This window comes from Phyllobates terribilis, unplaced genomic scaffold (genome assembly GCF_046119375.1).
Source record: "Phyllobates terribilis strain yellow unplaced genomic scaffold, ASM4611937v1 Scaffold_7__3_contigs__length_470593459, whole genome shotgun sequence".
In the NCBI taxonomy this organism is placed as follows: domain Eukaryota; kingdom Metazoa; phylum Chordata; class Amphibia; order Anura; family Dendrobatidae; genus Phyllobates; species Phyllobates terribilis.
In genome coordinates, this window is record NW_027362767.1 from 394,377,380 (window position 1) to 394,513,341 (window position 135,962).

Genomic DNA, 135,962 nt, shown 5'->3' on the forward strand with positions numbered 1-135,962 from the left:
CTGTGTGTCGTCAGCATAGAGGTGATAATGAAAGCCATGAGACTCTATGAGCTGTCCCAGGTCTAAGGTGTAGATGGAGAAGAGCAGGGGTCCTAGAACTTAACCTTGGGGGACACCGACAGATAGGGGGTGAGATGAGGAGGTGGTCTGTGAGTGAGAGACACTGAATGTCCTGTCTGTTAGATATGAGGAGATCCAGGATAGGGCAGAGTCTATGATGCCGAGAGAAGAGAGAGCTTTTAGAAAGAGGGAATGGTCTACTGTGTCGAAGGCAGATGACATGTCTAGGAGGAGGAGGACAGAATAGTGTCGCTTAGATTTGGCGGTTAGTAGGTCGTTGGTAGCTTTGGTCAGTGCAGTTTCAGTAGAATGGTGCGGTCGGAAACCAGATTGTAGGCGGTCGCAGAGGGAGCAGGAGGAGAGGTGGGAGGACAGCTCAGAATGGACGTGTTGTTCCAGTAGTTTTGAGGCATAGGGGAGAAATGATATGGGGCGATAGCTAGACAGAGAGGATGGGTCAAGGGAGGGCTTTTTGAGGATGGGTGTGATTGAGGCATGTTTGAAGCATGAGGGGAAGACACCAGTTGTTAGTGACAAGTTGAAGAGGTGGGCTAGGGCTGGGATGAAGATAGTGGTAAGGTTTGGGATGAGGTGGGACGGGATTGGGTCAAGTTTACAGGTGGTGAGGTGTGATTTGGAGAGTAAAGAGGAAAGTTGATCTTCCGTAATGGTGGAGAATGTGTGTAACATACCTGGCGGCGTCCTTGCATAGTGGTCCATCTCCCACTGTGCAAGAGCGCGCACTTGATCTCCAGTCCAGGGTGTCTCTCTGGCTTCCCTCCATGCTGTCTGTTTGCTTCTGCGTCTGCTGCTTAAGGGCGGCGCCCGATCACTTCCTGCTTTTTATACCTGCTGCAGGCACACCCTTTGTGCGTCCTCAGCCTATTGCTGTCTGTCACCTGGTATTTAAACCAGCTGCCCCATTAACCCATGCCTGAGCATCTTGCCCTGTCAGTTGGCTTTTGTCTCTGACATGCCAGGTCCTGTCTATGTTACCTGTCTTGCAGTATCTGTTCCCATGTCTGTACTGTGTCCTATCTGTGTACCTTAACCTGCAGTCTGTACTTGTTCCTTGCCTGTTCGTCCCGCCTCTCTGGGGGCCGTATTCCCAGACCCGCTCCTGTATCCCGCTGCAGTGTCGGTCTCCTCCGTACACTCAGTTCCAGTCTGAACTCTCTCCTATCTTTTAGCTGTTTTTTTCTCTATGTCCGTTCCTTTCCTTTTTCTGCAGAGTCTGAACTCGTACCTACTCCTGCTCGTTGTCACTGTACTTCCGTTTGTGAGTTTGTGGTCCACTCGCTACTTCTCTGCAAGTACCCTGTGGGTATCTGGTTCTGCCTTTCCCTTCTAGTCTGTTCCGTGTGAACAGAGCCCTGTTCCTTCCGCGTCTGCAGTTTTCGCTTTGCTCTGCTCTGTCCACCGCGCCTGCGGTTTTCGCTTTGCTCAGCTCTGTCCGCCGCGTCTGCGGTTTTCGCTTTGCTCAGCTCTGTCCACCGCGTTTGCAGTTTTCGCTTTGCTCAGCTCTGTCCACCGCGTCTGCGGTTTTCGCTTTGCTCAGCTCTGTCCACCGCGTCTGCGGTTTTCGCTTTGCTCAGCTCTGTCCACCGCGTCTGCGGTTTTCGCTTTGCTCAGCTCTGTCCACCGCGTCTGCGGTTTTCGCTTTGCTCAGCTCTGTCCACCGCGTCTGCGGTTTTCGCTTTGTTCAGCTCTGTCCACCGCGTCTGCGGTTTTCGCTTTGCTCAGCTCTGTCCACCGCGTCTGCGGCTTTCGCTTTGCTCAGCTCTGTCCACCGCGTCTGCGGCTTTCGCTTTGCTCAGCTCTGTCCACCGCGTCTGCGGTTTTCGCTTTGCTCAGCTCTGTCCACCGCGTCTGCGGTTTTCGCTTTGCTCAGCTCTGTCCACCGCGTCTGCGGTTTTCGCTGTGCTCAGCTCTGTCCACCGCGTCTGCGGTTTTCGCTTTGCTCAGCTCTGTCCACCGCGTCTGCGGTTTTCGCTTTGCTCAGCTCTGTCCACCGCGTCTGCGGTTTTCGCTTTGCTCAGCTCTGTCCACCGCGTCTGCGGTTTTCGCTTTGCTCAGCTCTGTCCACCGCGTCTGTGGTTTTCGCTTTGCTCAGCTCTGTCCACCGCGTCTGCGGTTTTCGCTTTGCTCAGCTCTGTCCACCGCGTCTGCGGTTTTCGCTTTGCTCAGCTCTGTCCACCGCGTCTGCGGTTTTCGCTTTGCTCAGCTCTGTCTACCGCGTCTGCGGTTTTGAATTTGTCTCCCAGTCTGTACTGGACCCTACCCAGCCTGTGCTCTAGTCTGCCTGTTCCTGTATTCCCCGGTGTGGGTCAACAGCCGTGTCCGGAGTCTGACCTGGAGTAGACCCTGGTTCCTCTGCTCGGTTCCTCCCTGGTGCACTGGCATCGTATGCCGTCGTGCGACCTTGGTCGGATCGGGCAGATACTTAGTTACGCCCCTCCAGGCACTCTCCAGTTCAAGGCACAGTGGAATCACTACATAAACACGCATACGCCAGTCAGTCCGGGCGTGTGCATTACAGCATGCTCAGGCCATGGTTCCCGTTGAGCCCCACGGCCTTCGCTCTCTGAGAAGTTTTCCAGCGAATACATGCATTAAAATAAATAAATAATTTTTTTTTTTTCCCTTTAGCTGAGTTCCAGGCGAATTACGCACCCGTCCAGATGGATCTATCTGCTCTCGTTCCTGCGGATCCGCTACGTTATTATGGGGATCCAAGACAAAGTCGTGCATTTGTGGAGCAATGCATGCTACACTTCAAGTTCTACCCTCTATGTTTTCCCACCGATCGGGTTAAGGTGGCATTCATTATGTCTTACCTGACGGGTGATGACTTGGAATGGATCAACCCCCTATATGAAACACAGGATCCGATCCTCCTGGACCTAATGGCCTTCCTGGTGGCCTTTCTAATGGTCTTCGATGATCCTAACCCGGAGGCTCCTGCTGAAGCTTCACTTCCCAATATCCCGGAGCAGCCCCAATGGGTAATATGTGTGGGTAGCGCAATAGTCCTCCAGCCCAATGAGACTACTGCCCACCCAGAATCCTCACAGGGTGACTACGCTTTCCGGAATACTTCTCCCAACCTCAAGAGGCAGTCCAGACGTGCTAGGCGTAGAGGCAAGCCGTCACGCCAGGGTCTGTCCTCCCTGAGACCTCCTGACCCCAACCTTGAAGTCCCTACTGAAGCTTCATCTCCTTGTATCCCGGAGAAGCCCCAACGGGTAATGTGCGTGGGTAGTGCACCAGTTCTCCTGCCCGAAGAGACTTCTGCCCATCCAGACTCCACACAGGAGAACTTCCTGCACCCGGCATCAGATGCTTCACCCACTTTAACCGGTGTGCATGTCCAAGGATGCTCCAAAGCTGTGGTTACCTCAGAGTCTGTGCACCTCTACTACCAGGCGGAGGACCTCCAGTTGTCTCCAGAACCCTTCGGGGTGCCACCTGGTGGTGAATGGATAGGGACTTTCCTATATCCTGGATCTGATACCTCGCTTGCTTCGTCCAGTGAGTCCGACCTAGTGTACTCTGAAGCAGAGGTTACCCCTGAGTCTCTACACCCCTCCGATCAGGCGGAGGATCTCCAGTTGTCTCCTGAACCCTTCCGGGTGCTACCTGGTAGCGAATGGACAGAGACTTTCCTATACTCAGTACCTGATATCTCGGCTGCTTCATCCAGTAAGTCCAACCTAGTGTACTCTGAAGCAGAGGTTACCCATGAGTCTCTTCACCCCTCTGACCTGGCGGAGGACCTCCAGTTGTCTCCTGAGCCCTTCGGGGTGCTACCTGGTAGCGAAAGGACAGAGACTTTCCTATATCCTGGATCTGATACCTCGCTTGCTTCGTCCAGTGAGTCCGACCTAGTGTACTCTGAAGCAGAGGTTACCCATGAGTCTCTACACCCCTCTGACCAGGCGGAGGACCTCCAGTTGTCTCCAGAACCCTTTGGGGTGCCACCTGGTGGTGAATGGACAGAGACTTTACAATACTCGGTACCCGATACCTCACCTGCTTCGTCCAGTGAGTCCGACCTAGTGTACTCTGAAGCAGATGTTTTCCCAGAGCCTCTGCACTCTTCTGACCCGGCAGAGGACCTCCAGTTGTTTCCTGACTCCTCCGGGGTACCACCAGATAACAAAGAGATAGTGACTTTTTTTCACCCTGTACCTGATAACCTGTCTATTTCTTCCTGTGAATTTGACAAGATGTACCTCGAAGCAGAGGTTATCCCCGAATCTCTACACCCCTCCGACCAGGCGGAGGACCTCCAGTTGTCTCCTGAACCCTTTGGGGTGCTACCTGATAACGAATGGACAGGTACTCTTCTATATTCGGTACCTGATACCTCGCCCGCTTCATCCAGCGAGTCTGACCTAGTGTACTCCGAAGCAGAGGTTACCCCCGAGTCTCTGCACTATTCCGACCCGGCGGAGGACTCCCAGTTGTTTTCTGAATCCTCCTGGGTACCACCAGATAACAAGGTAACAGGGACTTTTCTACACCTTGTACCTGATACCTCGCCCATTTCATCCTGTGAGTTTGACAAGATGTACCCCGAAGCAGAGGTTACCCCCGAGTCTCTGCACTCCTTCAACCCGGCGGAGGACTTCCAGTTGTCTCCTGAACCCTCTGGGGTGCTACCTGATAATAAGTGGAGAGAGACTTCCCTGTGTGCTGTTCCTGGTACTCCACCTGTTTCGTCTGTTGCTGAGGATGGCTGGATAGGAGGTAGCATCCTAGCTACCCAGATGAGACCAGTTTCTCCAGTGGACAGTGGAAGTGATCTCCTTGAAGTAAAGGATTGGCCCTCGAATTCCCTGCGGAACATTCTGGCAGGCCTGAAGAAGAGGGGGCGTAAGGGGGGGGGTACTGTAACATACCTGGCGGTGTCCTTGCATAGTGGTCCATCTCCCACTGTGCAAGAGCGCGCACTTGATCTCCAGTCCAGGGTGTCTCTCTGGCTTCCCTCCATGCTGTCTGTTTGCTTCTGTGTCTGCTGCTTAAGGGCGGCGCCCGATCACTTCCTGCTTTTTGTACCTGCTGCAGGCACACCCTTTGTGCGTCCTCAGCCTATTGCTGTCTGTCACCTGGTATTTAAACCAGCTGCCCCATTAACCCATGCCTGAGCATCTTGCCCTGTCAGATGGCTTTTGTCTCTGACATGCCAGGTCCTGTCTATGTTACCTGTCTTGCAGTATCTGTTCCCATGTCTGTACTGTGTCCTATCTGTGTACCTTAACCTGCAGTCTGTACTCGTTCCTTGCCTGTTCGTTCCGCCTTCCTGGAGGCTGTATTTCCAGGCCAGTCTGAACACGCTCCTTGCCTGTTTGTCCCGCCTCTCTGGGGGCCTTATTCCCAGACCCGCTCCTGTATCCCGCTGCAGTGTCGGTCTCCTCCGTACACTCAGTTCCAGTCTGAACTCTCTCCTATCTTTTACCTGTTTTTTCTCTATGTCTGTTCCTTTCCTTTTTCTGCAGAGTCTGAACTCGTACCTACTCCTGCTAGTTGTCACTGTACTTCCGTTTGTGAGTTTGTGGTCCACTCGCTACTTCTCTGCAAGTACCCTGTGGGTATCTGGTTCTGCCTTTCCCTTCTAGTCTGTTCCGTGTGAACAGAGCCCTGTTCCTTCCGCGTCTGCGGTTTTCGCTTTACTCTGCTCTGTCCACCGCGCCTGCGGTTTTCGCTTTGCTCAGCTCTGTCCGCCGCGTCTGCGGTTTTCGCTTTGCTCAGCTCTGTCCACCGCGTTGCGGTTTTCGCTTTGCTCAGCTCTGTCCACCGCGTCTGCGGTTTTCGCTTTGCTCAGCTCTGTCCACCGCGTCTGCGGTTTTCGCTTTGCTCAGCTCTGTCCACCGCGTCTGCGGTTTTCGCTTTGCTCAGCTCTGTCCACCGCGTCTGCGGTTTTCGCTTTGCTCAGCTCTGTCCACCGCGTCTGCGGTTTTCGCTTTGCTCAGCTCTGTCCACCGCGTCTGCGGTTTTCGCTTTGCTCAGCTCTGTCCACCGCGTCTGCAGTTTTCGCTTTGCTCAGCTCTGTCCACCGCGTCTGCGGCTTTCGCTTTGCTCAGCTCTGTCCACCACGTCTGCGGCTTTCGCTTTGCTCAGCTCTGTCCACCGCGTCTGCGGTTTTCGCTTTGCTCAGCTCTGTCCACCGCGTCTGCGGTTTTCGCTTTGCTCAGCTCTGTCCACCGCGTCTGCGGTTTTCGCTTTGCTCAGCTCTGTCCACCGCGTCTGCGGTTTTCGCTTTGCTCAGCTCTGTCCACCGCGTCTGCGGTTTTCGCTTTGCTCAGCTCTGTCCACCGCGTCTGCGGTTTCAAATTTGTCTCCCAGTCTGTACTGGACCCTACCCAGCCTGTGCTCTAGTCTGCCTGTTCCTGTATTCCCCGGTGTGGGTCAACAGCCGTGTCCGGAGTCTGACCTGGAGTAGACCCTGGTTCCTCTGCTCGGTTCCTCCCTGGTGCACTGGCGTCGTATGCCGTCGTGCGACCTTGGTCGGATCGGGCAGATACTTAGTTACGCCCCTCCAGGCACTCTCCGGTTCATGGCACAGTGGAATCACTACATAAACACGCACACGCCAGTCAGTCCGGGCGTGTGCATTACAATGTGGTTTTCGAGGAGGAGTGTTGAGTAGGTGCGGGGAGGGGCTGTGGGGGCTTTAGGCAAAAGCGTTGTCTGATCGTGTCAATCTTCTGTTTGAATAATGAGGCAAAGTCTTCGGCTGAAATAAGAGGAGAGGAAGGAGGCACTAGGGGACGGAGGACAGAATTGAAGGTGTTGAATAGTTGTTTGGGGTTGTGAGACAAGGAGGATATGAGAGATGAGAAGTATGTTTGTTTTGCTGCAGTGAGTGTGGACTGTTTGAATGCGATGAAGTGCTCATTGGAGTGGGACCTTTTCCATTTACGCTCAGCAACCCTGGAGGCCCGTCGCAGTTCTTTAGTTAGGCTGGTGTGCCAGGGTTGTCTGTTGTCTGTTGATTGTGCGAGCTTTGGTATGTGTGAGGGGCGAATCGGGAGCTGCAGCTGTTGTTATGTTGTATAAAGTGGCAGCAACATCTGCATCATGTAAGGAACTAATGTCTGAAAGAGGGAGAAGGGATTCAGAGAGTGAGTGTAGGTCAAGGTGTTTGAGATTTCTGTGAGGGTATGCAAGTTTGTGAAGTGGGGATTGTTGCCCTGGAGAGGAGAGGGTAGAGAATGTAAGTAGGTTGTGGTCAGAGAGAGGGAGAGGTGAGTTAGAGAGGTTAGATAGGGAACAGAAGGGGGTGAAGATGAGGTCCAGCGTGTGGCCGTCTTTGTGGGTGGGTGTGGAAGACCACTGGGTACGACCAAAGGAGGAAGTGAGGGATAGAAGCTTAGAGGCGGCTGAGAGGGAAGTGTCAATGGGGATGTTGAAGTCACCCATGAGGATAGTGGGGATGTCAACGGAGAGGAAATTAAGTAGCCAAGTGGTGAAGTGGTCAAAGAAAGTGGTGGCTGATCTTGGGGGGCGGTAGATGACAGCCAGTTGGAGGTTGGAGGGGGAGTAGATGCGCCCACAGTGCACTTCAAAAGAGGGGAGAGTAATTGAGGGTGGCAGTGGGATATGGGTGAAGGAGCAGTTATCTGAGAGAAGGAAACCTATTCCTCCACCGTGCTTGCCGGTGGGGCGGGGGGTATGGGAGAGGTGGAATCCGCCGTAAGAAAGTGCAGCAGGAGAGGCCGTGTCAGAGGGGGTGAGCCAGGTTTCAGTGATGCCGAGGAAGGAAAGCTTGTTGGTGATGAAGAGGTCGTGAATGTAGGAAAGTTTGTTGCAGACGGAGCGAGCGTTCCATAGAGCTCCTGTTAGGGGGATTGTGGAAGCGGGGGCTGGGCGGATGGGTCTAAGGTTAGAAGGGTTACAAGAGTTTGGGATAGATCGTGGGTAGGAGGTGGAAGTGACTGTGGGGATGTGGTGAGGAGGGCCAGGATTTGGAGAGATGTTGCCGGCAGTAAGGAGGAGCAGAGAAAGCGTTAGTAGGTGGGAGCAGGAGAGGGCATGAGGTGGCTGTCTGTGTTTGGAGGCAAAGGATTGTATGTTGAGGAATAGCTCTGAGGAGGAGGTGAGATGGGTTGGGAGAATGGAGGGAGAGATGAAGAGTTCCTTACTAGGTGCAGCGATTAGGGGTGGTTGTAAGAAGTGAAGGATTAAGGGGGTGAGAGTGAAAACAAACACAAACATTGTTTACTGTGACTTAGTATATAATGGGAATAATGTTTGTAATATGCTGTACTGCATGGCTCTTGTAAGGGGAATTGCAAGTTCCTCCGTCCTAATTTTTGGCAGCTTTTGCTTGGAAGGCATAAGCAAAGACTATGGGAGACCCACTCCCCAATAATGGGAATAATTTTTTAAGATTCTGTACTGTATGGCTCTTGTAAGGGTCATTAAAACCGTCTTGTTAAGCTACTGCGACCTCCTTCACTTTTCCAAGGGGCATTCAAACTGTCTTGTTAAGCTACTGCGACCTCCACGACTCTTCCAACGTGCATTGCATTTCCTCCTAATTTTAGTCAGCTTTTGCATTTCAATGCAAAGGAGAAAACTAAGGGAGACCCACTCCCCAATAATGGGTAGAAGGTTTTTAGTACACTGTAATCCACTTCTGTTTCAAGGGGCATTGCAGTTCCTCATAATTTTTGTAAAGCCTTCCATTCACTGCTTAGGCCAACAGTGCACAGGAGACCCAGTTGCTATAAATGGAAAAAATGGTTTAGTTAAGGCCCTCTGACCTCCATGTCACTTCCAAGGGGCATTGGAGTGCCTCTAAATTTTTGGTAGGCATTGCACTCACTGTATGCCCTATAATTGTGTAGCCGAACCGCTCCTTTTGGTACAGAAACATATCCTACAAGACATGTGTGGTAGACTGGCCTGATATTGATGTGAATGGTCCCTGTTCCTCCTGCTCTTTCTCCTTTGCCACCACCTCATCCATCATTTATCACCTGAAGCTTTGTTTTAACGGGAGTCATAGAACTTGAATAGTAGCAGGAAAACATCCAGCAATTCTCGGACGAGGTAGGATATGCGGCAAAACGCTAACCACCTCATGCCTAGCCGCTACTACATACATGCACTTGCATTCCAAGAAAACAAAGCAGATACTAACTTCTATCATCATCATGCTCCATACCTTGGAACTCTCAACTCCCCTGATGGGAAGCCAGGGCCAACCGGAGGAGTCTGGTTCTCTGGTGGGCTCGTCCAATGCTGCCCTAAAGCAGGCCAGGCTAAGAAAAGTGCGCGGGAAGGTAACAGACGAAATAGGTGCGGCTGGGGACCGTTTATGGATACCCGGCCACCCCCAGGTGGCTGGGGACCATGTGTGGACACCCGGCCGCGGGGCAACTGGGGACCGAGCGTGGACACCCGGCCGCTGGGCGGCTGGGGACTGAGTATGGATACCAGGCCGCCGACGTAGCCATGACATGGTGGCCGGAGTCTGCCTCCACATGCCTAAAAGGCCCAATTTCAAGTGCAAGCAAGCAGTATGGTATTGCAGCCTGGGGGTGGGTGGGTGGGTGGCAGGTTGCACACTTACGCTTGCATTCCAAGAAAACAAAGCAGATGCTAACTTCTATCATCATCATGCTCCGCACCTTGGCACTCTCAACTCCCCTGATGGAGAAGCCAGGGCCCACCGGAGGAGTCTGGTTCTCTGGTGGGCTCTTCCAATGCTGCACTAAAGCAAGCCAGGCTAAGAAAAGAGTGTGGGAAGGTAACTGGAGAAATAGGGGCGGCTGGGGACCGTGTGTGGACACCCGGCCGCGGGGCGGCTGGGGACCGAGTATGGACACCCGGCCGCCCCCTGGCTGCTGGGGACCGAGCGTGGACACCCGACCGCCGGGCGGCTGGGGGCTGAATATGGATACCTCGCTGCCGAAGCAGCCATGAGGTAGTCGCCAGCTTCGGCCTCCTCCAAACTAAAAGGCCCCATTTCAAATGAAAGCTAGCAGTATGGTATTGCAGCCTGTGGGTGGGTAGGTGGTTGGTTGGCTGCATGTTTGTGCTTGCATTGCAAGGAATAGGGGTGGTACAATTGAACACTGCCCTGGGACAAGGACTTGCACGGGGATAGTTGCAAGTCTGCATCTTCTGATGCGGAAAGGATCACTTCTGATGGGCACACTTTTAGGCAGTGACCTGGGTGTCAGAGATGCTTCCATGGGTCTTCCCCATGCTGTTCCCGTGTCTTTTCAGCACTGTATGCATGTATCACACAGCACATGGCCAGATAATATTGTAAAATGTTAAAATGACATTTCCCGGTGAATGCATTTGTCACGGTTGAAAGCAATACAAAAGTGCGAAAACGCATAAAAAATGTTACTTGTGAACATAGCCCAAGGTGTGGAGGAGTATTTTTTTGGGGGTTATTTATTTTACCTTATACACAAGTCTTTACCCTGGAAAGGAACTTCCTTAACATATTTCACAGAAAAAATGTGTCAGTTTTGTTTTTGAACGTTTTATTGTGAGCCCGTAAAAGTGGCTTAATACCTCTGACCACGTTGTTGACAGCAGTGACCTGGGGGTCAGAAATTCTCCCTGGGGTGATCCCCGTGCTGTCCCCATGTCATTTGAGCACTGTCACTATCATTTTGGGCACTTGTTAGGCTTTTAAAAGACTGCCGGGGGTGCCGCCGCAAAAATGCTCGGGTCTCCCATAGACTAACATTGTGCTCGTTGCTCGGGTCGAGCACCCGAATATCACGGTGAGCTCGGCCCGAGCTTCGAGCACCCGAGCATTTTAGTGCTCGCTCAACACTAGAGACAACTGATCCCACACTTGGACACTCCAAAGAGCTGTTCACTTTTCCATTTATAGATTCGGGCCTCTCGTCAGGCCAGTTTCAAGCAGTGCAAGAGGAGATTGCATGTAGCGATGCCCAAATATTTGAGCAGCCAGTCACATGAAGACAATGGTGGGAAACTGTCGCAAGAGGTGGATGATGATGATGAGACACAGTTGCTACCAATTTAGGAGGAGGCCCAGGATGTGTACGTGGAAGACAAGGTGGTGAACGATGAAGTCACTGACCCAACCTGGCAAGGTGACTAGCAAAGCGAGGACAGCAACACAGTGTGGTGGCTGCAGATACAAGGTGGGCAATTGTTCCCCGGAATACCAACACGATGGACGTTGCCAGTCCAACTGTTAGGTCTTCCAAAATCTGGCTCTTTTTTAAAGACTCTGCAAATAACCCCAAAAAGGCCATTTACAACATCTGCCAGGCTAGCATCAGCAGGGGCAGCAAAACTACCAGGCTGACCACAACCAGGCACATGACAGCAAAGCACCCAACCAGGTGGGCCGAACGCCAGTGTCCAGAAATAGTGTCTGCAGTAGTGTTGAGCCACCCCCGTAGTGTTCGAGTTCGGTTCGGTTCGTCGAACACCCGTGTGTTCGCCGAACTGTTCGGCGAACTGTTCGTCGAACACCTTCGAACACCGTTAAAACCAATGGCAGGCAAACAAAAACACATAGAAACACATAGAAAACACCTTCAAAGGTGTCCAAAAGCTGACAAACTGCTCAGAAGACACAACTAACACATGGAAAAGTGACAAGTACATATAGTCATGCGAAAAGAAAAGAGGTGGAGGAGTAAAAGGAGGGGGAGACACAGATATAGGCATGTCATGCCCTTCTAAAATCCAAAAAGTGAGAAGCCGAGACGGCCAGTCCGCTCCTGCCCGTGCCACCTCCGTGTCGCCGGGTTTGTGCCAGAGCCGCGGTGAACCCTGACGGCCAGCCCCCCTCTCCCAATACTGGTGCCTGTCCGCTGGTGGGTCGAGAGAGCCCCCCTGTGGTGGAGGCAGCTCTAAGCTTTTTAATTTAAATTGTCCCTCTAATTTGAATGAATACACTTTAAATCCATTTACAAGGATCTATTGGAGGGCAAGTCTCATGCCAGCAGCCGCGTAATTCCAGCTCCAGTAGCGTCCACTAAAGCTGCTGCAGTTAAAAAGCTTTTATAAGGATCGAGCTCGGCTGTCCACCGCAAGGCATCCTAGTGCCAGTCCCAGCCCCTATGCCTTGGGGTGCCTCCTGATGCTCTTCACTGAGTATCCCGTGGTCCCGAAGCATTTCCTTTGAAAAAATTAAGTGTCCAAACTACAGGTGGTGTAGCTTGCTTAACAGCCGGGATAAACCGCTGACTAGCAGACACTGCTACTAGGCACAAAGTATTTCCTGGGCTAGATGCAGTTAAAAATTTGTAAGTAGATAAACTCGTTGGATGCTGAGAAAGCATTCCATAGAGTCTCCTGGCACGCCAAATATGATTCTCTTAAAAAGCTTGGGGTAGGGGTCTAGGGGACCCTTTTATAGCCAAAATCACGGCCCTGTATCACAATACGTCACCTAGGCTGAAGATAAATGGAACTGTAGCACAGAGGGCTCGGTTGCTACAGACGTATTGCACCTCACCCAGAGGTGTGATATCTCACTCTCAGATAAGGATGGAGTGTGGATCAGGACCCGACACCTGCATGCATTACACCACATTGCCGTGGGGCAGGGCGACCAATATGCCCCTGAGATGGGCACGACAGTCCCTGTCCCTGGCTGGAGTGGGGGGAGGGAACACTGAGGAAGGGGAACCCTGCAGTGCAGGAGCAGGGAGGAAGCAGTTCCTGGGTGCATTGAGAAGGGAGTATAAAAGGTGGGCACCATCTTAGTTCAGTGCAGAGAAGTCTGAGAAGAAGTGGCAGGGAGCAGGGGCTCTGCATGAGCTCTGCTCCGGAGGCGGGCCTAGTAACAGAGGCCCAGGCCTGCAAGAGGGAGAAGGAAGGAAGAGGAGCGGAGAAGGCTCCAGGAACGAGGAATGAAGGGATACCAGGGGTGCGGACGGGCGAGTCGCCACCGCACGCCCGAATCCACCTGCGTGGAGGGGTCAGGCCAAAGGGGGAGACCGGTCCCCGAACTAGTGGAGGCAGGAAACGACCCTCAGCTAGAAACCGGAGGCTCTGACATTTTATGTGGCGCAGCCCCTTGCTCCACCCGCTAGGAAGGCACCACATAGGGTCAGGGAAACTGGCGCCAAGTTTACCAAGAGGAGGCCCGAGGCAGCCGGACAGAAGTGTTGGTAAGAAAGGCCAGACAAAGGACACACAAAGGGGGTCCTGTGAAGCGCTCCAAAGTTATCTGGGAGTTGTCTGAGCCCCTCACCTGGTGAGCACAGTACGACGTGGGCAGCCGTTACCTGCAGACGTGGTCTGGATAATAAGAACTGTGAGTAAAGGCCCTGAACTGCATCACTGACTCCGTGTCGTTACTGCTGCTGCCCTGCACCATCACCCCCATCCTCCGCATACACTGCCCTGAGGCTATACTCCTCCCGTGGGGAGTTATGCTACGCTCTGCTGCACCCACAACACCAGCCTTAGCGGTCTGCCCTGTAGCGGCGGTTCACTCTGACCGCAATCCACGGGTGGCGTAGTCGGACATTTAAACATCAAAACCACATAAATAGTTCCGCCACTGGTTTGACCGCCCTGAGCCACGGAACCGGATCGCCGCCACGAAGACTACAACCACCAGCATCCACCAAAAAGGGTCCGGCTCCGGGTGTCCCAAGGCCCAGGGGGTGCGTCAGAACATTTTCATCACCTTTCACAATCACCAATGGGACAAGGCAGGGATGTCCTCTGTCCCCTCTCTTATACATCCTAGTGACGGAGCACCTGCTCTCATCAATTCGCCATAACCTCAATATTAGGTGGATTGAGGTGGGAGGCACCGAGTGCAAGTGCTCTCTATTTGCTGATGATGTCCTAGTATATATCACTCAATCACATATATCCATCCCTGCTGTTATGGCTGAAATAGATCACTTTGTTACATGGTAAAATTTTAAAATCAATGCAGCGAAGTCTGAGGCCCTCGATGTCTCCCTCCCTAAATCCATATAGGATTCCATCCAGTCCAACTTTCCCTTTGCCTGGCCCTCACAGGGTATCAAATACTTAGGAATTCCTATTCATAGAGACCTCTCCCATCTATGTTATCTTAATTTTGGGCCCTTTATTGAACAATTCCATACAGACCACGGTTGGCAAGTTAGAACTGTAAGATTCACTACGTGAACCACTGGTGTTTTGTGGAAAAGCACATGTACACCGCGTTCCAAATTATTATGCAAAAAGTGTTTAGGAGTGATAAGGGAAGAATTTGTTTGTTTGTCAGTTAAACTCATTGATGGTGATGTGTGTCAGGGCTCTTTATATCACTGTAAGCAATTGCAGACACCTGTGCTAATTAGTTTGGCAGGTGTGTCCAATGAAAGGCAAGACTACTTAAGAAGGCTCTCTCACATTATTAAGCAGCCTACATTTTCTGCCAAAATGGGAAAGAAAAAGGATGTGTCGGCTGCTGAGAAGCAACAAATTGTGGAGTGTTTAGGTCAAGGCATGATTACAATCAACATTGTGCGATGATCAGGATGAAGTGTCTTGGCAATCAAGAAGTATGTAGCTGATTCACAGTACACACGTGTGCGTGCTGATAAGGGCAAATTGAGGACTCTTTCCTACAGGCAATTACGTCAGGTTGAAAGAGCAGCGGCAAAAAAGCCTTGTCATAGCAGCAGACAAGTTTTTGAAGCTGCTTGTGCCTCCAACGTCCCCCGAACAACAAGATGCAGGGTCCTTCAGAGGTTTGCAGCTGTGCATACGCCATCCTGTCGACCTCCTCTATCCACTTCACACAAGCAGAAACAGCTCCAGTGGGCCAAACATTACATGAAGACTGATTTCAAAACTGTTTTGTTCACGGATGAGTGCCGTGCAGCGCTCGATGGTCCAGATGATTGGAGTGGAGGATGGCTGGTTGATGGACACCCCACGCAAACACGGCTACAGCGCCAACAAGGAGGAGGTGGAGTAATGTTTTGGGCTGGAATCATGGGGAGAGAGATTGTCGGCCCCTTTAGGATCCCTGAAGGCGCTAAAGATGAACTCCATAATGTATGTGGATTTTCTCAAACAGCACTTCCTGCCATGGTTCAAGAAGAAGAACCGTGTATTTCACAGCAAGATCATTTTTCTGCATGATAATGCACCATCTCATGCTGCACATAAAACATCTGCATCTCTGGCTGATATGGGCATAAAAGGGGACAAACTTATGGTGTGACCCCCATGCTCCCCTGACCTCTACCCCATTCAGAACCTTTGGAGCATCATTAAAAGGAGTGTCTATGATGGTGGGAGGCAGTTCACATCTAAGCAACAGCTCTGGGAGGGTATTCTGTCCTCATGCAAAACAATTGAAGCAGAAACCATCCAAAACCTGACAAATTCAATGGACGAGAGAGTTCAGAAGCTCCTTTCGAACAAGGGGTCCTATGTGAAAATGTAACATCACCTAGAATAATGTTTTGAGTTGAAAACTGTTTGATTTCAGTTTCTAACAACCTGCTAATGCTTATAATTTCAAAAATGACCATTTTTTTGGTCTTTATTAAAATGAAAAGGTTGATCGAAAAGTTTGGGGGATCTAAGAGTGTGGCAACCCAGTAGTCATGATTACTTCGAATTCTGACAATATGAGGGTCATGCTGCAGGTAGTGCAGCAAGAAGGCACTTATGTGTCTTGCGCATCTCGGAGCGCCAAAATTATTTTCCGGGCTAGATGCAGCTAAAAATTATTTTTAATTTTAAATCTGGTGAAGCTTATTATAGATGGCCTAATAGGATCAGTGCTGCACACTGCTACAAAGCCCAAATTATTTTCCAGTCAAGATACAGATAAACATGATTAGTAATTTGAAAGCTTAAAACGGTTGGTAGGGTGATTTTAACCAATCATCAAGCTTTTACTCTCCCCAGGATGACACAGGGGTAGAAAAGTCGTTTCGGATCCATGATTTGTTCATCTTTATGAACGTGAGTCTGTCTACATTATCAGTGGAGAGCCGCGTGCGCTTATCTGTCAGCACACCACCAGCAGTGCTGAACACACGTTCAGACAGAACGCTGGCTGCGGGGCATGACAAGATCTCCAAGGCGTAAGTGGCTAGCTCCGGCCATTTATCCAGATTGGAAGCCCAAAAAGAGCAAGGGTCCAGTGACACAGTCGTGGCTTCAATGTTTACTTGGAGATACTCCTGTACCATCGTCTCTAGGCGTTGACTATGCGTCAGACTTCTTGTCTCCTGTGGCCTTGCAAAGGATGGGCTAAAATAGTGGTGAAATGATTCCGCAAAATTGATGTTACCAGCAGATACTGTGGTTCTGTTACGGTTTGAGTGCTGAACACTTGACGGTCCCACGGTTGGCAAGTTGGAACTGTGAGATTCACTACGTGCACCACTGGTATTTTGTGGAAAAGTACATGTAAGATTCTGCAACAGTCTCTGCTGATACTCCTGCATGCGTGCATCCCTTTCTATGGCAGGAATAATTTCTGCAAATTTACTTTTGTACCGGGGATCTAACAGTGTGGCAACCCAGTAGTCAGGATTATTTCTAATTCTCACAATTCGAGGGTCATGTTGCAGGTAGTGCAGCAAGAAGGCACTCATGTGTGTTGCGCATCCAGGAGCACCAAGTCCCTGTTGTGTTGGTGGCGAGGTAACAATCATGCTTCCTTCCTCTGTCCTCTCCCCCCAACCTCGCACAACAGAAATGTGATCAAGGTCTCCCTCATCTGATGAGTCTTCCATCAGTTCGTCCTCCACTTCTTCCTGGGCTCCTGCACCTTCCTCACTAGTTTGGCTGCTACCATGCGCCCTGGTAAAACCATCTCCCCCACCCTCACATGCCTGCCGCCTTGGTGCTGCCGACCGTCTGGACCTTGCAGATGTTAGCCCTTCCGCATACAACTCCTCCTCCTCTACTTCCTCCACCTCCTCTTGTGCCACCACCTGACTCCGAATTCTGTTTAACATGTGCTCCAGCATGTAAATCACCGGAATAGTCATGCTGATAATGGCATCGTCAGCACTAAACATCTTCGTCGCCATTTCAAAACTGTGCAGAAGGGTGCATAGGTCCCTGATCTGAGACCACTCCTCCAGCGTGATTTGCCCCACCTCTGAATCTCGTTGGCCCAGGCTATACGTCAGAACGTATTGCACCAGGGCTTGTCGGTGCTGCCACAGTCGCTGCAACATGTGCAGAGTTGAATTCCACCGGGTAGGCACATCGCATTTTAGCCGGTGAAGTGGCAGGCCCAACGACTTCTGTAGAGATGTAAGTCGCTGAGCTGCGGGATGCGAACGGCGGAAGTGAGCACACAGCGACCGTGCCCTCTGCAGAAGGCCATCTAGTCTGGGATAGTGGGCTAAAAATTGCTGGACAACCAGGTTCAACACGTGAGCCATACAAGGCACGCGTGTGACATTGCCCCGGCGAAGGGCCGCACCCAGGTTTGCAGCATTGTCGCACACGGCCTTCCCTGGTTTCAGGTCCAGTGGAGACAACCATTCATGAAATTGGTTCTCCAGAGCTGACCACAACTCCTCAGCTGTGTGACTCACATTTCCCAGACATTTCAATGTAAAAACCGCGTGATGACGTTGAGCCCTACTGCCAGCATAGTAAGGAGGTGTGCAGGATCCCTTCTGCGCAGTTAGAAAGCTTGTGGCATGACCAGACAGGCTTTGGGTGCAGGTGGAAGACCGAGAGGAGGTTGAGGAGGCAGAAGCAGTGGAGGAACTTTGACATAAAGAGGATTGACGCACAACTCGTGGGGACGGCAAGACTTGGACAGCAGCCCCTTGTCCTGCTGTCACCATAGTTACCCAGTGCCCAGTCAGCGACATGTAACGCCCCTGTCCATGCCTACTCGTCCAAGTGTCTGTGGTGAAATGCACCCTGTCACACACAGAGTTTCTCAAAGAAGCGGTGATGTTGTGTGCGACATGCTGGTGGAGCGCAGGCACACCTTTCTTTGAGAAGTAGTGCCGACTGGGCATCTGGTACTGGGGCACTGCGACGGACATAAGGTCTCGAAAATCCTCTGTGTCCACCAGGCGGAAAGGCAGCATTTCTGTAGCCAAGAGCTTGCAGATGGTGAAATTCAACCTCTTAGCTTTCTCATGGCTAGGAGGAAATGGTCTTTTACTTGTCCACATCTGAGGGACCGAGGGCTGGCTATTGTGCTTAGACGGGGTTGATAAGGGTGTCCCCGGCAAACTGCCGGTCTGTGAGGAAGATGCAGGCAGACATGTTAGGTTGCCTTGATCCAAAGGTGGTGCTATCGATGTCGGACAGCGCTCAAGACCAGCTGGTGTTACCACCTCCAAAGAAAATGATGACCTGCCAATCACGCTGGCTGTTGCGGGTAAAGAGGTGGCAGGTCTGCGCCCCAAAACAGGTGTGACTGCTGTCCCCCCAGTCACAGAGGATGAAGAGGCCGCGGATGCACAAGATATGGCAGACGGTGGTTGGCCCGGCCGGCTAGGACGCATTGTAGCACACTGAGCTTCCCACTGCAACTTATGCTTCATGTCCATGTGCCGGTTCATGCATGAAGTACTCAAACTATGTATTTTTTGGCCTCTACTTAGCTTTTGCTGACAAATGTTACAGATAACACGAGTTGGGTCATCTTTATCGATCTGAAAAAATGCCCAGGCTATGCAAGGCTTAGCACCCATGCGACCTGAAGAGCCACCACGACTTGTGGTGAGAGGCAGAGTTGTGTTTGAGGATGCAGTTGTTGACGTGCTTCCAGTACTACGTCTCTGTCCAGGAAGGCGCAACCTGACCTCGTCGTCACTAGCATCTTCCTCCACCTCCTCTGCTGACCTCATCTCTTGGCTGACTGTGGGTTGACAGTAAGTGGGATCTCCGACCTCATCATCATCACCCTGTGCGTTATCACACCCGTCGTCCTCAGAGCCAACCTGTTCCTGCCCTGACAAAAAACTAAAGTTGTCGCTCCAATCAGGTATTTGAGTCTTATCATCGTCTTCCTCATTGTCTCCACCAACAGGAGTTACAGTTTGGGAATGAGGGTCTACATTATGGTCAGAACCTTCTGCGTCTGGTCCTGGATCCGACTCATAAAGATTCTGGGCATCAGTGCAGATCATTTCCTCGTCTGGATTCACAGAAGCGCTGGAGTCGACCTCTGATTCCCAGGCTATAGTATGAGTAAACAGCTCTGCAGACTCAACCATCTGTTCTACCTCATACTCAGACGGGCAGCTGGAGATTTGGGAGCTGTGAGGAAGCAAGTGCGATTTGGGTGACACCTTTGAGGACTGGAGTATTTGTGATGTTGAAGTTGATGTGGAGGAGAGCCCACTTAAAGGAGCACTTGATATCCGTTGAAGCACCTGCTGTTTTTGTGCCTCATCTGGAATTTGTAGCGATTGGCGTGGCCGTAAGAAAGGGATCTTATCACATTGTCCGCTAAAAGAAGTAGACATTTTAGTTTGGCTGGAAGATGGTCTTTCTTCTGCACCTACCCCACGGACACAACCTTTTTTCCCCTTCCCAACACGCCTATTCCCCTTTCCACCAGCAGCAGGCCTTTTTCCACTCATTTTGGTGGTTAACTAATTCACAACTCTGGAGTTGTTTGCACAAAAAAACAATGGATGGTAACCGAGCAGAGCTGAGTGGCCAAACTGTGGTATTAGGCCAAAACTATTGGCTGGGTTAGATGCAGAAAAAAATTATTTTTAATTTGCAACCTGATGGAGGTCAGTATAGATGGACTAATAGACCAAGTCCCACACACCGCTAGAAGCCCAAATATTTTTTCAGAGCTAGATGCAGAAAATTTTTTTATTCAATTTGCAACCTGATGGAGGTCAGTATAGATGGACTAATAGACCAAGTCCCACACACTGCTAGAAGCCCAAATATTTTTTCAGAGCTAGATGCAGAAAAAAATTATTTTTAATTTGCAACCTGATGGAGGTCAGTATAGATGGACTAATAGACCAAGTCCCACACACCGCTAGAAGCCCAAATATTTTTTCAGAGCTAGATGCAGAAAAAAATTATATTCAATTTGCAACCTGCTGGAGGTCAGTATAGAAGGACTAATAGAACAAGTCCCACACACTGCTAGAAGCCCAAATATTTTTTCAGAGCTAAATGAAGAAAAAAATTATTTTTAATTTGCAACCTGATGGAGGTCAGTATAGATGGACTAATAGACCAAGTCCCACACACTGCTAGAAGCCCAAATATTTTTTCAGAGCTAGATGCAGAAAAAAATTATTTTTAATTTGCAACCTGATGGAGGTCAGTATAGATGGACTAATAGAACAAGTCCCACACGCTGCTAGAAGCCCAAATATTTTTTCAGAGATAAATGAAGAAAAAAATTATTTTTAATTTGCAACCTGATGGAGGTCAGTATAGATGGACTAATAGACCAAGTCCCACACACTGCTAGAAGCCCAAATATTTTTTCAGAGCTAGATGCAGAAAAAAAATATTTTTAATTTGCAACCTGATGGAGGTCAGTATAGATGGACTAATAGAACAAGTCCCACACACCGCTAGAAGCCCAAATATTTTTTCAGAGCTAGATGCAGAAAAAAATTATATTCAATTTGCAACCTGCTGGAGGTCAGTATAGAAGGACTAATAGAACAAGTCCCACACACTGCTAGAAGCCCAAATATTTTTTCAGAGCTAAATGAAGAAAAAAATTATTTTTAATTTGCAACCTGATGGAGGTCAGTATAGATGGACTAATAGACCAAGTCCCACACACTGCTAGAAGCCCAAATATTTTTTCAGAGCTAGATGCAGAAAAAAATTATTTTTAATTTGCAACCTGATGGAGGTCAGTATAGATGGACTAATAGACCAAGTCCCACACACCGCTAGAAGCCCAAATATTTTTTCAGAGGTAGATGCAGAAAATTTTTTTATTCAATTTGCAACCTGATGGAGGTCAGTATAGATGGACTAATAGACCAAGTCCCACACACTGCTAGAAGCCCAAATATTTTTTCAGAGCTAGATGCAGAAAAAAATTATTTTTAATTTGCAACCTGATGGAGGTCAGTATAGATGGACTAATAGACCAAGTCCCACACACTGCTAGAAGCCCAAATATTTTTTCAGAGCTAGATGCAGAAAAAAATTATTTTTAATTTGCAACCTGATGGAGGTCAGTATAGATGGACTAATAGAACAAGTCCCACACGCTGCTAGAAGCCCAAATATTTTTTCAGAGATAAATGAAGAAAAAAATTATTTTTAATTTGCAACCTGATGGATGTCAGTATAGATGGACTAATAGACCAAGTCCCACACACTGCTAGAAGCCCAAATATTTTTTCAGAGCTAGATGCAGAAAAAAATTATTTTTAATTTGCAACCTGATGGAGGTCAGTATAGATGGACTAATAGAATGATGCTATGCCCAAAAGATTTTACTTCACTAGGTGCAGTAAAAAAATTGGTATTCTATACACAGGTGGTATATCTTGCAACACAGATAGGCTACTCCACTGACTAACACACTCTGCAATAGGCCAAAAAGGATTAGCTTTGCTAGATTCAGCCAAATGCTGTGAAAAAAACTTGCACAGCACTGGCACAGACCTGCCTGGCAAAAACTGATAGGAACTGATGTAACCTAGTCCTGAAAAGGACTCCAATTACAATTAGTCTTTACTCCCACAATCTATCTATTTAAGAGCACAGACCTGCTTGATAAAAGTCGTAGGAAATGCTGTAACCTAGTCCTTAAAAGGACTGCAATCACAACTATTCCCTACTCCCAAGCTATCTGTATATTTGTGCGAAAATTGGCTTGAAATTAACAAGGTATAGCGCACACAGCAACAGCGGTGCCGTCTAACACGCAGCTGCAGCAGTGAGAAAATGGTGGCGACGGGGAAAATGGCTTGGTCTTATAGGGCAAGGACATGTGACATACACTGCCAATCACACATGCCCTTGCTTGTGTGAAAAAAAGCACTTCGCTCCGTGTGTGCGCTGCTGATAGGCTGACAGATTGCACCTCCCCACTGCAAATGCGGGAAAGAGAAAAAAAAATGGAGATCTTCATTGTTCCTGCAGAGATCCATCCCCTGCCCCTCCCCCCGCCCCGCTGTACACTCAAACTGCGTATTAACATTAATTTTCATCATTACTGAGAAAAAATCCAGTTATGATTTTGGTGCACGAACAGTTATCGAACATAACCTCGAACAGCCGAATTTTTCTCAAATTGTTCGTGTTCGCCGACCGGCTCGAACACCGCCCAAAACAGCTCGAATTTGAGATTGGCGAACAGTTCGAGTAGAACAACGCTCATCTCTAGTCTGCAGGTGTCACTACTGCCAATCCCCTGTCCATGGCGCAGGCGAAGATGCCTCCCGACCTGCACCTGTCGTTGCACAGTTGCAACAATCACAGTCCACGTCTTTGTCTCAGCGCAGCGTTCAGTTCTCCCTATGCCAGTCCTTGCAAATACGCAGCCAACGCCCCATAGGCCACACTACTAAACTCACACATTTCTGGAATGCTTGCACCTGAAATCTTGCGTTTTAGACTCGTGTAGACGGAATCTTTCTGCAACCTGATGGCGGCGGCCCTCGGTATTCGGTTCCAGCCACGTTATTATGATGCATTAATTTAAAGTGGAAATCACATAGTCATCTAATCCTTATTATTGATCATCATAACATTCAGGAAGTTAGGAAGATCCTCGTCTCTCATATTGCAATAAATTTTCCTGTCTGTTATATTATATGGACAATTATATCTTGGCTAATATTGAGAATTGAGAATATTGAGATATGTAGTAAATTAGTGCCTCCCAATTTACTTTGGTTATGTAATTTACCATGCAAATAGACAGCGTGTCTGAAACTCTTAACACATCAGTATGACAATCAGAGTGTCAGATATTAAAAGTAAAACACCCCTGTAGTTTGTGTGCTAAACAGTCATAATTTAAAAAAAAAAAAAAAAAAAAAAAACATTCATCTTCCTATCAGGGTTTGAACTCTGATACTGTAGTTTGAGAGACTGATACCTTACCATTGTGCTATCTAGTCAAGTGACAGCAACTAGTAGCTTTTCTTTTCTTATGACATCAACCATGAAAATACTCAGGGTGAGTAAAAGTCATTGTGATTCTGATGTTTGAAGAAAGTCACACATCAGACTCACACATCAGAATCAAACATCATTTGAATTTGGCTTGCTCATCAAGAGAATGCCAAGAGTGTGCAAAGCAGTCATCAAAGCAAAAGGTGGCTACTTTGAAGAACCTAGAATATAACACATATTTTCAGTTGTTTCACACTTTTTTGTTAACTATATAATTCCACATGGGTTAATTCATAGTTTTGATGCCTTCAGTGTGAATGTACAATTTTAAAAGTCATGAAAATACAGTAAAATCTTTAAATGAGATGGTGTGTCCAAACTTTTGGTCTGTACTGTATATATTTATCTAACCAGGTACGGTCACCGCCAGCTTCATAATAACAAAAAAGGAACTGCTACTAGCTGCCACCACCAATAGATTACACAGGCCGATTGGACACCCATTACAGGTAGCGCAGGGCTTCAGGGGTGCAGTTTACAGAGCAAGAGGAACAGAGCTATTACATTTTATATATTTAATCCAGAAAGATAGGCAGTGTTTATAAAAATATACAAGATGATACAAAATGGGAACATACAATATATACAATTACAGGAAATAAAAAGGAATAACAAAAGAAAACTAGTACTAAACTTGATGCAAAGGAAATGGCTCAAAGCTTAGCGGATAGAGGCATTCCAACTGGAAAATGAACAGAACATACAGCAAGCTGTGCCGTCCAGGACTGACAAATGACCCAAACCCAAATACAGATTTTTATTAGCTCATGGTTATGCCTACATACCTCCCCTTGATGAGCTCATGTGGGGGCTGATTGTGGGAGGTGCTCATGCCCTTCAGAATTTTATGAGATCCACAGGTCACAGGATATCTTCGCCCCTGGAAGTTCCAGCGCGTAGATATTGCCGTCATATTTCTTATCGTGATTTTACCTTTTCATTGAGATCAAATAAGACCTAGGCAACATCATATATTGGACTGTTATTAAGTTGGAGGAGTTCTAATGACCTTACAGTGATGTGAGTGAATGTGTTCTGACTGTCCAATCGCTATGATGCCGAAAATGTATCTCTCATAAATATTGGATCAATAAAAACCCCAACATTTATATTTGACTACTGGCACTGGCCTGGCTGTTAGAGATCCTTAGATCTAAGGAAGCTTATGCTTCTGTAAACAAATCCCCAGTTTGGTATCTGGTTGCCAAAGTAGACCTTTCTGTTTGTTTTAATTACCTGGTCACTGCAGGGGGTCGCTGCTTCAAAAGTAGGTTGGAGTGTCAGATCTTCTCCAGTTATAATTAGTTTTCTCTCTTCTCCATATTTTCAATGTGAGGAGGACGTCTCCTCCCTGGAGATGTCTTATGGATTTTAATTTTTCTATATGACAGTCATGTTCAGACCTGTATTTTTTTCTTTTATTTATAGCTCTTGTTTTCTCTTGGGCAAAAGGTCTTTTAATGAGGGGATTCAAAGGTGCCTTGAAAACTGAGATGCAAGAGGATCATTCACCATTCTCCACTGGATCATGTATTCTAACTTTGTAAAACTTGACATAGAGAATTGATAAAGTAGTTATATTGCAGACTTTTTTACCCTTTTTATAAAGAACATCAATGTATGGGGAATACTCCCTGATTTCAAGGTTTTGTGTCGAATTTGAAGGTCATCCACTGGGTAGTCCACAACGAGCACATTAGTTACACAGAAGCAGTTAGAAAGCTGTTCTGTGAGGTTTGCATTTACATGGCATACAAGACCTAATCATCTCAGTCTGATAATTTCAGCTTGTTATTAGTGATGAGCGAGCACTAAAATGCTCGGGTACTCATTGTTCGAGTCAAGCAAATTGGATTACTCGTGTGCTCAGACCGAATGACGAGCCCAATGTAAGTCTATGGGAAACTCCTGTGTTTTTCCGGCAGCACCCCCCGACGGTTTGCAGTGGGACTAAAAATTACCCAAATCAATGGGAACAGTACTCAAATGACATGCGAACAGCATGGGGAAGACCCCTGGAAGCATTTCTGACACCCAAGTCACTGCTGTCAGCAATGTTGTCAGAGGTATTATGCCATTTTTAAGGACGAACAATAAAACATACAAAAACTAAACCAAAATTGATTTTCCTTGGAAATATGTTAAGGAACATCCTTTCCAGGGTAATGACTTGTATATTAGGCAAAATAAATAAACAAGAACAAAAATGCTCCTCAACACCTTGGGCTATGTTCACACGTAGTGTTTTTGATGCGTTTTTTCACTTTTATATTGCTTTCAACCAAGACAAATGTATTCGCTGGGAAATGTAATTTTAACATTTTACAACCTTATCTGGCCATGTGGTGTGTGACACATCATCAGACACATGCATACAGTGCTGAAAAGACATGGGAACAGAATGGGGAAGACCCCTGGAAGCATCTCTGACTCCCATGTCACTGCCTAAAAGTATGCCTATAACAAGTACTCCTTGGCGCATGCGAAGATGCACTTGTCATTTCAGACTTGCAACAATCATCGTCCACGTCCTTGTCCCAGCGCAGCATTCAGTTGTCCCTACCCCATTCCTTGGAATGCAAGCACAAGTATGCAGCCAGCCAGCCACCCACCCACAGGCTGCAATACTATACTGCCAAATTTTTGACTGTTGTTTGCACTTGAAATGTGGCCTTTTAGGCTCGTGGAGGTGGAAGCTGTCCACAACCTTATGGTGGCGGCGGCCGGGTGTCCATACTCGGTCCCGAGCCTCCACTATATGTCCTTGTGTTGTCTCCACCTTCCACAAGCAACATTACCCATGACATTCCCAGTGAACTTACTGGGAAGCGCTGCCTAACCACAAACACGTGGACAAGTGAATGAGGCCAGGGACAGTACGGAGCCAGTCCACAGCTTGTCGGTGAGTTGCATTTCACCACAGCTACTGCATATTCTTTAGCTTGGTGAAAGGACTTGGGAAACCGTATCTACTCCAGCTGTAATTTCTCCCAGGAAGTCCTCTAAAGCTGCTTGCACTTGAAATGTGGCCTTTTACACTCGTGGAGGCAGAAGCTGTCCACAACTTCATGACGGTAGCAGACGGGTGTCCATACTCGGTCCCCAGCCGCCACTATTTCTCCTGGTATCGTCTCCCCTTTTCACAAGCAAGGGTCCCTGGACATTACTGCTGTTATTTTTCTGTGTGAATCTGCTTGCCTCCTTCGAGCCTGTAATATTTCCAGTGAACTATGGTACGACGCCATGGTATTAGCACTGCCCCCAGTACCAGTAACGAAGCCATCCCCAATTATCTTTTCAGGAAATTCTATTTGGTAGACTGAGTGGCTGCCCAAATACATTAGTTTATTACAAAGGAGCTGAAGATATAGTGGTAGTAGGTGCAAGTTTCTCCAGCCTGTTAGATATCAGAGGGTCAACAGCAGCACATTGGCTCAGTGGTTAGCACTGAAGCCTTGCAGCGCTGGGATCCTGGGTTCAAATGCCAGCAAGGACAACATCTGCAAGGATTTTGTATGTTCTTCCCATGTTTGCGTGGGTTTCCACCTCAGTGAAAAAGGAGCCATAAGTTGTCTGGGAGTCTTCCCACATGCTTTTCATAGCCAGGACTGCTTCTTGGCAGGGTTGGACAGTCCCATCAGAGAATCCTTGGGTGGGCCCTGGCTTCTACCTCAGGAGAGTTCATGATAGTTCAAACTTAGCAGCAGCTATGAGGCTCTTGAGCGGGGGAGAAAGGTGAGCCCTTAGAATCAAATCCTCTGGTGGGCCCAATGTTTTTCAGTTTGAAACTGCTTCTCAGATGGAGTTGTATTTCACCACAGCCATATTCTTTAGCTCGGTGAAAGGACTAGCATAGAGAGAAACTGTATCTACTCCGGCTTTCATTTCTCCATTACCAGGTTCCGCCCACTGTCACACACAACCATGCCTGGTTGTATGTTCAGTGGTGAGAGCCACAGTTCAGGCTGCTGTGTTACAGCTTTCAACAACTTTGCAGAAGTGGGCAGTTTGTCATCTAAGCATTAAGCATGTTATCTTCAGCACAGCCTGTTGCCGCTTGGCCAAAGCAGTGCTGCAGTGCTTTCAGCTTGTGACTGATGTGGTCATTTCGGAGATGGAGGCCGAAATGGAGGAGGAGGTGCAGGAGCTGAACAATGTGATTACATTGAGGTTACCTTGGCGACTTTGGTTTTTATACTAAAGATCCTACTGTTTTTTTATTTTGTTTTTTTCTTACATTATTTTTTAAGACAAATGCATTCCCCGGGAAATGTCATTTTAACATTTTACAACTTTATCTGGCCATGTGGGGTGTGACACATCATCAGACACATTCTGTTTCATTTATGATGGAGGGACTCTGAATGTCTCAAAGCCTATTTTTATAGGGCCATCAGGTGGCCCTTACTATTCTTAAAAGGCCAGCAGTCGGCCCTTGTTATTCTTAGAGAGCCATCAGCCCGCAATACTTTTTTGTTCCCATTATTATCGAGTGGGTCTCCTATACTGTTATTGTGTATGCAGTGACTTCAAGGGCTGCCAAAAATTCAGATGCAACCCAATACCCCTTTGAAGAGACATATTGGAGGGTCTCAGTAAAAAAGCGTTCCCATTATAAAGGAGTGGGTCTCCTATAGTGGTAATGCCCATGCTGTGACTGCAAGGGCTGCCAAAATTTGGGAAAAACCCCACTAACAATTTAAAAACACATGGAGCAGGGCCACAGTAATGACATGTTGCCATTACAAAGGAGCAGGTGTGCTCTACAGTTATAGGGTATGCAGTGAGTCCAACGGCTGACAAAATTTTGGGAAAAACCCCACTAACAATTTAAAGACACATAGAGCAGGGCCACAGTAATGACATATTCCCATTAAAAAGGAGAGGGTCTCCCATACTGTTTGCCTATGTAGTGACTGCAATGGCCCTTGGAAGAGACGTAGAGGTCAGAGAGCCTCCTAAAAACGATGTTCCCATTATTAGGAAGTGGGTCTCCCATAATGTTTGCCTATGCAGTGAAGCAACGGCTGCCAAAAATTTGGAGGAACTCCAATGTCCCTTGCAAGAGATGTAGATACATTGATATGGTACATATGGTGGTGATATGGTGGTGGAGGATGAGGATGCGGAGAAGGAGGAGGACAATAGCAAATAGACAAAATCAGGAAGCATATACCCATGTCTGGGTGTGAAGACAGAGGTGCACGGGAATAGAGTTAGACCTCCCCACAAAAAGACACTGTATTTGAGTTTATGTTACGCTGCTATCATTCGGTGGTGTTGAGATGTCTGGCCCAATCCAGCCCTTGTTCATTTTCATAAGAATCAGCCGGTCAGCATTTTCAGTTGACAGGCGGATGCCTGTTATAATTCCACCGGCGGCACTAAAAACCCGCTCTGACAATACGCTAGTAGCAGGGCAGGCCAGGACTTCTAACGCGTAGAGAGCCGGTTTATGCCACGTGTCCAGCTTGGATACACAATAATTATAAGGCACAGAGGCATCACAGAAGATGTTGGTACAGTCTGAAAGATACTCCCTTACCATCTTCCGAAACTTTGCACTCCTTGTGAGAGTACCCTGCACCTCAGAGCCTGTGCGATGGGAGGGTCTGAGAAAACTGTCCCAGAACTTTGACAGTGTTCCCCTGCCTCTGCTGGATTGCATTTGTGGCTCTCTTGCCTGTACTCTTTGGTTGTCCAACGAACTGTGACCTCTGCCTCCAGCGTTTTCAGATGTGAATTTTTTTAATAATTCCGCAACAAGGTCCTTTTCGTACTGCACCATTTTATTAGGCCTGTCCTGCAAGGGAATAAGAGACAGAAAGTTCTCCCTGTAGCGTGGGTCTAGAAGTGTCACAAACCAGTAATGACTGCCACCCAAAATTTGGACAACGCGAGGGTCATGGGAAAAGCAACGAAACACAAACTCAGCCATGTGTGCCAGTTTACAAGGGGGCAAGACTTCCGTTTCCTTACCAAGAGGAAGACTGATCATGCTCTCCTCCTCATCCTTCTCCTCCCTGTCCTCAGGCTAACGATGATGAACAGACGGTATGACAGTTGTGCAGGTAGTACTGTCTTAAGAGTAGGAAACTAGCTCCTGTTCTTCCTCCTCCTTCTCCTCTTCCTCATTGTCACCCAATCCATATTGGGATGAGATGAGGCTGGGCTGTGTGTAATCACCCTGTATGGTTCCCTGCTCCAGCTCATCGTGCACCGCTTGCAATGCATCCTCAATAATTGAGAGCATAGAGCGTTTCAAAAGACAGAGAAGCGGGATGGTGATGCTAAATATGGCGTCATTGCCGCTCACCATCTTGGTGGAGTCCTCAAAGTTTTGGACAATGGTACAGATGTCTGACATCCATGGCCACTCCTGAGGTTTTATGTGTGGAGTCTGACCTGAATACCGACGGCCTTGTTGATGCAGGAAGTCAACAACTGCCCTCTTCTGCTCACAAATCCTTCTCAATATCTGCAATGTAGAGTTCCAATGCGGGGAACATCACACACCTGTCGGTGAGCCAGAAGTTGCAAATGCTGCTGAAGCATGGCAAGGGCGGCAGAAGCTGTAGCTGACTTTCTAAAATGGGCACAGAGGCGGTGTACTTTGACAAGCAGATCCGGGTAGATTTTGTGAAATTGCTGAACCACGAGCTTAAGCGCATGGCTAGGCATGGTACGTGTGTGAGCTCGCCTCGCCTTAGAGCTGCCACCAGATTCTGGCCATTGTCACACACGACCATGCCTGTCCATAGGGTCAGCAGAGTCAGCCACAGATCTGCCTACTTTTTCCGAGCTGTCCACAACTCTTCAGCATTGTGTGGTTTGTCACCTAAGCATATTAGCTTCAACACAGCCTGTTGCCGCTTGACCAAGACAGCACTGCAGTGCTTCCTGCTTACGACTGATATGGTAATTTCTGAGATGGAGGCTGAAGAGGAGGAGGAGATGCAGGAGCTGTAGAATGTGGGGGCAACCCTGATTGACCCAAGGCCCACAATCCTCGGCGTCAGGAGGACGTGATCCGTCCCAAGGTCCGACTGGGTCCCGGCTTCCACTGTTCACAAGTAGTGTTGAGCCACCCCCGTAGTGTTCGGGTTCGGTTCGGTTCGTCGAACACCGGGATGTTCGAGGAACTGTTCGTCGAACTGTTCGTCGAACACCTTAGAACACCGTCGAACACCGTTAAAACCAATGGCAGGCAAAAAAAACACATAGAAACACATAGAAAACACCTGCAAAGGTGTCCAAAAGCTGACAAACTGCTCAGAAGACACTCTCTTTAAAAAAGCCGGCCGGCAAATTCAGCAGCGGCATACACCGGTACCCGACAATTTAGACAAGAAGGAATAGAGCATCACACATAGATTAGATAGATAGAAACATGTCAGTCACACAAATAAGAAGCACAGTGACAGTGTTGGTTACTGCACTTGTCATTTAGTGTAAAGGATTTATTAAAAAAAATATTAGTGTTTTCATGCACCGTCTCTTTAAAAAAGCCAGCCGGCAATTCAGCAGCGGTACCCGACAATTTATAACAGACAGAATAGAGCTTCACACATAGATTAGATAGATAGAAACATGTCAGTCACATATATAATAAGTACAGTGATAGTGTTGCTTACTGTACTTGTCATTTAGTGTAAAGGATTTATTTAAAAAAATAATAGTGTTTTCATGCACTGTCTCTTTAAAAAAGCCGGCCGGCAATTCAGCAGCGGTACCCGACAATTTAGAACAGAAAGATAGAGCATCACACATAGATTAGATAGATAGAAACATGTCAGTCACATATATATGAAGTACAGTGATAGTGTTGGTTACTGTACTTGTCATTTAGTATTAAAATAAAGGATTTATTATTAAAAAAATTGGCGTGGGGTTCCCCTTAATTTTAGGCTCTAGCGGAGGTTAAGCAGACGGCTGGGGCAGATGTTTGAAGCCTGGGAAGGGGGTAATACCCACGGAGCTTCCCAGGCTACTAATATCAGCCCCCAGCTGAATACATAGCCTTTACTAGCTATTAAAATGGGGGACCCCCCAAAAAAAATGACGTGGGGTCCCCCCTAATTTAATAGCTAGCAAAGGCTAGGCAGACAGCTGGGGGCTGATATTAATAGCCCAGGAAGGGAGCCATGAATATTGGCCCCCTCCCAGGCTAGAAACACCAGCCGTCAGCCGCCCCAGAAATGGCGCATTCATAGGATGCGCCAATTCTGGCACTTAGCCTCGCTCTTCCACGCTGCCCTGGTGCGGTGGCAGGGGGTAATAGGGTTGGGGTTGATGTCAGCTTATAATGCCAGCTGACATCAAGCCCAGGTTAGTAATGGAGAGGCGTCTATAAGACACCCCCATTACTAACCCCATAGTCAAAGTTAAAAAAAACACAAACACCCAGAATAAAGTCCTTTAATTGAAATAAAGACACAATCCTTTATTGTTCTAAATTAAACCATACTTACCATCACGCCCATTCCAGCTGAAGCCAACGATCTCCTGCAATAAAAGAAAAATAATAAAGCAACCTCATCCTTACCTTTCCATGGTTCCCACGACAGCTTCAGCTCTGCTACATCGAGATGACAGGCTGGACCGCAGCAGAACGCTGCCATCCAGCCTGTCATCCCGCAGACACTGAGAAGCGCAGGCTTGCTTGCGCTGCTCAGCGTCTCTCTGTGACGACATCCAGATGAGCCGAGTTCATGTCCAATGAACTCGGCTCACCTCATGCACGTCACTGACAGCGTGGGAAAATTCTCACGCTGAAGCGCTGATTGCAGGAGAATTTTCCCACGCTGTCAGTGACGTGCAGGAGGTGAGCTGAGTTCATTGGACATGAGCTCACCTCATGCACATCACTGACAGCGTGGGAGAATTCTCCTGCACTCAGCACTTCAGCGTGAGAATTTTCCCACGCTGTCAGTGACGTGCATGAGGTGAGCCGAGTTCATTGGACATGACCTCGGCTCATCTGGATGCCGTCACAGCGAGACAGTGAGGAGCGCAAGCATGCCTGCGCTTCTCAGTGTCTGCGGGATGACAGACTGGATGGCAGCGTTCTGCTGCGGTCCAGCCAGTCATCTCGATGTAGCAGAGCTGAAGCTGTCGTGGGAACCATGGAAAGGTAAGGATGAGGTTGGTTTATTATTTTTCTTTTATTGCAGGAGATCGTTGGCTTCAGCTGGAATGGGTGTGATGGTAAGTATGGTTTAATTTAGAACAATAAAGAATTGTGTCTTTATTTCAATTAAAGGACTTTATTCTGGGTGTTGTGTTTTTTTTAAATACAGTCATATGATAAAGTTTGGGCACCCCTATTAATCTTAAGCTTAATGTTCTATAAAAATTGGTGTTTTTGCAACAGCTATTTCAGTTTGATATATGTAATAACTGTTGGATACAGTAATGTTTCTGCCTTGAAATGAGGTTCATTGTACTAACAGAAAATGTGCAATCTGCATTCAAACAAAATTTGACAGGTGCATAAGTATGGGCACCTTACCAGAAAAGTGACATTAATAGTTAGTAGATCCCCCTTTTGCAAAAATAACAGCCTCTAGTCGCTTCCTGTAGCTTTTAATGAGTTCCTGGATCCTGGATGAAGGTATTTTTGACCATTCCTCTTTACAAAACAATTCCAGTTCAGTTAAGTTTGATGGTCGTCGAGCATGGACAGCCCTCTTCAAATGATCCCACAGATGTTCAATGATATTCAGGTCTGGGGACTGGGATGGCCATTCCAGAACATTGTAGTTGTTCCTCTGCATGAATGCCTGAGTAGATTTGGAGCGGTGTTTTGGATCATTGTCTTGCTGAAAGATCCATCCACTTTGTAACTTCATATTTATCACTGATTCTTGAACACTATTGTCAAGAATCTGCTGATACTGAGTGGAATCCATGCGTCCCTCAACTTTAACAAGATTCCCAGTGCCAGCATTGACCACCCAGCCCCAAAGCATGATGGAACCTCCACCAAATTTTACTGTGGGTAGCAAGTGTTTTTCTTGGAATGCTGTGTTTTTTTGCCACCATGCATAACGCCTTTTTGTATGACCAAATAACTCAATCTTGATTTCATCAGTCCACAGGACCTTCTTCCAAAAAGAAATTGGCTTCTCCAAATGTGCTTTTGCATACTTCAGCCAACTCTGTTTGTGGCGTGCTTGCAGAAACGGCTTCTTTCGCATCACTCTCCCATACAGCTTCTCCTTGTGCAAAGTGCCTTGTATAGTTGACCGATGCACAGTGACACCATCTGCAGCAAGTTGATGCTGCAGCTCTCTGGAGGTGGTCTGAGGATTGTCCTTGACTGATCTCACCATTCTTCTTCTCTGCCTTTCTGATGTTTTTCTTGGCCTGCCACTTCTGGCCTTAACAAGAACTGTCCCTGTGTTCTTCCATTTCCTTATTATGTTCCTCACAGTGGAAAGTGACAGGTTAAATCTCTGAGACAGCTTTTTGTATGCTTCCCCTGAACAACTATGTTGAATAATCTTTGTTTTCAGATCATTTGACAGTTGTTTTGAGGAGCACATGATGCCACTCTTCAGAGGAGATTCAAACAGGAGAACAACTTGCAAGTGGCCACTTTAAGTAGCTTTTCTCATGATTGCATACACCTGGCTATAAAGTTCAAAGCTCCATGAGGTTACAAAACCAAAAAAAGTGCTTTAGTAAGTCAGTAAAAAGTAGGTAGGAGTATTTAAAACAAAAAAATGATAAGGGTGCCCATACTTATGCACCTGTCAAATTTTGTTTGAATGCAGATTGCACATTTTCTGTTAGTACAATAAACCTCATTTCAAGGCAGAAACATTACTGTGTCCAACAGTTATTACATATATCAAACTGAAATAGCTGTTGCAAAAACACCAATTTTTATAAAACATTAAGCTTAAGATTAATAGGGGTGCCCAAACTTTTTCATATGACTGTACTTTACTAGAAATTCATGGCGGTCATGTCTAATACTGGCGTGACCCCATGAATTTTGGGCTTGGGGCCAGCTGATAATACCAAGCTGGCCCTAACCCCTTTATTACCCAGTGAGCCACCGCACCAGGGCCCTGGATGAGTTGGGTACAGCGCCAGAAGATGGCGCTTCTATGAACGCGCCATTTTCCGGGGTGGCTGCGGACTGCAATTTGTAGCGGGGGGGGGCCCAGAAAGCTTGGGCCTCCCTGCGCTGCAGATTCCAGCCCCCAGCTGCCTAGTTGTACCTGGCTGGACACAAAAATAGGGCGAAGCCCCACGTACTTTTTTTTTAATTATTTCATGAAATTCATGAAATAATTAAGAAAAAAAGGCCTTCCCTATATTGTTGTGTCCGGCCAGGTACAAATAGGCAGCTGGTGGTTGGGGGCAGCCCGTTCCTGCCTGCTGTACCTGGCTGGACACAAATATAGTGCGAAGCCCCACTTCAATTTTTTTTAATTATTTCATGAAATTCATGAAATAATTAAGAAAAAAAGGGCTTCCCTATATTGTTGTGTCCGGCCAGGTACAAATAGGCAGCTGGTGGATGGGGGCAGCCCGTTCCTGCCTGCTGTACCTGGCTGGACACAAATATAGTGCGAAGCCCCACTTCAATTTTTTTTAATTATTTCAGGAAATTCATGAAATAATTTAAAAAAAATTGACGTGGGGCTTCGCACTATATTTGTGTCCAGCCAGGTACAGCAGGCAGTAACGGGCTGCCCCCAACCACCAGCTGCCTATTTGTACCTGGCCGGACACAACAATATAGGGAAGCCCTTTTTTTCTTAATTATTTCATGAAATAATTTAAAGAAAATTGACGTGGGGCTTCGCCCTGTTTTTGTGTCCAGCCAGGTACAACTAGGCAGCTGGGGGCTGGAATCCGCAGCGCAGGGAGGCCCAAGCTTTCTGCGCCACCCCCGCTGCAAATTGCAGTCCGCAGCCACCCGGGAAAATGGCGCGTTCATAGAAGCGCCATCTTCTGGCGCTGTACCCAACTCATCCAGGGCCCTGATGCGGTGGCTCACTGGGTAATAAAGGGGTTAGGGCCAGCTTGGCATTATCAGCTGGCCCTAAGCCCGAAATTCATGGGGTCACGCCAATATTAGACATGACCACCATGAATTTCTAGTAAAGTATTTAAAAAAAACACAACACCCAGAAAAAAGTCCTTTAATTGAAATAAACACACAATTCTTTATTGTTCTAAATTAAACCATACTTACCATCACGCCCATTCCAGCTGAAGCCAACGATCTCCTGAAATAAAAGAAAAATAATAAAGCAACATCATCCTTACCTTTCCATGGTTCCCATGACAGCTTCAGCTCTGCTACATCGAGATGACAGGCTGGACCGCAGCAGAACGCTGCCATCCAGCCTGTCATCCCGCAGACACTGAGAAGCGCAGGCTTGCTTGCGCTCCACAGTGTCTCTCTGTGAGGGCATCCAGATGAGCCGAGTTAATGTCCAATGAACTCGGCTCACCTCATGCACGTCACTGACAGCGTGGGAAAATTCTCCTGCACTCAGCGCTTCAGCGTGGGAGAATTCTCACACTGAAGCGCTGAGTGCAGGAGAATTCTCCCACGCTGTCAGTGACGTGCAGGAGGTGAGCTGAGTTCATTGGACATGAGCTCACCTTATGCACGTCACTGACAGCGTGGGAGAATTCTCCTGCACTCACCGCTTCAGCGTGAGAATTTTCCCACGCTGTCAGTGACGTGCATGAGGTGAGCCGAGTTCATTGGACATGAACTCGGCTCATCTGGATGTCGTCACAGAGAGACGCTGAGCAGCGCAAGCAAGCCTGCGCTTCTCAGTGTCTGCGGGATGAGAGGCTGGATGGCAGCGTTCTGCTGCGGTCCAGCCTGTCATCTCGATGTAGCAGAGCTGAAGCTGTCGTGGGAACCATGGAAAGGTAAGGATGAGGTTGCTTTATTATTTTTCTTTTATTGCAGGAGATCGTTGGCTTCAGCTGGAATGGGCGTGACGGTAAGTATGGTTTAATTTAGAACAATAAAGGATTGTGTCTTTATTTCAATTAAAGGACTTTATTCTGGGTGTTTGTGTTTTTTTTAACTTTGACTATGGGGTTAGTAATGGGGGTGTCTTATAGACGCCTCTCCATTATTAACCTGGGCTTGATGTCAGCTGGCATTATAAGCTGACATCAACCCCAACCCTATTACCCCCTGCCACCGCACCAGGGCAGCGTGGAAGAGCGAGGCTAAGTGCCAGAATTGGCGCATCCTATGAATGCGCCATTTCTGGGGCGGCTGACGGCTGGTGTTTCTAGCCTGGGAGGGGGCCAATATTCATGGCTCCCTTCCTGGGCTATTAATATCAGCCCCCAGCTGTCTGCCTAGCCTTTGCTAGCTATTAAATTAGGGGGGACCCCACGTCATTTTTTTGGGGGGGTCCCCCATTTTAATAGCTAGTAAAGGCTATGTATTCAGCTGGGGGCTGATATTAGTAGCCTGGGAAGCTCCGTGGGTATTACCCCCTTCCCAGGCTTCAAACATCTGCCCCAGCCGTCTGCTTAACCTCCGCTAGAGCCTAAAATTAAAGGGAACCCCACGCCAATTTTTTTAATAATAAATCCTTTATTTTAATACTAAATGACAAGTACAGTAACCAACACTATCACTGTACTTCATATATATGTGACTGACATGTTTCTATCTATCTAATCTATGTGTGAAGCTCTATTCTGTCTGTTATAAATTGTCGGGTACCGCTGCTGAATTGCCGGCCGGCTTTTTTAAAGAGACGGTGCATGAAAACACTATTATTTTTTTTGATAAATCCTTTACGCTAAATGACAAGTACAGTAAGCAATACTGTCACTGTACTTCATATATATGTGACTGACATGTTTATATCTATCTAATCTATGTGTGAAGCTCTATTCTTTCGGTTCTAAATTGTCGGGTACAGGTGTATGCCGCTGCTGAATTGCCGGCTTTTCATGTTTCACTGTTGGCAATGTTCCCATCGATTTGGGCAATCACTGTAATGCCACAACCACCATAGCTGTGGCATTACAGTGAGTGGCAGACAATCCCTGCATGATTGGTGCTCTAAATAGCGCCAGACATGCAGGACACGATTTGGTGCACGAACAGTTATCGAACATAACCTCGAACAGCCGAATTTTTTGCAAATCGTTCGGGTTCGTCGAACAACTCGAACACCGCCCAAAACAGCTCGAATTTGAGATTGGCGAACAGTTCTAGTCGAACACCACTCATCTCTATTCACAAGCACTTGTCCACATGTCCGTGGTTAGGTGGACTTTCCCAGTAACTGCATTGTTGAGGGCACGGCTAATGTTGTGGGACACGTGCTTGTGTAATGTGGGGACAGCACACCGGGAGAAATAGTGGCGGCTAGAGACCGAATACCGAGGGATGGCTGTCGCCATCAGGTTGCGTAAAGCTTCCGTCTCCACGAGCCTAAGAGGCAACATTTTGTGTGCAAGCAATTCGTGAAATGTGTGACTTTAGTAGCGTGGCCTGTTGGGCGTTAGTTGCGTATTTGCACTTGTGTCCCAAGGACTGGGGTAGGGACAACTGAACGCTGCGCTGGGTCAAGGACGTGGACGTGCTTGCTGATGGTGCTAATTGATAGTGTTCAATGACAGATGCAGCGCGGGAGGCATCTTGACATGCATCATGGACAGGGGATTGGCGTGCAAGCACAACAGTGGAACAAGCAGTGGTGTCACCCGCAGACACTGTTGCTGGACTCTGGGGATTGGCCCACTTAGTCGGGTGCTTTGCTGCCATGTGCCTGAGCATGCTGGTGGTGGTCAGGCTGGTACTGATGCTTGCCTGGCAGGTGGTGCAAATTGCCTTTTTGGGGTTATCGGCAGAGTCTTTAAAAAACAACCAGACTCGGGAAGACCTAACAGTTGTACTGGAAACTTCCGTCGTGTTGATGTTACAGGGAACGGTTGCCCGCCTTCTGTCTGCGGCCACCACAGTGCTTGTTATTGCCTGTTGTGGTGCTCTGCTGTCCTCGCTCTGCATGTCACCTAGCCAGGTTGGGTCAGTGACTTCATCGTCCACCACCTCATCTTCCACTTCCGCACCATGGTCCTCCACCTGACTTTCTGGCAATTGTGTCTCATCATCCACCTCTTGTGACAGTTTCCCACCATCGCCTTTGTGTCACCGTGGCTGCTCAAATATTTGGGCATTGCTACATGCGATCTCCTCTTGCCCCGATTCAAGTGGACCGGGCGAGAAGCCCTAATCTATGAATGGAAAAGTGAACAGCTCTTCAGAGTGTCCAAGTGTGGGATTAGTTGTCTCCGGGCACTCGGCATGGTGGGAGGAAGGAGGATCATGGTGAGGAATATGCAGTCCAGACTCACGGCTACTGAGACTTGACCGTGTGGAAGACTGGGTGGTGGTGGTGGCTAAGTGACTGGAAGCATTATCTGCTATCCCACCAATAATCTTTTCACATTGCTCTGTGTTCAATAGTGGTGTTCTGCAGTCCCCTATTAATTGGGACCGGAGGGTCGAGCGACAAGATGTGGGTGTTTGTTGTGGCACAATTTCAGCTAGCCCACGGCCTCATCCTCTGCATGCACCATCACCATCACGTCCACTTCCCCGTCCCTTGCCACGCGCCTTGCCCATTTTAAATGGAGGACAATATTTTCCACATTCACTACAAATGGCTGAATTTAAAGCACACTTATATGTGATACTTGCGACGGAAAACCACAGTTTTATATAGCTGGCCTGGAGGTTACTATTTTTCACAGCGACCTCGTGTCAATAACTTCACTGACACACTGCACCAAAATTTAAATGGAGGTCAATACTTTCCACGTTCACTACAAATTTCTGGATTTTTATCGCTGTAATATGGAAAGGATCTGTCCATATTCTGCAGTGGCAACAAGCAAATGGAGCAGAAAAACATAAAAAATATCCCCGGCCCCTGATACCTGGAGCTATTTCTAGAAATATCTGTAACAGCAGCAGCAGACAGAACTGGAATGTAGCCTCTTGTGCTTTATGCACTGCAGTCTGAAACATACACTACCTGCCTGCCTAGCTCTGATATATATATATATATATATATATATATATATATATATATATATATATATATATATATATATATATGTATGTTTTGGAATAACTAGAAATACTTACCGAGCTTGTCTAGCACAGTGATGCTCGGGCGAGTACCGAGCAGTGGCGAGCGAGTTCACTCATCACTACTAGAGATGAGCGGTGTTCGACTAGAACTGTTCGCCAATCTCAAATTCGAGCTGTTTTGGGCGGTGTTCGAGTCGTTGGACGAACGCGAACGATTTGCAAAAAATTAGGCTGTTCGAGGTTATGTTCGATAACTGTTCGTGCACCAAAAGCGTGTCCTGCATGTCTGGCGCTATTTAGAGCACCAATCATGCAGGAATTGTCTGCCACTCACTGTAATGCTACAGCCATAGTTATTGTGGCATTACAGTGGTTGCCCAAATCGATGGGAACAGTGCTCACAGTGAAACATGAAAAGCCGGCAATTCAGCAGCGGCATACACCGGTACCCGACAGAAAGAATAGAGTATCACACATAGATTAGATAGATAGAAACATGTCAGTCACATATATAAGAAGTACAGTGATCGTGTTGGTTACTGTACTTGTCATTTAATGTTAAAGGATTTATTAAAAAAAATATTAGTGTTTTCATGCACCGTCTCTTTAAAAAAGCCGGTCGGCAATTCAGCATCGGTACCTGACAATTTATAACAGAAAGAATAGAGCATCACACATAGATTAGATAGATAGAAACATGTCAGTCACATATATAAGAAGTACAGTAATAGTGTTGATTACTGTACTTGTCATTTAGTGTTAAAATAAAGGATTTATTAAAAAAAAAATTGGCGTGGGGTTACCCGTAATTTTAGTCTCTAGCGGAGGTTAAGCAGACGGCTGGGGCAGATGTTTGAAGCCTGGGAAGGGGGTGATACCCACGGAGCTTCCCAGGCTACTAATATCAGCCCCCAGCTGAATACCTAGCCTTTATTAGCCTTTATTAGCTATTAAAATGGGGGACTGCGCTCTGCAGTGTCTATGAAGGATGGCAGCGCTCAGCTGTGATCCAGCCTGTCTTCTCAATGCCATCCCAGCATGGGAGAATTCTCCTGCTCAAGCGCTGAGTGCTGAGAATTTTCCCACGCTGTCAGTAACGTGCATGAGGTGAGCTGAGTTCATTGTCTAAATTGTCGTGTACCGGTGTATGCCGCTGCTGAATTGCCGGCGGGCTTTTTTTAAAGAGAGTGTCTTCTGAGCAGTTTGTCAGCTTTTGGACACCTTTGAAGGTGTTTTCTATGTGTTTCTATGTGTTTTTGTTTTCCTGCAATTGGTTTTAACGGTGTTCGACGGTGTTCGATAGTGTTCTAAGGTGTTCGACGAACAGTTCCACGAACATCCCAGTGTTCGACGAACCGAACCCGAACACTACGGGGGTGGCTCAACACTAATCACTACTTGTTATGCTTTGCATTGTCCACCCTCTCAATTCCTTGTTGAGTGTCACCAGTATAATGGCTACCTGTTGCCACTAAAATATTTTTCATGATATTGATAAAATAATTAACTAGTTTATTTATGAGCCATCATTTCACAACAGATCAATTCAATTCCTATTAGTTTGACAATTCATATATATTGAACAGGTTGTTGCAGGAATGTACATTAGTGCTTGCAGAGGTCATCGAATCCGGGTGCCTCAGTGAGCCCAATGGTTCAGTCTGCCCCATATAAGTAAATCATAGCTGGAATTAATAATTCTGGGGATCATTAATTAGAGCCAGGAATCTTTGGGGAAAACCACTTGGTCAGCGAGGAACCAGCATTATATTATATGGGCGATGGATTATACCATTGGTATTAGGCAAAGGGGATAGGTCAATAGAAGAAGGGTCTTCATCAGATTTCAAATTGAAATTCTGCAATATAAAGGTGAGGAAAATAAAGATCTCCATTTTTGCCATTCCTTCTCCAAGGCAGATTCTTCTACCTGTAGGTAACCGAAAAAAAATATGGATTATAGATTTTAGTGACTTCTATGTGATTCTATTAAAAAGGTAAAGATGTTGCACCAAGAGCAAGAAAGCTTAGATTTTTTTTTGCATGACTTCACACTAAAGGTTTGACCTATAGGCGTGAAGACTTGTGGTCTTCACACTAGACTGAACAGACCATAATGTTCCCAAATCGGCCAAACACTTCACATTCTCAGTATCTAGCATCATTATTTACAGATACCGTTTTCCTGGCGAGAAGTTTACTCAACTGCCCAAAATATTGTAACATCCCATAATCTGTCATTTTGAAATTTCACTTTAAATACAGTAATGTTCACCCCCAGACCTCTCAGCTGTTCCCTACTTCTCAGTACCTGTAGAAAATGGTATAAATGCGTCAATCTTCTGTAAACCTCCAGTTTTATCCAAAAAGCGATCTGGATCAAACTTCTCTGGTGTTTTAAAGTATTTGGGATCCTTCAGCACTGAGGTCAAGAGAGGAAACACAGTGGTGTCCTTCAAGAAGAGGTAAAGGAAATAAAGAAAAAAAGGACCATGTTATATTTACTCTACTCATCCATCATAAAGCAATGTTATACTAGAAGGTCCATGTGCATGTTAAGCTTAGTGCAAACTTCTATGGTGGTTACCTATCTATGGGGCCATATTGTACTGATGTGGCATGTTCTAACAGTACACATCTACTCCTCTTCCCCTCTTCACAGGCATTCTCCACAAGAAAAAACATCTGTAAAGGCTCAAAAAACATGTTCCTTGAGCCTGTACAGACTCTTTTCACATGACTATGCCCTGTGCATGAAACCATATAGTTTAGTTGTCATAATTAATATCGCATAGTTGAAGCACTTAAAGACTTCTGGATGAATGTTTGAACAGAATGCCACCCCCCCCAAAAAAAAATAAAAAACCTGAAAAACTCTGCCCAAAAATATAAGTTGTTATAACCTGGCAATTAGGACAAAAATATTGTCTTACTAAAGTCCACCATACACATTAGACCAATGTTAGCTGAACCCGCCAATATCAATGCCCCATGGTTTAATGTATATGGAGGCATCTGCTGACTGATGGTCATGAGAGATGATGATCGAGCATGTTTGATTTCGGACTGATGATCACATTGTACTCCCTGAGATAAGCTTCCGACAAATGTGTCAGTCGGTGGCTTTCACATCGAGAACATAGGAGAGCTCAACCGAGTGAGCGCTATTGTGTATAGGAGTATTGGCTGAGATGACAACTGGCCTAATGATCGCCCAAAGCAACATTTCTCCAACAGTCATCAATTGCATGGCCTGCATAAAGGTGGTCATACATATTAGATAAATGCCTTCCAAACTCTTGTTTGGCCTGACAATCTGCCCTGATTTTCGAATAAATGAGATGGAACCTAGAGACCCCTGCAGCGAAGCCCTGCATGCTATTAAATTAATATTTTTTTTACAACCTTTGGTATTGTGTATCCTCTAAAGATGGTGGTTTGAGCAGTTGCATGTGGAGCACCCAAAGGCAAGATGTCTCCAAATCTCTGTATCTCATAAATAACAGCGTCTGTATAAGGCATTTTACTGCGGTCCTCCACAGATGGGCAGCGGTTCTGGCCAACAACGAGGTCAATTTCTTTTTGAAGTTTAGCTAATGAGAATAACGTTTATTGTCAATATATGTCTTAAATCATAATGGTTAAACTAAGATCAAAATATTGCATTTCCCACTATAGATGTTGGTATTAAGGGGTATTACCATCTCAGAAATTTGTAGCATATTGCAAAGATATAGACTAACGTCACATGTTCATATATTCTCTCATCCGGCAGAATCAGATCAATTATCTGATCAGAGTGTGATCATAGTGTGATCCGATTTTCTCAGATGAGGAGAAGATGAAGAAAAAAATGTATCCACCTTCTCCATTTTGTCAGTCATTGGAAATCGAGTGCAGTCCGATGTTTTCCAGATACTCATTGACTTGCATAGCTGAGTGCGATCTGAATATCAGAACAAACTCAGGCATGCTGGAACCAGCTCAGAAAAAAATCAGCCCCATAGAACAAATTGGTCTGAGTGCGATCCGATATTTTGTTAGATTGCACTCGGGCCAAAACTATGGCCATGTGCATATGAAGCCCTAACCTTCAATAATTATTGTGAATGTCTGACCTCTGAGACCTGTGCCCAAGTTATGTCAATGGTAACATCTACCTAAAACTTCTGGATGCTTGAGCAAAATCCTCAGACCGATCCGTAAAGTCATGCTTGTTGTTTCCGTCCCAGCAAAAAAGATGTTCATCACAGTAGCAAATAAGTTTTCTAAGTGGAACTGTGTGTTTGGGATTTCCTTTTCCTGGTAACATACATGAAATTACATTGCATTAAAATATTTTGTTTTTATATTTTTTCAATCATTTACACAAATTAATATGGACATGTTGCAATTTTTGACAGTGTTGCACCAGATGTCCTTGGGCCCACTGAAGAAAATTATTCTAAGCATTTCTTCATTTATACAGAATTGTTAAAGGGAATCAGTCACCTGGATTTTGCTATGTAATCTGAGAAGGGACAGAGACCCGGATTCTAGCGATTTATCACTTAGTTTACTGTGTACAGCAGTACTCTTGATACAATGAGTATTTTCTTTGCTGCAGATCTAGAAAGCTCGGAAAGCTGAGCTCTGTATAACCCTGCGCACATCACTGATTGGCAGCTTTCTATGTACATTGTATAGTGACAGAAATCTGCTTATCAGTGGTGGGGGGATGGGTCCTGATAATCTCCTGCTGATAAATCACTGCTTTTATTGAAAAAGCAAACTGCAGTCCACTAAGTGACACATCACCAGAATTAAGGTCTCTGCTTCTACATCATGCTGGTCTCAGATTACATGCTGACAGATTCTCTTTAGTATCCACTTTTGATTGCTTGGTAAACTTTGATTCCAGGAACCTTCTGATAAGGTTATCTTCTCCTAAAGGAACCATTTTTATTGAGTCTGGGCCTTCGGAAGAATCCTTTAACCTTCTGATCAACCTGTCCAGCTGTGAGGAGTAGTGACTAGTAATGAAAACATCTTTTGACGTTCCGATTAAACAAATAAGGTGAATTTATCTTGGAAAGTTGATTCATGCTGAATAGATTTGCCATGAATCAAATGCTCCAAAGCCTATAAAGGTCTGAAAAGATGTGTTTGATGCTTTACTTTTTTCCTCACACACTAATCTTTTTCCCTGCTGTGCTTTCACACACTATATGTACAGTTTATTTAGTGATTTAATGCTTTTTCTCCCTATGTCTATGGCGAAGCTGTGAGCTTTGACGTTCTCTCACTATCCACATTCACCACAAACTGGCTGTTGCATTTTCGGTCTCTGCTTTTATACTGGCTATACAGGTCTCTCCTGATTAGCTGAGCTATATCATGTGATGTGATAGCAGCAAAGCATTATGGGGAAGCCCACCTGGACGTGCCTGAGGTCATGTGATCCATCTCTCGCTGTGGCAATCTTCTGCAATTTCCATTTGTGATGATTCACGTGATCTAAATCGTAAATTGTTTAAATTCTTTGGGTTCGGCGAATTCCTAAACATTTGACATGAATTTCAAATCTCTGGTAGTGAAATCCAATAAAATATGTTCATGGCAATGAATAAGGAACAGTAGGCATTAAAGAGAATCTGTGACCCTTTTGAGCTTTTTAAGTTATTAATATGGGCATACAGGTTGTATACAGCTGAACATATTCATACCTGTATGCCTCCTGGGTGATGCCTTGTTCAGTAAAACTCATCTTTGATAGCTTCGATCTTCAAGGCTATGGGATGTACGTTGCCCGGAAGATAAGACTGCCTCTGATCTTCATTATACAAGATTTCTCCTCCCCTACTCTTCAGTGTCCCTTTGACATCATGTACATGGCAAGAAAGATGGCAGGCAGAATGGGCAGGCGCGGGATTTTCAGCCACGCACCTGACGTCAAAGGAACCCTGAAGTGAAGGGGAGGAGAAATTTTGCATAATGAAGACCAGGGGCAGTCTTATCTTCCGGGCAGCATACACCTCATAACCTAGAAGATCAGAGCTAAAAAAGATGATTTTTATTGAACAAGGCATCATCCAGAAGGCATACAGTTATGACTAAATTCATCTGTATACAACCTGTATGCCCATATTAATAACTCAAAAAGCTCAAAAGAGTCACATATTCTCTTTAAATATATTTTAATGGTTAGAATAACAGTGTAGAAAGATGTGTCACTGTTTTCGGATGAAAGCAGCCATATCTTTTTAAGGAAAAAAGCACTTTGGAGCCAAAGAAAATGATGATGACAACACCATGAAATATGAGCATTTTTAACCACACCATATCCATCATACTTGCCTCTTCCATCTTTATAAGAAAACAGTCTATGAAATCCCTGGGGCAGTTCAGGTCCAGGGTCTCTTGATGTTCCTTCACTTTAGCCATCACAAACTTTTTTATGGTGAAAATATTATTAAAAGCTTTCTGGTGTGGTCCCGGAACACGAAGGAAAATTTGTGGGAAAGAGTTGAGCAGCTAAAATGGAAAAAAAATATATTTTTATAAACAATTAAAAAAAATTCCAATAGGATTGATCATATGAAAAAATAAATTACTCTTACCCTATGGGAAAACAAATATGGCCCTTGCTTTAAAGAGTCTACTATCTCTCAATCAAAAATAATTAAAATAATTGATATTATCATTTAAAACAAGACACAGATTTTACTTGGTTTAACTGAAATTTATCTCACCACCATCTTTGCCCATCTGATTTTATTTTTCATGCAGGAGTGGTCCTCACTCAATATCTCAAACAATTGGACTCCAACATTGTTAATTCAGCCCTGGTGAAGTGAGGGCTTACATAGGTTTCAATATGGGAATCCCAGTGGGAATATTTGGTATAGCCACTTTGCCAATGTCTAAATCCCCACCTTGAGGAACAATTTTCCTTCTCTCTTCTTCCAATTTTGGGTCCATCATCTTGCTGTAGTTTTAAGCCCCATGCTTTACTTTTTGAAGTAAAACAATTCCTAGATATATGGCCTGGTTAACCAAACGTGTAAGATACCTTCAAATGCTTTTCTTTTTGTGCTGGGCAATACCTTGCAATGTGACCTACATGACCACATGCAAAACACTTTACTGTTCGGGTTCACTCATCACCACACATGACCACATGCAAAACACATTACTGTTCGGGTTTACCCATCACCACACATGACCACATGCAAAAGCACTTTACTGTTCAGGTTCACCCGTCACCACACATGATGACATGCAAAACACTTTACCTTATTGTCCCTTTTCTGTGTCTTACTACTAGTGATGAGCGAGTATGTTAGGTTAACCCTTTCGGCGAGTATGCTCGGGCGAGTACCGAGTATCTTCAGTGTACTCGGTGATATGTTTGAATCACTCCCGTGTGCATGATTTGCAACTGTTTGACAGCTTTAATACAAGTGAGGAATGCAAAAGAAACAAGAATTCCTCACATGTATTAAAGCTATCAGTCGCAAATCATGCACACGGGAGTGATTCAAACACATCACCGAGTACACTGAAGATACTCGGTACTTGCCGGAGCATACTCGCCGAAAGGGTTAACCGAACATACTCGCTCATCACTACTTACTACCAGAAAATTGACCCAGACGTTCAACAGAAAATTGCATAACTGGTCTGCACTAGTGTTGAGCGAACACTAAAATGCTCGGGTGCTCGAAGCTCGGGCCAAGCTCGCCGTGATACTCGGGTGCTCGACCCGAGCAACGAGCCCAATGTTAGTCTATGGGAGACCCGAGCATTTTTGCAGTGGCAACCCTGGCAGTCTGTAGAAAGCCTAAAAAGTGCCCAAAACGATAGTGACAGTGCTCAAAAGACATGGGGACAGCATGGGCATCGCCCCATGAAGCATTTCTGACCCCCAGTTCACTGCTGTCAACAACGTGGCCAGAGGTATTAAGCCACTTTAACGGGCTCACAATAAAACGTTCAAAAACGAAACTGAAACGGTTTTCCTGTGAAATATGTTAAGGAACTTCCTTTCCAGGGTAAAGACGTATGTATAAGGTAAAATAAATAACCAAAAACAAAAATACTCCTCCACACCTTGGCCTATGTTCACAAGTAGCATTTTTTATGCATTTTTGCACTTTTGAATTGCTTTCAACTGTGACAAATGCATTCACCGGGAAATGTCATTTTAACATTTTACAATCTTATCTGGCCATGTGCTGTGTGACACATGCATACAGTGGGAATAGCATGGGGAAGACCCCTGGAAGCATCTCTCACACCAAGGTCACTGCCTAAAAGTGTGACCATCAGAAGTGATCCTTTCCGCATCAGAAGATGCAGACTTGCAACTATCCCCGTGCAAGTCCTTGTCCCACAGCAGTGTTCAATTGTACCTCCCCCATTCCTTGCAATGCAAGCACAAATATGCAGCCAACCACCCACCCACCCACAGGCTGCAATACCATACTGCTAGCTTGCTTGCACTTGAAATGGGGACTTTTAGTTTGAAGGAGGCCGAAGCTGGCCACTACCTCATGGCTGCTTCAGCAGCGAGGTATCCATACTCAGTCCCAAGACGCCCGGCGGCCGGGTGTCCACGCTCGGTCCCCAGCCGCCAGGGGGCGGCACGGTGTCCATACTCGGTCCCCAGCCACCTGGGGGCAGCCGGGTGTCCATTAACGGTCCCCAGCCGCCCCTATTTCTCCTTGGAACATCCCCCCGCACTTTTCTTAGCCCGGCCTGCTTTAGGGCAGCATTGGATGAGCCCACCAGAGAACCAGACTCCTCCGGTGGGCCCTGGCTTCTCCATCAGGCGAGTTGAGAGTGCCAAGGTGAGGAGCATGATGATGATGATAGTAGTTAGCATCTGCTTTGTTTTCTTGGAATGCAAGCGTAAGTGTGCAACCTGCCACCCACCCACCCCCAGGCAGCAATACCATACTGCTAGCTTGCTTGCACTTGAAATTGGACCTTTTAGGCATGTGGAGGCAGACGCCGGCCACCATGTCATGGTTGCGTCGGCGGCCTGGTATTCATACTCAGTCCCCAGCCGCCCACGCTTGGTCCCCAGCAGTCAGGGGGTGGCCGGGTGTCCACACTCGCTCCCCAGCCGCCCCGCAGCCGGGTGTCCATAAACGGTCCCCAGCCGCCCCTATTTCTCCTTGGAACATTCCCCCACACTTTTCTTAGCCTGGCCTGCTTTAGGGCAGCATTGGACGAGCCCACCAGAGAACCAGACTCCTCCGGTGGGCCCTGGCTTCTCCATCAGGGGAGTTGAGAGTGCCAAGGTGAGGAGCATGATGATGATGATAGAAGTTAGCATCTGCTTTGTTTTCTTGGAATGCAAGTGCATGTATGTAGTAGTGGCTAGGCCTGAGGTGGTCAGCGCTTTGGCGCATATCCTACCTCCTTCGAGGATTGCTGGATGTTTTCCTGCTACTATCCCAGTTCTATGACTCCCGTTAAAACAAAGCTTGAGGTAATGAATGATGAATGAGGTGGTGGCAAAGGAGAAAGAGCCGAAGGAACAGGGACCATTCACATCAATATCAGACCAGTCAACAACACACATGACTAGTAGGATATGTTTCTGTACCAAAAGGAGAGGTTCGCCTACACAGTTATAGGGCATGCAGTGAGTGCAATGCCTATCAAAAATTTTGAGGCACTCCAATGCCCCTTGGAAGTGACATGGAGGTCAGAGGGCCTTAACTAAATCATTTTTTCCATTTAAACACACTTAAAGCAACATTTCACATTATAGGACTACAATTAGATCATGGCTGGGGACGGACATTAACAAGGGGATAATGGATAAACAGAAGACGAATTGTAGCCATCACCCACAGCCTGAATGATGGGGGAGACACAGCATTTGCTGGCAGGAGATGCTGCTCAGTGGTAAAGCCTTTAGGAAGGGTGAAAGCAGTTAACAGAACATCCGGTTGGGTTGTCCCATTGAGGACATAATCTGCCATAATAAACTGAATTGCTTGAAAAGACAAAAATCAAAAAGAAAAAAAAACTAAGAAAAAACACTTTCCCCACTTAAATAGGGATACAAAGGAGACACAGGTTCATCCCCCATCACCCCAGTTATTGCTAATAAAATTTCCAGATGAAAGGATGCTTTGTTCAGACAGGAAAGTTTAGCAGCAATTTTTTTTTTTAGTTTACCCCTAGAATAGAAGTTGGCCTAACAGCTAGAATCCCATATCTCTCAAATATTTTGCCATTGCAAACGCCTTTTTATTCAAGCCGCCTCCGTGGACTCCTTCTTTCCCCATTGCAAAGACCAAGACTCTGACAGCTCTGCCTACAGCAATGTTGTATGTTGGTTCTCCACCTTGACTTTTTGTCCTGATGTCCATTGTGTAATCATTTTCAATATACAGGCTGTCTCTGATCACCGAGCATTTCTTTCCTCCAACAGTTAGACCATTAGTGAAGAAAACTTCTCTGTCCTTTCCTATCAGCACATCTATTTCAGCAGGCGTTAGTGTCTGGAAGAAGCCTCCGGGGGTTGTAGCCCAGACGTATTTGGCGTCCACGTACCCGACAATGGCGGCCTCCTCGCAGCTGCCATCGGCCATCAACATGTCCACGTAATCCTGCCAGCCGGACATCTTCAGTGGGGGGAACACCGACAGGGGCGACCGAAAGGTACCGGTGTTAGAGAGAGCAGGGAGCCCGGGGCGGGGATGAGGCTAGCCGGTAACGGGGATGTAACGGCTCCGTCATGGCCAGAGATATAGCAAGTGGGTCTCCTGTGCACTGCTGGCCTAAGCAGTGAATGGAAGGCTTTCCAAAAATTATGAGGAACTGCAATGCCCTTTGAAACAGACGTGGATTACAGTATACTAAAAACCTTCTACCCATTATTGGGGAGTTGGTCTCCCTTAGTGTTCGCCTATGCATTGAAAAGCAAAAGCTGACTAAAATTAGGAGGAAATGCAATGCCCATTGGAAGAATGGTGGAGTTCGCAGTAGCTTAACAAGATGGTTTTAATTCCCCTTGGAAAAGTAGTGGAGGTCGCAGTGGAATAAAAAGACAATATCAATGCCCCTGGCAAAAGTGGTGTAGGTCGCAGTAGCTTAACAAGATGGTTTTAATGCCCCTTGGAAGAGACGTGGAGGTCGCAGTGGAATAAAAAAACAATATCAATGCCCCTGGGAAAAGTGGTGGAGGTCGCAGTAGCTTCACAAGACGGTTTTAATGCCCCTTGGAAGAGTGGTGGAGGTCGCAGTAGCTTAACAAGACAGTTTTAATGCCCCTTGGAAGAGATGTGGAGGTCGGAGTGGTTTAACAAAATGGTATTAATGCCCCTTGGAAGAGCAGTGGAGGTCGCAGTAGCTTAACAAGACGGTAATAATGCCCCTTGGAAGAGTAGTGGAGGTCACAGTAGTTAAACAAGACAGCTTTAATGCCCCTTGGAAAAGTGGAGGAAGTCGCAGAAGCTTAACAAGACAGCTTTAATGCCCCTTGGAAAAGTGGTGGAGGTCGCAGTAGCTTAACAAGACTGTTTTAATGCCCCTTGGAAAAGTGGTGGAGGTCGCATTAGCTTAACAAGATGGTTTTAATGCCCCTTGAAAGAGACATGGAGGTTGCATTAGCTTAACAAGATGGTTTAAATGCCCCTTGGAAGAGAAGTGGAGGTCGCAGTAGCTTAGCAAGACGGTTTTAATGCCTCTTCGAAGAGTGGTGGAGGTCACAGTAGTTTAACAAGGTGGTTTTAATGCCCCATGGAAGAGACGTGAAGATCGCAGTGGAATAAAAAGGCAATATTAATGCCCCTTCGAAAAGTGGTGAAGGTCGCATTAGCTTAACAAGACAGTTTTAATGCCCCTTGGAAGAGACGTGGAGATCCCAGTGGAATAAAAAGACAATATCAATGCCCCTTGGAAGAGACGTGGAGGTTGCAGTAGCTTAACAAGATGATTTAATTGCCCCTTGGAAGAGACGTGGAGGTCGCAGTAGCTTAACAAGACGGTTTTAATGTGCCTTGGTAAAAGTGGTGGAGGTCGCATTAGCTTAACAAGACGGTTTTATTGCCCCTTGGAAGAGATGTGGAGGTTGCAGTAGCTTAACAAGTCGGTTTAAATGCCCTTTGGGAGAGTGGTGGAGGTTACAGTAGCTTAACAAGATGGTTTTAATGCCCCTTGGAGAAGTGGTGGAGGTCGCAGTAGCTTAACAAAACAGTTTTAATGCCCCGTGGAAGAGAAGTGGAGGTTGCAGTAGCTTAATAAGATGGTTTAAATGCCCCTTGGAAGAGACGTGGAGGTCGCAGTAGCTAAACAAGACAGTTTTTATGCCCCTTGGAAAAGTGGTGGAGGTCACAGTAGCTTAACAAGACGGTTTTAATGCCCCTTGGATGAGACGTGGAGGTCGCAGTGGAATAAAAGGACAATATCAATGCCCCTGGGAGAAGTGATGGAGGTTGCATTAGCTTAACAAGATGGTATTAATGCCCCTTGGAAGATATGTGGAGGTCGCAGTGGAATAAAAAGACAATATCAATGCCCCTTGGAAGAGACGTGGAGGTTGCAGTAGCTTAACAAGATGGTTTAAATGCCCCTTGGAAGAGACGTGGAGGTGGCAGTAGCTTAACAAGATGGTTTTAATGCCCCTTGGAAAAGTGGTGGAGGTCGCATTAGCTTAACAAGACAGTTTTATTGCCCCTTGGAAGAGACGTGGAGGTTGCAGTAGCTTAACAAGTCGGTTTAAATGCCCCTTGGGAGTGCGGTGGAGGTTACACTAGCTTAACAAGACGGTTTTAATGCCCCTTGGAGAAATGGTGGAGGTCGCAGTAGCTTAACAAGATAGTTTTAATGCCCCTTGGAAGAGAAGTGGAGGTTGCAGTAGCCTAATAAGATGGTTTAAATGCCCCTTGGAAGAGACATGGAGGTCGCAGTAGCTTAACAAGATGGTTTTAATTCCTCTTGGAAGAGTGGTGGAGGTCACAGTAGCTTAACAAGACGGTTTTAATGCCCCTTGGGAGAGACATGGAGGTCGCAGTGGAATAAAAAGACAATATTAATGCCCCTGCGAAAAGTGGTGGAAGTCACATTAGCTTATCAAGACGGTTTTAATGCCCCTTGGAAGAAACGTGGAGGTCGAAGTGGAATAAAAAGACAATATCAATGCCCCTTTGAAGACACATGGAGGTTACAGTAGCTTAACAAGATGGTTTAAATGCCCCTTGGAAGAGACGTGGTGGTCACAGTAGCTTAACAAGACAGTTTTAATGCCCCTTGGAAAGGTGGTGGAGGTCGCATTAGCTTAACAAGACGGTTTTATTGCCCCTTGGAAGAGACATGGAGGTTCCAGTAGCTTAACAAGTCGGTTTAAATGCCCTTTGGGACAGTGGTGGATGTTACAGTAGCTTAACAAGACGGTTTTAATGCCCCTTGGAGAAGTGGTGGAGGTCGCAGTAGCTTAACAAAACTGTTTTAATGCCCCCTGGAAGAGAAGTGGAGTTTGCCGTAGCTTAATAAGACTGTTTAAATGCCCCTTGGAAGAGACGTGGAGGTCGCAATAGCTAAACAAGACAGTTTTTATGCCCCTTGGAAGAGTGGTGGAGGTCACAGTAGCATAACAAGACGGTTTTAATGACCCTTGGAAGATATGTGGAGGTCGCAGTGGAATAAAAAGACAATGTTAATGCCCCTGGGAAAAGTGGTGGAGGTCGTATTAGCTTAACAAGATGGTTTTAATGCCCCATGGAAGAGACGTGGAGGTTGCAGTGGAATAAAAAGACAATATCAATGCCCCTGGGAAAAGTGGTGGAGGTCGCATTATCTTAAGAAGACGGTTTTAATTCCCCTTGGAAGAGACGTGGAGGTTGCAGTAGCTTAACAAGACGGTATAAATGCCCCTTGGAAGAGACGTGGAGGTCGCAGTAGTTTAACAAGACAGTTTTAATGCCCCTTGGAAGACATGTGGAGGTCGCAGTGGAATAAAAAGACAATGTTAATGACCCCTGGAAAAGTGGTGGAGGTCGCATTAGCTTAACAAGATGATTTTAATGCCCCATGGAAGAGACGTGGAGGTTGCAGTGGAATAAAAAGACAATATTAATGCCCCTGCGAAAAGTGGTGGAAGTCACATTAGCTTAACAAGACGGTTTTAATGCCCCTTGGAAGAAACGTGGAGGTCGAAGTGGAATAAAAAGACAATATCAATGCCCCTTTGAAGACACATGGAAGTTACAGTAGCTTAACAAGATGGTTTAAATGCCCCTTGGAAGAGACGTGGTGGTCACAGTAGCTTAACAAGACAGTTTTAATGCCCCTTGGAAAAGTGGTGGAGGTCGCATTAGCTTAACAAGACGGTTTTATTGCCCCTTGGAAGAGACGTGGAGGTTGCAGTAGCTTAACAAGTCGGTTTAAATGCCCTTTGGGAGAGTGGTGGATGTTACAGTAGCTTAACAACACGGTTTTAATGCCCCTTGGAGAAGTGGTGGAGGTCGCAGTAGCTTAACAAAACTGTTTTAATTCCCCTTGGAAGAGAAGTGGAGGTTGCAGTAGCTTAATAAGACTGTTTAATTGCCCCTTGGAAGAGACGTGGAGGTCGCAATAGCTAAACAAGACAGTTTTTATGCCCCTTGGAAGAGTGGTGGAGGTCACAGTAGCTTAACAAGACGGTTTTAATGCCCCTTGGAAGACATGTGGAGGTCGCAGTGGAATAAAAAGACAATGTTAATGACCCCTGGAAAAGTGGTGGAGGTCGCATTAGCTTAACAAGATGATTTTAATGCCCCATGGAAGAGACGTGGAGGTTGCAGTGGAATAAAAAGACAATATTAATGCCCCTGCGAAAAGTGGTGGAAGTCACATTAGCTTAACAAGACGGTTTTAATGCCCCTTGGAAGAAACGTGGAGGTCGAAGTGGAATAAAAAGACAATATCAATGCCCCTTTGAAGACACATGGAAGTTACAGTAGCTTAACAAGATGGTTTAAATGCCCCTTGGAAGAGACGTGGAGGTCGCAGTAGTTTAACAAGACAGTTTTAATGCCCCTTGGAAGACATGTGGAGGTCGCAGTGGAATAAAAAGACAATGTTAATGCCCCTGGGAAAAGTGGTGGAGGTCGCATTAGCTTAACAAGATGGTTTTAATGCGCCATGGAAGAGACGTGGAGGTTGCAGTGGAATAAAAAGACAATATCAATGCCCCTGGGAAAAGTGGTGGAGGTCGCATTATCTTAAGAAGACAGTTTTAATTCCCCTTGGAAGAGACGTGGAGGTTGCAGTAGCTTAACAAGACAGTATAAATGCCCCTTGGAAGAGACGTGGAGGTCGCAGTAGCTTAAAAAGATGGTTTTAATGCCCCTTGGAAAAGTGGTGGAGGTCGCATAAGCTTAACAAGACGGTTTTAATACCGCTTGGAAGAGATGTAGAGGTTGCAGTAGCTTAACAAGACAGTTTAAATGCCCCTTGGAAGAGACGTGGAGGTTTCAGTAGGTTAACAAGATGGTTTAAATGCCCCTTGGAAGAGACGTGGGGGTTATAGTGGTTTAACAAGACGGTTTTAATGCCCCTTAAAAGAGCCATGCAGTAGAGCATATTAAAAACATTATTCCCATTATTGGGGAGTGGTTCTCCCATAGTCTTTGCCTATGCTTCCAAGCAAAAGCTGCCAAAAATTAGGACGGAGGAACTTGCAATGCTGGCAACACGCATCACGGTCACCCTGGTGTTATAGTGGTGGTGGAGGCTGAGGATAAGGAGAAGAGCAAAAAAAAAGCCGAATTGAGGAAGCTTATACCCATGTGTGGGTGTGAAGTGGTGCATGGGAATACACCTCCCGAATTACACAGTGGATTTAACTTTATGTTACTCTGCTGTCATTTGGTGGTGATGAGAAGTCTGGCCCAATCCAGCCCTTGTTCATTTTGATAAGGGTCAGCTTGTCAGCATTGTCAGTTGACAGGCGAGTGCGCTTATGAGATATAATTCCCCCAGCGGCACTAAAAACACGCTCCGATAACACGCTAGTGGCAGAGCAGGCTAGGACCTCCAAGGAATACATTGTGAGTTTATTCCAAGTGTCCAGCTTAGATACCCAATAATTAAAAGGCACAGAGGAATCACAGAGGATGATGGTACGGTCAGCAAGGTACTCCCTCACCATCTTTTGAAACTTTCCACTCCTTGTGAGAGTACCCCGCCCCTCAGGGCCTGTAAGCTGTGCAGGTCTCAGAAAACTGTCCCAGAACGTTGACAGTGTTCCCTTGCCTCTGCTGGATTGGATTTGCGTCTCTCTCGCCTGTACACCTTGGTTGGTCAACGAACTGTGACCTCTGCCGCCAGCGTGTTCAGATGGGAATTTTTTTAACAGTTCTGCAGCAAGGGCCTTCTGGTACTGCCCCATTTTTGTAGACCTCTCCACCTCACGAATAAGAGAGTGAAAGTTCTCCTTGTAGCGGGGTCTAAAAGTGTCAGCAAACCAGTAATGACTGTCACCCAACATTTTGGCAACGCGAGGGTCATGGTTAAGGCAGCGTATCATAAAGTCAGCCATGCGTGCCAGACTGGTAATGCGCAAGACTTCCGTGTCCTCATCAAGATGATGACTGACCATGCTCTCCTCCTCCTCCTCACCCCTGTCCTCAGGCCACCCACGCTGAACCGACTGTATGACAGTTGTACAGGTGCTACCGTCTACAGCGCATGATACAAGTTCCTGTTCTTCCTCCTCCTCCTGTCCCTCATTGTCCCCCAATACATGTTGGGATGAGATGAGGCTGGGCTGTGTGCAATCACCCATTACGGGTTCTTGATCCATCTAATCATACTCTGGCTGCAATGCCTCCTCTTTAATTCTCTGCAGATAGCGTTGCAAAAGACAGACAAGTGGGATGCTGACGCTAATGATGGTGTCATCGCCACTCACCATCTTGGTGGATTCCTCAAAGTTTGTCAGCATGGTACATATGTCAGACATCCAGGTCCACTCCTGAGGTATTATGTGTGAAGTCTGACCTGAATATCGATGGCCTTGTTGCAGCTGGTACTAGAGATGAGCGTTGTTCTACTCGAACTGTTCGCCAACCTCAAATTCGAGCTGTTTTGGGCGGTGTTCGAGCCGTTCGGCGAACACGAACAATTTGAGAAAAATTCGGCTGTTCGAGGTTATGTTCAATAACTGTTCGTGCACCAAAATCATAACTGGATTTTTTCTCAGTAATGATGAAAATTAATGTTAATACGCAGTTTGAGTGTACAGCGGGGTGGGGGGAGGGGCAGGGGATGGATCTCTGCAGGAACAATGAAGATCTCCATTTTTTTTTCTCTTTCCCGCATTTGCAGTGGGGAGGTGCAATCTGTCAGCCTATCAGCAGCGCACACACGGAGCGAAGTGCTTTTTTTCACACAAGCAAGGGCATGTGTCATTGGCAGTGTATGTCACATGTCCTTGCCCTATAAGACCAAGCCATTTTCCCCGTCGCCACCATTTTCTCACTGCTGCAGCTGCGTGTTAGACGGCACCGCTGTTGCTGTGTGCGCTATACCTTGTTAATTTCAAGCCAATTTTCGCACAAATCTACAGATAGCTTGGGAGTAGGGAATAGTTGTGATTGCAGTCCTTTTAAGGACTAGGTTACAGCATTTCCTACGACTTTTATCAGGCAGGTCTGTGCTCTTAAATAGATAGATTGTGGGAGTAAAGACTAATTGTAATTGGAGTCCTTTTCAGGACTAGGTTACATCAGTTCCTATCAGTTTTTGCCAGGCAGGTCTGTGCCAGTGCTGTGCAAGTTTTTTTCACAGCATTTGGCTGAATCTAGCAAAGCTAATCCTTTTTGGCCTATTGCAGAGTGTGTTAGTCAGTGGAGTAGCCTATCTGTGTTGCAAGATATACCACCTGTGTATAGAATACCAATTTTTTTACTGCACCTAGTGAAGTAAAATCTTTTGGGCATAGCATCATTCTATTAGTCCATCTATACTGACCTCCATCAGGTTGCAAATTGAATATAATTTTTTTCTGCATCTAGCTCTGAAAAAATATTGGGCTTCTAGCTGTGTGTGGGACTTGTTCTATTAATCCATCTATACAGACCTCCATCAGGTTGCAAACTGAATATATATTTTTTTGCATCTACCTCTGAAAAAATATTGGGCTTCTAGCTGTGTGTGGGACTTGTTCTATAAATCCATCTATACAGACCTCCATCAGGTTGCAAACTGAATATATTTTTTTCTGCATCTACCTCTGAAAAAATATTGGGCTTCTAGCTGTGTGTGGGACTTGTTCTATTAATCCATCTATACAGACCTCCATCAGGTTGCAAACTGAATATATTTTTTTCTACATCTACCTCTGAAAAAATATTGGGCTTCTAGCTGTGTGTGGGACTTGTTGTATTAGTCCATCTATACTGACCTCCATCAGGTTGCAAACTGAATATATTTTTTTCTGCATCTACCTGTGAAAAAATATTGGGCTTCTAGCTGTGTGTGGGACTTGTTCTATTAATCCATCTATACAGACCTCCATCAGGTTGCAAATTGAATATAATTTTTTTCTGCATCTAACCCAGCCAATAGTTTTGGCCTAATACCACAGTTTGGCCACTCAGCTCTGCTCGGTTCCCATCCATTGTTTTTTTGTGCAAACAACTCCAGAGTTGTGAATTAGTTAACCACCAAAATGAGTGGAAAAAGGCCTGCTGCTGGTGGAAAGGGGAATAGGCGTGCTGGGAAGGGGAAAAAAGGTTGTGTCCGTGGGGTAGGTGTTAAAGCAACAGTAACATCTGCAGAAGAAAGACCATCTTCCAGCCAAACTAAAATGTCTACTTCTTTTAGCGGACAATGTGATAAGATCCCTTTCTTACGGCCACGCCAATCGCTACAAATTCCAGATGAGGCACAAAAACAGCAGGTGCTTCAACGGATATCAAGTGCTCCTTTAAGTGGGCTCTCCTCCACATCAACTTCAACATCACAAATACTCCAGTCCTCAAAGGTGTCACCCCAATCGCACTTGCTTCCTCACAGCTCCCAAATCTCCAGCTGCCCGTCTGAGTATGAGGTAGAACAGATGGTTGAGTCTGCAGAGCTGTTTACTCATACTATAGCCGGGAATCAGAGGTCGACTCCAGCGCTTCTGTGAATCCAGACGAGGAAATGATCTGCACTGATGCCCAGAATCTTTATGAGTCGGATCCAGGACCAGACGCAGAAGGTTCTGACCATAATGTAGACCTTCATTCCCAAACTGTAACTCCTGTTGGTGGAGACAATGAGGAAGACGATGATAAGACTCAAATACCTGATTGGAGCGACAACTTTAGTTTTTTGTCAGGGCAGGAACAGGTTGGCTCTGAGGACGACGGGTGTGATAACGCACAGGGTGATTATGATGAGGTTGGAGATCCCACTTACTGTCAACCCACAGTCAGCCAAGAGATGAGGTCAGCAGAGGAGGTGGAGGAAGATGCTAGTGACGACGAGGTCAGGTTGCGCCTTCCTGGACAGAGACGTAGTACTGGAAGCACGTCAACAACTGCATCCTCAAACACAACTCTGCCTCTCACCACAAGTCGTGGTGGCTCTTCAGGTCGCATGGGTGCTAAGCCTTGCATAGCCTGGGCATTTTTTCAGATCGATAAAGATGACCCAACTCGTGTTATCTGTAACATTTGTCAGCAAAAGCTAAGTAGAGGCCAAAAAATACATAGTTTGAGTACTTCATGCATGAACCGGCACATGGACATGAAGCATAAGTTGCAGTGGGAAGCTCAGTGTACTACAATGCGGCCTAGCCGGCCGGGCCAACCACCGTCTGCCATATCTTGTGCATCCGCGGCCTCTTCATCCTCTGTGACTGGGGGGACAGCAGTCACACCTGTTTTGGGGCGCAGACCTGCCACCTCTTTACCCGCAACAGCCAGCGTGATTGGCAGGTCATCATTTTCTTTGGAGGTGGTAACACCAGCTGGTGTTGAGCGCTGTCCGACATCGATAGCACCACTTTTGGATCAAGGCAACCTAACATGTCCGCCTGCATCTTCCTCACAGACCGGCAGTTTGCCGGGGACACCCTTATCAACCCCGTCTAAGCACAATAGCCAGCCCTCGGTCCCTCAGATGTGGACAAGTAAAAGACCATTTCCTCCTAGCCATGAGAAAGCTAAGAGGTTGAATTTCACCATCTGCAAGCTCTTGGCTACAGAAATGCTGCCTTTCCGCCTGGTGGACACAGAGGATTTTCGAAAACCTTATGTCCGTCGCAGTGCCCCAGTACCAGATGCCCAGTCGGCACTACTTCTCAAAGAAAGGTGTGCCTGCGCTCCACCAGCATGTCGCACACAACATCACCGCTTCTTTGAGAAACTCTGTGTGTGACAGGGTGCATTTCACCACAGACACTTGGACGAGTAGGCATGGACAGGGGCGTTACATGTCGCTGACTGGGCACTGGGTAACTATGGGGACAGCAGGACAAGGGGCTGCTGTCCAAGTCTTGCCGTCCCCACGAGTTGTGCGTCAATCCTCTTTATGTCAAAGTTCCTCCACTGCTTCTGCCTCCTCAAAATCCTCTCGGTCTTCCACCTGCACCCAAAGCCTGTCTGGTCATGCCACAAGCTTTCTAACTGCGCAGAAGGGATCCTGCACACCTCCTTACTATGCTGGCAGTAGGGCTCAACGTCATCAGGCGGTTTTTACACTGAAATGTCTGGGAAATGTGAGTCACACAGCTGAGGAGTTGTGGTCAGCTCTGGAGAACCAATTTCATGAATGGTTGTCTCCACTGGACCTGAAACCAGGGAAGGCCGTGTGCGACAATGCTGCAAACCTGGGTGCGGCCCTTCGCCGGGGCAATGTCACACACGTGCCTTGTATGGCTCAAGTGTTGAACCTGGTTGTCCAGCAATTTTTAGCCCACTATCCCAGACTAGATGGCCTTCTGCAGAGGGCACGGTCGCTGTGTGCTCACTTCCGCCGTTCGCATCCCGCAGCTCAGCGACTTACATCTCTACAGAAGTCGTTGGGCCTGCCACTTCACCGGCTAAAATGCGATGTGCCTACCCAGTGGAATTCAACTCTGCACATGTTGCAGCGACTGTGGCAGCACCGACAAGCCCTGGTGCAATACGTTCTGACGTATAGCCTGGGCCAACAAGATTCAGAGGTGGGGCAAATCACGCTGGAGGAGTGGTCTCAGATCAGGGACCTATGCACCCTTCTGCACAGTTTTGAAATGGCGACGAAGATGTTTAGTGCTGACGATGCCATTATCAGCATGACTATTCCGGTGATTTACATGCTGGAGCACATGTTAAACAGAATTCGGAGTCAGGTGGTGGCACAAGAGGAGGTGGAGGATGTAGAGGAGGAGGAGTTGTATGCGGAAGGGCTAACATCTGCAAGGTCCAGACGGTCGGCAGCACCAAGGCGGCAGGCATGTGAGGGTGGGGGAGATGGTTTTACCAGGGCGCATGGTAGCAGCCAAACTAGTGAGGAAGGTGCAGGAGCCCAGGAAGAAGTGGAGGACGAACTGATGGAAGACTCATCAGATGAGGGAGACCTTGATCACATTTCTGTTGTGCGAGGTTGGGGGGAGAGGACAGAGGAAGGAAGCATGATTGTTACCTCGCCACCAACACAACAGGGACTTGGTGCTCCTGGATGCGCAACACACATGAGTGCTTTCTTGCTGCACTACCTGCAACATGACCCTCGAATTGTGAGAATTAGAAATAATCCTGACTACTGGGTTGCCACACTGTTAGATCCCCGGTACAAAAGTAAATTTGCAGAAATTATTCCTGCCATAGAAAGGGATGCACGCATGCAGGAGTATCAGCAGAGACTGTTGCAGAATCTTACATGTGCTTTTCCACAAAATACCAGTGGTGCACGTAGTGAATCTCACAGTTCCAACTTGCCAACCGTGGGACCGTCAAGTGTTCAGCACTCAAACCATAACAGAACCACAGTATCTGCTGGTAACATCAATTTTGCGGAATCATTTCACCACTTTTTTAGCCCATCCTTTGCAAGGCCACAGGAGACAAGAAGTCTGACACATAGTCAACGCCTAGAGACGATGGTACAGGAGTATCTCCAAGTAAACATTGAAGCCACGACTGTGTCACTGGACCCTTGCTCTTTTTGGGCTTCCAATCTGGATAAATGGCCGGAGCTAGCCACTTACGCCTTGGAGATCTTGTCATGCCCCGCAGCCAGCGTTCTGTCTGAACGTGTGTTCAGCGCTGCTGGTGGTGTGCTGACAGATAAGCGCACGCGGCTCTCCACTGATAATGTAGACAGACTCACGTTCATAAAGATGAACAAATCATGGATCCGAAACGACTTTTCTACCCCTGTGTCATCCTGGGGAGAGTAAAAGCTTGATGATTGGTTAAAATCACCCTACCAACCGTTTTAAGCTTTCAAATTACTAATCATGTTTATCTATATCTTGGCTGGAAAATAATTTGGGCTTTGTAGCAGTGTGCAGTACTGATCCTATTATGCCATCTATACTAAAGCTTCACCAGATTTAAAATTAATAATAATTTTTAGCTGCATCTAGCCCGGAAAATAATTTTGGGGCTCCGAGATGCGCAAGACACATAAGTGCCTTCTTGCTGCACTGCCTGCAGCATGACCCTCATATTGTCAGAATTCGAAGTAATCATGACTACTGGGTTGCCACACTCTTAGATCCCCCAAACTTTTCGATCAACCTTTTCATTTTAATAAAGACCAAAAAAATGGTCATTTTTGAAATTATAAGCATTAGCAGGTTGTTAGAAACTGAAATCAAACAGTTTTCAACTCAAAACTTTATTCTAGGTGATGTTACATTTTCACATAGGACCCCTTGTTCGAAAGCAGCTTCTGAACTCTCTCGTCCATTGAATTTGTCAGGTTTTGGATGGTTTCTGCTTCAATTGTTTTGCATAAGGACAGAATACCCTCCCAGAGCTGTTGCTTAGATGTGAACTGCCTCCCGCCATCATAGACACTCCTTTTAATGATGCTCCAAAGGTTCTGAATGAGGTACAGGTCAGGGGAGCATGGGGGTCACACCATAAGTTTGTCCCCTTTTATGCCCATATCAGCAGGAGATGCAGATGTTTTATGTGCAGCATGAGATGGTGCATTATCATGCAGAAAAATGATCTTGCTGTGAAATACACGGTTCTTCTTCTTGAACCATGGCAGGAAGTGCTGTTTGAGAAAATCCACATACATTATGGAGTTCATCTTTAGCGCCTTCAGGGATCCTAAAGGGGCCGACAATCTCTCTCCCCATGATTCCAGCCCAAAACATTACTCCACCTCCTCCTTGTTGGCGCTGTAGCCGTGTTTGCGTGGGGTGTCCATGAACCAGCCATCCTCCACTCCATCCATCTGGACCATCGAGCGCTGCACGGCACTCATCCATGAACAAAACAGTTTTGAAATCAGTCTTCATGTAATGTTTGGCCCACTGGAGCCGTTTCTGCTTCTGTGAAGTGGATAGAGGAGGTCGACAGGATGGCGTATGCACAGCTGCAAGCCTCTGAAGGACCCTGCATCTTGTTGCTCGGGGGACGTTGGAGGCACAAGCAGCTTCAAAAACTTGTCTGCTGCTATGACAAGGCTTTTTTGCCGCTGCTCTTTCAACCTGACGTAATTGCCTGTAGGAAAGAGTCCTCAATTTGCCCTTATCAGCACGCACACGTGTGTACTGTGAATCAGCTACATACTTCTTGATTGCCAAGACACTTCATCCTGATCATCGCACAATGTTGATTGTAGTCATGCCTTGACCTAAACACTCCACAATTTGTTGCTTCTCAGCAGCCGACAAATCCTTTTTCTTTCCCATTTTGGCAGAAAATGTAGGCTGCTTAATAATGTGAGACAGCCTTCTTAAGTAGTCTTGCCTTTCATTGGACACACCTGCCAAACTAATTAGCACAGGTGTCTGCAATTGCTTACAGTGATATAAAGAGCCCTGACACACATCACCATCAATGAGTTTAACTGACAAACAAGCAAATTCTTCCCTTATCACTCCTAAACACTTTTTGCATAATAATTTGGAACGCAGTGTACATGTGCTTTTCCACAAAACACCAGTGGTTCACGTAGTGAATCTTACAGTTCTAACTTGCCAACCGTGGTCTGTATGGAGTTGTTCAATAAAGGGCCCAAAATTAAGATAACATAGATGGGAGAGGTCTCTATGAATAGGAATTCCTAAGTATTTGATACCCTGTGAGGGCCAGGCAAAGGGAAAGTTGGACTGGATGGAATCCTATATGGATTTGGGGAGGGAGACATCGAGGGCCTCAGACTTCGCTGCATTGATTTTAAAATTTGACCATGTAACAAAGTGATCTATTTCAGCCATAACAGCATGGATTGATATATGTGATTGAGTGATATATACTAGGACATCATCAGCAAATAGAGAGCACTTGTACTCGGTGCCTCCCACCTCAATCCACCTAATATTGGGGTTATGGCGAATTGATGAGAGCAGGTGCTCCGTCACTAGGATGTATAAGAGAGGGGACAGAGGACATCCCTGCCTTGTCCCATTGGTGATTGTGAAAGGTGATGAAAATGTTCTGATGCACCCCCTGGGCCTTGGGACACCCAGAGCCGGACCCTTTTTGGTGGATGCTGGTGGTTGTAGTCTTCGTGGCGGCGACCCGATTCCGTGGCACAGGGTGGTCAAACCAGTGGCGGAACTATTTATGTGGTTTTGATGTTTAAATGTCCGACTACGCCACCCGTGGATTGCGGTCAGAGTGAACCGCCGCTGCAGGGCAGACCGCTGAGGCTGGTGTTGTGGGTGCAGCAGAGCGTAGCATAACTCCCCACGGGAGGAGTATAGCCTCAGGGCAGTGTATGCGGAGGATGGGGGTGATGGTGCAGGGCAGCAGCAGTAGCGACACGGAGTCAGTGATGCAGTCCAGGGCCTTTACTCACAGTTCTTATTATCCAGACCACGTCTGCAGGTAACGGCTGCCCACGTCGTACTGTGCTCACCAGGTGAGGGGCTCAGACAACTCCCAGATAACTTTGGAGCGCTTCACAGGACCCCCTTTGTGTGTCCTTTGTCTGGCCTTTCTTACCAACCCTTCTGTCCGGCTGCCTCGGGCCTCATCTTGGTAAACTTGGCGCCAGTTTCCCTGACCCTATGTGGTGCCTTCCTAGCGGGTGTAGCGAGGGGCTGCGCCACATAAAATGTCACAGCCTCCGGTTTCTAGCTGAGGGTCGTTTCCTGCCTCCACTAGTTTCGGGGACCGGTCTCCCCCTTTGGCCTGACCCCTCCACGCAGGTGGATTCGGGCGTGCGGTGGCGACTCGCCCGTCCGCACCCCTGGGATCCCTTCATTCCTCGTTCCTGGAGCCTTCTCCGCTCCTCTTCCTTCCTTCTCCCTCTTCCAGGCCTGGGCCTCTGTTACTAGGCCCGCCTCCGGAGCAGAGCTCATGCAGAGCCCCTGCTCCCTGCCACTTCTGCTCAGACTTCTCTACACTGAACTAAGATGGTGCCCACCTTTTATACTCCCTTCTCAATGCACCCAGGAACTGCTTCCTCCCTGCTCCTGCACTACAGGGTTCCCCTTCCTCAGTGTTCCCTCCCCCCACTCCAGCCAGGGACAGGGACTGTCGTGCCCATCTCAGAGGCATATTGGTCGCCCTGCCCCACGGCAATGTGGTGTAATGCATGCAGGTGTCGGGTCCTGATCCACACTCCATCCTTACCTGAGAGTGAGATATCACACCTCTGGGTGAGGTGCAATACCTCTGTAGCAACCGAGCCCTCAGGGTGCTACAGTTCCATTTATCTTCAGCCTAGGTGACGTATTGTGATACAGGGCCGTGATTTTGGCTATAAAAGGGTCCCCTAGACCCCTACCCCAAGCTTTTTAAGAGAATCATATATGGCGTGCCAGGAGACTCTATGGAATGCTTTCTCAGCATCCAACGAGAGTATCTAATTACAAATTTTTAACTGCATCTAGCCCAGGAAATACTTTGTGCCTAGTAGCAGTGTCTGCTAGTCAGCGGATTATCCCGGCTGTTAAGCAAGCTACACCACCTGTAGTTTAGACACTTAATTTTTTCAAAGGAAATGCTTCGGGACCATGGGATACTGTTATGTTCTGCTACCAAAGCTAAGGAAAGAGAGGAGATCTGTCCCTACTATAAGACTCAGCTGAATCCCTACGATGTAACAGGGAACCTGATCCTGCGATCAGACCTGCTAAAGTCCTAATCTAGTCTGTACGGAGACCTATAGATTTGGGGAGGGAATCCCTACAAGTACTAAGGACTGGGAGGAATATGGGACACCTCCTAACAGAAATAGCAGCAGACAGACGAACAAACAAAATAGATAGAACCTAGAGGTCCGTAGACCAAGCAAACTAACAGAGTTAGATACAGAGCACAGGCTAGCTAGAAAGTAGATATACAATGAAGTCCAGCAAAGCCAGAAGGGCGGAGCAGGATTAAATAGGCCAACAAGGTCATGTGACCAGCAAAGGAAAAAAAACCTAACAGCAAGGTTCTAACAGTACCCCCCCTTCTAAGAGGATCCTCCGGATCCCCTAGGACCAGGCTTATCAGGAAATCTCCTGTGAAACGCTCTGATAAGTCTGGACGCGGAAACATCATCTGACCTCACCCAAGAGTTATCCTCGGGTCCGAAACCTTTCCAGGCCACAAGATACTGCAAACTACCTCTATACCGTCTAGAGTCAAGGATGCGAGAAATTTCATATTCCCCGTCCTCCACCACCGGAGGAACAGAGGCAGAGGCGTCACCATCCGACACAACAGCTTTTTTTAACAGAGAGACATGAAAGACCGGATTAATTCTCCAGGAGGTAGGAACCTCCAACCTAACAGCAGATTGGTTGACAACCTGAAGCACCTTAAAGGGCCCTACAAACTTGGGACCCAATTTCTTAGAAGGAATCCTCAACCGCAGATTCCTAGAGGACAACCAAACCATGTCACCAACAGCGAACAAAACCTCCTGTCGTTTCCTATCAAAGTAGTCTTTAGATTTTCTGTTGGCCTCCTGAAGATTACCACGCACATCCGTCCAAACTCTTTCCAAATCACCGGAAAAATTCTCCTCCTCAGGCACGGCAGATCCCAACTTGGAGAACGACCCAAACGACGGATGTCTCCCAGAACAACAAAAAAAAGGCGAACAACCAGCAGAAGAAGATGTATGATTGTTCAGAGCAAATTCGGCAAGTGGCAGAAACTCAGACCACCCCTCTTGATTGTCTGCCACAAAACAACGCAAGAACTGCTCAACATCCTGGTTTTTCCTTTCTGTCTGGCCATTAGATTCAGGATGATATCCGGACGAAAACGACAAATGAATTCCCAACCTGTCACAAAAGGCACGCCAAAAACGAGCCACGAACTGAGGACCCCTATCAGAAACAATGTCAGTAGGAACGCCATGAAGTCTGACAATTTCCTTGACAAAGGCCTTAGCGAGAGTTTTAGCGCAGGGCAGTTTGACGAAGGGAACCAAGTGACACATCTTGCTAAAACGGTCCACGACCACCCAGATGACAGTAAAACCCTCAGAGGGGGGAAGGTCAGTTATAAAGTCCATAGCTAAATGTGTCCAAGGAGCACTGGGGACCTCCAAAGGACAAAGCAACCACGCAGCAGGAGTATGTGAGGACTTAGATCTAGCACATATAGTACATTGGCGCACCCACTTAATGACTTCCTTCTGCCATCCAGGCCACCAAAAACTGCGACCCACCAGTCTCTTGGTCTCAGAGATTCCGGGATGACCTGCCAACCGAGATTCGTGACACTCAACAAACAAATCTCTCCTAAAGGTCCCAGGCACAAACAACCTCCCATGAGGAGTGTTAGATGGGGCATTCTCCTGAGCTTTAAGAATCTCATCTTCCAAAACGGAGTCTAAAGCAGCTATCACAACACCTTCTTGTAAAATGTTTTCCTCTTTCTCAGCACCGACTATGGGAGAAAAACTGCGAGACAAGGCATCCGCCTTAACATTCTTAGTACCAGGGATGTAAGTAACGGAGAAATTAAACCGCGAGAAAAACAGTGCCCACCTAGCCTGACGGGCATTCAGGCGCTTGGCAGCGTCAAGATATATCAGATTTTTATGATCCGTAAGAACCTGAACGGGAAATTCCGCACCTTCCAAGAAGTGGCGCCAGTGTTCAAATGCGAGTTTAATAGCCAATAATTCCCGATTACCAATATCGTAATTCAATTCAGTCTCCGAAAATTTTTTTGAAAAAAATGCACAGGGATGTAATCCATCCCCGTTATCCTGAGACAATACTGCGCCAACCCCCACAGAGGAAGCATCAACCTCAACCAAAAACGGCCTAGTAACATCAGGCTGCATAAGGATGGGAGCAGAGGTGAACCTCTCCTTGAGATACACAAAAGCTTCAATGGCCTCAGAAGACCACTGAACCGCATCAGCACCTTTCCTGGTGAGATCAGTCAGAGGTTTGACAATACTAGAAAAATTTTTTATGAATTTTCTATAGTAATTGGCGAAACCCAAAAACCTCTGTATTGATTTCAAACCAATAGGCCTAGGCCATTCCTGCACAGCCTGAATCTTAACCGGATCCATCTCAAAACCTTTGCTGGAGATAATGTAGCCCAAAAAACTAATTCTCTGTACAGCGAACTCACATTTCTCCAGCTTAGCAAAAAGCGAATTGTCCATTAATAACTGTAATACCTCACGCACGCTCCGCCAATGAGACTCCAGATCTGGCGAATAAATCAAAATGTCATCCAAATACACAACCACATTTTTACCGATCAAAGGTCTAAGGATGTCATTAATCAGATTCTGAAAAAATGCAGGAGCATTAGTAAGACCAAAAGGCATAACCAGATTCTCAAAATGACCCACAGGAGTGTTAAAAGCAGTCTTCCATTCATCACCCTCCTTCATGCGCAACAGATTGTATGCCCCCTTAAGGTCAATTTTAGAGAACCACTTGGCCCCCAATAACTGGTTAAACAGATCAGGAATCAATGGCAGTGGGTAAGGATTGCGTACCGTAATTTTGTTAATCTCACGAAAATCCAGACAAGGACGTAAACCGCCGTCCTTTTTTTTTACAAAAAAAAATCCAACCGCCACAGGAGACTTAGAGGGCCTAATGTGACCGGCGGCCAAACTTGTCTGTATGTATTCCTCCAAAGCCTTCCTCTCAGGAATAGTAAGGTTAAATAAACGACTTTTAGGAAGAGTCGCTCCAGGGACAAATTCAATAGAACAATCATAGTCTCTATGGGGAGGCAAAACCTGCGATTCTTTCTCAGAAAAAACTCTCCAAAAATCCTGAATAGGAACAGGCAATTCTCCCCTATCCAAAGCTGCAATAAGCCCGTTACAACACTTGTCATAACATTTATGGCTCCAGGATTTAATTTCACTGGTAGACCAATCCAGTACAGGATTGTGAAATTTTAACCAGGGCAAACCCAATATTACTGGAGAAGGCAAGTTATTCAACACTACCAAATCCAATTTCTCATGGTGAACACCATTAATAGTGAGAGGAAATTCACTGACCTTGAGAGTAATATTCTTCAAAGGGGAGCCATCCACAGAAACCACAGCAATGGGGGATGATAAAGGTTCAGGTTTTAAATTGAGTTTTTCCACGAATCCCCCATCAATAACATTCAGTGTAGACCCGCAATCAACAAACACCCGAAATTCCATTAATTTTTCCTGAGCAATCGTGGAAGCAGCTAAAAATATACCCTTGGAATTTAAACAGGCAATACGGGCGTGACTGACCATTTTTTTTTCTTTCTTCATACGAAGCTCACAGCCTTTAATCAAATGACCAGATTTTCCACAATAGAAACACAAGCCTTCTGAAAAACGACGGTGTTTTTCTTGAGAGCGAGGTGCCACCGATCCAATCTCCATCGGTTCACCACTGTTAGTACACACATTATCATAACCAGAAACTGACATAGCAGAGGATTTGCTCTCATTAACCCTAGCACGCAGTCTTCTGTCCACCCGTATAGCTAATTGCATAGCCTGTTGCAAATCCTCAGGTGTAGGATAAGCAATTAGCAGGTCTTTAACCTTTTCACTGAGCCCAGCAAGAAATAGACTTTTCAGAGCAGAATCGTTCCACCCTGTTTGAGTGGACCAACGACGAAAATGTGTACAATATTTTTCCATATTACCTGATCCTTGTTTTAAACGTCTCAACTCAGTCTCAGCTGATGCCACACGGTCAGGATCATCATATAATAGTCCTAAAGCAGAAAAAAAACTATCCACTGATCTGAAGCATGTATCACTAGGTTGCAAAGAAAAGGCCCACTCCTGAGGCTCTTTGCGCAAAAGTGACATTATGAACCCTACGCGCTGGGATTCATCCCCAGAGGACTTGGGTCTCAAACGAAAATACAATAAGCAAGCATTTTTAAATGAAAAAAATTCTCGATATTCACCAAAAAATAAATCCGGCAAACATACCTTAGGCTCCAAGAAATATGCTCCAGGACAGTTACTCACGTGCTGACGGAGCTCGGCCACTTCCAGAGAGAGTCCCTGCAGGTGTTTAGCCAAATCCTGAACCGACACCATGATGGAACAAAAAAAAAATCTTTCCTTAGAGAATTTACAGGCTGGACTTACTGTTATGTTCTGCTACCAAAGCTAAGGAAAGAGAGGAGATCTGTCCCTACTATAAGACTCAGCTGAATCCCTACGATGTAACAGGGAACCTGATCCTGCGATCAGACCTGCTAAAGTCCTAATCTAGTCTGTACGGAGACCTATAGATTTGGGGAGGGAATCCCTACAAGTACTAAGGACTGGGAGGAATATGGGACACCTCCTAACAGAAATAGCAGCAGACAGACGAACAAACAAAATAGATAGAACCTAGAGGTCCGTAGACCAAGCAAACTAACAGAGTTAGATACAGAGCACAGGCTAGCTAGAAAGTAGATATACAATGAAGTCCAGCAAAGCCAGAAGGGCGGAGCAGGATTAAATAGGCCAACAAGGTCATGTGACCAGCAAAGGAAAAAAAACCTAACAGCAAGGTTCTAACAGATACTCAGTGAAGAGCATCAGGAGGCACCCCAAGGCATAGGGGCTGGGACTGGCAGTAGGATGCCTTGCGGTGGACAGCCGAGCTCGATCCTTATAAAAGCTTTTTAACTGCAGCAGCTTTAGTGGACGCTACTGGAGCTGGAATTACGCGGCTGCTGGCATGAGACTTGCCCTCCAATAGATCCTTGTAAATGGATTTAAAGTGTATTCATTCAAATTAGAGAGACAATTTAAATTAAAAAGCTTAGAGCTGCCTCCACCACAGGGGGGCTCGCTCGACCCACCAGCGGGCAGGCACCAGTATTGGGAGAGGGGGGCTGGCCATCAGGGTTCACCGCGACTCTGGCACAAACCCGGTGACACGGAGGTGGCACGGGCAGGAGCGGACTGGCCGTGTCGGCTTCTCACTTTTTGTATTTTAGAAGGGCATGACATGCCTATATCTGTGTCTCCCCTTCCTTTTACTCCTCCACCTCTTTTATTTTCGCATGACTATATGTACTTGTCACTTTTCCATGTGTTAATTATGTCTTCTGAGCAGTTTGTCAGCTTTTGGACACCTTTGAAGGTGTTTTCTATGTGTTTCTATGTGTTTTTGTTTGCCTGCCATTGGTTTTAACGGTGTTCGAAGGTGTTCGACGAACAGTTCGACGAACAGTTCGGCGAACACACGGGTGTTCGACGAACCGAACCGAACTCGAACACTACGGTGGTGGCTCAACACTAGCTGGTACTCCACAAAAGCTCTCTTCTGCTCACAAATCCTTTGCAACATGTGTAGGGTGTAGTTCCAATGTGTGGGGATATCACACACCAGTCGGAGTGCCGGAAGCTGCAAACGCTGCTGCAACACAGCAAGGGTGGCGGAAGCTGTAGCCGACTTGCAAAAATAAGCTGACAGGCGGCGTACTTTGACGAGCAGATCTGGCAACTCGGGGTACGATTTAAGAAACCGCTGAACCACGAGTTTAAGCACATGAGCCAGGCATGGTACGTGTGTGCCTCGCCTCTGAACCGCCACCAGGTTACGGCCATTGTCACACACGACCATGCCTGGATGTAGGTTCAGCGGTCTCAGCCCCAGATCTGCCTGCTCTTTCACAGCTGTCCACAACTCACAAGTAGTGTGAGGTTTATCACCTAAGCTAATGAGTTTCAGCACAGCCTGTTGTCGCTTGGAGGAGGCAGTACTGCAGTGCTTCCAGCTTGTAACTGATGTGGTGATATCTGAGATGGAGGCTGAACATGAGGAGGAGGAGGAGGATGATGCACAGGAGCTGTACACTGTGGGGGCAACTCTGACTGACATAGGGCCCGCAATCCTCGGTGTGGGGAAGATGTGTTCCATCCCAAGGTCCGACTGGTTCCCGGCTTCCACTATGTTTACCCAGTGTGCCATCAGGGAGATGTACCATCCCTGGCCAAAAGCACTTGTCCACGTGTCCGTTGTCAGGTGGACTCTCCCAGTAACTGCGTTGTTGAGGGCACAGCAGATGTTTTGGGACACGTGCTTGTGTAGTGTGGGGATTGCACACCAGGCAAAATAGTGTTGGCTGGGGACCGAGTACCGAGGGACGGCCACCGCCATAAGGTTGCGGAAGGATTCCGTCTCCACCAGCCTAAAAGGCAGCATTTCCAACGCAAGCAGTCATGAAATATGCAAATTTAGGACTGTGGTCTGTGGGGCGTTGGCTGCGAATTTGCACTTTCATTCAGAGCTCTGGGATATGGACAATTGAACGCTGCGGTGGGACGTGAACCTGGACGTTGATGCTGTTTCTTGAGAAACTGCCATAACAAGTGAAGACTGATGGGAGGGGGAATCTTTGCATGCAGTATGGACAGGGGATTGCCTTGCACGCATAACAGGGGGTTCTATTACATCTACAACAGTGGAAGAAGCAGTGGTGACACCCACTTACACTGGTCGTGGACCCTGGGGTTCGCCCAACAAAGTCGGGTGCTTTGCTGACATGTGCCTGATCATGCTGGTGGTGGTCAGGCTGGTAGTTTTGTCACCCCTACTGATGCTGGCATGACAGGTGGTACAAATGGCCTTTTTGGGGTTATCAGCAGAGTCTTTAAAATAATTCGAGACTCTGGAAGACCTACTGGTTATACTGGCAATGTCCCTCGTGTTGGTGTTGCGGGGAACTGTTGACCGCCTTCTGTGTGCGGCCACCACACTGCTTCTTCCTGCCTGTTGGGGTACTCTGCCTCCCTCCCCCTGTGTGCTGCTGGCCTTGCTCTGCGTGTCCTCCTGCCACGTTGGGTCAGTTACTAGATCATCCACCACCTCCTCCTCTTCCACTTGCACACCACGATCCTCCTCCTCACTTCGTGGCAATTGTGTCTCGTCATCGTCCACCTCTTGTGACAAATTGCCAGCGTCGACTTCCTCTGGCCGTGACTGTTCAAATATATGGGCATCGCTACATGGGATCTCCTCTTCCACCACTTCAAGAGGAGCAGGCAAGGGGCACAAATATGGAAATGGTCCAGAGTGTCCAAGTGTGGCATCAGTTGCTGTCTGACGACACTCGGCATGGTGGGAGGAAGGAGCATCTGAGTTAGGAGGAGTATGCGGTCGAGACTCACGGCTACTAAAATTTGACCGTGTGGAAGACAGACTGGAGGTGTTGGTGCCCCGGTTACTGGAAGTATTATCTTCTATCCAATTAATAACCTGTTCACACTGATCAGTTCGCAATACTGGTGTTGTAGTGTGCTTCCCAATAATTCGGTCAAGAAGTGGGAGCGAGAAGATGTGGCTGTTGGTTGTGGCACATTTTCACCTTGGCCATGGCCCGGTCCTCTACACGCACCATCACCAGAAGGTTCAGTTCCACATCCCTTGCCACGTGCATTGCCCATTGTAAATGAATGAAAATAGCTTACACTCACACTATCAATGAATAAAGGGTAATAAAAAGGAGATTAGAACCATGGAAGAGTAAAACCACAGTTCTATTTGTCTGGCCTACACCAGACTCTTTCAAACAGATATATTGGTGTCTGACCAGTCAGGGAGACGCTATTACAGTTTTTTACGGCAAAAAATGCCAAAAACAGGGTAATATAGAGATTTGACCCGTGGAACTGCAAAACCACAGTTCTATTTCTCTGGCCTACACCAGACTCTTTTAAACAGATATATTGGTGTTTGACCAGACAGGGAGACACTATTACAGTTTTTTTTTTACGGCAAGCAATGCCAAAAACAGGATAATACATAGTTTGACCAGTGTAACTGCAAAACCACAGTTCTATTTTTCTGGCCTACACCAGACTCTTTTAAAGAGATATATTGGTGTCTGACCAGTCAGGGGGACACTATTACTGCTTTTTTTACGGCAAAAAATGCCAAAAACAGGATAATACAGAGATTTGACCCGTGTAACTGCAAAACCACAGTTCTATTTTTCTGGCCTACACCAGACCTTTTTAAATAGATATATTGGTGTTTGACCAGTCAGGGAGACACTATTACAGTTTATTTTTACGGCAAAAATGCCCAAAACAGGATTATACAGAGATTTGACCCGTGGAACTGCAAAACCACAGTTCTATTTTTCTGGCCTACACCAGACTCTTTTAAACAGATATATTGTCACAGACACACTCAATTTTTGGGGGGAGGGGGAAAAAATACAAAAAGTTTAATAAGACGTGTATTTGTACAGTCTGACTGAGGAAAAATCAAACAAACAGGATTTAGATGAAAAAAAAAAAATTTCCTGGCTCCTGAGACCGGGGTGATAAGTCTAGCAATTTGACCAACAGGAGCACACAGGACTGTAATACAGCGTTTGCTGGTATAACCACTGCATCTCCTATACTGCCTGCCTGCCTGCCTGATATCTGGGATGGATATAAGTCCTGAGAAGGACTGTTTGATTTGGCAGGCTTTAGAGACCCTACACTACCTATTTCGCACTATATATCTCTCCCTAACTCAGCAGCACTGACCCTACACTGGCTGATCCGGAGCGACTGTGTCCAAGATGGGAGTGCCCGGTTTTAAATACTCGAGGAGACGCTGTGCGGCCAGCCAATCACTTTAATGCCCACAAACAACATGCGGCATTACAGTGACTGGCTGGCAATCCCTGCATGTTCATTGGCTCTGTAAAGAGCGCCAAACATGCAGGGTGGAGACCCGAGCTCCCGCCCAAGTAACCCGGAAATGCTCGGTGCTCGCCGAACATCCCGAGTAGCGTGATGCTCGGGCGAGTAATGAGCAGTGTCGAGCATGCTCGCTCAACACTAGTCTGCACTTTATAAAAGATGTTGCAGACATATCTACAGCTAACATTACCAACTTTAATAAAACATACGTGGGCCTCATTATTAAATTTTTTTGTATCACTGTAAGCACTTTTTTCTGCACTTTTCTGATTTAGAATGATCAGCCTAATTAGTGGTAGAGGAAACAGATAGCCCATCTTTATGGCTTTCTGCTGCCTTCAGCCTTTCACTGAGCTGTTCATTCTCCATTTTCAATTGTTTATTTTCTGCTACAATTAGTTGGCTGTTAACGAACATTGCAGCAGCATTTTTAACAGATACCTTTAATGTTTGAATTTCCTTATTCAAAATATTTATCCAACATTCCAAAATGTATTTTTCTTCCTTCATATCTCCATATAACGCATCTAAGCATTCAACTTCTTTCCCAACAATAAACTTAACAAAGGATAATGACATCCTGATTCTTCTTCATTCACTCACTATTTGGTTAAGTGCCCACAATGCAGAAATGCTGCGGATTTTTCCTGAGCGTTTTTGCATCTCCCTGGCAGAAAAAACACATGCGGATTACATGCGCTTTTTTCTGCCAAGCAGAAGCGTTTGTGAAGCGTTTTGCACATGTGATTTCGCATGCGGGTTGACAAGCGCTTTCCAAGAGATTTTAGCATCACTTGGAAAAGTGCTTGACAACTTGGTTGCACTATATAAATCCATGCAACCGGCATGGATTTATGTTGTGTGACCAAGTTACGATGCTGCAAATGCAGCATCAATAGTAAAAAAAATAATAAAAATGGTGAAAAATAAAAAAAAAATTATACTCACCTTCTGATGGCCCCTGGTCTCCTGGTCCGGTGTCATCGGCGGCTCTCGGTGGTGTAAAAGGACCTTTCATGACGTCATTTAAGCATGTGACAGGTCATGCGACCGCTGACTTCAGCAGTCACGTGACCTGTCACATGACTAAATTACGTCATGTAAGGTCCTATTACACCACCGCGAGCAGCCGAAGAGCCAGCAGCACTGCCGGGAGAAAAGAGGGGGCAATCAGAAGGTAAGTATATGTTTATTTTTTGTTTTCATTTTTTTTTAACTACAGGTACTATGGTACCCGGGTCTGGAGGAGAGTCTCCTCTTCTCCAGACCTGGGTACCATCCGCGCATTGAATTGCATAATATCCGCATGTGTACATGTAGTTATGCAGATATGATATGATTCAATACAAGTCAATGGCGGCGAAAACATTTTGATTCCGCAAAATTAATGGACGTGCTGTGGATTTTTCTGCAATGATAATCCGCAGCGGAAATTTCCGTAGCATGTGCACAGCACATGCGGATTATCATTGGGGATGATTGCAGACCTATTACCAAGCGTTTTTTAAGTGTTTCTGAGGCAAAAATTATGCAGCTGAAATGCTTAAAAAAGCATAGTGGGCACACAGCCTTTAAGTTAATTGGCTGTATGGCATCACTCTTAATTTTTCTAATACAATTGGTAATTTCTTGTTGACTCAGGAACCTTTGTACTTTAACATACTGTAAACATTGATATGGATTGCCAAATCTAAGGGCCCTTCTACAAATTGAGCCAAGGCCTAACATTTAACTTCAGAATATAATATAACACACCCATATTTTGATATCATTTCTGCATATCTTACATCACTGCCTCCACAATGTTTTATAGAAAATGTGGTGCGCTTCGGATCATGAGACGTATCTGTTATGTTCTGCTACCAGACCTAAGGAAAGAGAGGAGATCTGTCCCTACGATAGAACTCAGCTTGATCCCTACGATGTAACAGGGAACCTGATCCTGCGATCAGACCTGCTAAAGTCCTCAGCTAGTCTGTACGGAGACCTATAGATGTGGGGAAGGAATCCCTACAAGTACTAGGGACTGGGAGCAAAATGGACACCTCCTAACAGAAATAGTAGCAGACAGACAAACAAACAAAATATATAGAACACTGAGGTCCGAAGACCAAGCAAACTAACAGAGTTAGATACTGAGCACAGGCTAGCTAAAGAGTAGTAATACAATGAAGTCCAGCAAAGCCAGAAGGGCGGAGCAGGACTAAATAGGCCAACAAGGTCATGTGACCAGCAATAGAAAAAACCTAAGAGCAAGGTTCTAACAGTACCCCCCCTTCTAAGAGGATCCTCCGGATCCCCTAGGACCAGGCTTATCAGGAAATCTCCTGTGAAACGCTCTGATAAGTCTGGACGCGGAAACATCATCCGACCTCACCCATGAGTTATCCTCGGGTCCGAAACCTTTCCAGGCCACGAGATACTGCAAACTACCTCTATACCGTCTAGAATTAAGGATGCGAGAAATTTCATATTCCCCGTCCTCCACCACCGGAGGAACAGAGGCAGAGGCGTCACAATCCGACACAACAGCTTTTTTCAACAGAGAGACATGAAACACCGGATTAATTCTCCAGGAGGTAGGAACCTCCAACCTAACAGCAGATTGGTTGACAACCTGAAGCACCTTAAAGGGCCCTACAAACTTGGGACCCAATTTCTTAGAAGGAATCCTCAACCGCAGATTCCTAGAGGACAACCAAACCATGTCACCAACAGCGAACAAAACCTCCTGTCGTTTCCTATCAAAGTAGTCTTTAGATTTTCTGTTAGCCTCCTGAAGATTACCACGCACATCCGTTCAAACTCTCTCCAAATCGCCAGAAAAATTCTCCTCCTCAGGCACGGCAGATACCAACTTGGAGAACGACCCAAACGACGGATGTCTCCCAGAACAACAAAAAAAAGGCGAACAACCAGCAGAAGAAGATGTATGATTGTTCAGAGCAAATTCAGCAAGTGGCAGAAACTCAGACCACCCCTCTTGATTGTCTGCCACAAAACAACGCAAGAATTGCTCAACATCCTGGTTTTTCCTTTCTGTCTGGCCATTAGATTCAGGATGATATCCGGATGAGAACGACAAATGAACTCCCAACCTGTCACAAAAGGCGCGCCAAAAACGAGCCACGAACTGAGGTCCCCTATCAGAAACAATGTCAGTAGAAACGCCATGAAGTCTGACAATTTCCTTGACAAAGGCCTTAGCGAGAGTCTTAGCGCAGGGCAGTTTGACGAAGGGAACCAAGTGGCACATCTTGCTAAAACGGTCCACGACCACCCAGATGACAGTAAAACCCTCAGAGGGGGGAAGGTCAGTTATAAAGTCCATAGCCAAATGTGTCCAAGGAGCACTGGGAACCTCCAGAGGGCAAAGTAACCCCACAGAAGGAGTATGTGAGGACTTAGATCTAGCACATATAGTACATTGACGCACCCACTTAATGACTTCCTTCTGCCATCCAGGCCACCAAAAACTGCGACCCACCAGTCTCTTGGTCTCAGAGATTCCGGGATGACCTGCCAACCGAGATTCGTGACACTCAACAAACAAATCTCTCCTAAAGGTCCCAGGCACAAACAACCTCCCATGGGGAGTGTTAGATGGGGCATTCTCCTGTGCTTTAAGAATCTCATCTTCCAAAACGGAGTCCAAAGCAGCAATCACAACACCTTCTTGTAAAATGTTCTCCTCTTTCTCAGCACCGACTATGGGAGAAAAACTGCGAGACAAGGCATCCGCCTTAACATTCTTAGTACCTGGGATGTAAGTAACGGAAAAATTAAACCGCGAGAAAAACAGTGCCCACCTAGCCTGACAGGCATTCAGGCTCTTGGCAGCATCAAGATATATCAGATTTTTATGATCCGTAAAAACCTGAACGGGAAATTCAGCACCTTCCAAGAGGTGGCGCCAGTGTTCAAATGCGAGTTTAATAGCGAATAATTCCCGATTACCAATATCGTAATTCAGTTCAGTCTCCGAAAAATTTTTTGAAAAAAAGGCACAGGGATGTACTCCATCCCCGTTATCCTGAGACAATACTGCGCCAACCCCCACAGAGGAAGCATCAACCTCAACCAAAAACGGCTTAGTCACATCAGGCTGCATAAGGATGGGAGCAGAGGTGAACCTCTCCTTGAGATACACAAAAGCTTCAATGGCCTCAGAAGTCCACTGAACCGCATCAGCACCTTTCCTGGTGAGATCGGTCAGAGGTTTGACAATAATAGAAACATTTTTAATGAATTTTCTATAATAATTGGCGAAACCCAAAAACCTCTGTATCGATTTCAAACCAATAGGCCTAGGCCATTCCTGCACCGCTTGAACTTTCACCGGGTCCATCTCAAAACCTTCGCTGGAGATAATGTAGCCCAAAAACTAATTCTCTGTACAGCGAACTCACATTTCTCCAGCTTAGCAAAAAGCGAATTGTCAATTAATAACTGTAATACTTCACGTACGCTCCGCCAATGAGACTCCAGATCCGGCGAATAAATCAAAATGTCATCCAAATACACAACCACATTTTTGCCAATCAAAGGTCTAAGGATGTCATTAATAAGATTCTGAAAAAATGCAGGAGCATTAGTAAGACCAAAAGGCATAACCAGATTCTCAAAATGACCCACAGGAGTGTTAAAAGCAGTCTTCCATTCGTCACCCTCCTTCATGCGCAACAGATTGTATGCCCCCCGAAGGTCAATTTTAGAGAACCACTTGGCCCCCACTAACTGGTTAAACAGATCAGGAATCAATGGCAGTGGGTAAGGATTGCGTACAGTAATTTTGTTAATCTCACGAAAATCCAGACAGGGACGTAAACCGCCGTCCTTTTTTTTTACAAAAAAAAATCCAACCGCCACAGGAGACTTAGAGGGCCTAATGTGACCGGCGGCCAAACTTGTCTGTATGTATTCCTCTAAAGCCTTTCTCTCAGGAATAGTAAGGTTAAATAAATGACTTTTAGGAAGAGTCGCTCCAGGGACAAATTCAATAGTACAATCATAGTCTCTATGGGGAGGCAAAACCTGCGATTCCTTCTCAGAAAAAACTCTCCAAAAATCCTGAATAGGAACAGGCAATTCCCCCCTATCCACAGCTGCAATACGCCCGTTACAACACTAGTCATAACATTTATGGCTCCAGGATTTAATTTCATTGGTAGACCAATCCAGTACAGGATTGTGCAATTTTAACCAGGGCAATCCCAACACCACCGGAGAAGGCAAGTTATTCAACACTACCAAATCCAATTTCTCATGGTGAACACCATTAATAGTGAGAGGAAATTCACAGACCTTGAGAGTAACATTCTTCAAAGGGGAGCCATCCACAGAAACCACAGCAATGGGGGATGACAAAGGTTCGGGTTTTAAATTGAGTTTTTCCAAGAATCCCCCATCAATTACATTCAGAGTAGACCCACAATCGACAAACACCCGAAATTCCATTAATTTTTCCTGAGCAATAGTGGAAGCAGCTAAAAATACACCCTTGGAATTTAAACAGGCAATACGGGCATGACTGACCATTTTTTTTTCTTTCTTCATACGAAGCACACAGCTTTTAATGAAATGACCAGAATTTCCGCAATAGAAACACAAACCTTCAGAAAATCTGCGGTCCTTTTCTTGAGAGCGAGGTGCCATCGCTCCAATCTCCATCGGCTCTCCACTGTCAGTACACACATTCTCATGACCAGAAACTGACATAGCAGAGGATTTGCTCTCATTAACCCTTGCACGCATTCTCCTATCCACCCGTATAGCTAATTGCATAGCCTGTTGCAAATCTTCAGGTGTGGGATAAGCAATTAGCAGGTCTTTAACCCTTTCACTAAGCCCAGCAAGAAACAGACTCTTCAGAGCAGAATCGTTCCACCCTATTTGAGTAGACCACCGACGGAAATGAGTACAATATTTTTCCACATTACCTGATCCCTGTCTCAAACGTCTCAACTCAGTCTCAGCAGATGAGACACGGTCAGGATCATCATATAATAGCCCCAAAGCAGAAAAAAAAACTATCCACTGATCTAAAGCATGTATCACTAGGTTGCAAAGAAAAGGCCCACTCCTGAGGCTCTTTGCGCAAAAGTGACATTATGAATCCTATGCGCTGGGATTCATCCCCAGAGGACCTGGGTCTCAAACGAAAATACAATAAGCAAGCATTTTTAAATGAAAAAAATTCTTGGTGTTCACCAAAAAATAAATCAGGCAAACGTACCTTAGGCTCCAAGAAATGTGCTCCAGGACAGTTACTCACGTGCTGATGGAGCTCGGCCACCTCCAGAGAGAGTCCCTGCAGGCGTTTAGCCAAATCCAGAACCGACACCATGATGAAACAGAAAAATCTTTCCTTAGAGAATTTGCAGGCTGGACTTACTGTTATGTTCTGCTACCAGAGCTAAGGAAAGAGAGGAGATCTGTTCCTACGATAGAACTCAGCTTGATCCCTACGATGTAACAGGGAACCTGATCCTGCGATCAGACCTGCTAAAGTCCTCAGCTAGTCTGTACGGAGACCTATAGATGTGGGGAAGGAATCCCTACAAGTACTAGGGACTGGGAGCAAAATGGACACCTCCTAACAGAAATAGTAGCAGACAGACAAACAAACAAAATATATAGAACACTGAGGTCCGAAGACCAAGCAAACTAACAGAGTTAGATACTGAGCACAGGCTAGCTAAAGAGTAGTAATACAATGAAGTCCAGCAAAGCCAGAAGGGCGGAGCAGGACTAAATAGGCCAACAAGGTCATGTGACCAGCAATAGAAAAACCTAAGAGCAAGGTTCTAACATTATCATGCCTTCTCCATATTTTCTTCTTCCAATCATTCTGGTACAGATTGATTTTAGTTTAGTTTAGTTTCATCTGTCGAAAGAATACTTTTCCAGAATTGGATTGGCTTCCTTAGAAAGGCCAGATTAGAATTTGCCAAAAAACATTTATTTTTAAGACTGTATTTGCTCTCATGAAGTCTCCTCTTTATAATAGACTTAAATACTGAAACACCTACTTCCTGGAGAGCATTCTTCACTTGGATGGATGTTGTGAAGGGTTTTTCTTCACCATGGAAAGTATTTTGCAATCATCCACTACTGTTTTTTCCATCAACTTTCAGGGCTTTTTGAGTGCCCAAGCTCACTAGTGCGGTCTTCATTTCGCTGCATGTACCAATTTGTTGATTTAGCCACCCCTAAAATTTTTGCTATCTCTCTGATGGATTTATTTTTTTTTTCAGCCTGATAATGGTCTGTTTCTCTTTTATTGAGAGCTTCTTTGATCGCGTGTTGTGGATTCACAACAACAGCTTCCAAATGCAAATGCCACACCTAGAATCAGCTCCAGACCTTTTAACTGCTTAAAGAAGTTGTACACTACTTTAGGTTAATCCCCCAATATATCCCCCCGGAGCCTTTTTGTAAATACCTTCCCTTGCAGATAATGCCTGTGAGCGTCACTGTTGGTGGCCACTCACAGCCATCACGTGACCCCGCGCTGATGTCACGGCAAGTGAGGCATGACTCAGCGCTGGGGTCCCCACGGTGGCTGCTGGGTTGTGAGCGGGTTTACCCCCCACATCACACTCAACATCCACCGTGCGCTTTCCCAATGAATGGGGAGAGGCATAGCACCCGGTGGATACTGGCTGTGGTGTGGGGGAGTAACCCCGCCCACAGGCTGGCATCCACCTGGAACTAGGAAGAAAAAGACCCCCAGCTGCTGCCAGCACTTGTCATGACATCAGCGGATGTCAGAGTCGGCTGCAGCCGGGGGTCACGTGATGCCTGTGAGCGGCCACTGATAGCGCCATTCACAGGCATTATCTGCAACAGAAGGTATTTACAAAAAGGCTTAGGGGCCCTGGGGGGATACATTGGGGGATAATCTAAAGTAGTGGATAACCCCTTTACCTGACGCTGGATTAACAAGGGAATAGCCCATCCTGTCGAATAAAAAGCTATTGAGATAACTGTCCAATTACTTTTGGTCTATTTAAAAAGAGGCAGCTATCTGTTAAACAGCTGTAATTCCCAAACCCTTATTCAAACTAGGATGTGAATACTCTCAAATTAAAGCTGAGGGTCTGCACTTTAAGCCCATATTGCTTATAAAACTGTATCTTGAATATGTTTTGGTAAACAGCTAAAATGCCAAAACTTGTGTCACTGTTCAAATATTTCTGGACCTATGGGCTTGTGGTCATTGCACAAAAATACAGAATTTGGGTTAAGGACACAGATCTTCATGTTACTCCTCTGATCTCAATTACATACAATTGATCTTAATTTTGTCAATAGGTGGGATAAAATGAATTGTCGACATCCGTGTTCCCCAACTTGGTGGTGCACCACTTAGGGGGTCACATCTATAGTAACTCAGCCTTTAGTATCTGAAAACTCCAAATCTCAGACAAACATTTTTATTACCTGCCCAATTGATGAGTTTATTATCTTGAAGGATTCTTTCAACATGGTCAAAAGACTAAGGAACTTTTCATCTTCGTATTCAAAGCGCTCACCAAAGACAATGGAACAAATCACATTGGAAACCGCCAAAGTCAACAGATAAGTGGGGTCAAAAGAGGAACCTTCAAAAAATAAGAGGGACACATTTAATAAATTTACCTTAATCTTAGAAGAGATGCCACTTACCCTTACAATAAGGTCTATACTTTGAAGTAACTGGCTTTCCCAATTGATGTTTTAATATGTTATATAGTACATGTTATATATCTCCTACTGGCAGAAAAGTAACGTGAACAGTGGCCCTTTAAGTACAATCAAGATGGGAATGTCCATCTATCTTAACGCTCAGGAAGGAGGCGGGTTCTGTGTCCCAGAGATGAATGTACTTTGGTCCGATATGTGCATATTAACCCAAGGACAAAAGCAAAAGACCTTGCAAAGATTATGGCAGAAGCTGGCTAGATTGTGTCAATATCCACAGTGAAACAAGTAATGTATCAACATGGACTGAAAGGCCACTCTGCCAGGAAGAAGCCATTGCTCCAAAAGAAACATAAAAAAACAGATTAATGTTTGCAAATGCACACAGGAACAAAGACCTTAATTTTTGGAGACATGTCCTGTGGTCTGATGAAACTAAAATTGAACTTTTTTGGCCTAATGACCATCATTACATTTGGAGGAAAAAGGGAGAAGCTTGGAAGCCTAAGAACACCATCCCAACTGTGAAACACACGGGTGGCAGCATCATGTTGTGGGGGTGTTTTGCTGCAGGAGGGAATGGTGCACTTCACAAAATAGATGGCATGATGAGAAAAGAAGATTATGTGGCAATACTGAGGCAACATCTAAAGACTTCAACCAGGAAGTTAAATCTTGTGCGGAAATGGGTCTTCCAAATGGACAATGACCTGAATCATACTGCCAAAATGGAAGCAAACTGGCTTAAAGGTAACAAAGTCAATGTTTTGGAGTGGCCATCACAAAGCCCTGATATCAATCATATTGAAAATTTATGGGCAAAGCTGAAAAGGCAGATGCGGGCAAGGCGACCTACAAACCTCGATCAGTTAGGCTATGTGCCCACGATGCAGAAATGCTCAGGATTTTTTCCTGAACATTTCTGCATCTCCCTGGCAGAAAAAAACGCATGCGGATTCTACATGCGTTTTTCATGCCAGGGACATGCGGAACTGAAGCGTTCTTCATTTGCATTTCCTCATGCGGGTGTCAAGCGCTTTCCAAGTGATTTTAGCATCACTTGGAAAGTGCTTAACAACTAGGTCACACTATATAAATCCATGCAAATGGCATGGATTTATATAGTGTGACCCGAGAGAATGGTAAAAAATAAAAAAATAAACCTATACTTACCTTCTGATGGCCCCTGAGACTTGCTGCACTCCTGAGCTGGCTGCCGGCAGATCGCGGTACGCTGTACTGAAAGACCTGCCATCACATGACTGTGACGTCACCGCAGGTTCTTCAGTCCTGCGCAATCTGCAGGCAAGCACAGGGAAGGATTCTGGGGGCCGTCGGAAGGTGAATATAATCTTTATATTTTATTTTATTCTTTTTTTTTACAGCTTTTAATGGTACCTGGGTGTGGAGGAGAGTCTCCTGTTCTCCACACCCGGGTACCATCCGCACATTAGAACGCGCCAATTACGCAAGTACAGATGCAATCTTGTGGAATTGGCGCATTCTAATGCAAGTCAATGGCGACGAAAACGCAGTGCTTCTGCAAAATTAATGGACATGCTGCAGATTTTTGAGCGCAGCATAAACGCTGCGGAAAAATACGCAGCATGGGCATTGAAAGTGCGAAATTGGATTGGAGACCATGGGGGAAGGTTTACCAAGCGTTTCCCAAGCATTTACGCTGCGGAAATTCCGCAGCATAAACGCTTGAAAAACGCATTGTGGGCACACAGCCGTACACTAGTTTTGTCAGGAGGAATGGGCCCAAATTCCGAGCAATTATTGTGAGAAGCTTGTGGAAGGATATCCCAAATGTTTGACCCAAGTCCTTCAGTTTAAAGGCAATGGTACCAAATACTAATGAAATGTACGTAAACTTTGGACTTTTCAGTAAGTAATAAAAATTACTTAAAACATTCTCTCTCTCTCATTATTCTGGCCTTTGGCAAGTATTAAAAATTATAGTAATCCTAATTGATCTAAAACGGCAAAGGTCTATTCTGATTTCATGTCATATATTGAGAAAAACATGCATATGTATCTTTTTGTATAGTGTATGTAAACTTCTGCTTTCAACTGTATATATATATGTGTGGAGTTCATTAAACTGTGTGTGGGGCTGTTGGGGGTCATCATACCATACAAGGGGGCTGTTGGGTACTTCATAATGTGAAGGGGACTGTGGTATTTGTAGCATCGGCGTCTATGCCCCCTGACAGGCAGAGATGCCGTTCCCTTTACAGCCGCGCTCCAGACTCGGCATCCTCCTGCTCCCCTGCAGTTGCTGCTGCTGTGGCGCATGCAGCTTCCCGGGCACCATGCTTAGGGTGCGCGCGCTCCCTCCCTCTTAAAGTGGCCGCGCGCGCCGTCCTAAAGAGTCCCCGGCCAATGGCCGGAGGATCTCTCATATAAAAGGCACCTCCTCCAAAATGGAGGTGCCCATGCAAGGTTGTTGCTCTGTATGCTAAACTGCTTCAGCACACAGGTTCTACTGCCTGTCTGACTACCAGTCCAGTCCGTCTGACTATCAGTCCAGTCTGCCAGCCTGATTACCAGTCCAGCCCAACAATCTGCTTACAGCCCAGTCCGCTAGTCTGTCTATGGGCTTGGCCAGTCCACATATCCGGAGCCTTTACCTGCTACCTGTCTCCGTCAGCCAAGTACACTCTCCAGCCCAATGGTCTGCCTACGGTCCAACCCACCAGTCTGTCAATGGGCTAGGCTAGCCTGCCTACCTGGAGAACTTACCTGTTACCTGACGTGCCTCCCAGCCAGCCTACCTGGTGGCTCCTGCCCGTTACCTGACGTGACTCCCAGCCAGCCTACCTGGAGGCTCCTGCCTGTTACCTGCCAGCTGCCTGTGGTGTCTGCCAGTCCGTCTACCCGGATCACCCGTTAGCCTGCCTGCCCTGCTCATCTGCTGTATCAGGCAGTCCCTGCCATCTGACCCATGGAAGTCACCTGCTCTCATACAAGGTCTGGCCCAGAGTAGCACCTGGTCCCTCTGCTCGGTCCTTCCCTGGTCACAGAGTCGATTGAGCCACCATACAAGCCTTGGTCAGTCCGAGTTGATACCTAGTTACGCCCCTCTTGTCCCTCCTTGCACCGCAGCACAGAGGTTCCACCACCTGGATCCATAACAGTGTTCATCATACAGCATAGGGGGCTGTGGGATCCATCATACAGTGTGGGAGGCTGTGAGGTCCACTATACTGTGTGGGAGACTATGGGGTTCATCATACTGTGTGGGGGAGCCGTGAGGCATCATACTTTCTAGGGAGCTCTGGGTTCCATTATACTGTGTGTGGGGGACTGTGGAGTCTATCATACTGTTTGGTAGGCTTTAGGGTCCATTATACTATGTGTGGAAGCTTTGGGGGTATCATACTGGGGGAATGTCGGGCATCATACTGTATGTGGGAGTTTAATACTCTGTGTGGAAGCTGTAGGGTCATCATTCTGTGGAGAGTCACTGGGGGCATCATACTGTTGATCAAGGTACAAGAGCTAAAAACAAAAGGAGCAGTATAATTTATAAACTGTATAAAAAGCAGTAAATTATATGGTTTTTGATTGATGGCTACAGGTAAGAATATATGTTACAATATGCCCCATTGTAACATGTATTAGCAATAGTACCGAGTAAACAGAATTAAGTCTGTTCAATATTAATAAAATTAATATTAAATATAAAATAAAAATAAAAATATGTTAATATTATTAAGCAGAATTAAGTTTAGCCTATTGGTTCAGCCCTCCACAAAAGTCCCTCTGAAAAACTAACTGCCCACCCCAGCTATAGTGTAAGACTACAGACTGTTGTAGTTATTGTGTAACCACTAAGCACTGTGCCAGAATATAGCATCATCACTTGGCTTAAAGACAAGTGATGAGCTGGCACTAAAATGCATGGGTACCCGTTGATTGGGTCGAGCAAATTGAAATGCTCGAGTTCTCGGTTCGAGTAACAAGTCCAATGTAAGTCTATGGGAAACTCGAGCATTTTTCCGGCGCTCCACCTTTCCCCCCGTTCATCTGCAGAGGGCCTAAAAATTGCCCAAATTGATGGGAACAGTGCACAAATGACACAGGAACAACATGGGGAAGACCCCTGGAAGCATCTCTGACTCACAGGTCACTGCTGTCAACAATGTTGTAAGAAGTATTACGCCACTTTTACGGACTCACAATAACAAAAACAAAACCAAAATGAATTTTCCTGGGAAATATGATAAGGAACATCCTTTCCAGGGTAATGACTTATATATAAGGCAACATAAATATACAAAAACAAGAATGCTCCTCCACAGCTTGGGCTATGTTCACACATAGCATTTTTGATGCGTTTTTGCACTTTTGCATTGCTTTCAACCATGACAAATGCATTCACCGGGAAATGTCATTTTAACATTTTACTAACTTATTTGGCCATGTGGTGTGTGAGACCTGATCAGACACATCCTGTTTCATTTATGAAGGAGGGACTCTGAAAGTCACAAAGCCTATTTTTATAGAGCCATCAGGCGGCCCTTACAATTCTTAAAGGGCCAGCAGTCGGCTATGCTTTGTTGTTCCCATTAATAAAGAGTGGGTCTATTATACCAGGGTTCCCCAACTCCAGTCCTCAAGGCCCACCAACAGGTCATGTTTTCAGGATTTCCTTAGTATTGCACAGGTGATGGAATTATTGCCTGTGCAGGTGATGCAATTATCACCTGTGTAATACTAAGGAAATCCTGAAAACATGACCTGTTGGTGGGCCTTGAGGACTGGAGTTGGGGAACCCTGTATTATACTGTTATTGCGTATGCAGTGACTGCAAGGGCTGTCAAAAATTTGGACGCACCCCAATATCCCTTTGAAGAGACATAGAGGAGGGTCTCAGTAAAAAAAATGTTCCCATTATAAAGGAGTGGGTCTCCTATAGTGGTAATGCCCATGCAGTGACTGCAAAGGCTGCCAAAATGTGGGAAAAACCCTACTAACAATTTAAAGACACATAGAGCTGGGCCACAGTAAAGCCATGCTCCCATTAGAAAGGAGAGGGTCTGCTCTACAGTTATATAGTATGCAGTGAGTCCACTCCAATGCCCTTTGCAAGAGATGTAGATGTCGGAGGGCATCCTGAAAAAAATGCTTGCATTTTTAGGAAGTGGGTCTCCCATACTGTTTGCCTATGCAGTGAATGCAACAGCTGCCAAAAATTTGGAGGAACTCCAATGCCCTTGCATGAGACGTAGAGGTCGGAATGCCTCCTGAAAAAAATGCTCCCATTATTAGGAAGTGGGTCTCCCATACTGTTTGCCTATGCAGTGAATGCAACGGCTGCCAAAAATTTGGAGGGAATCCAATGCCCATTGCAAGAAACGTAGAGATGGTGATATTGTGGTGATATGGTGGTGGAGGATCAGGAAGAGGAGAAGGAGGAGGACAAGTGCAAATAGAAAAAATCAGGAAGCGTATACTCATGTCTGGGTGTGAAGACAGAGGTGCATACCATATATCCAGCGTGGATATCCAATAATTATAAGGCACAGAGTAATCACAGAGGACGTTGGTACAGTTGGCAAGGTACTCCCTCACCATCTTTTTAAACTTTTCCCTCCTTGTGAGAGTACCCCGCACCTCAGGGCCTGTGCGATGGGAAGGTCTGAGAAAACTGTCGCAGAACTTTGAAAATGTTCCCCAGCTTCTGCTGGATTACATTTGTGTCTCTCTCACCTGTACTCCTTGGTTGTCCAACGAACTGCGACCTCTGCCGCCAGCATTTTCAGATGGGAATTTTTTAAATAACTCCGCCACAAGGGCCTTCTTATACTGCTCATTTTATTAGGCCTATCCGGCAAGAGAATAAGAGACAGGAGGTTCTCCTAGTAGCGTGGGTCTAGAAGTGTCACCAACCAGAAATGACTGTCACCCAAAATTTGGACAATGCGAGGGTGACGCGAAAGGCAGCATAGCATAGCAGTCTGCCACACATGGCTGAGTTTAACAGGCAAGACTTCCGTGTCCTCACCAAGAGGACGAGTGACCATGCTCCCCTCCTCCCTGTCTTCAGCCCATCCATGCTGAACAGGCGGTATGACAGATTTGCAGGTAGTACCGTCTATAGCACAGGAAACTAGCTCCTGTTCTTCTTCCTCCTCCTCCCCTTCCTCATTGTCACCCAATCCACGTTGGGATGAGATGAGGCTGGGCTGTGTGGAATCACCCTGTATGGTTCCTTGCTCCATCTCATCGTGCTCCGCCTGCAATGCATCCTCTTTAATTGTGAGCAGAGAGCATTTGAGAAGACAGAGAAGGAGGATGGTGATTCTAATTATGGGGTCATCGCCGCTCACCATCTTGGTGGAGTCCTCAAAGTTTTGGAGGATGGTACAGATGTCTGACATCCATGTCCACTCCTGAGGTCTTATGTGTGAAGTCTGACCTGACTACTGACGGCCTTGTTGATGCTGATAGTCAACAACTGCCTTCTTCTCCTCACAAATCCTCTCCAAAATATGCAATGTGGAGTTCCAACGTGTTGGGACATCACACACCGGTCGGTGAGCTGGAAGCTGCAAATGCTGCTGAAGTATGGCACAGGAGGCAGAAGCTGTAGCTGACTTTCTAAAATGGGCACACACGTGGTGTACTTTGACAAGCAGATCCGGGTAGGCATATTAGCTTCAGCACAGCCTGTTGCCACTTGGCCGAGGCAGTGCTACATCAGCTTGCGACTGATGTGGTCATTTCGGAGATGGAACCTGAAGAGGAGGAGGAGGAAGGAGGTGCATGAGCTGTAGATTGTGGGGGGAAACCATGATTGACCCAGGGCCCGCCATCCTTGGCGTCCCAAGGTCTGACTGGTGCCTGCCTTCAAATATATTAACCCAGGGTGCCGTCAACGAGATGTATCATCCCTGCCCACAAGCATTTGTCTACGTGTCTGTGGTTAGGTGGACTTTCCCAGTAACTGTGTTGTTGAGGGCATGGCTAATGTTGTGGGACACATGCTCGTGTAATGCAGGAACGGCGCACCAGGAGAAATAATGGAAGCTGGGGACCGAGTACCGAGAGACAGCATGGGATTCAGATGTCTCTGGGCACTCTAAATGGTGGGAGGAAGGAAGATCAGGGTGCGGAATATGCAGACCACACTCACAGCTACTGAGACTTGACCATGTGGAAGACAGGGTGGTGTTGGTTGTGGCAAAGTGACTGGAAGCATTATCTGCTATTCAACCAACAACCTTTTGACACTGCTCTGGGTTCAATGGTGATGTGCTGTTGTCCCCTAGTAATTGGGACAGGAAGGTCGAGCGACAAGATGTGGGTGTTTGTTGTGGCACAATTTCAGCTTTCCATGGCCACGTCCCTGGCCTCTGCATGCATCATCATCATCACATCCACTTCCCCATCCCTTGCCATTCACCTTGCCCATTTTAAATGGAGGACAATATTTTCCATGTTCACGAGAAATGGTTGATATTGGAATGCAGTTATATGTGATACGTCTGACAGAGAACCATGGTTTTAAATAGCAGGCCTGTAGTTTACTAATACTATTCTTAACAGAGACCTAGTGTGAATAGCTTGACCGACACACTGCAATGGAATGAAAGCCAGAAATGGCTGATCTTGGAATGCTGTTATATGTGATATATCTGACAGAGAACCATGGTTTTAAATAGCAGGCCTCTAATTTACTAATACTATTCTTCACACAGACCTAGTGTGAATAGCTTGACCGACACACTGCAACAAAATGGAAGGCAGAAATGGTTAATTTTGGAATGCTGTTATATGTGATATGTCTGACAGAGAACCACAGTTTTAAATAGCAGGCCTGAAATTTACTAATACTATTCTTCACAGAGACCTAGTGTGAATAGCTTGACCAACACACTGCAACAAAATGGAAGGCAGAAATGGCTAATTTTAAAAAACTGTTATAAGTGATATGTCTGACAGTGAACCATGGTTTTAAATAGCAGGCATGTAATTTACTAATACTATTCTTCACAGAGACTTAATGTGAACAGCTTGACCAACACACAGCAACAAAATAGAAAAGGAGGCCACTATTTTCCACGCTCAGTTCAAATTTCTGGATTTTTATTGCTGAAATATGGAACAGAGAAGGCTGTATTCTGCAATGCTAACAAGCAAATGGAGCAGAAAAATGATGTACTCTGGATTGCTTTTTAAGCAAATAACCAGTATTAAGATAAAAAAAAAATTGCCCTGTACACTGATTTGTGAGGCTATGTCTACAAATATATGTAAGAACAGCAGCAGCAGGAATGTGCTACTAACCCACTTGCACTATATGCACTGCAGTCTGCCTCATACACTGCCTGCCTGCCTAACTCCTGCTATGACCACTGAAAATATGCAGCTGGATTAATCCTCAGAAGGACTGTTAGTTAAGATGGATATAGATTTATGTTGTGGAATACCTATACTAACTGTAAACAAGCAAATCCTCCCCTGACTCATCAGCAGCTCTCCCTACTCTGCCTGTTTCCGGGGTAGACTCTGACGAGCATAGCGGCGCCAGGTCTTAAATAGACCTGATGATGCTGTGCGGCAAGCCAATCACTGTAATGCCCCTAACCAACATGGCTACGGCATTACAGTGTGTGTCAAACTATCCATGCATGTTCATTGGCTCACTAAAAAGCGCCAAACATGAAGGGCGGGGACACGAGTTCCCGCCCAAGCAATCCAGAAATACTCGCCTAGCGCTGAGATTTTCGAGCACCGTCATGTTCGGGCATGTACCGAGCAGTGGCGAACATGTTCGCTCATCACTTTTAAAGACTGTTCTAGTTATCAGGTAGCCGGCAAGCTAAGTTTCTCAGTTTTGGCATGTAACCAACTTGCCCTGTGCCTATGCACTGCTTTGTTATTTATATGTTTGTGAATTCATTAAAGAGGACATTTCACCAGATTTTTCATGTTGAACTGGACATATGATGTAATAGTGGCTGCCGAGAATTATAAAACAATTTTTTCATTTCATCTCCACAGAAGTGTGGACATATTAACTCCAATTGATAGCTCCACATGTTTGACCTGTGTACTATATCTTCAGTGCTTATTTAGGCTGTGTAATCAGGCTGTCAAGACTTGTGGACTCTGGTCATGTGACCCTGATGACATCATCACAGGTTCTTACGCACTTCTATGCATGCTTATGATTGGTCAGTGTTATACAGGAGGCAGAAGTACACGCCCACAGTGAAAACTATCTAATAAAACTCACTTGGACTTAACTAAAGTTAACTTATCAGGTGCCAAATATTTGATTGCTTACATCTCCGCAATGGAGAGGCAAAATTAAAAAAAAAGAAAAATATCCCACTCTGCAGCCACTATTACATGGTGTGTCTAGTTCAACACGAAAAATTTGGGGTAAGGTCCTATGGCCCCAAAATAAAAATATACTTACAGTACATGTATAGCTTCATCAATAACATTTTTTTAGAGCTTATTATTTTAGTATTTCGATCTATTGATATTTACTTCATATTATTTCTGCAAACTAGTATCCATTATATCTGGTCATTCTTATACCCACCTTTAAGTTTCTTAAGCTCATCTCTAAGACAACGTGACTCCTCTTGGATCCGCTCTTCTACACTCCTCTTACCCATGCCAAAATTTCTCATTGTGGTGAGGGAAAATCGTCGGAGTTGCTTCCAGCGCTCACCATTACTGAGAATAACTCCTGAAGACAAAAATTATACATCACGTTGCAATACATGTGATCAGGCTTCTGTATAATGACACCCACCAATGGATGAATGGAACATGGAGCCAACTACTTTTTATTTTCCAGTCCAGCGCAAGATCTATACTCCCAGACTGAGTGCAGATAAGATGATTGGTACTTACCATAGCCCTTAAAGAGAAATTCTGCTGCTGGAATTTTTGCCCTGTTGCTGAAGACATCGGCTCTGTCCACTAGAGCTTCCTTCACGGCATCATATCCATGCAGCACAACCACCGTTTTTGGTCCAAGGTGGACAGTGAAAATATCTCCATAAACCTTTCCAAGCTATGGGGGTATTAAAACACAAGGATGTAGTTAGAGAGATTAGGGCCAAATTAAAAGATTGGTCAAGATTAGTAAAGCATGGTTGTTTTTTCTTGAAACATTACCATACCTGTCCTTGTGCTGTGACTGATAGTGCACCTCAGCTTTTTATAGCTGCAGCACCACATGACTTGTGGACAGGCATGGCACTGGTTTTGGAATAAGATACCATGCTTTCCCAATGCATTACAGATTTTTAAGAAATGTACAGATATAAAAAAGGCTTTAAATGGGTTTTGTCATCTCAATATATGATGACATATGGCTGTGGTAACATCAATTAAAGTGTTGTCTCTGAGTTGTATATTGATGGTCTTTCCTTAGGATAAGTCATCAATATCGAATTAGTGGTGGTGCGACACCTGGCATCCCCAATGCTCAGCTGTTCCCGTTGCTTGCGGTGGCCAGAAGTGCTCAGATGCAGAGCTGAGCAGCAGAGCTACGACAACTGTATAGTAGCTGTGGCTGGGTACTGCACATCTGCCTCCCATTGATTTTGGGGGAAGATGTGCAATACCTGGCCAGGCCACTATACACTTTACGGAGACGTGCTGCATCGCAACTGAGTATTTCTGGCCTCCACCAGCACCAGGAACAGCTGATCGGTGGGAGTGTGTTGGGTGGCACACCCTCACTGATCAGATATTGGTGACCTATCCTAAGGAAAGATCATCAATATAAAAGTCTCTGACAACTCCTTTGCTCATTACTTGAGTTCTAAACTATGGAACACTGACTGATCCTGAGAAAAAAGGGATGAAAGTGCTGTATCCCCATAATAATTGTGCATTCTACAGTTTTTCCTCCACACAGGGGGTTTTAGGTCATCTAAGGCAGAGTGGGATTATTCAAGTAAATGGTGGTAATGTTCCTGGCCAGGTGGTCAGGAGTGGTTTTGTGAATATAGGAAAAAAAAGTTGTAATTTGAGCTGACCCTTCTACGGAGACAGAATCCATTGTCTAATGAGCTAGATGGTGCACTGGTCAGTTATGATTAAGAACCCATAGACTAAGGTTTGAAATGTGACTAACAGCCTATACAAGTGTATTTTTTCTAATTTTTTACCGTTGGATTTTAAATATAACTAATAGATTGCAATATTTTATTAAACCTTGGGATGAGTACTGGATACATCTTTTCTACATTCTCTAGGAGTGCTATTGTATAGGTAAAAAAATTTAAAGGGGACAATTACTAAAAGGTTATTCTCAACATTGAAAGTTACCAATTATTCCCAGGCTTGGACTTCTGGGACCTCCAACATTCCCGAGATCGAGGCTCTAAAATAACCAGCACATATCAGAACTAGTTCTGATCTTTACCGTTACAGGTCTGGCTTTATAGTACAGCTGGGACCCACTGTGTATAGAGCAGGCTCAGCTGCTGAGCCCGCTCTGTAAAACGTCTTTGCACATCTGCTGTACATGTACAATGACGGTCACTAAAGTGTCCACCAAGTGATACATTAGTTTATCTAATCTAGGGTCCGACGGATTTCTCGATCATATTCCACCCTGTCAGGTCCTGCAACAGGCATAACACAATGTTTTACTTTAATCTTGAGTGCTCCTTTAATTAGTCATCAGAGCTGAGCTAAAAGCATCACATTATCCTGTTTCAGCGGCCACGTTGATTGTCCGCGGCTGCTATACTGCGAACCACCTACCTGTGGAATCTCTGGCACCTCTAATGATTAGTAGTTTTCATTGATGTTACACATGCATCGCACAGCAACGTAATGATGTCACAGGGCATGCTAGACAGAGGAGGCATTGGGGATGTCGTAGATAGTAGGAGGTTTGCAGTGCTCTGTGGCTATGTTCTAACGACTTGGCCGCTGGGCCAGCTCACTGTGAATAAGTTTGTTCAGCTTTTTAAACCACAGTTTATGTGTTTCTTAAAAAATAGGACATCATTTTACAACTGCTATAACCATATTAACATACTCTTTGCAAACTCTAAGAAATGAGTTAGAGTGAGCTCTTCTTAGTCTCACCTTCTTGAATGACTTGGGCAGCTCTTTCATGTTTAGCTGTAGGATGTTTCCAAGAAGAGGGAGAGGAGTTGGCCCAGGAGGCATCTTTTTCCGCTTACCATTCTCTGCCCACATGATAACAAGAATGAAACACGTGACACAAAAAACCAAGATTAGGGTCCCGGCTCCTGCAAAGTCCATGGTCATGGAGAAGTTTTGCCAGTGGAGCTGTAATTTTGAAAGAATGCAATCAGCCATAGCTTACTTTCCATTTGTTGGATTGAGGGAGATGATTTGTAACCCTTATATACAAAAGCGTTAAATGCTATCACTATTCTCTTGATTACGGAGCTAAGCTCGGCATCTACAGGAGAATGCTAAGGCACGTGGAGCAAAACAGCAGCACTAGACGACAGACCAAGTTTCTACTGTGAGCCTCTTTTAAAGAATTTCTATGTTATAACATCACATGGTACCAAATTGCCAACTTTTATAGTGGATAGATATACCATATTTTTCGGACTATAAGACACACCGGACCATAAGACACACCTAGGTTTTAGAGGAGGAAAATAGAAAAAAAATGTAAGAAAAAAATGTGGTCATGATGCCCTGTAAAGGGGTCTGCTGCTTACACTGTTATAGGGGTAATATCCCCCAATTTTGTTAATATCCCCCATCCTGGTATATATGGCCCCCTCCTTCCTGTTTTATGTGGCCCCCCATCCTGATATACATGGCACCCCTCATCCCCATCCTGGTATGCATGGCACACCTCATCCCCATCCTGGTATGCATGGCACCCCAATCCCGAATCCTGGTATGCATGGTACACTTTGATACCCATCCTGATATGCATTGCACCCCTTGATCCCCATCCTTGTATGCTAGGCACCCCTCATCCTGGTATGCATGGCACCACTCATCCTGGTATGCATGGCACCCCTCATCCGAGTATGCATGCCCCCCTCATCCTGCTATGCATGGAACCCCTTGATCCCCATCGTGGTAAGCTAGGCACCCCTCATCCTGGTATGCATGGCACCCCTCATCTAAGTATGCATTCCCCCCTCATCCTGGTATGCAGGGCACTCCTCATCCTGGTATGCATGACCCCCCTCATCTTGGTATGCATGGCACCCCTCATCCCTCTTTCTGGTATGTATGACACCCCTTATCCCTCATCTTGGTATGCATGGCACCCCTGATTCCCATCCTGGTATGCTTAACACTCCCTGATCCCCATCACACTGCAAACACAAAAATAAACAATTATACTCACCTCTAGCGATGAGCGAGCACTAAAATGCTCGGGGACTCATTGCTCGACCCAACGTAAGTCTGTGGGAAACACGAGCATCTCCCCCCTCCCCCCCCCGGCAGTCTACAGAGGGACTAAAAATTGCCCAAATCAATGGGAACAGAGCTCAAATGACATGGGATCAGCGTGGGGAAGAAACCCTGGAAGCATTTCTGACTCCCAGGTCACTGCTGTCAACAATGTTGTCAGAGTATTACGCCACTTTTACTGACTCACGATAAAACATACAAAAACGGAATCAAAATGGATTTTCCTGGGAAATATGTTAAGGAACATCCTTTTCAGGGTAATGACTTGTATAGAAGGCAAAATAAATAACCAAAACCAAAAATACTCCTCCACACCATAGGCTATGTTCACACATAGTGTTTTTGATGCGTTTTTGCACTTTTGTATTGCTTTCAACCTTGACAAATGCATTCACTGGGAAATGTCATTTTAACATTTTACAACCTTATCTTGCCATGTGGTGTGTGACACATCAACAGACACATCCTGTTTCATTTATGAAGGAGGGACTCTGAAAGTCACAAAGCTTATTTTTAAAGGGCCAGCAGTCGGCTATGCTTTGTTGTTCTCATTATTAAAGCGCGGGTCTCCGGTACTGTTATGGAGTATGCAGTGACTGCAAGGTCTGCCAAAAATTTGGACACACTTAAAATACCCCTTTGAAGAGACATAGAGGAGGGTCTCAGTAAAAAAAAAATGTTCCCATTATAAAGGAGCGGGACTCCTATAGTGGTAATGCCCACGCAGTGACTGCCAAAATTTGGGAAAAGCCCCAATACCAAATTAAAGACACATAGAACTGGGCCGCAGTAACAACATGTTCCCATTAGAAAGGGGAGGGTCTGCTATACAGTTATAGGGTATGCAGTGAGTCCAACAGCTTCTAAATTTAGGAAATACGCCAATAACAATTTAAAAACACATAGAGCAGGACCACAGTAACGACATGTTCCCATTAAAAAGGAGTGGATCTCTCGGGGGGGTGGGCTTGTCTAGCAGCTAAGGGAGAAAGTCGCACTTGTGAGAGCTCCTGGATTTATCCCCTAATTTATGAGGATTTATCCCACAAATTTTGGTTCAAATTGCCCCAGAACCAACATAGAAAACATTTAGCCCCAAACAGAGACCTCCCCAGAGCCCTAACATAGATCTGAGGACCTGGGACTACTGAAGAAGCTGTAGCCACGGCCTTTCCTGAGGACACGCTGCCCTCATACAACTACATCCCAGGCGGAAAAAATGTGGCCATATCCAGCCCCGGTGACAGGAGCCTGACTCCCCGAGATAAGCCGCCCCTGTGGTACACCTGTATACCCAAAGCATTGAGCAGACCGGGGGCTCCTGGAGACAGAGACAGTGGAAGACTGGGACCAACCGGCCAGCGTGACACAGAGCCATGTGAAAGGCACTTCCCTTGCCGGGGCCGAAGCCACTCTGTTTGGAACGTGCGGGGCGGCTGCGGGAGAGTCCCACTGGGGTGCTGGAGGGAGGTGGATCCCGCTCTGGACAACTTCAGTGAAGCGGGTGCAGAGGCGCAGGGTTCATTTTCCCGCCGTCTGTCTGAAGTCCCCGCCGTCTTGACAGCGCAGGAGGATGGGAGAGAAGACGACCCCAGGGGACTAAGTTCTAAGAAGGCTGCGCCGGGATCCCCATGGTGCCTCTCTGGATGATCAGCCCACACTGGAGAGCCCCAGCCCCCATCCCAACAACAACAGTAGTGCTTGGAAAAGCCCTGCAGGGAAATGAAATAAATATATGCCGGCTCTAAAATTACAAAGTAAAGGAAGACGTCCTGAGGAAATCCAGAAACCCGGAAAAAATTTCCTTTGAAGATGCCCAAATCTAAATATTTCAAGATCTCTCTCCCCAGACCCTCCAAAAAAGGAGGATACTAAAACCGTTCACGGACACCCTAAGGAAGAAGAAAATCCTTTACACATGGCTGTTTCCTTTTGGTGCATTTTCTCTGTAGAGGGCAAAAGATTCTCCATCCGCTCGAAAGAGGGTCTAAATGAAGCACTCCTACTCCTGGACCTCTCTGACATCCAAGTTGAAGATTGGAGCCTTGTCCAGGATTTCACAACCCTTCGCCAGGTGTGTCCCCCCCCCTTCCACCTGGGAAAAGGTCCCACTAGGCCATGCAGGAAAACAGGGGAGAAGATTGGGTAGACTAGCCCCCAAGAGACTGATCCCTGAATGACACATCAGAAAAAAGACAGTGGTCATGTCTTCATCATACCATTTCACTGTCTGAATGCACGGAGGCCATTCCCTTTGACCCCTTGCATGGAGACTTCCGGTCCTAACTACCTCTAGACCTCTTTTGCAGGAATACATGGTTTTATAGTATACGTTGATGTAACTCAATATACTTAAGCAAAGTTCATGCGTTGTTTTTGATAATTGTTACACCTTACTTTGATGTCCTTCACATTAGTGGAAGGTGTTATCGTAATCTTAAGTGATTATGCTCCCAGTTACTTGGAAAAGTTCTACATTTTCATTGTATTATTGTTTTTGCTAATGTTTGTTATCTCCTTTCCCGATTGTTTACCCCCAATCCTTCCCTCTTTCCTTATAACATTCCAGATGGTCCGAATATCTGATACAGAAAGACGTCACCCAACTCTGCAACCAAAGAAACAGATTTCTGGAGATGCTCGATCTTCCTTTGTCTACAGTACCCATTTTCAACTCCTCATTAGAATAAAAGTCCATCAAGCCCAAACCGGCGCTGCCCCCAGTATTGTAAGTATGGCTAATTTTAAGATCATATCATACAATATTAGAGGAATTAACTCCCTCTCAAAACGCGGCCAGGTTATTAAATACCTAAAAAAAGAAAAAGCCGACTTTTGTCTGCTACAAGAAACACATTTTCAAGAAGATCACATTTCGTCCTTCCCCAAAACACCTTTCTCCAAGTGGATTCACAGTCCCTCTAAATCAGGAAAATCCAGAGGAGTCAGTATCGGAATCAATAGCCAGGTCCCTTTTACCCTTTTAGACCAGCTTGAAGATGATGACGGAAGATTTATTTTTATAAAAGGCACTATAGACCTCACTCTCATAACAGTGGGGAACATATATGCACAAAACAATGGTCAGATCGGTTGGCTCATTGAAGCAATAAATCTTCTCCAGGACTTCATGGAAGGGGTTCTATTCCTGGGGGGAGATTTCAATAACGCCCTGGAACCCACTCTAGATACTGCTTCAGGTAAATCAGCCCTCTCATATAAAGCCTTTGTAAAATTTAGAGATAGGCTTCACAAAATTCAGCTAATTGACATATGGAGACTCGCAAACCCCACAACTAAACATTTTACCCATTTCTCAAACCCCCATAATTAATATGAAAGGATCGGTTACTTTCTTGTCCAAAATCAATATGCAGATCACTTATTTTTCCCCAAGATAGGATCCCACATTTTCTTGGACCACTCGCCAATTGAAGTTTGTCTATCCATTCCCAGTATTCCCAAAAAGGAACATAGCTGGAGACTAAATGAGATACTATTCAAAGATACAGACAACTGTAAAGAAGTGACCCGGAAATTGTCAGAATTCTTTCAAAACAATGATAATGATGAGGTGTCCCTCCAAACCTTGTTGAAGGCCCACAAATCCTATATCAGAGGCGAGCTTATATCACTAGCTGCCTATCTCCAAAAGAAAAAAGAGAAGGAGCAACAAGACTTGCTTAAAAAAATACAGCATATTGAAAAACAACATAAAAGGACCCTTTCACCCTTGCAATACTCCCTTCTAAGTGACCTAAGAATCAAACTTAGCAACCTCCTGAACCTTCAGTCAGCAAAAAAATTATTTATATTCAAAATATCAATACTATGCCCATGGCGACAACCCGCCTAGGTTCATGATGGCCCAAGTCAAAAACAGAAAAGCGAAATCTTCAATTTCTCGCTTGAAAACTGATTCCAGTTCCACGGTCTTTAGAAAGGAAGAAATTGCTTCTGAATTTAAAAAAGTACTATAAAAAATTATATCATTTAGAAACATATCTCCTAGAACCCGTCATAAATAAAAGAGAAAGACTTCCTAAAAGATATTTTGCTTCAAAAGATATCAGAAACTCAAATGAACTTTCTGTGCTCCCCGATCACAGAAAAAGAAGTTGAGGATGTTATTTCCTCAGCACCAAAAAATAAATCCCTGGGCCCAGATGGGTTCTCATCTTTCTACTATAATACTTTTAATTCAGTCCTCTGCCCTTATTTAGTGAGACTTTTCAATGACGCCCTCTTCACACCCAAACGCTCTCAGCTAGAATCACCATAATCCCAAAGGAAGGAAAAGATAATGCTCTTTGTGGTAGCTATAGACCTATATCATTGCTAAATACAGATCTCAAACTATTCGCAAAAATCCTCTCCAATCAACTAAAACCATTACTTTCAGATATGATAAATGTAGATCAGGTCGGTTTCATGCCTGGAAGGGAGGGAAGGGATAGCATCCAACAAGTTATTCAAATTATCCACTACGCCCAGTCCTCGTTGATACCTCTAATTCTACTGGGAACGGACACAGAAAAAGTGTTTGACCACGTTGACTGGGTATATATGAGAAAAGCCTTATCAGCATTTAATATTCCAGAACAATTTATTGGTGCAATTTTCTCAATGTACAGCAGTCCCACCGCGAAAGTCTTGATCAATGACCACCTGTCCTCCTCCTTTGACATTTTAAATGGTACCAGATAGGGATGTCCACTCTCACCACTACTCTTTATAATAACTTTAGAAACCTTTTTACAAAAAATGAGGGAGGATGTGAGAATTGTGGGTATCAGTTGTGGATGCACAGAACATAAAGTGTCTGCTTTCGCGGATGATCTGCAACCCAAAGTCAGCGTTCCCGGAGGTACTAGAGTTACTAGACGAGTTTGGGAAACTATCTAACTTTAGAGTGAATTTAAACAAATTACAAGTCTTTAATATTAATATTCCAACCCCTCTAAAGACACAACTGGAAACAAACTCTCCGTTTGACTGGTCACTCTCCTCCTCCAATTCCTTGGGATCACAATTTCAGCCAAACTTCAAGACCTCTTTAAACTAAATTTTCCCCATCTCCTTCAGATTATTAATAACCTTGCTAACACATGGAATATCCCATATATATCTTGGATGGGAAGAAAGAATTTACTTAAGAGTCTTATATGGCCCAAAATTACTTATCTAGTACAAGCCATCCCTATACACCTCCCCAAATCCCTTTTCATGGATATACAAAGAATATTTAGCCGCTTTCTCTGGCACAATCAGAAATCTAGAATTGCACTTCAAATTCTATCTCATCCGCACCTCAGAGGAGGAATCGATTTACCAGACACTAGAGCGTTCCAACATGTTATTCACTTCCAAAGAGTTCTAAATTGGATAAGACGCCCACCGCATAAATCCTGGATTAGAATAGAGGAAGAAAACCTAAAATTCCCCTTGAGACAGCTCATATTCCCCCCACCCAACAATAGAAAATCTACTCTCCCAAAAAATCCCTTCACTACTACAACAAATAAAATTTGGTCTCGCTCCCACATTAGACAATTCTGCTCTCCCTACCCATCTCCCCTTTTGCAAATAAGGGATCTACTCCTATCTCCCTCAGTAACACACATAGCTACAATCCATACTTCTGTTCTCAACTCAATAACACCAATACAAGATATATTAGATAGAGGGTTTGTACCCTCTAGAGAAGAACAAGCCCAGCTAATGGATACAAATTTGGTGAACCCACTTCTCTACCACTCTTTTTCACTAGAACTTAAGTTAATCTTCAGAGACTCTAATCTCAACAGAGAAGTAACATAATTTGAAACTCTAAATGCCCTTAAAACCTTGGAGAAACTATACAAATTTCGGAGATGGAGGATGAAGAGGATGAAGAGGAGGAGGAGAAGGTGCATTAGCTGTAGAATGTGGGGGCAACCCTGATTGACCCAGGGCCCGCAATCCTCGGCATCGGGAGGACATGTTTCTTCCCAAGGTCCGACTGGGTCCCGTCTTCCATTATATTAACCCAGTGTGCCATCATTGAGATGTGCCATCCCTGTCCACAAGCACTGGAAAAGTGTCTGCAGTATCCACTGCTCAGACAAGTGGCCTCGCAAGATTTCTCCTCTTACAATGGTTCTATATGACGACTTCCAAATTTTATACTTGTCGGTGTAATTTTGTCTTTACATGTAGGTAGATTTTGTATTCAATTTTTGTATATATCTGTTTTTGCCGAAGGTCTTACTGACCAAAACGTCTTGAATCTTGAATTTCTATGAGCAATAAAATATTTCAGTCTATGTGAAGAAGCGAGTGCAAAGTTTTTCTTACACTGTTTAAAGGATTGGGGTCCTACTTGTGCACCGAAGCATACCCGAAAGTGAAGTGTTTGTTATCATAATTTCTGGCAATTGTGTCTCATCATCATCATCATCATCATCCACCTCTTGCGACAGTAATTGCACTTTCCCACCATTGCCTTCGTGTGATCGTGGCTGCTCAAATATTTGGGCATCACTACACACGTTCTCGTCTTGACTTGCTTGAAGCTGGCTGGACGAGAGGCCTGAAACTACAAATGGAAAAGTGAACAACTCTTCTGAGTGTCCAAATATGAGATCAGTTGTCTCCGGGCACTTGGAATGGTGGGAGGAAGGAGGATCAGGGTGAGGAATATGCGGTCCAGACTTACGGCTACTGAGACTTGACCGTGTGGAAGACAGGTTGGTAGTGGTGGTGGCAAAGTGACTGGAAGCATTATCTGCTATCCAAACAACAACCTTTTGACATTGCTTTGGGTTCAATAATGGTGTGTTGCACTCACCTAGCAATTGGGACAGGAAGGTCGGGGGGACAAGATAAGGGTGTTTGTTGTGGCATTATTTCAGCTTGCCCAGGGCCTTGGCCTTGGCCTCTGCATGCACCATCACCATCATGTCCACTTCCCTGTCTCTTGCCACATACCTTGTCCATTTTAAATGGAGGAAAATATTTTCCACATTTACTAGAAATGGCTGATTTTGGAACACAGTTATATGTGATACGTCTGTCTGAGAACCACGGTTTTAAATAGCAGGCCTGTAATTTACTAATATTATTCTTCACAGAGACCTCATGTGAATAGCTTGACTGACACACTGCAATGAAATGGAAGGCAGAAATGGCTGATTTTGGAACACCGTTATATATGTGATATGTCTGACAGAGAACCACGGTTTTAAATAGCAGGCCTGTAATTTACTAATACTATTCTTCACAGAGACCTAGTGTTAATAGCTTGATTGAAACACCGCTACAAAATGGAAAGCAGGAATGGATTATTTTGGAACACAGTTATATGTGATACGTCTGACAGAGAACCACGGTTTTAAATAGCAGGTGTAATGCACACGCCCGGACTGACTGGCGTGTGCGTGTTTATGTAGTGATTCCACTGGACCGTGCCGGGGAGTGAATGCCTGGAGGGGCATAACTAAGTATTCACCCGATCCGACCAGGGTCGCACGACGGCATACGAAGCCAGGGCACCAAGGAGGAACGGAGCAGAGGGACCAGGTGCCACTCCAGGACAGACCCCGGACACGGCTGTTGACCCACACCGGGGAACACAGGAACAGACAGGCTAGGCTGACATATGGACTGGTGGGCATAGGCAGGCACGACTGGTATGCAGGCAGGCGAGTATGCAGGCAGGGAGGTACAGGCAAGCACGGCTAGAGTGCAGACAGGGAGGCACTAGCAGGTTGGAACACAGGCGGGATAGGACCCAGTACACACTGGGACTCAGGAACAGAACCACAGATGTGGCGGACAAACACAGCAGAGTGAGGCCGCCCGGAGTGGTGAGCAAGAGCAGGGCAAGACGAGACGAGGCTGCATAGAGCGGTGAGCGAGAGCAGGGCAAGACGATGCCGCCTAGAGTGGTGAGCAAGAGTAGAGCAGGACGAGGCCGCCTAGAGCGGTGAGCAAGAGTAGAGCAGGACGAGGCCGCCTAGAGCGGGGAGCAAGAGTAGAGCAGGACGAGGCCGCCTGGAGCGGGGAGCAAGAGTAGAGCAGGACGAGGCCGCCTGGAGCGGGGAGCAAGAGTAGAGCAGGACGAGGCCGCCTGGAGCGGGGAGCAAGAGTAGAGCAGGACGAGGCCGCCTGGAGCGGGGAGCAAGAGTAGAGCAGGACGAGGCCGCCTGGAGCGGGGAGCAAGAGTAGAGCAGGACGATGCCGCCTGGAGCGGGGAGCAAGAGTAGAGCAGGACGAGGCCGCCTGGAGCGGGGAGCAAGAGTAGAGCAGGACGAGGCCGCCTGGAGCGGGGAGCAAGAGTAGAGCAGGACGAGGCCGCCTGGAGCGGGGAGCAAGAGTAGAGCAGGACGAGGCCGCCTGGAGCGGGGAGCAAGAGTAGAGCAGGACGAGGCCGCCTGGAGCGGGGAGCAAGAGTAGAGCAGGACGAGGCCGCCTGGAGCGGTGAGCAAGAGTAGAGCAGGACGAGGCCGCCTGGAGCGGTGATCAAGAGTAGAGCAGGACGAGGCCGCCTGGAGCGGTGAGCAAAAGTAGAGTAGGACGACTCCGCCTGGAGCGGTGAGCAAGAGTAGAGCAGGACGAGGCAGCCTGGAGCGGTGAGCAAGAGTAGAGCAGGACGAGGCCGCCTGGAGCGGGGAGCAAGAGTAGAGCAGGACGATGCCGCCTGGAGCGGGGAGCAAGAGTAGAGCAGGACGAGGCCGCCTGGAGCGGGGAGCAAGAGTAGAGCAGGACGAGGCCGCCTGGAGCGGGGAGCAAGAGTAGAGCAGGACGAGGCCGCCTGGAGCGGGGAGCAAGAGTAGAGCAGGACGAGGCCGCCTGGAGCGGGGAGCAAGAGTAGAGCAGGACGAGGCCGCCTGGAGCGGTGATCAAGAGTAGAGCAGGACGAGGCCGCCTGGAGCAGTGAGCAAGAGTAGAGCAGGATGAGGCCGCCTGGAGCGGTGAGCAAGAGTAGAGCAGGACTAGGCCGCCTGGAGCGGTGAGCAAGAGTAGAGCAGGACGAGGCCGCCTGGAGCGGGGAGCAAGAGTAGAGCAGGACGAGGCCGCCTGGAGCGGGGAGCAAGAGTAGAGCAGGACGAGGCCGCCTGGAGTGGGGAGCAAGAGTAGAGCAGGACGAGGCAGCCTGGAGCGGTGAGCAAGAGTAGAGCAGGACGAGGCAGCCTGGAGCGGTGAGCAAGAGTAGAGCAGGACGAGGCCGTCTGGAGCGGTGAGCAAGAGTAGAGCAGGACGAGGCCGCCTGGAGCGGTGAGCAAGAGTAGAGCAGGACGAGGCCGCCTGGAGCGGTGAGCAAGGCAGAGCAGGCTAGAACCACCGGAGCGGTGAGCAAGGCAGAGCAGGCTAGAACCGCGGGAGCGGTGAGCAAAGGCAGAGCAGGCTAGAACCGCCGGAGCGGTGAGCAAAGGCAGAACAGGCTAGAACCGCCGGAGCGGTGAGCAAGGCAGAGCAGGCTAGAACCGCCGGAGCGGTGAGCAAAGGCAGAGCAGGCTAGAACCGCCGGAGCGGTGAGCAAGGGCAGAGCAGTGGGGACAGGGCTCTGCTCACACAGAACAGACAGGAAGGGAAAGGCAGAACCAGATACCCACAAGGTATTTGCAGTGAAGTAGCGAGTGGACCACAAACTCACAAACGCAAGTACAGTGACAACGAGCAGGAGTTAGGTACGAGTTCAGACTCTGCAGAAAAAGGGAAGGTACAGACATAGAGAAAAACAGGAAAACAGGCTAGGAGAGTATTCAGACAAGAACAGACACAGAAGCAAGATACAGGAGCGGGTCTAGGTATGCGGCCCCTAGAAGGCGGAACGAACAGGCTAGGAGCGTATTCAGACAGGACAGACAAGATACAGGAACGGGTCTAGGAATGCAGCCCCTAGAAGGCGGAAGGAACAGGCAAGGAGCGTGTTCACACTGGCCTGGAAATACAGCCTCCAGGATAGGCAAAAGACAACAGGCTAGAGAGCATGTACAGACTGCAGGTTAGAGTACACAGGTAGGACACAGTAAAGACACGGGAACAGATACTGCAAGACAGATGACATACACAGGACCTGGCATGTCAGAGACAAAAAGCCAACTGACAGGGCAAGATATGCTCAGGCATGGGTTAATTGGAGCAGCTGGTTTAAATACCAGGTGACAGACAGCAATAGGCTGAGGACGCACAAGGGGTGTGCCTGCAGCAGGTACAAAAAGCAGGAAGTGATCGGGCGCCGCCCTTAAGCAGCAGAAGGCAAACAGACAGCATGGAGGGAAGCCAGAGAGACATTCTGGATTGGAGATCAAGTGCGCACTCTTGCACAGTGGGAGATGAACCACTATGCAAGGACGCCGCCAGGTATGTTACAGCAGGCCTGTAATTTACTAATACTATTCTTCACAGAGAATTAGTGTGAATAGCTTGACTGACACACTGCAACAAAATGAAAATGTAAGCCATTATTTTCTACGTTCAGTTCAAATTTCTGAATTTTTATCGCTGTAATATGGAAAAGATCTTGCTGTATTCTGCAGTGCTAACAAGGGAATGGAGCAGAAAAAATGTATACTCTGGATTGCTTTTTAAGCAAATAATCAGGATTAAGATAAAAAAAAAATTGGCCCAGGCCCCACATATATGGGGCTATGTCTACAAATATCTATAAGAACTGCAGCAGCAAGGACGTGCTATGGACCCTCTTTCACTATATGTACTGCAGTCTGTCACATACCCTGCCGGCCTGCCTGCCTGACTGTTAGTTCAGATGGATATAGATATTAGTGTTGAGCCACCCCCGTAGTGTTCGGGTTCGGTTCGGTTCGTCGAACACCGGGATGTTCGAGGAACTGTTCGTCGAACTGTTCGTGGAACACCTTAGAACACCGTCGAACACCGTTAAAACCAATGGCAGGCAAACAAAAACACATAGAAACACATAGAAAACACCTGCAAAGGTGTCCAAAAGCTGACAAACTGCTCAGAAGACACTCTCTTTAAAAAAGCCGGCCGGCAAATTCAGCAGCGGCATACACCGGTACCCGACAATTTAGACAAGAAGGAATAGAGCATCACACATAGATTAGATAGATAGAAACATGTCAGTCACACATATAAGAAGTACAGTGACAGTGTTGCTTACTGTACTTGTCATTTAGTGTAAAGGATTTATTTAAAAAAATAATAGTGTTTTCATGCACTGTCTCTTTAAAAAAGCCGGCCGGCAATTCAGCAGCGGTACCCGACAATTTAGAACAGAAAGATAGAGCATCACACATAGATTAGATAGATAGAAACATGTCAGTCACATATATATGAAGTACAGTGATAGTGTTGGTTACTGTACTTGTCATTTAGTATTAAAATAAAGGATTTATTATTAAAAAAATTGGCGTGGGGTTCCCCTTAATTTTAGGCTCTAGCGGAGGTTAAGCAGACGGCTGGGGCAGATGTTTGAAGCCTGGGAAGGGGGTAATACCCACGGAGCTTCCCAGGCTACTAATATCAGCCCCCAGCTGAATACATAGCCTTTACTAGCTATTAAAATGGGGGACCCCCCCAAAAAAATGACGTGGGGTCCCCCCTAATTTAATAGCTAGCAAAGGCTAGGCAGACAGCTGGGGGCTGATATTAATAGCCCAGGAAGGGAGCCATGAATATTGGCCCCCTCCCAGGCTAGAAACACCAGCCGTCAGCCGCCCCAGAAATGGCGCATTCATAGGATGCGCCAATTCTGGCACTTAGCCTCGCTCTTCCACGCTGCCCTGGTGCGGTGGCAGGGGGTAATAGGGTTGGGGTTGATGTCAGCTTATAATGCCAGCTGACATCAAGCCCAGGTTAGTAATGGAGAGGCGTCTATAAGACACCCCCATTACTAACCTCATAGTCAAAGTTAAAAAAAACACAAACACCCAGAATAAAGTCCTTTAATTGAAATAAAGACACAATCCTTTATTGTTCTAAATTAAACCATACTTACCATCACGCCCATTCCAGCTGAAGCCAACGATCTCCTGCAATAAAAGAAAAATAATAAAGCAACCTCATCCTTACCTTTCCATGGTTCCCACGACAGCTTCAGCTCTGCTACATCGAGATGACAGGCTGGACCGCAGCAGAACGCTGCCATCCAGCCTGTCATCCCGCAGACACTGAGAAGCGCAGGCTTGCTTGCGCTACTCAGCGTCTCTCTGTGACGACATCCAGATGAGCCGAGTTCATGTCCAATGAACTCGGCTCACCTCATGCACGTCACTGACAGCGTGGGAAAATTCTCACGCTGAAGCGCTGATTGCAGGAGAATTTTCCCACGCTGTCAGTGACGTGCAGGAGGTGAGCTGAGTTCATTGGACATGAGCTCACCTCATGCACATCACTGACAGCGTGGGAGAATTCTCCTGCACTCAGCACTTCAGCGTGAGAATTTTCCCACGCTGTCAGTGACGTGCATGAGGTGAGCCGAGTTCATTGGACATGACCTCGGCTCATCTGGATGCCGTCACAGCGAGACAGTGAGGAGCGCAAGCATGCCTGCGCTTCTCAGTGTCTGCGGGATGACAGACTGGATGTCAGCGTTCTGCTGCGGTCCAGCCAGTCATCTCGATGTAGCAGAGCTGAAGCTGTCGTGGGAACCATGGAAAAGTAAGGATGAGGTTGGTTTATTATTTTACTTTTATTGCAGGAGATCGTTGGCTTCAGCTGGAATGGGTGTGATGGTAAGTATGGTTTAATTTAGAACAATAAAGAATTGTGTCTTTATTTCAATTAAAGGACTTTATTCTGGGTGTTGTGTTTTTTTTAAATACTTTACTAGAAATTCATGGCGGTCATGTCTAATACTGGCGTGACCCCATGAATTTTGGGCTTGGGGCCAGCTGATAATACCAAGCTGGCCCTAACCCCTTTATTACCCAGTGAGCCACCGCACCAGGGCCCTGGATGAGTTGGGTACAGCGCCAGAAGATGGCGCTTCTATGAACGCGCCATTTTCCGGGGTGGCTGCGGACTGCAATTTGTAGCGGGGGGGGGGCCCAGAAAGCTTGGGCCTCCCTGCGCTGCAGATTCCAGCCCCCAGCTGCCTAGTTGTACCTGGCTGGACACAAAAATAGGGTGAAGCCCCACGTACTTTTTTTTTAATTATTTCATGAAATTCATGAAATAATTAAGAAAAAAAGGGCTTCCCTATATTGTTGTGTCCGGCCAGGTACAAATAGGCAGCTGGTGGATGGGGGCAGCCCGTTCCTGCCTGCTGTACCTGGCTGGACACAAATATAGTGCGAAGCCCCACTTCAATTTTTTTAAATTATTTCAGGAAATTCATGAAATAATTTAAAAAAAATTGACGTGGGGCTTCGCACTATATTTGTGTCCAGCCAGGTACAGCAGGCAGGAACGGGCTGCCCCCAACCACCAGCTGCCTATTTGTACCTGGCCGGACACAACAATATAGGGAAGCCCTTTTTTTCTTAATTATTTCATGAAATAATTTAAAGAAAATTGACGTGGGGGTTCGCCCTGTTTTTGTGTCCAGCCAGGTACAACTAGGCAGCTGGGGGCTGGAATCCGCAGCGCAGGGAGGCCCAAGCTTTCTGGGCCACCCCCGCTGCAAATTGCAGTCCGCAGCCACCCCGGAAAATGGCGCGTTCATAGAAGCGCCATCTTCTGGCGCTGTACCCAACTCATCCAGGGCCCTGATGCGGTGGCTCACTGGGTAATAAAGGGGTTAGGTCCAGCTTGGCATTATCAGCTGGCCCTAAGCCCGAAATTCATGGGGTCACGCCAATATTAGACATGACCACCATGAATTTCTAGTAAAGTATTTAAAAAAAACACAACACCCAGAAAAAAGTCCTTTAATTGAAATAAACACACAATTCTTTATTGTTCTAAATTAAACCATACTTACCATCACGCCCATTCCAGCTGAAGCCAACGATCTCCTGAAATAAAAGAAAAATAATAAAGCAACCTCATCCTTACCTTTCCATGGTTCCCATGACAGCTTCAGCTCTGCTACATCGAGATGACAGGCTGGACCGCAGCAGAACGCTGCCATCCAGCCTGTCATCCCGCAGACACTGAGAAGCGCAGGCTTGCTTGCGCTCCACAGTGTCTCTCTGTGAGGGCATCCAGATGAGCCGAGTTAATGTCCAATGAACTCGGCTCACCTCATGCACGTCACTGACAGCGTGGGAAAATTCTCCTGCACTCAGCGCTTCAGCGTGGGAGAATTCTCACACTGAAGCGCTGAGTGCAGGAGAATTCTCCCACGCTGTCAGTGACGTGCAGGAGGTGAGCTGAGTTCATTGGACATGAGCTCACCTTATGCACGTCACTGACAGCGTGGGAAAATTCTCCTGCACTCAGCGCTTCAGCGGGAGAATTCTCACGCTGAAGCGCTGAGTGCAGGAGAATTCTCCCACGCTGTCAGTGACGTGCAGGAGGTGAGCTGAGTTCATTGGACATGAGCTCACCTTATGCACGTCACTGACAGCGTGGGAGAATTCTCCTGCACTCACCGCTTCAGCTTGAGAATTTTCCCACGCTGTCAGTGACGTGCATGAGGTGAGATGAGTTCATTGGACATGAACTCGGCTCATCTGGATGTCGTCACAGAGAGACGCTGAGCAGCGCAAGCAAGCCTGCGCTTCTCAGTGTCTGCGGGATGAGAGGCTGGATGGCAGCGTTCTGCTGCGGTCCAGCCTGTCATCTCGATGTAGCAGAGCTGAAGCTGTCGTGGGAACCTTGGAAAGGTAAGGATGAGGTTGCTTTATTATTTTTTTTTATTGCAGGAGATCGTTGGCTTCAGCTGGAATGGGCGTGACGGTAAGTATGGTTTAATTTAGAACAATAAAGGATTGTGTCTTTATTTCAATTAAAGGACTTTATTCTGGGTGTTTGTGTTTTTTTTTACTTTGACTATGGGGTTAGTAATGGGGGTGTCTTATAGACGCCTCTCCATTACTAACCTGGGCTTGATGTCAGCTGGCATTATAAGCTGACATCAACCCCAACCCTATTACCCCCTGCCACCGCACCAGGGCAGCGTGGAAGAGCGAGGCTAAGTGCCAGAATTGGCGCATCCTATGAATGCGCCATTTCTGGGGCGGCTGACGGCTGGTGTTTCTAGCCTGGGAGGGGGCCAATATTCATGGCTCCCTTCCTGGGCTATTAATATCAGCCCCCAGCTGTCTGCCTAGCCTTTGCTAGCTATTAAATTAGGGGGGACCCCACGTCATTTTTTTGGGGGGGTCCCCCATTTTAATAGCTAGTAAAGGCTATGTATTCAGCTGGGGGCTGATATTAGTAGCCTGGGAAGCTCCGTGGGTATTACCCCCTTCCCAGGCTTCAAACATCTGCCCCAGCCGTCTGCTTAACCTCCGCTAGAGCCTAAAATTAAGGGGAACCCCACGCCAATTTTTTTAATAATAAATCCTTTATTTTAATACTAAATGACAAGTACAGTAACCAACACTATCACTGTACTTCATATATATGTGACTGACATGTTTCTATCTATCTAATCTATGTGTGAAGCTCTATTCTGTCTGTTATAAATTGTCGGGTACCGCTGCTGAATTGCCGGCCGGCTTTTTTAAAGAGACGGTGCCTGAAAACACTATTATTTTTTTTGATAAATCCTTTACCCTAAATGACAAGTACAGTAAGCAGCACTTTCACTGTACTTCGTATATATGTGTCTGACATGTTTATATCTATCTAATCTATGTGTGATGCTCTATTCTTTCGGTTCTAAATTGTCGGGTACAGGTGTATGCCGCTGCTGAATTGCCGGCTTTTCATGTTTCACTGTTGGCACTGTTCCCATCGATTTGGGCAATCACTGTAATGCCACAACCACCATGGCTGTGGCATTACAGTGAGTGGCAGACAATCCCTGCATGATTGGTGCTCTAAATAGCACCAGACATGCAGGACACGCTTTTGGTGCACGAACAGTTATCGAACATAACCTCGAACAGCCGAATTTTTTGCAAATCGTTCGGGTTCGTCGAACAACTCGAACACCGCCCAAAACAGCTCGAATTTGAGATTGGCGAACAGTTCTAGTCGAACACCGCTCATCTCTAATAGATATACAGTACAGACCAAAAGTTTGGACACACCTTCTCATTTAAAGATTTTTCTGCATTTTCATGACTATGAACATTGTATATTTACACTGAAGGCATCAAAACTATGAATTAACACATGTGGAATTACATACTTAGCAAAAAAGTGTGAAACAACTGAAAATATGTCTTATATTCTAGGTTCTTCAAAGTAGCCACCTTTTGCTTTGATGACTGCTTTGCACACTCTTGGCATTCTCTTGATGAGTTTCATGAGATAGTCACCGGTAATGGTTTTCACTTCACAGGTGTGCCCTGTCAGGTTTAATAAGTGGGATTTCTTGCCTTATAATGGGGTTGGGACCATCGGTTGTGTTGTGCAGAAGTCTGGTGGATACACAGCAGATAGTCCTACTGAACAGACTGTTAGAATTTGTATTATGGCAAGAAAAAAGCAGCTAAGTAAAGAAAAGCGAGTGGCCATCATTGCTTTAAGAAATGAAGGTCAGTCAGTGCGAAAAATTGGGAAAACTTTGAAAGTGTCCCCAAGTGCAGTTGCAAAAACCATCAAGCGCTACAAAGAAACTGGTTCACATGAGGGCCGCCACAGGAAAGGAAGACCAAGAGCCACCTCTGCTTCTGTCACCAGCCTCAGAAATCGCAGGTTAACAGCAGCTCAGATTAGAGACCAGGTCAATGCCACACAGAGTTCTAGCAGCAGACACATCTCTTCAACAACTGTTAAGAGGAGACTTTGTGCAGCAGGCCTTCATGGTAAAATAGCTGCTAGGAAACCACTGCTAAGGACAGGCAACAAGCAGAAGAGACTTGTTTGGGCTAAAGAACGCAAGGAATGGACATTAGACCAGTGGAAATCTGTGCTTTGGTCTGATGAGTCCAAATTTGAGATCTTTCAACCACCGTGTCTTTGTGCGACGCAGAAAAGGTGAACGGATGGACTCTACATGCCTGGTTCCCACCGTGAAGCATAGAGGAGGAGGTGTGATGGTGTGGGGGTGCTTTGCTGGTGACTTTGTTGGGGATTTATTCAAAATTGAAGGCATACTGTACCAGCATGGCTACCACAGCATCTTGCTATTTCATCTGGTTTGCGTTTAGTTGAACCATCATTTATTTTTCAACAGGACAATGACCCCAGACACACCTCCAGGCTGTGTAAGGGCTATTTGACCAAGAGGGAGAGTGATGGGGTGCTACGCTAGATGACCTGGCCTCCACAGTCATCAGACCTGAACCCAATCGAGATGGTTTGGGGTGAGCTGGACCGCAAAGTGAAGGCAAAAGGGCCAACAAGTGCTAAGCATTTCTGGGAACTCCTTCAAGATTGTTGGAAGACCATTTCCGGTGACTACCTCTTGAAGCTCATCAAGAGAATGCCAAGCGTGTGCAAAGCAGTCATCAAAGCAAAAGGTGGCTACTTTGAAGAACCTAGAATATAAGACATACTTTCAGTTGTTTCACACTTTTTTGTTAAGTATATAATTCCACATGTGTTAATTCATAGTTTTGATGCCTTCAGTGTGAATGTACAATTTTCAAAGTCATGAAAATACAGAAAAATCTTTAAATGAGAAGGTGTGTCCAAACTTTTGGTCTGTACTGTATGTTGTGGAATACCTACACTCTAAACAAGCAAATCTCTCCTTGACTCAGCAGCAGCTCTCCCTACTCTGCCTGATTCCGGGGTAGACTGTGACTAGCATATAGACCTGATGATGCTGTGCGGCCAGCCAATCGCTGTAATGCCCACAACCAACATGGCTATGGCTATGGAATCACAGTACATGGCAACCAATCCCTGCATGTTCATTGGCTCTCTAAAGCACCGAGCTCTCGAGCACCGTGATGCTCGAGCGAGTATCGAGCAGTGGTGAGCACGTTCACTCATCACTACTCACCTCCTCTCTCCTCCCGCGCTGCGTGCCGCTCTGCTGACAACACTCTCACGATGTGAGCCATGTATGGCGTTACTGTGAGATGCTGTGCCGGAATAGTCACTGCTGTGTGTGGGGAGCACTGAGCATTTACTCTCCTTAATAGCACACACACTGTAGCTGCAGCCCAGCTCCTGCTGCAGTCGGCTGTCTGTGTGCCCGCTATTAAACACCATGAATATTCACTACAACCCATAGGAGTGGATTGTAGTGAATATTCATGGTCTTTAATAGCAGGGACACAGACCGCAGAGCGGCAGCAGCAGGAGCCACAGTGTGTGCGCTATGAAGGAAAATGAATATTCCTTGCTCTCCATCCCCATGGGCATCGGGAGCAGAGAATATTCACTTTCTTTAGCAGTGGGCACAGCGTAGGCTGAAGCAGTTGGCTGCTGCCCCCTGTGCCCCGCTCATCCCCCTCTGTCGCTCCCTCCACACCCCCACCTCCCACAGCCATATGTATAGAGTATGGGGCACAGTTTGGACTAAAAGACGCACCCCCTACTTTTCTCCAAAATTTTGGAGGAAAAAAGTACGTCTTCTAGTCCGAAAAATACGGTATATATGGATAGTCTAGAGCAGGGATCCCCAACCTGTGGCTCACAGACCTGTTGTTATGTTTTACTCACGGCTGTCTGCTAGCTTGGTGCATTAGTACCAGGTCTAGCAAACAGCTATAATGAGCAGATGGTTACTTTTGTGAATGGCTTCCCAAAGAAGAGCAGATCTGGTCTTGGAGTTGGAGAGAGAAAATAAGTAAGATCTAAACTGGACATAGGATCATGTATAGTATACTGCCTTGCTGTGATTTCTTTGATGAAGCTTTGGCTGTCAACATACTGATGTGGCACCCTGCTTTTCACAGGTACCACAGGACCCAGGGTGCATGGACGGACTTCTCCACTAGAGGCCCTCATTACATACAAACACCTCCACCCTTCCACCTCACACCACCAGAGGGAGCCCGTTAGGGATATATATATGGAGGATGGAGCCAGGCAGTCAGTCAGTTGGAGAGAGTCAGACAGAGTCAGAGAGTCTGAGAGCGTGCTGACGCTGAGAGCAGCGAAGACACAGCACGTCTTCTGCTGTGTTCTGAGGGCCCGAGTGTGGCCGATGGCGAGGAGGAGAGGAGAGAGGAGTTGAGGGGGCAGAGGAGCATCATAGGCTCACCCCAAATATACAAACCGGACACCAGGTCCGCGCCTACAGGGTTCTTTATACTTAGTAGGGATCACCGGCATACCAGGAGGACTACAAGTCCCTGGCTGACCTGAAGCTAAACCCTTAACAGGATCAGGAACCACGAAGGCCCTAGCATTACGAGGAATAGTGGATGCCAGCAGAAGGTCCTACTACCAAGCGACAGGTGAAGGAACAGCACAACACACAAGCTAGTCCCAGTTGCAGGCTGGCCAGGAGCATACAGAGAGGCAGACACGGACCAGGAGGCCTTATACCCGCTCACTGGGGAGAAGTCCTGAAGTGCACCCATCCTACTGAGTACCCTGGACCGTACCTGACATCCACACCAGTAAAGGTATTGAAGCGAATCCCCTGTCTGTGTCAGTTACTCTTGCTGCGCCATCCCGCCTGCACTACAGGTCCCAGCATCACCACCCACCATCAAACTCTACCCTTCCCTGAGGCCCGCTCCACCTGTAGTGAGCATTTCCATCCCAGCTGCCTTATTAACTGCCTCAGAGGTCTGCAGCATCGCTGGTACAAATTACCAGAAACCACAGGTGGCGTCAAGATCGAACTATAAACTCCCTAAAAACTTTCCCCCCCTTTTAGTTGACCGCCCTGGGCCACGGACCGGGCCAGCCACTGTGACATATCCCTTTCCCCCAGCATCTATCGGCCCGGACTCCGAGCACCCCATTGCCCTGGGGGCGCGACACTGACAATGGGGGCTCTACTGTGGGGGAATATATATTATTGGAGTCGTTCAATCTCAATTTTAACATTTTATTCACATAAGTGTGCATTGGCTAAATATTTATAAAATAAAGTTCTCATGTACTTAGTATATTATTGAGTATATATCAAATCACTGTTGCAAGCTAGAATCATAAAGTCATAGAATCAAAGAATGTTGGAAGGCACCTCCAGGGTCATCATGTCCATCCCTCTGCTCAATGCAGGAGCCACGAGAGAATTTGTATGCTGTGCATCTATGAGCCACTAAAGTCCCTTACAGAAAATACCCTATTTTTATTTTACAAGGGGGATTACTTTATTTTAAAAGGGGTTGCACAGGTAGTTGACAATCCTTTAACATATAATAAAATGTATTTTTTTGTCTTATAGGGGTTATCAAGGCTTAAGGTTAAAGTCAGACTTTTGAATCCTCACATAACCCACACTGAACACTGGGGGGATTCTCTGGTGCCGGGAGCGGGAGGTCATGTGACTGCAAGTATGTGATTTCCATATATGTGGTGATGTGCCGACTAGATGGTCACGGCCTCACTCAATGCAAGTGTATTGCTTGAGACTGGACATGTCTGGCCAGAAGTATGCAAATTGCTTACTAGTGGTCGCATGACCGCATGAGAGAATCCTCAAAAAGCGCAATGCGTGTGATGTGAGGATTCACAAGATTGCCGTCACATAAAGTGACAGCAGACTTACCCCTCAAGTTTAAACAACCCCTTTAAAAAGCTGAATTAAAATTCTAAAAAAAAAATATAACTTACATTTTTCATAGAATTTGTCACCAGAAAACTCAAAAAAAGATCTTTGGCTATTTTGCACATTTCCCACTGTCCTTGTAACTGAGTTTCCTTAAGAGCTGCATCCACAGCTGTGACCTTATATACATCCACACACTGTGTATGTGTTTTTTTACACACTTATGATATTTATGATATTTTAAATCAAATAAATAAAAGTTAATTTTTATTCACAAATCCTTTCCCTCTCTCCCCTTTCCCATGCACACTACTTATCTTCCTCTTTCCCCTTCTCCACGATATACTACTGTGGGGGAGGCAGGAGCTGGATGTCACTATTTGGATGGGAGCTCTCGATGTGGCACACGACCCTCTTTCAGAGCTGAATGTGGCTCTCAAGGTAACAAAGGTTGGGAAACACTGGCCTAGAGGATATTTCATACATTTAGGGTTGGAATTTGGGAAGAATTATATCTTATATTCTCATGTAGCATTAATCTTACCTGTAACCTTTAGAAAACCTACTGTACGTTGACTCTCCGTATCACTAACTTTGTGGGCTTGTGCACTGCAACCTTTATATCAACGGTCCGAATTACAACATAGAGCAGGTTCACACCTCCCCTTGTGCAAAGGATTTCAGTCCAATGAGCAGCAGTATAACTTTGCTGCACCTCTCCACCCTTTCATTTACTGAGTCATAGACAATCAGTTTGAGATACAGCTGTTAACTCCTTGTCAGACAGTCGACTTTCGAGAGTTTCTTAAGCAGCAATTTCCTAACAAATTGTTATTAATGGGATCACTTTCTTTTGCAGTTGAGAGCAGTCACATAATTTACCTTATCCAGGTGGCAGCAAGGAGGTCCTCTGGTCTTTAACTTCATACTATGGTTAGGAACTATGGATGGGATTTAGGTACTCAAATCAAAGTTTAGCCCAATGGTAGCAGAACTGGGCAAACTTATAGTGGTTTTCCACTTTAACAAAAGTGGCCCCCAAAAGCAAATATACTTGTATAATAACAAGCAGAGCAGATACTCACCCTCGATGAATCCAGCGCCTGTTCTACATAGCTGTTACAGTCTCTGTGGTTTGGCTGCAACAATGAAATCACAACTACAGTGCATATCACCGCAGCAGCCAATCACTGAGCTCAGTGGCCTGTGCTGTCTACATCAGCAGAGTTGCGGAGCTCAGTGATTGGTTGCGGCTGTGATGTGGGCTGTACTTGTAAAATCACCGCTACCCCAAAAACATAAAAATCAAACCAATGGCGAAAAGCCAGTACTGGACACATGGAAAAGTGAGTACAGTACCTGTTCTGTTTGTTATTTTACAGGCATAAATATATTTGCAAACACCTTTAAAGCCACCAGAATGCAAGAAACTAAGAATAAGTACAGTATGTTTGTGTGTAAGGGAGTGTTACAGCCCTTTTAAAGGGTTATTCAGAAAACAAAAGTTATTCTCTATCTATAGTTTGCTTATTGCTGGGGGTTCAACAACTAGGACCCCCTTCTTCATGATCCTGAGAATGAGGCTCTGGAACCCAGAGAACGGGTCCTGTGCTCACTATAACAGAAGTGGCCATGCTTGGCCTCTGCTCTATTTAATTCTTTATTCTTCCATCACAAATACAGGAAGACAATGCCATTTCAACAACAAAAGAAAGGTCTTCGTCAAACCACAAAGACTTATCTGTTCTGGACAAAATAGTTTCTGTCTACCTGTATCTGTGATGGAAGAATAAAGGACGTTTTTAGGATTTAGGATGCTGTCTTCAGTCTTATCTTTCACTTGGCTTATACTGAGGATTGGGGATCGTCCTTCTTTTGGCGCACCTGCATAGCTGGACTCTATATGACAATCAGTGGGTTGGTGCGAACTCTTCTGCATTTTTTGCTAGATGTTTGCACCATTCATTGTCTATAGGACTGTAGGAAATAGGTTCTGGGCTGCCAACCATCCAGAAATTCCTCAACAGTCTGAAAAAGAGGGCATTTTATTCCAGTCTGTAAAAAAAAATTGATGCATACGTGACATTTTTGAAGCTGAAGAAACTTCTACGGATTATAGTGATTGTAATTATCATCCTTTTTACAGTTATTAGTGAATCCACCTAATGTCTTCATATCAAAATTATGGACCGTAGACATTGATCTTAATGATAAATCTTAATGATTTATTATGGTTTTACAATGAGTCCGTAAAAGTTATTGATTGTCCGTGATATTTTGATAAGCTGTCCAGAAAAAGTGAAAAATCAAGTTGGCAACACAGGAAAGGTAAGTACAACCTTCTGCATTTTCCGGCAGTCCCATGGAGAAGCGGATGAGCATTAACACCTTTACTACTTTCAAAATGAAGCTGTAGAGCCCGTTTTCAGGGTTTCAGAACTCTCGGGATCGCTGAGGGTCCCAGTGGATGGACACCTAAAAATAACCATTTTTCTGTTTTACCTTTTAAATTGTGGGGCGTTTGATGTTTTTCCTCTATGTATATTGATAAAGAAAAAAAATCAATATATAGCTGTTTAATCTATAACTTGCCAATATTGCTGTATTTAATTATTAATTATGTTCTGATCAGTATATACTGTATGTATACTGCACTGCACATTTCTCTGTTCAAGTGTGAAACATTTTTTTGATAAAAATGAGAGCAAAGACGTCTACAAGTGAAGGACAAAGCTGACTTGGGTATCGGGTATCGGAAAATTCCTTGTACCAACAAATCCGTGCTAACTCCAAGAACCCCACCCGCCGCCAATCCAGCCACTGTGACAGTCACTAGGCATCACCGCCCATCTAAAACCTCCTTATACCTACTAACCCCATTCCCTGCATTACGGAACATATAAATAACGCAGTAAAGAAGAGGATGGGTGGGTCTTCCCCGTACCCAGTCCTACAGGAGAATGGCCCTTCCCACACTATTCCCCATAAACCACCCCTCATCTCTTATAATGCCCGCCCACATACTTCCGCACCCAATCCTAAACCCCTGCATCTTCCAAACTCAAAATCCTCCCGGCCAATCCCAGTCATGGGGGGCTTCCCTCTAGCTACGCTCGACTCCAGCCCGATCCTTTACTGTGTTCTAGGAGACCATTAAAGAAATGATGAACTTGTTTGTTTGTTTAGAAAACTTGCCAAGGAGATTAACCATCCCACTAGGCCCCACACCGTAACATGAAGGGTTATGTGTGTTGCAGCCCACATGCAGCCTAATCAGCAGCAGCACCCAACGAAAGTCCCTGAGGGAGAAGGAGACTGAAGAGTTGCCGAACAGAGGACGAGGTAGGAAGATTCGGTAAAGGGATAGGTACAGGGAGGGTCAGAAAAAGCTGAGTACAGGAGTTTATTGTTTTTGTAACTCTTCCAATCAGATTTGATGTACACCAAATTTATTCAACTTCACCCAGATAATCATCATCATTGGTACCTCTATATGGGCATAAGTATTGGGACATATGTCTGAATCATTTAATTCAGGATGTTCATTCATTCATATTTCCCCTGTATAATATCTGGCCCTTTGGTCCGGTGTATTACATCCCCCCTGGTGTATAACATCCAGCCCCTCGCACCCCCTGGTGTATAACATCCGGACCCCCACCATGCCATCTGCCTTTACTAACGTGACAGACTGACTGGTGGTAAAGCTCTCAGGGATATCAGTAATAGTAGTCACCGGTGTAACAAGTCCTTTCATGACATTTCTTCCCTAGTGGATCTTCTCCCATTACCTGTGAGTGATATTATTGAGAAGTGGAAGGAACCAAGCCTAGTCGGCCACAAAATGTAGAGCCCATAAATTTGCAGAGTTCAGTCACCATGTGCTGAGGAGCAGAGGGCAGAAAAGTCACCAACAATCTGCTGACTCCATAACTGCAGAATCCAGACCACCTCTGGTATTAACATCAGCACAAACACTTCACCCCCACTAGGAGCTCCATGCAGCCTTAGATCACGAAGCACAATGGAGCGCCGGATGGAATTGTGTAAAGCAATCACCACTGTACTCTGGAGGGAACGTCTTCTATGCAGTGATGGATCACACTTCTCTATCTGGCATCTGATGGATCAGTCTGGGTTTGGTGAATGCCAGGAGAACATTACCCGCCTGACAGCATTGTGTTGGCAGTACAGTTTGGTGGAGGAGTTATAATACTATGGGCTTGTTGTTCAGAGGTCGGTCTTGGTTCAATAGTTCCAGTGAAGAGAAATCTTAGTGCTTCAGCACAGGATATTTTGGAAAATTGTAGCTTTCAACTTTATGACAACAGTTTGGGGAAGGCCCTGTTCTGTTCTATATGACTGTGCCCCAGTGCACAAGAATTATAAAGGCATGTTTGAGTGAATTTTGTGGGAAGAACATGATCGGCCGCACAGAGCCCTGACCCCAATGCAATCCAACACCATCGGATGAACTAGAACTGACATTTTAAGAATGGGCTCTCATCAATATCAGTGACCTCATAAATGCTCTTCTGGATGAATGTGCAAAAATTCCCACAGACACCTCCAAAATCTTTCAGAAATACTTCTCAGAAAGGTGGGGTGTGTTTTAACTGCAACGTAGGGATTAATTCCATATTAAATGTCTATGGATGTGGAATAGGACATCAGAAAACCTCCTGTAGTTGAGATGTTTAGGTGTCCCAAAAATCGGGTCCACACATCTGCATTTATATCTTTCGTAGAGTGAAAATCTGTGGAATTTCCATATGCACCTACAACATTTATTGTAAATCCTCTTAGGAATACAAAGTAAAATCCTGGAAACATAACTAAAAAATAAAGTTGCACTCTGTAGATCTACAGCATGTTAACATAAAATTTGAATTGCATTACTGCTCTAGGAAATAGGAAAAATTAAGATACATAATTTGACCAATTTATGCATGTCCAGGAGCCATGGCAAGGCGACTTTCATTGCTGGGAACCAGTGTTGAGCAAACTTGCTTGGCACATATTTTGGCCAATTCATATATGCCCAGTTTCCATGACAAGAAGATACTCTTTAACCCCTTTACCCCCGAGGGTGGTTTGCACGTTAATGACCTGGCCAATTTTTACAATTCTCACCACTGTCACTTTATGAGGTAATTACTCTAGAACGCTTCAACGGATGCCCCTGATTCTGAGATTGTTTTTTGTGACATATTGTACTTCATGATTGTGGTAAAATTTCTTCGATATCACTTGCGTTTATTTGTGAAAAAACGGAAATTTGGCAAAAATTTTGAAAATTTTGCAATTTTCGAAATTTGAATTTTTATGCCCTTAAATCAGAGAGATATGTCACACAAAATAGATAATAAATAACATTTCCCACATGTCTACTTTACATCAGCACAATTTTGGAACCAAATTTTTTTTTTGTTAGGGAGCTATAAGGGTTAAAAGTTGACCAGCGATTTCTCATTTTTCCAACAAAATTTACAAAACCATTTTTTTAGGGACCACATCACATTTGAAGTCACTTTGAGAGGTCTTTATGACAGAAAATACCCAAAAGTGACACCATTTTAAAAACTGCACCCCTCAAGGTGCTCAAAATCACATTCAAGAACTTTATTAACACTTCAGGTGCTTCACAGGAATTTTTTGAATGTGGAAGAAAAAAAATGAACATTTAACTTTTTCCACAAAAATGTTACTTTAGACCCAATTTTTCTTATTTTCACATGGGTAACAAGAAAAAATGGACCCCAAAATTTGTTGTGCAATTTTCCCTGGGCACGCAGATACCCCATATGTAGGGAAAAAACACTGTTTGGGCACACGGCAGGGCTCGGAAGGGTAGGAACGCCCTTTGACTTTTTGATTGTAAAATTTGCTTGAATAATTAGTGGACGCCATGTTGCGTTTGGAGAGCCCCTGATGTGCCTAAACAGTGGAAACCCCCCACAAGTGACCCCATTTTGGAAACTAGACCCCCCAAGGCACCTATCTAGATGCATAGTGAGAACTTGGAACCCCTAGGTGCTTCACAAATTGATTCGTAAAAATGAAAAAGTATTTTTTTTTAACTTTTTCATTTTTACGAATCAATTTGTGAAGAACCTGAGGGTTCCAAGTGCTCACTATGCATCTAGATAGATGCCTCAGGGGGTCTAGTTTCCAAAATGGGGTCACTTGTGGGGGGGCTCCAATGTTTAGGCACACAGGGGCTCTCCAAACTCAACATGGTGTCCGCTAACAAATTGAATGGAAAATCGGCTCAAATTGTTAGCGGACACCATGTTGCGTTTGGAGAGCCCCTGTGTGCCTAAACATTGGAGATCCCCCACAAGTGACCCCATTTTGGAAACTAGACCACCCAAGGCACCTATCTAGTTGCATAGTGAGCACTTGGAACCCCCAGGTGCTTCACAAATTGATTCGTAAAAATGAAAAAGTAGAAAAATCAACACTTTTTCATTTTTACGAATCAATTTGTGAAGCACCTGGGAGTTCCAAGTGCTCACTATGCATCTAGATAGGTGCCTTGGGTGGTCTAGTTTCCAAAATGGGGTCACTTGTGGGGGAGCTCCAATGTTTAGGCACACAGGGGCTCTCCAAACGCAACATGGTGTCCGCTAACAAATTGAATGGAAAATCGGCTCAAATTCTTAGCGGACACCATGTTGCATTTGGAGAGCCCCTGTGTGCCTAAACATTGGAGCTCCGCCACAAGTGACCTCATTTTGGAAACTAGACCACCCAAGGCACCTATCTAGATGCATAGTGAGCACTTGGAACCCCCAGGTGCTTCACAAATTGATTCGTAAAATTGAAAAGTGTTTTTTTTTCCACTTTTTCATTTTTATGAATCAATTTGTGATGCAAACATTTATATCATTTTTTATGTTTTGGCGCTTTTACACAATAAAAGCTATTTTATAGAAAAAAAAATTTTTTTTGCATTGCTTTATTCTGAGAGCTATAACTTTTTGAATTTTCGGCTGATGGAGCTGTATTGCGGCTTGTTTTTTGCATGACGAGATGATGTTTTCAGCGGTACCATTTTTATTTATATTCGTCTTTTTGATCACGTGTTATTCCATTTTTTGTTTGGCAGTATGATGATAAAGCATTGTTTTTTGCTTAATTTTTTATTTATTTCTTTTACCGTGTTCACTGAAGGGGTTAACTAGTGGAACAGTTTTATAGGTCAGGTCGTTACGGACGTGGCGATACCAAATATGTGTACTTTTATTGCTTTTTTTTCATAATAATATTTATTGAAGGGTACATTATATTTTTATTTTTAGTGGATTATTTTTTTTATTTATTTTTTTATATTTTTACAATTTTTTTTTTTTTTTCTTTTTTTCACTTTCTGGGAGTTTTTTTACTTTTTTACTTTGTCCCACTATGGGACTTTCACTTTTTTTATTCTGATCGCCTGCATAGCATAGGGATGGAGCACCATCCCTGTGCCATGCAGGCAGTCAGCGCTGGACAGGGAGAAGATAGTTTGGAGATGCACTGCGCATGTCCAAAAAATCTTCCTGCTGTCTGGTGACCCGGATGTTGTCATGACAACATCGGGTCATCATGTCAACATCCTGGAAGCCACGACAGACAGCGCTGGAGGCCGGAAGAGGAGGTGAGTATACCGATCACCTCCTCTTAGCCACCGCAATGCTGCGATCGACTTCGATCGCAGAATTGCAGGGGTTAATGTGCCCGGAGCGGTGCGGGACAATCAGCTGACACCCGGCGGCAATCGCGCCCGCACAGCCTGTGTGCGCGCGCGATCGCGATGACGTACTAATACGGGTCAGGCTGTTAAAGCCCAGGGCACTGACGCGTATTAGTACGTCTTGGGCTTTAAAGGGGTTAATGGGAACCTATCCTAATTTAATTCATCTCCTAAAACCGCCACCGGCTGATGGGTGGGGTGCTCGGTCAGAGAGCATGTGTATATTATACTTAGGCTCTCTGACTGAGTACTCCACCCATCAGCAGGTGGTAGTTTTTATTACAGCAGGATCCTACCTACCCATATAAATGTAGGCTTCAGCCTAGGAGAAGAATCACACTAGATTAGGTTCCCAGCAAAGAGGACCATTTTGTTGTGGCTGCTGGGCACATACAGTGGATACAGAAAGTATTCAGCCCCCTTTAAATTTTTCACTCTTTGTTTCATTGCAGCCATTTGGTAAATTCTAAAAAGTTCATTTTTTTTTCTCATTAAAATACACTCTGCAACCCATCTTGACAGAAAAAAAACAAATGTAGAAATTTTTGCAAATTTCTTAAAATAGAAAAACTGAAATATCACATGGTCATAAATATTCATACCCTTTGCTCAGTACTGAGTAGAAGTACCCTTTTGAGCTAGTACAGCCATGAGTCTTCTTGGGAATGATGCAACAAGTTTTTCACACCTGGATTTGGGGATCCTCTGACATTCTTCCTTGCAGATCCTCTCCAGTTCCATCAGGTTGGATGGTGAACATTGGTGGACAACTATTTTCAGGTCTCTCCAGAGATGCTCAATAGGGTTTAGGTCAGGGCTCTGGCTGGGCCTGTCAAGAATGGCCACAGAGTTGTTCTGAAGCCACTCCTTTGTTATTTCAGCTGTGTGCTTTGGGTCATTGTTTTGTTGGAAGGTGAACATTCAGCCAAGTCTGAGGACCAGAGCACCCTGGAAGAGGTTTTCATCCAGGATATCTCTGTACTTGGCCGCATTCATGTTTCCTTCAATTGCAACCAGTCATCCTGTCCCTGCAGCTGAAAAACACCCCCATAGCTTGATGCTGCCACCACCATGTTTCACTGTTGGGATTGTATTGGGTAGGTGATGAGCAGTGCCTGGTTTTCTCCACACATACCGCTTAGAATTATTACTAGTGTTGAGCGAGCACTAAAATGCTCAGGTGCTCGAAGCTCGAGCCGAGCTCGCCGTGATACTCAGGTACTCGACCCGAGCAACGAGCCCAATGTTAGTCTATGGGAGACCCGAATATTTTTGCGGCGGCACCCCCAGCAGTCTGTAGAAAGCCTAAAAAGTGCCCAAAACAATAGTGACAGTGCTCAAAAGACATGGGGACAGCATGGGCATCGCCCAAGGAAGCATTTCTGACCCCCAGGTCACTGCTGTCAACAACGTGGTCTGTGGTATTAAGCCACTTTTACGGGCTCACAATAAAATGTTCAAAAACTAAACTGAAACAGTTTTCCTGTGAAATATGTTAAGGAACTTCCTTTCCAGGGTAAAGACTTGTGTATAATGTAAAATAAATAACCAAAAACCAAAATACTCCTCCACACCTTGGGCTATGTTCACAAGTAGCATTTTTTATGGGTTTTTGCACTTTTGTATTGCTTTCAACCGTGACAAATGCATTCACCGGGAATTGTCATTTTAACATTTTACAATCTTATCTGGCCATGTGCTGCGTGACACATGCATACAGTGCTGAAAAGACATGGTAACAGCATGGGGAAGACCCCTGGAAGCATCTCTGACACCCAGGTCCCTGCCTAAAAGTGTGCCCATTGGAAGTGATCCTTTCCGCATCAGAAGATGCAGACTTGCAACTATCCCCGTGCAAGTCCTTGTCCTAGGGCAGTGTTCAATGGTACCTCCCCCATTCCTTGCAATGCAAGCGCATGTATGCAGCCTGCCACCCACCCACCCCCAGGCTGCAATACCATACTGCTAGCTTGCTTGCACTTGAAATGGGGCCTTTTAGTTTGGAGGAGGCCGAAGCTGGCCGCTACCTCATGGCTGCTTCAGCAGCGAGGTATCCATACTCAGTCCCCAGCCACCCAGCGGCCGGGTGTCCATGCTCGGTCCCCAGCCACCAGGGGGTGGCCGGGTGTCCATACTCAGTACTCAGCTGCCCCGCGGCCGGGTGTCCACACTCGCTCCCCAGCCACCTGGGGGCGGCCAGGTGGCCATAAGCGGTCCCCAGCCGCTCCCAATTCTCCTTGGAACATCCCCCCACACACTTTTCATAGCCCGGCCTGCTTTAGGGCAGCATTGGACGAGCCCAGCCGAGAACCAGACTCCTCTGGTGGGCCCTGGCTTCTCCATCAGGGGAGTTGAGAGTGCCAAGGTGAGGAGCATGATGATGATGATAGAAGTTAGCATCTGCTTTGTTTCATTGGAATGCAAGCGTAACTGTGTAACCAAACACCCACCCAACCCCAGGCTGCAATACCATACTGAGAGCTTGCACTTGAAATGGGGCCTTTTAGTCTGGAGGAGGCCGAAGCTGGCCACTACTTCATGGCTGCTTCGGCAGCGAGGTATCCATACTCAGTCCCCAGCCGCCTGGGGGTGGCAGGGTGTCCATAAACGGTCCCCAGCCACCCCCATTTCTCCTTAGAACATCCCCCCACACACTTTTCTTAGCCCGGCCTGCATTAGGGCAGCATTGGACGAGCCCACCAGAGAATCAGACTCCTCCAGTGGGCCCTGGCTTCTCCATCAGGGGAGTTGAGAGTGCCAAGGCGAGGAGCATGATGATGATGATAGAAGTTAGCGTCTGCTTTGTTTTCTTGGAATGCAAGCGCATGTATGTAGTAGCGGCTAAGCCTGAGGTGGTCAGCGTTTTGGCGCATATCCTACCTTCTCCGAGGATTGATGGATGTTTACCTGCTACTATCCCAGTTCTATGACTCCCGTTAAAACAAAGATTCAGGTGATGAATGATGGATGAGGTGGTGGAAAAGGAGAGAGAGCAGGAGGAACAGGGACCATTCAAATCCATATCGGGCCAGTCAACAACACATGTCTTGTAGGATATGTATCTGTACCAAAAGGAGCGGTTCGGCTACACAGTTAAAGGGCATTATAGACAATTTTGAAAAAAATTGAAAAAAACTCTGTGTTGTTCGTTCTTTGAAACAGTTAAAGGGCATGCAGTGAGTGCAATGCCTACCAAAAATTTTGAGGCACTCCAATGTCCCTTGGAAGTGACATGGAGGTCAGAGGGCCTTAACTAAACCGTTTTTTCCATTTAAAGCAACTGGGTCTCCTGTGCACTGTTGGCCTAAGCAGTGAATGGAAGGCTTTCCAAGAATTATGAGGAACTGCAATGCCCCTTGAAACAGACGTGGATTACAGCATACTAAAAACCTTCTACCCATTATTGGGGAGTGGGCCTCCCTTAGTGTTCGCCTATGCATTGAAATGCAAAAGCTGACTAAAATTAGGAGGAAATGGTGGAGGTCGCAGTGGAATAAAAAGACAATATCAATGCCCCTTGAAAAAGTGGTGAAGTTCGCAGTAGCTTAACAAGACGGTTTTAATGACCCTTGAAGAAGTGGTGGAGATCGCAGTATCTTAACAAGACGGTTTTAATGCCCCTTGGAAGAGACGTGGAGGTTGCATTGGCATAAAAAGACAATATCAATGCCCCTTGAAAATGTGGTGGAGGTCGCAGTAGCTTAACAAGACGGTTTTAATGCCCTTGGGAAAAGTGGTGGAGGTCTCAGTAGCTTAACAAGACGGTTTTAATGCCCCTTGGAAGAATGGTGGAGGTCGCAGTAGCTTAACAAGACGGTTTTAATGCCCCTTGGAAAAGTGGTTAGATCGCAGTAGCTTAACAAGACGGTTTTAATGGCCCTTGGAGAAGTGGTGGAGGTCGCAGTAGCTTAGCAAGATGGTTTAAATGCCCCTTGGAAGAGCGGTGGAGGTCACAGTAGCTTAACAAGATGGTTTTAATGCCCCTTGAAAGAGTGGTGGAGGTCACAGTAGCTTAAAAAGATGGTTTTAATGCCCCTTGGAAGAGACGTGGAGGTTGCAGTAGCTTAACAAGACGGTTAAAATGCCTCTTGGAAGAGCCATGCAGTACAGCATCTTAAAAACATTATTCCCATTATAGGGGAATGGGTCTCCCATAGTCTTTGCCTATGCCTTCCAAGCAAAAGCTGCAAAAATTAGGAGGGAGGAACTTGCAATGCTGGCAAACAAGAGCCATGCAGTACAGCATCTTAAAAACATTATTCCCATTATTGAGGAGTGGGTCTCCCAAAGTCTTTGCCTATGCCTTCCAAGCAAAAGCTGCCAAAAATTAGGAGGGAGGAACATGCAATGCTGTCAATCAAGAGCCATGCAGTACAGCATCTTAAAAACATTATTCCCATTATTGGGGAATGGGTCTCCCATAGTCTTTGCCTATGCCTTCCAAGCAAAAGCTGCCAAAAATTAGGACGGAGGAACTTGCAATGCTGGCAACACGGACCAAGGTCACAATGGTGGTATAGTGGTGGTGGAGGCTGAGGATAAGGAGAAGAGCAAAATACAGCCGAAATGAGGAAGTGTATACCCATGTGTGGGTGAGAAGCGGTGCATGGGAATATACCTCCCGAAATAACACAGTGGATTTGACTTTGTTACTCTGCTGTCATTTGGTGGTGATGAGAAGTCTGGCCCAATCCAGCCCTTTTTCATTTTGATAAGGGTCAGCTTGTCAGCATTGTCAGTTGACAGGTGAGTGCACTTATCTGTTATAATTCCCCCAGCGGCACTAAAAACACGCTCCGATAACACGCTAGCGACAGGGCAGGCCAGGACCTCCAAGGCGTACAGAGCGAGTTCATTCCAAGTGTCCAGCTTGGATACCCAATAATTAAAAGGCACAGAGGAATCACGGAGGATGCTGGTACGGTCAGCAAGGTACTCCCTCACCATCTTTTGAAACTTTGCATTCCTTGTGAGAGTACCCCGTGCCTCAGGGCCTATAAGCTGGGCGGGTCTCAGAAAACTGTCCCAGAACGTTGACAGTGTTCCCCTGCCTCTGCTGGATTGGAGTTGTGTCTCTCTCGCCTGTACGCCTTGGTTGGGCAATGAACTGTGACCTCTGCCACTAGCGTGTTCAGATTGGAATTTTTTTAACAGTTCTGCAGCAAGGGCCATGGGGTACTGCCCCATTTTTGTAGACCTCTCCACCTCAGGAATAAGAGAGTGAAAGTTCTCCATGCAGCGGGGATCTAAAAGTGTCACCAACCAGTAATGACTGTCACCCAACATTTTGACAACGCAAGGGTCATGGTTAAGGCAGCGTAACATAAAGTCAGCAATGCGTGCCAGACTGGTAACGGGCAAGACTTCCATGTCCTCACCAAGATGACGACTGACCATGCTCTCCTCCTCCTCCCCCCTGTCCTTAGGCCACCCACGCTGAACCGACGGTATGACAGTTGTACAGGTACTACCGTCTACAGCGCATGATGCCAGCTCCTGTTCTTCCTCCTCCTCCAACTCCTTCTCCTCTCCCAAACTGTCCCCCAATGCACATTGGGATGAGATGAGGCTGGGCTGTGTGTAATTGCCAGCTATGACTTCTTGATCCATCTCATCATACTCTGGCTGCAATGCCTCATCTTAAATTCTCTACAGAGAACGTTGCAAAAGACAGACAAGTGAGATGCTGATGCTAATGATGGCGTCATCGCCACTCACCATCTTGGTGGACTCCTCAAAGTTTGTCAGGATGGTACATATGTCAGACATCCAGGTCCACTCCTGAGGTCTTATGTGTGGAGTCTGACCTGAATATCAACGGCCTTGATGCAGCTGGTACTCCACAACTGCTCTCTTCTGCTCACAAATCCTTTGCAACATTTGGAGGGTAGAGTTCCAACATGTGAGGACATCACACACCAGTCGGTGTGCCGGAAGCTTCAAACGCAACTGCCACATAGCAAGGGCGGTGGAAGCTGTAGCCGACTTGCGAAAATCAGCTGACAGGCGGTGTACTTTGACGAGCAGATCTGGCAACTCGGGGTATGATTTAAGAAACCGCTGAACCAGGAGGTTAAGCACATGAGCCAGGCATGGTACGTGTGTGATCTCACCTCGCCTCAGAGCCGCCACCAGGTCACGGCCATTGTCACACACGACCATGCCTGGATGTAGGTTCAGCGGTCTCAGCTACAGATCTGCCTGCTCTTTCACAGCTGTTCACAACTCACAAGCAGTGTGAGGTTTATCACCTAAGCTTATGAGTTTCAGCACAGCCTGTTGCCACTTGGCTGAGGCTGTACTGCAGTACTTCCAGCTTGTAAATGATGTGGTGATATCAGAGATGGAGGCAGAACATGAGGAGGAGGAGAAGGATGATGCGCAGGAGCTGTACACTGTGGGGACAACTCTGACTTGACATAGGGCCCGAATTCCTCAGTGTGGGGAGGATGTGTTCCGTCCCAAAGTCCGACTGGGTCCCGGCTTTCACTTTGTTTACCCAGTCAGGGAGATGTACCATTCCTGGCCACAAGCACTTGTCCACGTGTACGTTGTCAGGTGGACTCTCCCAGTAACTGAGTTGTTGAGGGCACGGCAGATGATTTGGGACACGTGTTTGTGTAGTGCGGGGATGGCACACCGGGCAAAATAGTGTCGGCTGGGAACCGAGTACCGAGGGATGGCCACCGCCATAAGGTTGCGGAAGGATTCGGTCTCCACCAGCCTAAAAGGCAGCATTTTCAACGCAAGCAGTCATGAAATGTGTGAATTTAGGACTGTGGCCTGTGGGGCGTTGGCTGCGAATTTGCGCTTTCATTCAAAGCTCTGGGATATGGACAACTGAACGCTGTGGTGGGACATGGACATGGACGTTGATGCTATTTCTTGAGAAACTGCCAAAACAAGTGAAGACTGAGAGGAGGGGGCATCTTTGCATGCAGTATGGACAGGGGATTGCCTTGCACGCACAACAGGGGGTTCTATTACATGCACAACAGCGGAAGAAGCAGCGGTGACACCCGCTGACCCTGGTCGTGGACCCTGGGGTTTGCCCCACAAAGTCGGGTGCTTTGCTGCCATGTGCCTAATCATGCTGGTGGTGGTCAGGCTGGTAGTTTTGTCACCCCTGCTGATGCTGGCATGGCAGGTGGCACAAATTGCCTTTTTGGGGTTATCAGCAGAGTCTTTAAAAAATTCCCGACTCTGGAAGACCTACCGGTTGTACTGGCAACGTCCCTCGTGTTGATGTTACGGGGAACTGTTGCCCACTTTCTGTGTGCGGCCACCACACTGCTTCTTCCTGCCTGTTGGGGTACTCTGCCTCCCTCCCCCTGTGTGCTGCTGGCCTCGCTCTGCATGTCTTCCTGCCATGTTGGGTCAGTCACTAGATCATCCACCACCTCCTCCTCTTCCACTTGCGCACCACGATCCTCCTCCTCACTTCGTGGCAATTGTGTCTCGTCATCATCCACCTCTTGTGACAAATTGCCAGCATCGACTTGCTGTGTCAGTGGCTGTTCAAATATTTGGGCATCGCTACATGGGATCTCCTCTTCCACCACTTCAAGCGGAGAAGGCGAGGGGCACAAATATGGAAATGGACCAGTGAAGAGCCCTTCAGAGTGTCCAAGTGTGGGATCAGTTGCTGTCTGACGAAACTCGGCATGGTGGGAGGAAGAAGCATCAGGGTGAGGAGGAGTATGTGGTCGAGACTCACGGCTACTAAAACTTGACCATGTGGAAGACAGACCGGAGGTGGTGGTGCCCAGGTAACTGGAAGTATTTTCTGCTATCCAATTAATAACCTGTTCACACTGATCAGTTCACAATACTGGTGTTGTAGTGTGCTTCCCTAATAATTCGGTCAAGAAGTGGGAGCGAGAAGATGTGGCTGTTGGTTGTGGCACATTTTCACCTTGGCCACGGTCCCGTCCTCTACACGCACCATGACCAGAACGTCGAGTTCCACGTCCCTTGCCACGAGCCTTGTCCATTGTAAAGTAAGTAAAATAGCTTACACTCACACTATCAATGGGAAAAGGGTAATAAAAAGGAGATTAGAACCGTGGAAGAGGAAAATCACAGTTCTATTTCTCTGGCCTACACCAGAATCTTTTAAACAGATATATTTGTGACTGAACAGACAGGGAGACACTATTTTTTTTTTTTTTTTTTTTACGTAAAACAGGCCAAAAGCTGGATAATACAGAGATTTGAACCGTGGAACTGCAAAACCACAGTTTTAATTTACTGGCATATACCAGACTATTTTAATAGATATATTTGGGGCTGAACAGTCAGCGACACACTCAAACTGTTTTTTTTATGTAAAAAAGTCCCAAAAGTGGATAATACAGAGATTTTAACCATGGAACTGCAAAACCACAGTTATATTTTTCTGGCCTACACCAGACTCATTTAAACAGATATATTGGTGTCTGACCAGTCAGGGAGACACTATTACTTTTTTTTTTTACGGCAAAAAATGCCAAAAACAGGATAATGCAGAGATTTGACCCGTGGAACTGCAAAACCACAGTTATAGTTATGTGACGTACACCACACTCTTTTAAACAGATGTATTGGTGTCTGACCAGTCAGGGAGACACTATTACAGCTTTTTTTATGGCAAAAAATGCCAAAAACAGGATAATACAGAGATTTGACCCGTGGAACTGCCAAACCACAGTTATATTTCTTTGGCCTACACCAGACTCTTTTAAACAGATATATTGGTGTCTGACTAGTCAGGGAGACACTATTATGTTTTTTTTTAACGGCAAAAAATGCCAAAAACAGGATAATACAGAGATTTGACGCATGGAACTGCAAAACCACAGTTATAGTTATGTGGCGTACACCAGACTCTTTTAACCCCTTAACAACATTAGACGTGCTAATACGCGTCTGTGCCCTGGGACTTAAGAGCCAGACCCGTATTAGTACGTCATCGCGATCGCGCGCGCACACAGGCTGTGCGGGCGCGATCGCCGCCGGGTGTCAGCTGATTGTCACAGCTGACACCCAGTACTATGTGCAGGGAGCGGTCCCGCACCGCTCCTAGCACAATAACCCCCGCAATGCTGCGATCGAAGTCGAACGCAGCATTGCGGTGGCAAAGGGAGGTGATCGCAGATACTCACCTCCTCTTCCGGCCTCCAGCGCTGTCTGCCGTGGCTTCCAGGATGTTGCCATGATGACCCGATGTTGTCATGACAACATCCGGGTCACCAGACAGCAGGAAGATTTTTTGGACATGCGCAGTGCATCTCCAAACTATCTTCTCCCTGTCGAGCGCTGACAGCCTGCACGGCACTTTGATGGTGCTCCATCCCTATGCTGTGCAGGCGATCAGAATAAAAAAAGTGAAAGTCCCAGAGTGGGACAGAGTAAAAAAGTGCAAAAATTGTCAGAAAGTGAAAAAAAAATAAAAAAAAAATTGTAAAAATATAAAAAAAAAAATAATCCACCAAAAATAAAAATATAATGTACCCATCAATAAATATTATTATAAAAAAACAAAAACAAACAATAAAAGTACACATATTTGGTATCGTCGCGTCCAGAACAACCTGACCTATAAAACTGTCCCACTAGTTAACCCCTTCAGTGAACACGGTAGAAAAAAAAAAAAAAACGAAGCAAAAAACTATGCTTTATCATCATACCGCCAAACAAAAAATGGAATAACACGCGATCAAAAAGACGAATATAAATAAAAATGGGACCGCTGAAAACGTCATCTCGTCCCGCAAAACACAAGCCGCAATACAGCTCCATCAGCTGAAAAATAAAAAGTTATAGCTCTCAGAATAAAGCTATGCTAAAAAATAATTTTTTCTATAAAATTGCTTTCATTATGTAAAACATAGAAAAACAATATAAATGTGGTACCGCTGTTAACGTACTGACCCGAAGAATAAAGCTGCCTTACAAATTTTACCACACGCGGAACAGAATAAAAATAAACAAAAAAAGCAATTCCTGAATTGTTGGTTTTTGTTTATTCTGCCTCCCAAAAATCGGAATAGAGAGCGATCAAAAAATGTCACGTGCCTGAAAATGGCACCAATAACAACGTCAACTCATCCCGCAAAAAACAAGCCGTCACATGACTGTCTGCCAAAATCTGGAAAAATTATAGCTCTCAAAATATGGCGATGCAAAAACTAGATTTTACAAAAAATGCGCCTTTTAGTGTGTGACAGCTGTCAGTCATAAAAACTCGATATGATTCTGGTATCACTGTAATTGCACCGACCCGAAGAATAAAGTCGCCTAATCACTTATACTGCACGAGGAACGGCGTAAAAAATAAACTCTCGGGTTAGGGTTGGGCTAGGGTTAGGGCTGGGTTTGGGGTTAGGGTTGTGATGGGGTTGGGATTTTTTTCAAAAGTAAGAAAAAAAGATGACGATATGGCAACTAGTGTTGAGCGCAAGTGCTCGCTACTTGAGTTTGCATCGGGTGCTCGGGTATGCATTGAGTATCGTGGGTATTTGAGTGACATGCTCGAGTCTCCGCCCCATATGCTTCGCGGCCAAAAAAACTTTGCGGGGATTGCCTGCCATGCACGAGCTATTCCCGCATGTTTTTTTTTGGGTGTCTAATAACCGTGAAACATGCGGGGCAGGGACTCGAGCATATCACTCGAGCACACGCAGTACATGGTGCATACCTGAGTACCCGATGCAAACTCAAGTAGCGAGCACTTGCGCTCAAGACTAATGACAACTTATTCAATATGATGACCTAATGTTATCAAATTCTGTGTCGTACCTCTGGGTTCAAAATGTTCACTATACACCTTAATAAAATCCTTGAGGGGTATAGTTTCCAAAATGGGGTCACTTGTGGGGAGCTCCACTGTTTAGGCACATCAGGAGCTCTCCAAACGCAACATGGTGTCCGCTAACAATTTGAACGGATTTTCCATTCAATTTGTTAGCGGACACCATGTTGCGTTTGGAGAGCCCCTGTGTGTCTAAACATTGGAGCTT

At 46.1% G+C, this 135,962-nt stretch overlaps 1 protein-coding gene and 1 pseudogene across 3 annotated transcripts; both read right to left on the reverse strand.

Moving 5' to 3' along the window:
* Positions 1-40,738: 40,738 nt before the first annotated feature.
* Positions 40,739-118,435, reverse strand: LOC141154969 (cytochrome P450 2C8-like). 3 transcript variants are annotated; one of them, XM_073641550.1, is made up of 11 exons: positions 118,310-118,435; positions 95,246-95,452; positions 93,047-93,209; positions 92,730-92,879; positions 82,922-83,082; positions 80,712-80,786; positions 45,596-45,772; positions 43,420-43,561; positions 42,665-42,852; positions 41,571-41,712; positions 40,739-41,189 (listed from the first exon to the last, which is right to left on the reverse strand). In XM_073641550.1, the coding sequence occupies exons 2-11, from the start codon at positions 95,429-95,431 to the stop codon at positions 41,008-41,010; spliced, it is 1,566 nt and encodes a 521-aa protein (XP_073497651.1). In that variant the 5' UTR covers positions 95,432-95,452; positions 118,310-118,435; the 3' UTR covers positions 40,739-41,007. The 3 variants fall into 3 exon arrangements, with proteins under 3 accessions (XP_073497651.1, XP_073497650.1, XP_073497652.1); XM_073641549.1 differs by lacking the exon at positions 118,310-118,435 and adding an exon at positions 117,769-117,909; XM_073641551.1 differs by lacking the exons at positions 80,712-80,786; positions 118,310-118,435 and adding an exon at positions 117,769-117,909.
* Positions 49,021-50,027, reverse strand: LOC141154973 (profilin-2 pseudogene; annotated as a pseudogene).
* Positions 118,436-135,962: the final 17,527 nt, after the last annotated feature.

Coding starts and splice junctions, on each gene's coding strand:
- LOC141154969 (XM_073641550.1), bottom strand. CDS start 95,431: ATGACCATGGACTTTGCAGGAGCCGGGACCCTAATCTTGGTTTTTTGT. Junction 92,880..93,046: donor ATTTCTCTTTAAGGGCTATG/GTAAGTACCAAT, acceptor TTTTGTCTTCAG/GAGTTATTCTCAGTAATGGT. Junction 41,190..41,570: donor ATTTATACCATTTTCTACAG/GTACTGAGAAGT, acceptor GGTTACCTACAG/GTAGAAGAATCTGCCTTGGA.